Source organism: Vigna angularis, chromosome 10 (genome assembly GCF_016808095.1).
Source record: "Vigna angularis cultivar LongXiaoDou No.4 chromosome 10, ASM1680809v1, whole genome shotgun sequence".
In the NCBI taxonomy this organism is placed as follows: Eukaryota; Viridiplantae; Streptophyta; class Magnoliopsida; order Fabales; family Fabaceae; genus Vigna; species Vigna angularis.
In genome coordinates, this window is record NC_068979.1 from 8,061,637 (window position 1) to 8,205,815 (window position 144,179).

At 31.1% G+C, this 144,179-nt stretch overlaps 14 protein-coding genes, 1 long non-coding RNA gene and 1 other non-coding gene across 29 annotated transcripts in view; 7 read left to right on the plus strand and 9 right to left on the minus strand.

Moving 5' to 3' along the window:
• The first annotated feature begins 5,309 nt into the window (after positions 1 to 5,309).
• LOC128194314 (uncharacterized) lies at positions 5,310 to 7,379 on the plus strand. The gene is made up of 4 exons (XR_008245688.1): positions 5,310 to 6,510; positions 6,625 to 6,683; positions 6,853 to 6,994; positions 7,082 to 7,379. It is a non-coding gene; the product is annotated as an uncharacterized LOC128194314 (long non-coding RNA).
• Positions 7,380 to 23,596: 16,217 nt separating this feature from the next.
• On the plus strand, positions 23,597 to 29,100 carry LOC108321302 (protein MID1-COMPLEMENTING ACTIVITY 1). Of its 3 annotated transcripts, none has more exons than XM_017553016.2 (9): positions 23,597 to 23,854; positions 24,176 to 24,353; positions 24,561 to 24,985; positions 25,610 to 26,025; positions 26,291 to 26,391; positions 27,444 to 27,515; positions 27,969 to 28,075; positions 28,481 to 28,574; positions 28,790 to 29,100. In XM_017553016.2, the coding sequence occupies exons 3-9, from the start codon at positions 24,578 to 24,580 to the stop codon at positions 28,840 to 28,842; spliced, it is 1,251 nt and encodes a 416-aa protein (XP_017408505.1). In that variant the 5' UTR covers positions 23,597 to 23,854; positions 24,176 to 24,353; positions 24,561 to 24,577; the 3' UTR covers positions 28,843 to 29,100. The 3 variants fall into 3 exon arrangements, with proteins under 3 accessions (XP_017408505.1, XP_017408506.1, XP_017408507.1); XM_017553017.2 differs by having other exon boundaries at positions 24,573 to 24,985; XM_017553018.2 differs by lacking the exon at positions 23,597 to 23,854 and adding an exon at positions 23,871 to 23,946.
• Positions 29,101 to 35,307: 6,207 nt separating this feature from the next.
• LOC108321303 (SKP1-like protein 1B) lies at positions 35,308 to 37,965 on the plus strand. Its single transcript, XM_017553019.2, has 2 exons — positions 35,308 to 35,756; positions 37,557 to 37,965. The coding sequence occupies exons 1-2, from the start codon at positions 35,463 to 35,465 to the stop codon at positions 37,728 to 37,730; spliced, it is 468 nt and encodes a 155-aa protein (XP_017408508.1). The 5' UTR covers positions 35,308 to 35,462; the 3' UTR covers positions 37,731 to 37,965.
• A 716-nt stretch (positions 37,966 to 38,681) lies between these two features.
• On the minus strand, positions 38,682 to 41,044 carry LOC108321286 (pentatricopeptide repeat-containing protein At3g51320). The gene has a single exon (XM_017552991.2). It carries the CDS (start codon positions 40,754 to 40,756, stop codon positions 39,035 to 39,037), a length of 1,722 nt encoding a protein of 573 aa, XP_017408480.1. The 5' UTR covers positions 40,757 to 41,044; the 3' UTR covers positions 38,682 to 39,034.
• Positions 41,045 to 43,568: 2,524 nt separating this feature from the next.
• On the plus strand, positions 43,569 to 45,268 carry LOC108321270 (uncharacterized). Of its 2 annotated transcripts, none has more exons than XM_017552970.2 (4): positions 43,569 to 43,726; positions 43,804 to 43,858; positions 44,204 to 44,341; positions 45,007 to 45,268. In XM_017552970.2, the coding sequence occupies exons 1-3, from the start codon at positions 43,638 to 43,640 to the stop codon at positions 44,330 to 44,332; spliced, it is 273 nt and encodes a 90-aa protein (XP_017408459.1). In that variant the 5' UTR covers positions 43,569 to 43,637; the 3' UTR covers positions 44,333 to 44,341; positions 45,007 to 45,268. The 2 variants fall into 2 exon arrangements, with proteins under 2 accessions (XP_017408459.1, XP_052725541.1); XM_052869581.1 differs by lacking the exon at positions 45,007 to 45,268 and adding an exon at positions 44,434 to 44,749.
• Positions 45,269 to 46,753: 1,485 nt separating this feature from the next.
• LOC108321279 (E3 ubiquitin-protein ligase At1g12760) lies at positions 46,754 to 47,348 on the plus strand. Its single transcript, XM_017552978.2, has one exon. The coding sequence runs from the start codon at positions 46,866 to 46,868 to the stop codon at positions 47,229 to 47,231; it is 366 nt and encodes a 121-aa protein (XP_017408467.1). The 5' UTR covers positions 46,754 to 46,865; the 3' UTR covers positions 47,232 to 47,348.
• An 829-nt stretch (positions 47,349 to 48,177) lies between these two features.
• Positions 48,178 to 48,249, minus strand: TRNAE-UUC (transfer RNA glutamic acid (anticodon UUC)). Its single transcript has one exon. It is a non-coding gene; the product is annotated as a tRNA-Glu (tRNA).
• A 4,230-nt stretch (positions 48,250 to 52,479) lies between these two features.
• LOC108321253 (bZIP transcription factor 27) lies at positions 52,480 to 52,998 on the minus strand. The gene has a single exon (XM_017552949.2). The coding sequence runs from the start codon at positions 52,996 to 52,998 to the stop codon at positions 52,480 to 52,482; it is 519 nt and encodes a 172-aa protein (XP_017408438.2).
• A 13,905-nt stretch (positions 52,999 to 66,903) lies between these two features.
• Positions 66,904 to 76,217, minus strand: LOC108321296 (la-related protein 1C). Of its 3 annotated transcripts, XR_001831474.2 has the most exons (7): positions 75,488 to 76,210; positions 74,636 to 75,128; positions 74,402 to 74,564; positions 74,205 to 74,295; positions 68,138 to 68,209; positions 67,503 to 67,988; positions 66,904 to 67,193 (listed from the first exon to the last, which is right to left on the minus strand). XR_001831474.2 is itself a non-coding variant. In XM_017553004.2 (6 exons), exons 1-6 carry the CDS (start codon positions 75,899 to 75,901, stop codon positions 67,692 to 67,694), a joined length of 1,530 nt encoding a protein of 509 aa, XP_017408493.1. In that variant the 5' UTR covers positions 75,902 to 76,214; the 3' UTR covers positions 66,904 to 67,691. The 3 variants fall into 3 exon arrangements, 2 of the variants coding, with proteins under 2 accessions (XP_017408493.1, XP_017408494.1); XM_017553004.2 differs by having other exon boundaries at positions 66,904 to 67,988; positions 75,488 to 76,214; XM_017553005.2 differs by lacking the exon at positions 68,138 to 68,209 and having other exon boundaries at positions 66,904 to 67,988; positions 75,488 to 76,217.
• Positions 76,218 to 79,389: 3,172 nt separating this feature from the next.
• LOC108321298 (uncharacterized) lies at positions 79,390 to 84,761 on the plus strand. 7 transcript variants are annotated; one of them, XR_008245690.1, is made up of 9 exons: positions 79,391 to 79,595; positions 79,688 to 79,792; positions 79,866 to 79,952; positions 80,541 to 80,591; positions 80,837 to 80,930; positions 81,022 to 81,106; positions 81,212 to 81,369; positions 84,057 to 84,331; positions 84,521 to 84,761. XR_008245690.1 is itself a non-coding variant. In XM_052869582.1 (9 exons), exons 1-7 carry the CDS (start codon positions 79,476 to 79,478, stop codon positions 81,366 to 81,368), a joined length of 699 nt encoding a protein of 232 aa, XP_052725542.1. In that variant the 5' UTR covers positions 79,391 to 79,475; the 3' UTR covers position 81,369; positions 84,057 to 84,102; positions 84,521 to 84,761. The 7 variants fall into 7 exon arrangements, 5 of the variants coding, with proteins under 5 accessions (XP_017408502.1, XP_052725542.1, XP_017408500.1 ...); XM_052869582.1 differs by having other exon boundaries at positions 84,057 to 84,102; XM_017553011.2 differs by lacking the exons at positions 84,057 to 84,331; positions 84,521 to 84,761 and adding an exon at positions 81,853 to 83,082.
• LOC108321297 (peroxidase 64) lies at positions 82,250 to 83,769 on the minus strand. The gene is made up of 4 exons (XM_017553006.2): positions 83,515 to 83,769; positions 83,219 to 83,407; positions 82,919 to 83,081; positions 82,250 to 82,814 (listed from the first exon to the last, which is right to left on the minus strand). The coding sequence occupies exons 1-4, from the start codon at positions 83,716 to 83,718 to the stop codon at positions 82,420 to 82,422; spliced, it is 951 nt and encodes a 316-aa protein (XP_017408495.1). The 5' UTR covers positions 83,719 to 83,769; the 3' UTR covers positions 82,250 to 82,419.
• Positions 84,762 to 89,499: 4,738 nt separating the features above from the next.
• Positions 89,500 to 93,230, minus strand: LOC108321259 (aspartyl protease family protein 1). 2 transcript variants are annotated; one of them, XM_017552956.2, is made up of 10 exons: positions 92,668 to 93,230; positions 92,148 to 92,280; positions 91,675 to 91,910; positions 91,157 to 91,381; positions 90,797 to 90,932; positions 90,626 to 90,708; positions 90,454 to 90,547; positions 90,301 to 90,358; positions 89,952 to 90,023; positions 89,500 to 89,869 (listed from the first exon to the last, which is right to left on the minus strand). In XM_017552956.2, the coding sequence occupies exons 1-10, from the start codon at positions 92,988 to 92,990 to the stop codon at positions 89,682 to 89,684; spliced, it is 1,548 nt and encodes a 515-aa protein (XP_017408445.1). In that variant the 5' UTR covers positions 92,991 to 93,230; the 3' UTR covers positions 89,500 to 89,681. The 2 variants fall into 2 exon arrangements, 1 of the variants encoding a protein (XP_017408445.1); XR_008245691.1 differs by lacking the exon at positions 90,301 to 90,358 and having other exon boundaries at positions 89,728 to 89,869.
• A 12,527-nt stretch (positions 93,231 to 105,757) lies between these two features.
• LOC108321258 (NEP1-interacting protein 1) lies at positions 105,758 to 108,252 on the minus strand. The gene is made up of 5 exons (XM_017552955.2): positions 107,580 to 108,252; positions 106,985 to 107,163; positions 106,636 to 106,719; positions 106,194 to 106,361; positions 105,758 to 106,081 (listed from the first exon to the last, which is right to left on the minus strand). The coding sequence occupies exons 1-5, from the start codon at positions 107,722 to 107,724 to the stop codon at positions 105,959 to 105,961; spliced, it is 699 nt and encodes a 232-aa protein (XP_017408444.1). The 5' UTR covers positions 107,725 to 108,252; the 3' UTR covers positions 105,758 to 105,958.
• Positions 108,253 to 118,591: 10,339 nt separating this feature from the next.
• LOC108321291 (aconitate hydratase, cytoplasmic) lies at positions 118,592 to 126,850 on the plus strand. Its single transcript, XM_017552997.2, has 20 exons — positions 118,592 to 118,750; positions 118,879 to 118,986; positions 119,242 to 119,402; positions 119,516 to 119,608; positions 119,708 to 119,893; positions 120,083 to 120,244; positions 120,445 to 120,589; positions 120,693 to 120,835; positions 120,907 to 120,963; positions 121,052 to 121,131; positions 121,606 to 121,681; positions 122,413 to 122,598; positions 123,125 to 123,192; positions 123,282 to 123,400; positions 123,491 to 123,612; positions 123,700 to 123,798; positions 124,967 to 125,446; positions 125,869 to 125,967; positions 126,061 to 126,303; positions 126,423 to 126,850. The coding sequence occupies exons 1-20, from the start codon at positions 118,747 to 118,749 to the stop codon at positions 126,495 to 126,497; spliced, it is 2,706 nt and encodes a 901-aa protein (XP_017408486.1). The 5' UTR covers positions 118,592 to 118,746; the 3' UTR covers positions 126,498 to 126,850.
• Positions 126,851 to 134,221: 7,371 nt separating this feature from the next.
• LOC108321245 (probable prolyl 4-hydroxylase 10) lies at positions 134,222 to 137,561 on the minus strand. The gene is made up of 8 exons (XM_017552941.2): positions 137,137 to 137,561; positions 136,961 to 137,045; positions 136,174 to 136,271; positions 135,961 to 136,058; positions 135,486 to 135,615; positions 135,204 to 135,391; positions 135,010 to 135,099; positions 134,222 to 134,513 (listed from the first exon to the last, which is right to left on the minus strand). The coding sequence occupies exons 1-7, from the start codon at positions 137,334 to 137,336 to the stop codon at positions 135,026 to 135,028; spliced, it is 873 nt and encodes a 290-aa protein (XP_017408430.1). The 5' UTR covers positions 137,337 to 137,561; the 3' UTR covers positions 134,222 to 134,513; positions 135,010 to 135,025.
• A 4,929-nt stretch (positions 137,562 to 142,490) lies between these two features.
• The window catches only part of LOC108321265 (uncharacterized), a 2,304-nt gene continuing 615 nt past the window's right edge, over positions 142,491 to 144,179 (minus strand). For both annotated transcript variants that reach the window (XM_017552964.2, XM_017552963.2), the window contains exons 3-4: positions 143,819 to 143,970; positions 142,491 to 142,844 (exon numbers count right to left, since the gene is read on the minus strand). In XM_017552964.2, the coding sequence (XP_017408453.1) occupies positions 142,700 to 142,844; positions 143,819 to 143,970 (297 nt within the window). In that variant the 3' untranslated portion in view covers positions 142,491 to 142,699. The remainder of the gene's footprint in view (positions 142,845 to 143,818; positions 143,971 to 144,179) is intronic.

Sequence of the window (144,179 nt, forward strand, 5' to 3'; positions counted from 1 at the left end):
TTATTTATACTTTATTTAGTATATTTTACAGTAAGTTGTATTTTTAAATTTAGATTAAATTTTTTATTAAAAGTATTTATATTTTATTTGGTAATACTTTGTTATTGGTTCTATTTTTAAATTGGATTAATATTTTTACTAAAAAGTCGTTTATATTTTATTTGATACTTTTAAAAATTAGTTACTTTTATTAATTTAATTTTTTTAACCTACATTTTCTATTTTACTTGTTTATAATTTTTTAATTGAAAATTTATATTTATTTTTTTAATAAATTTAAATACTAATTTGGTTATGGTTTTCGTTGAATTTTTTAATATGATTTTAGTTTCTTTTATTTAATTAAGTCTCAATTTTTATTAATTTTGTTTTTTTTCTAATACTATTTAAATAGTTAACATTGTGTATGGGTTAGAATATGATTTTTTGGATTTTTTTCATTGTTTTTTATTTTTAAATATGGTCCATTTATTTTTTCTTAATTTTTGAAATGATTTTTAAACCAAATTCAGTTATGTTATTAAAATATAATTATTAGATTTGTTTTATTTTTTTTACATGAAAAAATAAGATTAAAATTGATTTAAAATCTAATAATTATATTATAGTAATATATTTAAAATTTTTATAAAAATAACTTTATAAATATTTAATAAAAATGTGAATTTTAATAAAAAAATTAATATAACACTTTTATAAAAAATATAAATGATTTTAATTTAAAAATATATTTAAACAAAATTACGAAAATTATAATTAAATTAAATAAAATTAACGAAAATTAAGTCATAACCTCTCGACTTTACTTATGGAAAACGTTTCTTTAACAACTATATTTTGCCAACTTTTTTACAACACCACGTGACGTTGTTTCATTGGTTGGTTTTAAAAGGTTTTTTTAAAAAGGTGGAATTTGTTCAGAAGGGCAATTTTGGAATGAATTTGGATAGAAACTCCTTTTGGCAGTTTATTTTTTCAGATTCACTCTTTTTGCAGTTTGGTTTTCTCAACTCTCTCTCCACCATTGAAGCTTCCATCTCTCTCCACCATTGAAGCATCCATCTCTCTCCACCGTTTCGGTTCTCTTCGTTCCTCGCTTTTCTTCACTCTCTGTCCACCATTGAAATGTTGTTTCTCTCTCCCCTTTGAGTTTGAGTTTGACTTTTCTTACTTCGTTTCTTGGGTCATTTGGTCACTGTCGAGGATTTTGTCTCTCTCTTTATCCATTTTTTGATGGTGTGACTGTGGGCTCGTTGGCGGTATATATCCCTCGTTTTGGAATTTTGTTGATTTTGGCATACATTGTCGTTGGCGACATTTTCGTGGTTGTGTAAGTGTTTGGCTTTTGTCTCCCATTATGGTTGGCGGTATTTCTCCCAAGGTTTGGGTTTTTTCGCACACACCATCGAGGTTGGTATCACCAAATTTTGGGCTTTTTCGTACACAACATTGATTCATTACCAAACTTCACATTAGAAGTTGTAGAAACCATCAATCATGACCAACAAGGGTCCTTCATTCATAAAATCTTAAAAACACTTATAACAAACAAAAAAAGAATCATGGGGAGCGCGGTTGTCACACCTGGGTAGCACAGATCAACTTTCAGTACAAAACTGCAAATTTAACCTGGTAATCGATTACAGCTTTTCTGTAAGCGATTACAAGTGCATGTCTCTAGTGTGTATGGTGCAGTACCTAACCTGCGTTGCTAAGACCACCCAGGATGGGTCTTCCCTACACAGAAGACTTACCAAACTTCACACTACAAGTTGTGAAAACCATCAACCATGACCAACAAGGGTCCTCCATTGACAATATCTTAAACAAACACTCACAACAAACAAAAAACAATCATGGGGAGCGCAATTGTCACATTTGGGTAGCGTAGATCAACTTTCAGTACAAAACTGCAATTTTAACCTGGTAATCGATTACAGCTTCTCTGTAAACGATTACAGGTGCATGTGTCTAGTGTGTATGGTGTAGGAACATGTTAGGTCATTGAATTGTTGAGAAAAAATGTCATTTAGGTGCTTTCATGTAAGTTAGATGAGCTCCATAAGCATTTTTGGCCAAATGACTTGATACTTGTTTTGTTGGAATCTAGACTCAAAGAGCTTTCCAACAAAACAAGAATCAACTCATTTGGAGTTCGGTGGAGAAAGTTATGAGCAAACACAACCAGCAAAGGTCAGAGGTGGTAGAAATATATAAAACGTTAACTTTAAGGAATTAACTGCACCTACTCAGATGTCCAAAAATTATAAATTAGTATTCATTGTAAAGAGTTTTTAGTCCACTTTCTAATAAAAAAAGAATCAAATCATTTGGAGGTCTGTGAAAAAAGTTATGATTAAAATAGTCAGCAAAGGTCAAAGTTGACAGCATGGGTTATGCACCTCACCTCAATTGGAGAAAACCACCTAAATGGACATTTTTATTTTGAATAAATAAATGACCTAACCTCATTATTGGTGCAGGGAGCACACCCAATAACATTGAACTCACTCACCCGTCTCAAAAAAGGAAAAATTCAACAAAAATAGAGAATGAAGAGCAGTGTTCATCTAACTGGGGAGTACAGTTGAAGTTTCTGTACAAATTATCCTTTTTCCTCTGGTAATCGATTACAGGGGTCTTGTAATCGATTACCCGAGGAAAAAGGGTAATTTGTACAGAAACTTCAACTGTACTCCCCAACTAGATGAACACTGCTCCCTAACTCTATTTTTCTGAACTTTGCTATTTGTTTTGTTCTTAACTTTCTCCACTAAACTCCAAATGACTTGATTCTTGTTTTGTTGGAATATAGACTCAAAGAGCTTTCCAACAAAACAAGAATCAACTCATTTGGAGTTCCGTGGAGAAAGTTATGAGCAAAACAACCAGCAAAAGTCAGAGGTGGTAGAAATATATAAAATGTTAACTTTAAGGAATTAAATGCACCTACTCAGGTGTCCAAAAATTATAAATTAGTAGTCATTGGAAAGATATTTGAGTCTACTTTCTAATAAAAAAAGAATCACATCATTTGGAGGTCTGTGGAAAAAGTTATGATTAAAATAGTCAACAAAGGTCAAAGTTGACAGCATGGGTTATGCACCTCACCTCAATTGGAGAAAACCACCTATAGGTGTTTGAACCAAGGTAGTTCAAGTTCATGACAATTTTTGTACAACTCGTAGAGGAAGAAGTTATTAACTTCCGTAATCAATTTGATCGACAACCATCTTCTTAGATTACATTTCATTGTATACTGTTATGTATCTTTTCATTTCAAAACTTGTTGTTTCGTGAAATGTCATTACATTTTTTTATTAATGTATGTGCTTTTTAATATTGTTATAATTTTTCATTACTCAATACTCTTCATTATTTCGTTTATATTTGTTTAATATTGAAGTATTCCAACTTGAAGTGTTCCATTAATGATCCATCCATAAAACCTTCAAAAGACAGTCATAACGAATCCAAAAAATTTCTGGGGAGTGCTTAAGCCACGTCTGGGTAGCACTCTTCAACTTTCGGTACAAAAGGAGATTTTTCTACTGGTAAACGATTACCAACTCCCTGTAATCGATTACAACAACATCAGTCCTGTGACAACCCAAAAGCAACGTAAGTGACAACCCAAAAGCAAGACACACCAAAAAAATGACGAACATATGCAAGACCAAAATCCACTCCCCAAAATACGAATACCGAGACACGAAAAAGCTCATACCTTGTTCGAAGAACCATTGTCACCGGACGAATCCATTGCACAAAAAAGGTAACAACTTCCACCAATCGACACTGAACGAGACAAGGGTAATCTCTAACTCAAAGAAAGAAACTCAATGTCCACAGAGACACCGAACGAGACAAATCCACACCGAACGAGACAAGCCTAATCTACAACTCAAAGAAACAAACCCAATGTCCACAGAGATTCAAAGGAAAATAATGGTGACAGGGAAGCAGGAGAGAGATGTTCAAAACAAAACGAAACCCTAAAAATGGAGGAGGGAGAACACTGCTATGAAGAGAGAAGTTGAAATGAAATTCAAATCCCTAAAATGGAGATAGAAGACATTGATAAGGAGAGAAGATAGAGTTTGAAAACAAAGAGGGCAGTTTCGAAATCCAAACTTCAACCCATTCCAAATCAGATTTTAAATTAAGAAAAAAAAAACATTCAAATTTGACCAATTAAAACTTCACACGTGGCGTTGTCAAATTTTTGTCAAATTGACGTTGTTAGAATATCGTGATCCTTTACTTATATATAGAGTTGTTAAAATAGGTAATCCATCTACAATATAATAAAATAAAAATATTAACTAACAATATTGAAACACAAAATAATAAATAATTTAATTAAATTAGGTGGATTGGTGAACCGAGTTCTAAGAAAGTCAGATTGAAAACTAATCCGTATAAACCCAATTCAGCTCAAACAGCTGGATTGGTTCGCAGATTATAATTCATTTTGATAGCACGTATACTTTTTTTTAGGTGTTTAATTCATATAGCTAAAGGCAACCAAAATAGATCTTCTCAAGATTCCTTCTTAAACATCAAACACACTAATTCATCTGTACGTTTTTTCTTAAATTCTATTTAATTTCATTTACAAATTTCAATCATATGATAGACAAAGAGTGCATCAGTTCATCAAGATCTCTTTCATCTTGATAAATTCTTCACTGCAGAAAGCCACAGGTGAATATGTAAACTTGTTTACTCTCATCATCAGTAACACAAACATGCTCTCACTCTAAACATTCTTGATACATTTTCTTTAACCAATTGAAGAACGAAGAACCTCATTTCTGAATTTTCCTTGCGTGTCTCTTAAGACTTCTTTCTTATGGTAGCGGGGCTTTGAGAGCCTTGCAAATGTTATTATCGTTGATATCTTCTAATCGTGTTCGTTTTTGTTTTCTTGTAATGATTACCCTGTTAATTAATTGTTATTATATTCATTTATTATAATGTTTCTTTCAGAAAAGTTAATGAATGATTTATTTATTTTTGCTTTTTGTAATTGAAATGCGCACACATATATATATATATATATATATATATATATATATATATATATATATATATATATATATATATATATATATATATATATATATATATATATATATATATATATATATATATATAATTCAAACTTGAATATATTTTTATGTCAGTGTGTTTTATTAGCTTCTATAAAAAATTGTTTTTGCCTTCCTACATGTAAAATTATTGTTTTTAATTTTCCTAAAATGAAAAAATTATTTTTGTATTTCGTAAAATATTTTTTAATCTTATTTTTGAGTTCGGATTCTCAGGTTGAAATGGTTGTTGTTATTTTAGTTATTGTGTGTTTTTCTTACTTATGTTTGGATTTTTATATTTTGCAGTGAAAGAGCTTGAAGGGGGAAAGGAGAATTGGTACTAGAAAGTGAACAATTTTCTTGTTGAGAGGATGACATTCACATAAGATATCCAATCTGAAGGCTCTTGGAAGAATCAATCTGATAGGATACCCAATATGAAACTAGGAAGAACTGATATGACTCGGTTCAAAGAGAACCGAGTCGAATCCTAGATTGCTTCTATTAAAAAAAACCGAGGCGAATCGAAGTGACTTTTTACCTCGTCTATATATGTCTCGGTTCCCAAACCGAGGTTTATGGCAAAAAATAACAGGTGCCAATTTGTTTAACTGCACTAGTATTATGATCTAATACTTTAAATTTAATTTATGCTTTTTATGGTTGCTTTTTAATATTGCAAGTTCATTAATCATCTGATATTGGGCTGCTCTGTTTGCATTAATGCTTAATGGTCCTGTTAAGTTTTTATTATAACCACTGTTATGAACCTATTTGGAACAATGCTTTGAACCAGCCATGTACACGTCTCTGTCCTCTTTTTCTTTCTTTTTTTTTCCTATATTTCCTTATTCTAGAATTTGTACTTAAATCTATCTATATCACATAAAATATATTATCTAAGTTTGTATATTTAGCAAGGTTTCAAACGTTCGATCAGTTCAAGGATTCAAGGTCCAACTGAGTTTGTTTGCTTACATACCTATGAATATATGAAATTATGTAAAAATATAATTTATGTTTGTAAACAAGTATAATAATGGAGGAAAAGCCAAAGTATATCATTAGCACTGGTTCACTGGTAAGCTTCTCTATTTAATGGGTTGATCAGACTGGTCAAAACATCAACTCTTGATCTCCCATGTTAATCTGCTAGGTTTTAAAAACAAGCAAGGTTGTATAGATTCTAGACACTACACTACAGATGTCAATGTTATTTGAGGGACCAAGTTTGCATCTTATTTGAAATAGATATCAACATTTAATTTTTAGTTTATTTTTGAACTTTATATTCCTAACTAACAAGTATATCTTGGTCTCCTGTGTCAGAGTTGTTGCTTATCTTTCCCGTGTGCTAGAATCTGCATTTACTGCTCTAGAAGGCCTTAACAAACAAGCATTCCTGACTGAATTGGTACGATATTTTGTGATAGCTCAGTCCCTAATGATGTTTACTGATGAAGAAGGATCCATATTATTGATTCATTTGTCCTACTTTCATTGAAAACATGATAAATTGTCATTTTAGGGGAATCGCCTGCACAAGGTGCTACTAAACCATTGCCAGAAGTATACTTTTAATCCAAGGTATCTATGCTGGACCTCTTGGTTATCATTCACAGCAGCTCATAGAATATTTTGAAGTATTCAAATTTTTGTTCTGTCATTTTAATGGAGCTATGATATCAATACCTTTGCTTTAATTTCAGTGGCAATATTTTCTTATTTGAATATATAAATGAATATTTTTCTATAGGCTATTCCAGGTGTTCCAAGAATCAATTATGGCTATAATCCTACAACATGGATGCTTGAGATTAGCAATCCTTCATATGAAGCTCAACTTGGCATAGATTTTTCGGTTTTTTGGAGATTTACGCTAACTCTACTCTTTACCTGTAAGTCTTTTCCTATGATTTATTACTATATTTATGAAAACTCTAGCTTTACGAATAGTAACTTTATTTTCTTTATACTTTCTGCAGAAATAATCAAGAGCTTATCAAAGAACTCAGTACTCCACCACCAGGTTCCAATGACTTGCACTTCCCAACCAAATATTCCTAGTCATTACTTGATTATTATATGCAACGCAGAGGTCTCAATTGCATTCGTGGAAGAAAACAAGATAGTCGAGGCTCTGCTATTGAAATCCTATCTTTTAAATTAGTTTAGTTGTTAGGAAAGATTAGAGAGTTTTGTACAATCTTATCATGCAGGCAGCCAGTCTGACCCATATATTTGTTTTTGAAACATTTTAGTTATTGAAGACATTTCCAAAGGCAACAACGTATCTCTAGAGTATGTTTTGTAGATTCTCTCCTTTATTTACTGAAATGCTCAAGCTTTAGGAAGAATCATTTCTCTTTTACATCTTTGTCAAAAGAAATTGTAAATTTAATGGATCATACAAATTTTATTTTGTTAGTTCAATTGAATCTAAATTATTTTAGGCTATATTGATTATAAATTGATTGGATGAGATGATAATACAAAAAATTGATTGGATTTTAAATGTAATAATAATTTTTTTTTTAAAAAAAACAAGTTTTTATAACGTACATAACAATGGACGTTATAATAGGTTGATTCTGAAAAGCATATATTATGATTGATAAAATTATCTACATCATAATAGGTATATGCCCATTTTATAACGTAGTAGAGAAAGTATGTTATAATATGTTGAACCTATTATAACGTAAATTTCTGCTACGTTATAAAATGCGCAAACCTATTATAACGTCCAGAACTATGTCTCTGATTTATCCGTTATAATAGGTCATTTTTGTACGTTATAAAATGTGATTTTTTCACTAATGGTCTCTCAGGCTCGGACCTCCTGCTACTCTCACCACATGCGTCAAACCTCTTTATTTGAGAATGTATGACCATTAGAGTGTCAAGATAACCCAAATACTCAGCTCCCTGTATTCATACTAACACACTTGAAACCATCACTAAGAAGTTTCTCCTTGGAACTCTCTTCCACAACTTTGAAACCATTGCACTTCACCTTTACATTGAATCCATTTGAAACCATATACATATAATCTTTCATCATTCACATTGCATACAAACATATATAACACTGATTATACTTCAAAGGACCATAAACAACCCAACAAGCCATAAAAAATAACATGAAACCATTCCATATACCTTAATACACAAGAGCAGTCCAAGAAGAACCACTAAACAACACAAAAGCCCTTTAAATTCATACTTAAGCAAGGAAAAAGCTTTAAAACTCTCACCAACAGTTCCGAAAGGGTCCAAAACCCCCCAAAACGACCTAAAGAACATCCAAAACAGACATCCAGAACCCTGAAAACCTCCTAAAATTGGTGCAGTGGCGCTTAGGGGCACTCGGAGGCGCCCAGGCACGAGCCGCACTAGAACAAGGGCCGCTTGGGCGCCATGACAGTGCACAGGAAACTTCAAAATTGACTTTTGATGCACTTAAGACTTATTCTATTGATCAATGGGATTCTCTAAACATTATATTTATAAGGAGAAGTAATCATCCACTTGATCATTAGACTCAAGATTAATGCATCAAACTATTTTTGACACTCCAAAAGCACCTAAACTCAGATTTTCACCTTCTGCACCAAATTTCTTCAACCTAACCATCTGAACAAGTCTTAATTGACTTAATAACAAATTACAAATCATCACCTAAAATCCAGAACTTCAAATTTGAAATCTCACTAGTTAAAACCCCTAAAATTGAAACTAAAACCATACAAAACTAAGCATTTCAACTACTAATTCATTTTACCTCATATTTCTCTTAACCAAAAGTCTAGACAAGTCATAATAGTTCTCCTAATAAATTCTCAAATGTTCAAAACAGTATACATCTCTTATTCCTAATTACTCCAAACCCCCTTTTCACACTAAAAGCACTTCAAAACCTCAACAAGGAACCACTTAAATGTTACATATCAGTTCTTAATCAAAACACACATGTCATAAGTCACAGATAACCTCATAACAATGTTAAACAAGTTTCCTTCTCACTATAATACTTATTTCTCAAACTCACTCATCAAACCTTAGTTTTTAAGCTTAAAACTCAAGTAATTGACTCTTACTTACTCCAAATACTTTAAAATCAGATCCAGACCGCAATAACACTCCCAAACACACAATCATAGCAGTGGAAACATCACAATCACACCATTCCAATTATATTTCATATTATACTATCAAAATCATCAATTAAACATACATAGTATACACCCAATCATACCAATTTCTCCAAAATCATCCATAATTCATACCAATACAAAATTTATGATATAAACACAAACTTAAAGCAAGAATTCTAGCTTCACTTACCTCACAAGAAACAACCCCAACTCCATGAACATTCCGTCGATTACTTGAAATGCAAGGAATATTTATACTAACCTAAGAAACACCAAACTGAAAACGGACAAAGTTCTTAGAACTCTAGATGAACCAAGAACGACTAAGAGAAGCATGATCACACGTGCAACAGTACAAGATTATTCTAAAAACAAATTAGGAACGAGAGAGCAGTTGAAACTTACTTGCTTTATGACAGAAATTGATCAGGTAGAAGTGTAGATTACTCTGCCGTGATCGTTTAGGTACCTCCTGATCGTCAAAGAGATGACTCGGGAGTTAGAACTCTTAAAGAAAAGGTAAAGAACTCTAAAAAAGTGGTTTCTAGAGAGATTATTTGTTTTAAAATAATGAAACTTGTTTATAACGAAACTATTTATAAATAAATCATTTAATATTAAAATAACATAATCTCACTAATTTTAAACTACCACCACTTCTAAAATACCATTTTTTAGGGTTTTATAGATGTTATGCATCAACTACACAATTTTGAATTTAAAAACTAATCATCTAACAACATGCAAAATTTAACTTAAAGTATAATTAGGTTATATTCAACTTACCAATTTTTTTAATTTAATCCAATTCAATTATATTTTGAGTTAAGTTGCCTTTCTTTTTTATCTACAATAAATAAATATTTAAATTATAGATATTAGTTGGGTTTTCCAACTTTTTACAAACATAGATAATATAAAAGTTATGATGTACAAGAAATTATCTACTATTTCAACTTCAGAAACTTTATGTATTACAAACAAGTGCACCTGATCATTTCTTATCGCAATATTGTCCATGTGCATTGCACCGTTCTCATCACACAAAAGTTTTAGCCTTTTGTCTAACATATGATCATTATTAATTTTATACCATAAAGCCTTGATTGCAACATAATTTACCTTCTTAAGAATTTTAGTTATCTTAAAATAACTCCACCTATTTGGGTCACAAGACCATGTGCTTGTTTCTCCACTTTATTTCAAGGCGTTGTTTTCAAAGTGATCGTCATTGTGGACCACCACCTTAGATGACAAAAAACCTATGTATAAACATATGAGAAGTTACTTCATCAAATAGCAATGACCACAAAAATAACACGTATTGCAACTTATACCCAAAAAGGTAAAACATAGTATCTTTTAAATGAATGCCTTCGACACTTCGACGATGAACAATCTAGCTAATGAAATTGAATGCTTCTTCTTCTTCATCAAAATCTTCCTTTCTTGTTTCAAACTTAAGTGACAGGTTCTTCCTTATCCATTTCAACCTAACTCCAAATATAACCAAACCAATAATCCACTCGAGCTAACGTATTACAAAATCATTTAACACACTCATGTCACATAAAAACTATAGCTAACTCTGACATTAAATATTTCAACGTCGTTAACATTATAACTAAATCAAACCTTTTTAACAAATTGAAACACTAAGTTGAACCAAAAAATAACAAGAAAACTAAAATAAACAAAACCAATTATATAATTAAATCACTAAATAAGCCTATTTCTAATAATAAAAAAAGTTCAATTCAACTTTATTTATTATTAAAAAAACGAAGGAAGGAGACATTTTATATTATTAAATAGGTTTAATCATTTTCGACATCCCTATTTGTGCAGGATTGTCTCAGATAGGTCCTCGTTTTCTAAAGTGTGTCAAAATGGTCCTTAATTTTGAAAATTGAAATCAATTGAGACCTTCCCGTTAAGTTGGCTGGACGGCGTTAAAGAAATTGATGTGTGGGTTGCTGAGATGATCAAATGGTACTGACGTGACACAATACTGTTGTTGACCTGGCTTAATGGTGAGTTTTTATATTTAAAAAAGTTAAATTTTTAAATCAAAACGCAACGTTTTGATTTTTATCAGAATAAATGAACGTTTAAATCAAAACGCAACGTTTTGATTTTTAACCTTCTTCTTTGGCTGTTACTGGCCAAGGGTCTTACCTCGGAGGGTTCTATGGGGGTCACATTTTCTTCTAGGCTTGTTCACCGCTTCTCTGAAGAGGCTAAGGTTCATCTGGCTTCAAGGGGCAACGGTTATGCACTTCAATCTTGGGCTGAGAGAAACAGCTCTGAGTATTTGAGGTTGATTCTTAGAAGTGACGTGACACGGCAAAGGATGAGGCTTGGCTCGCAGTATGAAACTCTTTATCCTTTTGAAGGTGGCCAGACCTTCTCCTTTGGCAATGTGCTTTATTGGTGAGTAAGTCTGGGAAAGTTATCAAGAAAATAAAGTTCGAGTTTTTTGTTCTGTACTTTCTGATTCTTGCGTGACCCTATGAAGGTCTGGAGTACTGTGAGTTAACAAGCTTTGTTTCATTGTTATGGATGAACTATTCATTTGTTACATGAATTTGTCCTCATTCTAAGTTTTAGTCTTTACCTGAGAAAACGATAAATCTTTTAGTTTTAGTCATTTCTAACCCTAGAGAACAATTTCTGGAGGTGTAAAATCGTTACAGAAGAGTGTTTATGGACTAAACCTTAAAATAGAAGTTACTTTTGATTTAAACGTTCATTTATTCATTTAAAAATTAATACATTGCGTTTTGATTTAAAAATTTAACTTTTTTAAATATAAAAACTCACCATTAAGCCAGGTCAACAACAGTACTGTGCCACGTCAGTACCATTTGGTCATCTCAGCAACCCACGCATCAATTTCTTTAACGCCGTCCAGCCAACTTAACGGGAATGTCTCAATTGATTTCAATTTTCAAAATTAAGGACCATTTTGACACACTTTAGAAAACGAGGACCTATCTGAGACAATCCTGCACAAATAGGGATGTCGAAAAGGATTAAACCTATTAAATATAGGTGAAAACAAGATTGATGGTAATGGAAGAGGATAAGAGTGACTTTTCACGTTTTTTAAATATCATGGGTGAGAAGAGAATAAAAGGAGGTGTGAGTTGCAGTCTCAAAGAAGCAATAACTTGCAATAAATAGAAAGCCCAGTTTTCTTATATGCCTCTACCAATCCAAAACGTTAAACGGTTCAGTGGTGGCATGGTTGCTTATATTTACAGCTCAAATCATATAATTGCTTAGTTTTTTTTTTAATTTTTTTTTTTAGAAAAACAAGGCAACTATGGATTAACATGGCCTACATAAATTTTGTACTTTAAAGATTTCTTGTTTTTGCTGAATAGTTTGTTGCGAAATTTATGCATCTGTGTTTGTTGGACTTTATGATTGATTCCATTCAAGAAATAAAGAAGAACAAAAGTTCAAAAGTTGGTAATTGATTGACATTGATTTTGAATGATGGTTTTCAAGTTTACCTTTCTTGTTCACTATTGTACCAACATAATGGTTGCCATTACACAATCTCATGGCTTAATTATAACACTTCAAACACTCAATGAATTCATTAGCCATTTTAATCATGTTCCATTCAAACTTTTTTACATTTTTTTTAAAATTTATGTTGTATTCTTTGAATAAGAAAATTTTAACTTTTTAAAATAGTTTAATTACTTAAAATATAAAATGTCAAAAATGTCATTTCTAGATACATTCAATAACATTTTTTGGGGCATGGATAGAATTTTAAAACATGCAATTAAATAAATCTATATATAGTAGCCCTTTTTAGTTGTGCCCTGCCGTAAAAGTAATGGCAATATTCCATAAAAATCCAATGTTTTAAACAGAAATCATATAGTTCATTTACTTTCATCACACTCTTTCTTTGCTTTTAAGTATTTACAAAAGATATTTTTGTCTATTATAGAAAATAGAAACTTCAGAGAATATGATGAAAGCTAAGGAATATTATGTTATTGTCATGACTAAATTACTCAAACCCAGATTTAATATTTCTATTATACGTATTTGAAGTTGAGACTAATTCCCAATAAATATCTTAATATAATGCAAGTAACCTTTTGTGTCTTTTATCTTGTTTGGTGTTATATAGATAGAAATTAATCTTTTTCTTTCATTGTTCACCAATAATTTCTACATATTTCACTCCTCTTGTAGTTTCATTTTTCTAATTTAAAATCAAAATGTTTGCTTGTAGTTTATATTATATGTCCCAAGTAATATAAGCAACAAAAAGAAAGTGGTAGGAGTTCTGACTAATAATACAATATTTAATCAATTAAAGTTGACATTTTGATAAATTCGCATACTCATCTATAAAGATTCATTGTGGAAAAAAAAAGTTTATAACATCGTCTGCTCGCAAAATTCCACGATAAAAAAATATAATCATATTTTTGTAAATATTTTGTTTAAATTAATGTTAAATGATTTCACATTATACATTAAATTTTAATTTAATATCGATCTTAAGATCAATTAACGTTAAATAATGTTAGATAATCTTAAAAGCAATGTTAAATTGATAATTAACCTATGTTGTGAGAGAATATCACATCAATTTGTTCTTTTAAATTTTTAAAATGGCATCAATATCTTTTTCCTTTTCTTTCTTTTTTGTGCAAAACTTTCAATCAAAATGCAATGATAACGTTAAATCCGTAAGACTAAGTTCTTTAACCTATTTTATTTTATTTTATCTGTGTTGTTTGTTTGGACTAAAGCTTTCACTTTCGTCAATTACATTTCGTATTAAGATTAATATTTTAATTCATTAGTTAGTGTTCCATGTCTTCGTAAATGTCACAAAGTTTTGTTTTTGCATTTCTAGCATAACCCTAGATTTTAAAAATTTATTAAAAATATTAGAAAATTATTTTTGACTCAATTTTTTATAATGACTTCTATTCCGTTGTTTTCAAACACAAAGGTTTAGATTTGATGGTAAAAAACTTTAAATAATAATAATTTTTGTTACAAATTTGGATAAAGATGCTCCAAAAATTTAAGTTGTTAAAAATGGGATAGTGAATGCATTGGACAATACCAGAAGAGAATTATGGATTTGAAATTTAAAAAATCTATTATTTACGATATGTTTTCTTCTTTTTTTTATTATTTTTCATCCATTTTTTTACACTTCACAACTTTATTTGAGATATTCATATTACTTTAAAGATTTAAAAATAAAAATTATGATATATTATTATATTGTATATTAATTTTTTTCATAGCTTTAATGAAAAATAGAAAAAACAAGCAACTTCACAAATTAACGTACGTTGTCAATGCAAGGTATGTTAATTAACCTATTATTAGTGACAATAAAAGTTAATTTTACATCTCCGACTATAATGTCAAACATTTAATAAACGTGGAAAAGTCAAATATTAAAAGTTTTTTTTTCTAGTGATTGTCTCTAACAATTTATTGTTTTCTAAAAAAATCACATTTGTAATTATGGTAGCAAGTTCCCATTTATATTACTAATATCTCGGTTAAATTAATCTACATATCATACCAGTTTTTTTCAAAATAAATATACACATGACATCTTCTTTTTTAAACTTACAAAACAATAAATTGCTGTTATACATAATTTTTTTTATAAAAAATACATGTAATAAAAACTACATGAAAGATTTTTTATTTATTAATTAACTTAACTTATAGTTTTATTATGTTTATACTTTTTTTCAAACATCTTAAACTTTTAATCCTTGCCTACTAACTTTCAAAACTTACAAAACTATCGCATAATCCAATTATAATTAAATAAATATGCGCAACACCATATTCTGTTTTTCTTTTTCTTTTCAATTCACAAAACATTGAATAACACATATAGCAATTATTGGACATCATAATAAAATAGCAACCTCTCAATTCTATAACGAAGCTTGAAAAATTCATTTAAAACGATTTCAGATAAAAAAAAAAGTTAACAAATAATACCACTAATTTAATATTATTTTTTCACAAACTCTCTACAATTTTATGGTAAATTAACACGACAGTGTGACTTATTATTATTATTTTTTAAAAAAGAAAAAACTAAACTCTTAATGATGCATTATTCATTTTAGAAAAAAGAATACAACAGTAGAGATAATTACAATTATTTCTACAATTGTTTTAGCCACATGACCCAGAATTATCTTGTGAATTGAGTATCTTATTTTCCGATAAAAAAATAAAAAATACATGCAGAGGTCCCATGACACTTCCCATAATGGGACAAGTTAAAATCCATCTTCATCTTGCATTTCCAATGTATGTCATCCACACACAAAACATTGTCTTAGGTGTAAAAGAATATCTGATGAAGACATAAAGTTATAACCACTTTGTAATTTTCTATTAAATGTCATAAAAACTAAGTGCTTAACTAAAGGACCATTTCTGGCTTTCTTCTGTTACACTCTTTTCTCTTTTTATCTCATATTTTAGTTTATTTATTTTGAAGTATTAAGAATTTCTTTTATAGGTATATCTTTATAGTTATTGTTTTATTTTTTCATCAGAATATATTAAAATTATTTTACTATAATGATTATTGTTTTTAATATCATACGTTACACGGTATACTTTTTATAACTCCAATATGTGGTGTAAAGACTATACGTTAATCCAAACGACAGTCAACGATACAAAGCTTTGATAAATTGAATATCAACAAACCTAAATAATTTAAAAAAATCTGTGTACGCTATAATTCATATAGAATTATCTTCAATAAATAATTATGTGTTCTATCAAAACAAAAAGAAGAGAGAATCTCTTTCCCATGAACTGAAGACGCTTTTCTCCCGTGACTAAAAATTAGGCTATATAGCATGTAGTTTTGCCTGCCAACAACATCTTAATTTGTCTTTTGTAAAAGACTACGGTCGTAGAGATGGCGAAAGTAACTGTATTCGCAGGTATTCCTAAATAGAATATGTAAGATACTTGAAAATATTAGTTAGATACTAAAAAAAAAAAAAAAAAAAAAAATTAGTGAATAGTAAATTGTGAATAGTAAAAAGTGAATAGTAAAAAAAAAAAAAAAAAAAAAAACAAAATTATTTTTGGAAAGGATAAGTGTTACACGTAGCTTTGAGATCAGAATTCACCAATTTGCAAATAAAAAATTATTTTTGTAATAGTAAAATGAATAAAAAAGTGAATAGTAAAAATGAATAGTAAAAATGAATAGTAAATTTTTTTACTATAAATAGCCAAGGGGGGAGGCTGGAAATTTACACCAAAATTCTAGAGAAATTGTGAGAGAAGAGAGTTGGAGTAAATTCTAGTTGAAGAGGGGAAATTCTGGAAGTTTCCGGAGAACGGTTTGAGAAGAGGAAACTAAGTCTGGAATAGAGGTAAGGGGAGCTAACTTTGAGTATTTCCTTTTGTATTATCTTGAGTCTTGAATATGCTATATTTTGCTTTTGTCTGATCTTAAATCTTGAATATGGAGTATTTTGTTTCTGTATGATCTTGAATTTTAAATGAGAGTATGCTTTGGTGTTGATATCCAGGTGTGATAGTTGTAAAATGTGATGTTGATTATGTTATGTCATTTGTATGTTATTAGTTGTTTATTTTTGTATCTTGGAAGGATTAGAAATTGTCTAACCGGCTCTGCCAGATTCAATTTCTTGTTTCCCCAAACATTGTATTGCTTTCCTTATTTATTTTTATTGTATTTTGGAAGGATTAGAAGTTGTCTAACCGGCTCTGCCAAATTCAACTTCTTGTTTCCCCAAACTATTTATTGCTTTACTTATTTATTTTATTGCATTTTTGGAAGGATTAGAAGTTGTCTAACCGGCTCTGCCAGATTCAACTTCTTGTTTCCCCAGACATGTTAATGTTCGTGTTATTTAATTATATTGTATTTTTGGATGGATTAAAAGTTGTCTAACCGGCTCTGCCAGATTCAACTTCTTGTTTCCCCATAAATTTTATTGTCTTATCTTTTTTTTTATTTCATCTTTGTGGAAGGAGGAGAAGTTGTCTAACCGGCTCTGCCAGATTCAACTTCTTGTTTCCCCTGAATTTTTATATTAATATTATTTTGATGGTAAGGGCAACTAATTATTTTTGTATGAATTTATAAATATACGAATGTTGAACTGGTGTTCTCTCGCGAAACTGTTAAATTGTACATGTTGAGATGCGATGAATTTATTGAATGAGTTTGTTGGCTGAAATTGATCTTGTTGGAAGGTCTGGAGTAAGGGTTCGGTAATTGCTTATATATGAGTATTAAATAGATATACAGATACTGTTTTGAGGTTGTTGTGAGAGGAAGTAAAAATATTAAAATTATGCATTTTAGATTTAGAGCATAAGACAACAAGGTAGATAAATTAAATAAATAAATTGATTAATTATTGACGGCCTCCCTTTGTTGGTAGGATAGAGGAACCTTAAAAACCTGAGTTGGCACATCCCTGATCATATAGCAGCCCTGGCCTGGTCCAGTCAGTTGTGACTAGTCATATGTGCTGGCGTCGAAGGTGAGTTTGATGCGTTCAGACATCTGGGTCCTCTCCGGTGACCAATTGGAGTAAAAGAAAAAATCTCTACTAGGATGAAAATAAAATAAAATAAGTTGATTATAAATGCATAATATTATCATGGTAAAAATTTCATATATATTTTATTTATTATTACATTGAGCCCAGACTTTAATATGTAGTTCCTACGATATGTGGATATATTTTGGTTGATCCATGATCTTTGTTTGGTGAAAATATATTGAGTTATACTCGTTATGGGCAAAATGAGTTTATAATATGAAGCATAATATATTGTAATATGTTTAATTTATTGATACCAAAACGGGTTATTATGAATTCTTGATTAAAGAATGAACATGACTGAGTTAGGTGGATATGAGGGTACGAATTGTTGGTTTTATGAAATGTTAGAGTGGATATGAGAAATCATTACTTATGAAATGATGTTTACTACCGGGAGTAGTATGTTCGAGTTATACCATAAGAGTTTGGTATGAGCAAAGTAACACCTGAGGTTTATGAAAGCAGGCAGAAAGTGGTCTGACCATAAGGCTTTGACATAAACATATGATTCGTAAGTTATATAGAAGCAGGCAGAGAGGGGTCTGACCATAAGGCTTCAGAAAGTAAGACATAGTATATAAGTGAGGCTTAAGGAAGCAGGCAGAGAGCGGTCTGACCATAAGGCTTCATGAGTAAGCATGGTACACTTGTAAGATTTATGGAAATGGGAAAGATGAATTTGATAATAATGAATTAATGACATCGAAATAATGATATTTTATCAATTGCAGAAATACATGATTATAATATTTTTATTACACGTTTAATGATTTTATGATAAGGTTGGCTTACCCTTATTTGTTTGTACTATGATCATATAACTCATGTTATATGTGATTAGATAATATTGCAGATGCGGTTGAACAAGCTTAGAGATGAGATAGATGCGGGGAAAAACTTTTAGGGATTTTTGTAAAAAGAATAAATTTGTATTGGGAAGATTATGTTGTGTAAAACTTATAAGTTGAAATTTCAATGGTGAAGACTATATTGTTTAAAGTTTGTAAGTTTGGTATTGTACTTTGGATTAAATGAAATAAAGTTTGAATGTTTATAACAGATATCAAATTAATTTAGTCTCTACTATCAGTAATACCCTTTAAAATAGTAGGGTGTTACAGAATATGTGGCTTAAAGTTGGTACGGTTGTATATGTAGGTTTTTATTTTAATATTGATTTATAAATGGTCAGTCTAAATATCATATTATTTATATTAATTTATTGATATTTATTATTTATAAAAATTTAAAATTAAAATTTAATTTATATTATACACTCTACGGTACAGTTCGTTATATTAAGGCGTTTAAACTAAATGTCAGGTTATCTACTCAAACCATCCACCTAGGTTGTCTTATCAGGTCGTCCATCTAGGCAGTATGACCAAACAGTATAGTCAGATTATTAGTGGTAATGACTCGTTAAACCCTTATTGCAGATTAAAATGTGATTAAGTCGTCATTGGATAAGTGAAATGTAAAAACTTATTACAAATAGTATAAATAAATATCTCAAGTATGACTTTAGGATTATTATGCACAATATATGTACTTGTGCTAATCTTTTGGTTATATTACTCACTTCCATTAAAGTGCCTTTGACAAGTATTTACACACGACTTGAACAAAAAAAAGAGAACAAATAAAATAACTTGATGATGGAGAGCCACTAAGGAACTCATCCAATCTTCATGAAAACTTGAAGTGTTTTGAGTAAAAGATCTTATATCAGAAACATATATTATATTTTATTTTAAAATATTATAAAATAATTTTTTAAAATATTTATAGATATACGTACAAATTTTAAAATATTTATATGTCAAGTAACATCATCCCTGATAATTAGTTACCAATAATTATTAAACGTCACAAGTTAGAACATGAGAGGAAGTTTCTCTATAATCATTTTAAAAAATAATATAAAATAAAAAAACTTAAAGTATAGTTTTATTTTTAATAAAATTATAGAACAACATGTGTAAAGATTAAAATACAAAACATTCGTACCTTCCATATTTTAAGATAAAACCCACGTAAAGCACTTCTATGTGCTAATATGACGTGGATGTAATGTAACAGTTCATGTGTAGGCCATCATACAAATAGCAGCATATAAAATTACAATTATTTTCCCTTAAAAGAAAATCTTATTACCAACTTTTCTTAAACAAATATTTTATATCTAGTTTAATTTTGAAACCTCTAATTGATGTGAATTGTTTTAAGTTTAATATAAAATATGCAATTAAAATAAATATTAAGTTTCGTAAATAAACTTATCTAGTTCCTACATCATTACCAATGACTTTAAAAGAATATTAAAATAATTGGCGTCTCAACAGATAACTGTGTCTGTCTAACATTTTCGATAAGCTTATTTGACTCTTTCTGTACCAAACAACCATAAAAGTTTTACAGTATCATAGACAATAAATTATTCATAAAATATTATATGAACAAAGTAATATTGTTAAAGGTTTAGGCCATTGTGCCATATAAAAAATTTGCAAATATAACATTGTGGGGAAATATATGTAGGAAAAAACACTTTAATTGCATTTTAATTAGTGCCAAGTTAGACAATAATTGTTGTTGTTGGGTGAGAGTAGGGATGACAACAGGTCGGGTCAGGCACGGATAGTGTCTACCCGCAATCCGACCCGACAAAAAAAAAACCTAATCGCTACCCAACCCGTTATCTGCACGAATACCCGTTTAAAAAATATCCGCAAGTATTTTAAAACTTGCGGATACCCGTGGATACCTGCAAATATTAAAAAAATATATATTTTAATAAATTATTAAAATAAAATTTAAATAGAATTACAAAAAATATATAAAATATAATATAATATAAATTAAATATAAATTTAAATTCAATTTTAATTAAATTTAATCTTGTAAAATATAAATTAATGTTAATTTTAATTAAATTTAACTTAATAAAATATAAATTAAATTTTTATTTTTAGATTTTGCGAGTAGCGGGTATCTGCGGGTACGGATAGTATAATACCCACATCCGACCCGTTTATAAACTGGTATTAAAATATCCACTACCCGCGAGTTGCGATAGTAAATATCCGTCGCGGATTTTATCGGCAGATATCCACGGACGCGAATTTTTTTCCCATGAGAGGATATACAAAATTAACTTTAATAAAACCGCTTTTTTTTTTCTTGCGCCATCATTCTCCTTCAAACACAATCTCAAATTAAAATAAACTAATAGATATCTTTTAGTGTTTTTTTTTCCTAATAGTAAAATAGTATTTCTTTTAATTGAATATATTTACAAATTAAAATGTGTATAATATTTTAATAAATCTTCTTACTTGATTAAGAAATGAATTTGAAGTTTATTTAAACATTATAAAAATAATTTATAATATACAAATTGTAATTACTTTTATTTATATATATTAAAAAATGAGTTTATTTTCAGACTTTCAACATGTTAGACAATTTATTATTAAAAATTTACAAAAAAAACGCAAGTGTTAATTATATTAATTAGACAGTGTTTTAAAATTCAAAGGAAATATAAGTTACAATAAAGTAATTCAACTTTGAAGAAATCTACGTTGATTATTTAAACTCATCAATTTATATATCATTAATGTAGTAGTTTATCTAATAAATGTATTTTCAACCGTATTTAGTAGAAAACAGTTATCAATTACATATCATGTGAGACTTGGTTTTGGTTAAGAGAGAATAAAAAAAATGTTTTTATTGTGAATATGAAGTCTTGAAACATGCTTTTACTATAGTTTTTTAATAGACTTTTAAATTATAGTATGTTAATGGTAATTTAGGTATGAAGTTACGAGTTTCAGATTAAATAAATTAAATAAATATTAATGAAATGTGTGTTGTATTAAGAAAAAGACTATATACCTAATTCCTTAAGAATTTGAGTTGAAAAAAAGTGTCATATAGATTCATGTTTCTCAACTTAAGTATCAACTCTTTTATTAAGGGTTTAAAAATATTATGAAAAATAAAATAAATTGAAGTATAAAATCAAAAGTTTATATTAAAATTTATTGAATTCATGTCTTCTAAGTTGGGTATAACTTTCAAATATCATATGAAAAAAAAAAATACAAGTTTACATATAGTTTTATTGAATATTATTATTATCTTGTTATTAGGAATTTAAATGTGAATCTAAATCTCAACTAGATATAAATTAAAAAATTGAACAATATATAAAGTTAAAAGACTCATTAACTTATCGTCTTAAAGATTTTGAACAGAGAGTAATATAATATCTTATGTAGTTGGATTTATATCTCATTTGATATTATGTCCGTCCACTAAACCTCTCATTGGTTTATCTTCAAAATCAATCTCCTTCTCAATAGACTCAACTCTTATTATATTTCAAATTACCATTAGTTAGTTATACTTTTTTTCTTATTAAAGGATAATTGATTAGTAACAATTTTTTTTTCATTTAGTAACATTGGTAGTAGAAGCAATTTTCATTCTGATAACCCACTTAACAACGTCAACCATGACATCCAAAGGATAAAACTATATGTTATGAGCACGAAAGATCTATGTATATCCATGGAACATACCAGAGCATGGTTAGCATGGTGGGGTAAGGTCGAAACATAATAGATAATAATAGTGATTTATGAAAAGTAAAATTATAATAAATAAATAATTAATGAGGATGTCTTAACAGTTAAAAAATTAAATTTGAGTTATTAATATTTATAGGTTATATAAAAGCAGTATGGCAGCATCTGTAATTGGTTACAGTTTAGAAGCATGAAGTTGGGAACAGCGAGACATAAAGGAGTGGAGACCACGTGCACCTCACTACATGGTTTCTGTGTCATCCTCTTTTATCTTGCACTTCTATCATTTAATATCAATGAAATTTTGGGTTCAGTTTTCATGGAATGTTGAAGAAACCAGAATATCCTTCTTCCCATTCTTAATTGCCTTTTCTTTAAACAATTAATCTCCTTATTTATCCTTAAATCACGTTATTAACCTTTTTCTCTTTTTCTTTTTCTCTTTTCCTTTTCAACCTCCCAACTTCCAATCTAACCAACCAACCATAAATCTTTCAACATCCATCAAGACATTTTTTTCTTCTTCAAAAAAGTGAAATTAAAACTTTTTATTCTCTTTAAAAGAAGATTAAACACAGTTAAGAAAAATAACTTTTATTTCTTACCTAAAACATATAAAATACTAAAAATCCTAATTGTCCCCTATATTATAGTGGGGACCATGACCATAAGTGATAGTTACAAGCAATAGTATGAAAAGTGTGTTAATGAGTGAAAGAAATAAATAATATTTACATGTTAATAAATAAATTTAATAATATATACTTAATAAAAAATATAAAATCTTAATTTTTTTATTAAACACTCAAATTATAAAATCAAAAGATAAAACAAAATTACCTTGTAATCAAGTCTAAAAGATATATTACCATACTTATAGTAGGATTCTAGAATCTTTTAACATAATTTATATTACTTAAATTTTGTATCCCTACCTAAGCTAGGTCCTATTAAACTTTGGTAAGTGGGTTTCATTTGTTGGCAAACTCTTACTGCAACTGTTCATGCACATTGCTTCAACTACTTAACGGTGCCAGCTGGCACGCCATTAAATAACTCTTACTTTCTCTACTCTTACTGGAAAGGTCAGCCTGTTCTGTGACGCCGTTACAGTTTCGTGGTCCGTGAAACCGAGAATGGCATTGTCGTAATAACAGGTTCAGACGGAGGGCACTTTGGTCGTGTGCGGGTGGCATCACATGCGGCCAAGCTTCACACTGCACAAAACAGCACCGAACCGAAACTGTGAGCGATAAGAGCAAGAGAGAGACAAAGAGTGATTCAGAAGGGTGAACGTTCCTTTGCCAAAGCAATGCCTGTCATCACCTGAATTCTATGTTCCTTTTTCCTCTCTTCTCTTTCGTGTAAGTAACGCTCTTCACCTGTCAATGTTAACGAAAACAGTAACCAGTCGCTGCATTGCCTCTGGTTGATGCATTCCGTGAAATGAAAATGTGTAATAATGCATTCTAATACGGTTCTCAGCTCTGTTACTTTATTTCTCCCTTCTTTTAAGTGTTAATCAATACATAAATTGATTGAACTGGATTTGGATGTGTTTACTATTTTAATTACATGCTTTACGCTCTAATGTAGTGATCATATCTCGTGTTTCTTCAGCGTCAAGATTTTTTTGTATATTTGTTTTTCTGAATGTGTTAATTGTATTTGCCATTTTTTTCCAGTTGGTTGTCTCCGAATAGTCGAGATCTCACAGGCAATGCTATTTCTGAGGAACATTTCTGCGGAATGCTTGATCCGGTCTGAAACATTTTGTTATTGATCATTTTCTGTTTCGCTTCGCCTTCGCCTTTTGCTGTAGGACTGGTTGAGTGGAACAACTAATTTTATTATTAGTTAAAGGTATATTCTCTTACAAGGAATAAATAATTTTTGTGCATGTTTTTTTTTTAATAATGAATATTTATACTAATTTTTTAATAATCACTGATATAACTTGTTCCATTTTTTTATATTATTTTTAAGAATTTATTCCGATTTTCATGATGAAATTAAGGATTGATTTGCATTTTGGAATGGGTGTTCGGAGCTGATGTGACTGGATTTTAGGTTGACTTGCAGAGAGCATGGCGTCATGGGATCAAATGGGGGAACTTGCGAATGTGGCACAGTTGACTGGCGTAGATGCTGTGAAGCTGATTGGGATGATTGTGAGAGCTGCAAGCACTGCTCGTATGCATAAGAAGAACTGCAGGCAGTTTGCACAACATCTGAAGTTGATTGGGAATTTGCTGGAGCAGCTCAAGATCTCGGAGCTGAAGAGGTACCCAGAAACTAGGGAGCCTCTGGAGCAGTTGGAAGATGCCCTCAGAAGATCTTATATATTGGTCAATAGTTGTCAGGACCGTAGCTACCTCTATTTGCTGGCTATGGGCTGGAACATTGTTTATCAGTTCAGGAAGGCTCAGAATGAAATTGATAGATACCTGCGTCTTGTTCCTCTCATTACTCTTGTGGACAATGCTAGAGTCAGGGTATCTGCTATTTTTGCTGTGTTCGATTATATGCTATCTCTAGCTGTGAATGGTCTTTTTATTGTTGATCACTCCTAAATTAACATTTACTTAAATTCTCTTGTTGAAAGTCATATCAAGATTCACACTTTAAGACATTCTTATACAGAAAAGGGCCCTGTTTCTTCATTACATGTATCCACACAATTATGTCCCCTGATGTTGTGTCTTACTATTTTGTACGAGGATAACAAAGCATTTATTGTAAATTATGGTTCAACTCATAGTCTGGTTCCTGCTTTATTGTGATCCTGTGAATCGAGTCAAGCATTACTTTTGCTTTTACCTTAGTTTTCAATCAGCACCAGCACCACTATAAAATAAGGCACTAGCCCAAGTTGTAAAGCATCAACCAATTAATCAAATCCCTGTTTCTCTTCCCAGTTTGTGAGTGTGTATGTATATATGTATGTGTATGCATGAGTGGCTGTTGTGAAAACATTTTATTTATGGATTTTGCGAATCTCAATATTTATGAGGATTGTGAACTGCTCTGTCAATGTAATGATAGCATATGCTATTGTAAATTTGGTCTGAAAATATGGTTAACAATCTGTTACTTCTCTCATTCTCTGGAATATTCAGGAGAGACTTGAAGTTATTGAGATGGATCAACGTGAATACACATTGGATGATGATGACCAAAAGGCACAAACAGTTATTTTTAAACCAGAGCCTGACATCGATGACACTGCTGTGTTGAAAAAAACACTATCCTGTTCTTATCCCAACTGTTCTTTCACTGAAGCGCTTAAAAAAGAAAATGAAAAGCTTAAATTAGAGCTACAGCGGTCGCAAGCAAATTTGGATATGAATCAGTGTCAAGTTATTCAACGTTTACTAGATGTCACAGAAGTCGCAGCTTATTCTGTTCCAGAGAAGTGTTCACCAGAGAAAAATCACAAGAAAGAGGAATACAATTATTCTAAAGACCACAGTGACAACGAGCATTCATCTGATGAAAAACACCATGCAAAAGTTGATAAGCATTCACAATCAAGGTTATTCATTTCTCTCTTCCTCGACTTCAATGTTTTTGTAGGTTCACTCAGGATAGCTAGTTAACCGAAAGTCACAATATTTATGTAAATTTTGAACCTTACCCCTTTGTTATCTAGGAAGTCAATTTAGTTTTGACTACTCTAAAAGTTTCTGCTTTGTCCATTCCATCCCTTTATTCCAGTCACATGCTGTCAACGATAGCTATTTTTAATAATTTGGATGTCTTTACCTTTTTTATTACTAACTCATATTGATGCCAAACAGATATTCAGTTGCGCAAAAGGATCTAGTATCAGCTGGGCGTTCATATCAGGATGAAGATTGGCACACTGATTTACTTGCTTGTTGTTCTGAGCCTTCACTCTGTATGTTCCCTCTTGCTTGATTTTTTTAGGTTCTGTTTACCATTTACTCATCTGAGGTTTATTACCTGCATATTACTGTTCACTGTTTTTGTAGCCTTATCAACGAATGGTAATGCCTTTTCGTGTTCATTTCCAATATGTTAGCGCCACTAGTTTATTAGTCTGTAACCCTTTATCATGCATGATGCTACAAAATCCCAGCCACAAATTCTTGTTCCTTTTGCCATCAAATTGAGGTTTATTTTTCAAACTTTTTAAACTATTGTACGTTCAGCATGTCTCTATTGAGGTAAAATGATTCGGTGGTCCCCCTTCCTTTGTTTGGGATCTACTCAGTTGAAATACTTGTTTAATTTAACTTTGACATTCTTTCTCTTTCACAAAATTTTAATTCCCTCAAGTTACACTAATAGGAATGTGGTTTTGCATGATATGCTGCTCAACACTAATTGGATGAAATAGACAGCTGCATGAGAATTAGAAAATAGGATATATAAGACTGAAGCTTAAGGCAAAAATTACGGTATAGTTATAAGCATGTTAGTGTTTTATACAATTGAGTATTGGGTGGTAAAAGTCTAACAACAGAATAGGCTCGATGTAGCATAGAAGAAAATTTGGGTTTAATCAGTGCCCATACTAGACAAGATAGGACTTAGAATGAATGAAATAGATGGACACTTTGGGGTCATACCTACTCAAGAAAAAATGGTAGAAGCTTCTCTTTGGTTGTTTGGACTTATGTTGGTGTGTCTTGAAGGAGCATCAATTAGGAGAATAGATTAGATAGAGGTTACACTATCTCTAGTTAGAGTAACCATTAAGAAAGTTTTAGAGGTCAATGGTTTGTCAAGGGATAGCCTCATAGAGGTTTGAAAATCTCTTATGTTTTGATTGAATAGAAATGATAGTAAGAACTGGACATCGGTCCTTTGAATGAAAAAAACAAACAAACATGGAAATACTATACATAAAAATAAGTTAGCGCAAGAGAGCATCCAATACCTGTATACTTTCAATTCCTAATAACAAGTATAACATTTGCACTGCAGGTATGAAGACATTCTTCTATCCTTGTGGAACATTTTCAAAGATTGCTTCTGTTGCAAGAAACAGGCCCATATGTAAGTTAGCTATGATATAATGTTACTATTAAAGAGATGATGAATCTTTCTTATGGGCCTTTCATAGCTGAAGTCTTGTGTGCAATTTCTTTTGTTGTGGAGACTGACGGTGATAAAGATTCAGACCACCCAGGCCCATGCAGACCCACTATCTGGAAAGGCCTTAATTTTAATAAATTTAAAGTTAAAACAATGTTTTAAGAGACAGCCTTTTTAGTATTATCAGTGGCATCGTGTGCCACATAATCCTATATTCATCTAATTTGACATATAATAAAGACATGCTTTTATGTAATTGAGAACTTTTCCATCGGTTAAAAGTTAATGCTAAGGGTTCTCAGTTGCAAAACTTTCTCTTTGCTTGTTATTCTTACCTTCAATATGGTTGGTTTGAAATACTTTGAGCATTATTGAGGCTTTGCTACTATGATTTCAGCTTCTTCTTTTTTTCAGCCTCTGCAGAAGCGTGTAATGACTTGATGGCATATTCATTAATTTTGTCTTGTTGTTGCTATACTTGCTGCGTAAGGAGGAAGCTTCGGAAGATGTTGAACATCACAGTAATGCTTCCTTCCTTCTCTGAATAAATATGACATCTCATTCCCTCTTTTTTGGTGCAACCAGTGTTTGGGATTTTTGGATATCATAAGCTTTTAAGATACACATTGCATGTGATGCTTTCTTTGGCATTAATATTAATTGTAAATGTATTCTTATTGCACTGGATATGTTCCATAGTGCCCATCTGTTTTTTTAAGCATGGTCATAGCACTCGGTATTATTAATCCATGTTTATTCAATTTGTACCAACTCTTATTATTCAAAGTAGGTTCTGTTCATCCAATTTTCAAGCCGAGTTAAAAATATAGATGTATTTGTTAAGATTTGAGCACTGGAATTAGTATGATGCATAAATTTGTTGGTTTCTTCGAATATTTTTTACCCACAGCTACTTTCTATGCCAGGGGGGCTTTATCGATGATTTCCTCTCTCATTTGATGTGTTGCTGCTGTGCCCTTGTTCAAGAATGGAGAGAAGTGGAGATCCGTGGGATCATTGGTATGTCCTCATAATTCCTCAAATTGCTTTAATATATAATATTGGGAACTTCATCTTGTTCGAAGTGCTAATTCACCTAGTAGTTGTCATGATCGTCTTTCATTCTCAGCAAAACCTGTTGAATTTGGATCTGGCTTATTATCAATTTCTCTCTACTGCCTCATTTTCTGATCACTGCACACATACGAAATGTTTGATGTTAAACCATTTTGCAGGTCCTGAGAAGACCAAAACAAGCCCTCCACCATCTCAGTACATGGAATCTTAACTAAGAAACTAAATCATCATTGGTTTGTTAGCGAATTCAAGTTGACTTGAAGATCATGGTAAAGTAGAGGCTATCTGTATTAGCATTTTCACAGGAAGGCAGGAGTTATGTATTTTTATTCTCACCGCACCTGGCCTCGTTTAAACTATGTATAGTGACTTGTTTCATTGTTCTTGATAAAAGTTGTTTCTAGATATAGTTGATGCTGTATCATAAACCTAATTTTCCCCCTGGTTTAATATAGTCCGAGTTAATTTATTGGCATGTTTTGTCATGCATACAACTGAAACCTTTCATCTATTTATGTCATTACTCATTTGATTAGCTAAGCCTGGTTTTTGTTGAAATCGATTATTATTTGCTTGATACATTAACAAAAAATAAAGTTGAATGCAGAAGTGTTGATTTTTTAAGGTGGTGAGTAAAAATGGATCAGCCTTGACATATTTATTCATTTGTTCTGTTTTAACAAGTCATTTAAGATGAGTTCGGTTCCATATTTATTCATTTGTACTTCGATCGTTTTATTCTGCACCAATCCAAAAAGTTACTAATTTTAATCTGGTCAATTTGAAAAGTTTACATTCTGGTCAATCCTAAAGGTGTAATGGGTGTAGGACGAGATTAGTACGTGCACGAACTTATTGCCCTCGTACTCCTCGAGTTCTCGAATATCGAACTCGTCGAAACCAAACTGACCAAAACGCCCCACAGCAAGATACTATAACTATACGACAGTGGTAGGTAATTGCAATCCCTTATCTCTGTTGTGTTTGAATTGACCCAAGAAAATGAAACAGTACAAGCAGCATGGTTCCAATCTCGTAACCCCATGGCAATTGCACTTCAACTCAAGTCTTCAACTAGTATTAAAATTCAAACCTAGCACCCCTCCAACAGCTTTTGTGACCCCTTTTCAGTCACTGGGAATTTCTTTTTTATTTCTTCAGGTTTTAAGTTTTCTTATTTCTCCATATTTCGTTATTTTGTTGTGTTACCTGATTGATATCCGGTTGCCGTAGCCATGTCCATCCAAAAAAATATGAGTCAACCTAATTCACCCAGTGAATGTTTTAGTGTGTTTGAATACCTATTTGAGGGCACCAGACTTGGATTTGCTCATTCCAATGCACTAATTGGAAAAACATCAAGACTCGTGAATTTTAAAGAACGTGACTTGGATTGGACTTTTGCAACATTTTAAACCCCAAACATTTTTAACCTTTCTAAACTTATATTTTTCAAATATAATTTAACGTTGAAATAGTGTAGAAAAGAATATTACTTCGAATAAATAAGTTATCCATGACATTATTAAAGGAGATTTCTTTTTCTTTTGCTGTACACAAATTTTTAACACTTTTATCCTTTAAGTGATCATTTATTTAAATTTAACTATTTTAAATTAAAATAATTATTTTATCCTTTTATTCTTCAAATAAATATCTTTTAAACTAGAATAATTATGTAAAAGAAAGGACATGTGTTTTCACTACTCAACCATGATTTTCGTATTTGACATTTTTCTAAGGTTAAAGTAACCCAATGTCAGTTGCTCAAGTTTAACATTGGTTTATAAAAGAAACCCGTTCAAGAAGGTTTACATGGCATTTGAGTTCTTACCCTTTAAAAAATTAATTTATTGCAATAGAAATAATTTGTTATTATAAAAAAAAAATACTTATTAATCCTTAATCTTCTTATCGAGATACTCGAAAAATAAAACTATACTACTAAGTATTTCATTGACCCACCACTAAATTAATAACATTAATGTTCTATTCGCTTCAACCGATTTTTTGTGCGTGAGCTATGAAAAACATGTGTTAAGAGCATTGTTTCCATCAATTTGAAGCGAAATGTGAAAATCGATTTACAGAATGATCCATCGTAGATAATTTCTACACATAATTTCTCAACTTTTTCTACTGTATATTGTTCTTATCAATTTTCACTCTTTTTTTTTGTCATGTCTGGAATGGAACATAGTTTAATCCTCAATACTACTTACAAATTTCAAAATCAACCACATATGTCAGTGATAATTATCAATTCTAAGATTATACATGTCCACCCCTTTAACATATTCACCAAAACACTTCTCTTTACACCATCCCATATTTCTCCTTTCATTTCCACATTCCAAAAATAACTTTTTTCCAAGAATTTCAAATCCGTTGAAATTTTTGAAAAATTCTTCAATAAATTTCAAAATTTATTAAAGAAAAATATCCTTCAACAAATTTTAAAATTTGTTAAAAAAATTTTTTAACGAATTTTAAAATCTGTTGAAGAATCTTTCAAAAATTTTAACAAATTTTTGAAATTCGTTAAAGATTTGAAAAATTATTCAATGTATTTTGAAATTCATTAAAGAAAAGAACTGAAGTGTAAGATTTTTTGAAATACAAATGATAGTTTTAGAATTTTCAGAAAATAGGGGAGGTGCAAGAAAAAAAAGTGAGGCAGTGTAGGAAGAAACACTCACCCTCTAACTATGAATCTCTATTTGTTGTGATGTAAAAAGAATAGACTTCATTGCTTATTTTGTCCCTAGTTTTGCTCAAGTGTGTCAATAAAGTTCAACATTTGAAAAGAGTGTCAAATGCGTCCTCATTTCGTAAATTTTGTATCAACGAAGTCCCTAAAATAGAAACAAACGGAGTTAAAGGACTGATGATATGGCAGAAGACAATGTTAACATGTTATTTTGTAAGTGTATTTATGCTGATGTATTAGTGAATTAGATGTTGATATGGAAAGTAACTCACCCTTCATGCACCGTTGTCTTGATTCCTCCATCTTTTCATCTTCTTTCATTTTCTTTGCCAAAAAAAAACTACTCATTCTTGCTCTCAGCAACATCATTACAAACAGATTCATCAACCTCATTTATCACTCCCAAACTCCCAATAACACTCATATTCATCACCCAATATCACCACCTTCACTCATACCTTAAAAAATCTCCATCATCTTCATATAATCACCTGCACATTCAAACCCAACCAAAATATAGAAAAACACCGAAAAAAGAAGAAAAGCAATCTTTGATAGTGATTTTCGGCTTTGAATAGAAGTAGGTGAACTCCTCTGTCTCGCAAAAAAGGGGAAAACAAAAAGTTTGAACTGCCGCAAAGGACGGTGACAGTATCTCTGGCCGAGCTTGATGATCGTCACAATGCCTGGTTCTGCGTGAGAGAGGACTAAGATGGTGGTCTGCGGCGACGCTCTTGGTCGGTGAGGAGGAGTGACGACCCTAGCTTAGTCGTGATGGTGACTTGCGCGGGAGAGCATCGTTGACGGCGCCAGCAACCTCGTCAGTCCAAGTCGTTGCGACGACGAGCGACGGAGGTGCGAGCAACGGAGGTGCGAGCAACGGTGTCGCTGGCGATGCTTCACAGTGTCAGAGCTTACCTCACACACACGGAAGGAAAAACACCATAGTGGCTGACAATATCTTTGGCGACAATAGGTGCCGTTGACGACAGTTTTGACTGACCAAAAGAAGGAACGACGACATTGGTCATGCAGATGACAGAGTTACCAAAAGAAGGAATTTTTCATACGTATTAATTCTAAAATATATTATAATTTTCAATTGTGTAATTTAATATTGATTCATTATAAAACATATATTATCTTATAAACAAAGTAAATATTTTTCATAATTCAATTTCAATTAATGTATCACAATTCCAGAAATTTATACATGCAAAAGGGTTTGTTTGGAATCATTAACGCATATATAAACAGTTGTAATTAAACTAATATATCTCTTTTTGTAAATCTAAGAATAGTTCGTGATAGAACAAGAACTGTACAAAAGTCACTTACAGCAGATATGAAAAAGTTACAACGTTACCACAAGTGCTGTTTTGAAAACTAAAATTCAATATACTAATTTTTTTTATTACATAAATCATCATTATTGTCATTATCATATCTTGATTAATTTATTTGATATTTCATTTATAAAATTATATATATATTTTAAAGTAAGTTAGATACATTATAGATCAAACATATCAAGTTAAATTTATATTTTCATGTTTATCATCTCAATATATTTGAAATTTTATCAATTGAAAGATCCTCCCGTTCTAAATAATTAATAGAAGAAGTTATTTCAACTAAATTTTTTTATGTTTTTAATAAAATGTTATATGGAAGAAGAAAATATTGAAAAATAATTCATAAATCGATGTTAGATAGATTTGTAACAAATATTAAACGAATTTATTTATACATATAATTACACTAGTCTAATAATATATATTAAATAAGTTTTTTTTTTATATATATATATATATATATATATATATATATATATATATATATATATTTATATATATATATTTTGGACGAATATGATAATACTTATTAGACGATTTTATCCATTATATGATTAAGTAAGTAATATCTATTACACAAGTTTGTTCATGTATTAATTAAACAAATCTAACAATACATATTGGACAATTATGTCCATATACTAATTAGTTGAGTCTAACAATATATATTGAATGAATTTGTCAATCCCTTAATTAGAGGAGTCTAACAATACACATTAGACAAATATGTTCATATACTAATTAGTTGAGTCTAAAAATATATATTGAATGGTTTGTAAATCCGTTAAATAGACGAGTCTAACAATTCACATTACATCAGTCTATTCATATACTAATCTATATTTTTAGCGAGTCAACTCTAGATATTTTTATATATCGTTTATACTTTTAAATAGTCTATTATATTTTTGTACATGTTTTATTCTTTATAATTTTACAAAGTTTACTATTTATATTTTTATACTGATATTGATATTGACTTTTTAAATCTAAAAATTATTTTTAAAGTTAATTATATTCAAAACCCAATTATAAATTTAACAATAATTATTATTTTTTCTTCAATCTCTAATTCTCTTAATAAACACACAAACAAACATCAAACACCCTTAATTAAGACACAAGTTTAAAAGTTCATGTAAAAAAACTTGAATAGTATATTAAAAGCCCAAGTAAGTTATTTGTCTTTTCATTTCAATAAGAGAAAGGTTAGGGTTCCTAAAAATTTCGATTTTTTAAAATTTATTTATTTATTTATTTTAAAAAATAAATTATCACATGTTAAGTAATGATTGATTTCGTAACAATGATACATGTCAGTATTATGTTTTTTAAAAATAAAAATAAAAATTAAAAAATTTCACAATTTGACATATATGGATGGACATGGTATTAACCGACCAAATTAAACTATTTTTTTCAAAATTAAATGGCCGAATTAAATTAAAAAACAATAAATAAACTAAAATAAACTAAACCAACCAATTAAAAAATTAAATCACTAATTAAATATATATTTTATAATAATTAAATAAATACGAGAATATCTTTTTTTTTCTCAAAATTTTGTAAATGAAAGAATGGTGAAATAAACCAACTATTCGATCAGCTTTATTTAAATAATGGAATATTTAGATTTTGTTTAAGCAAATCCAATTCAATTATATTAGAATCATTCCTGCCTCATTAAAAGTAATATAACCCTTGTGGCTTCTAGGGTAAGCTAAAACAAAATAAAAACCAAGAAAGAAAAACTAAGGCCAAAATAAACAAGCAACTCCATATAAAGTGCAAAAATCAACAACTCAACAATTTACTGGCAATATAAAGTAGAAATAAAAAAAATCTGAAAATAATTTATCAAATAAAGTTTACTTCATATTTATAAAGAATATTGTTTGAGTTAAGAAATAATTTTTTTATATGATTCTTGTACAAAACCTTTTTTGCAATAATTTCACATATATAGATAAAATATCGTAATAAATGCTTACTAAAAATATTTTTTTAAACAGTTTAAACAAACTAACCCTATTTTATAATGTGAATCAATAAAATTATTATTTATATATTTGTTAATAATTATTTGTGATGAATAACTGTTGGATAGATATGAGGACGATTTTATTAAGAAATTTAAGTTTTAGAGATTTATTAATAATTTTATTTAAATATTATTTTATTAGTTTGAGTCTAATAATATTTAATTTAATTTTACAAAAATAAAATAGAAATAGGTAGTTTTTATTTTTTATTTATTTAGATATAGTATTGTTTTATTTTATTGTATAAAATAAAGATAAGTTAAATAATTATTTTTATTTTAATTTATATTTTGGTTAAGATTTTATTTAATTTATATTTTGGTTAACATTTTATTTAGATTTATATTTTGGTAAGATTTTATTTAGATTTATATTTTGGTTAAGATTTTATTTAGATTTATATTTTCGTTAAGATTTTAATTATATTTTGGTTTAGATTTTATTTACATTTATTTAGAAACTGTCAAAATTCAATGAAGATAATGATAGAAAAAAAATTAAGAGTCGTGTGTGTAACGTTTATTTTTTCTATAGATCTTACGGATAAATCAGACTATTCGTAACCAGAGAGAGAGAGAGTTGGTATCCTTGCATTATAAATAAAGCCCGAGTGAGTTATTTGCCTTTTCATCTCAATCAGAGAAAAGTTAGGGTTCGTGACTTTCCCTTTTCCTTCGTTTCTTTCGTTCGGAATCATAATCATCATCGTCGACATATCATCATGTCATCGGCGAGGAAGATCACCCTGAAGAGTTCCGACGGGGAGGCGTTCGAGGTGGACGAGGCGGTGGCGCTGGAGTCGCAGACGATAAAGCACATGATTGAGGACGACTGCGCCGACAGCGGCATCCCTCTCCCCAACGTTACCAGCAAGATCCTCGCTAAAGTCATCGAGTACTGCAAAAAACATGTCGATGCCGCCAATCCCGACGACAAACCTTCTGAGGAAGATCTCAAGGCCTGGGACGCGGATTTCGTCAAGGTCGACCAGGCCACGCTCTTCGATCTCATCCTGGTCAGTTAATCTTTTTCAAAATCTTTTAAATTCCATCCCTCGATTTTAATTACAAATCATACTAGATAGTCTCTTCAATGTTGAAAAATCTCACAACTTAGGCTCTACATGTATGTTTGTATATTAGTAAATATATCACATCTCACAAATTAGTACCTTTGTATGTTGGCAAAATATATCAATGCAAAGACTAAATTGATTGGTATTTAATATTCGGGATACTGTTAAAGCAATTTTATTACTAAATAATTATTATTTGATTATTTAGGAGCTAGGATAATACTTAGTTAACTGATTGATGATTTATTCTTCTCGTTTATGCGCTATGGTGTTCTTCCATTTATGGAGCTGCTGTTTAATGATTCGGAATCTTTTCATTTTTCGTTTTTTCGTGTGTTTGTTATTACATGCTGTGATCCGTGGTGATGGTAGTTGGTTCTTCGAGTTGTGTGTAGCTGCAAACTTGCTAAGTGCCAATTATGTGACCTGATGTTTTCTATTGACCTTATCTGAGATTTTAGATTATTTTGATGCAGTGTTAGGGGTTGCTGTTTGGTTGTGTTTGTATTGGCTCGCATGAAAAGGCATTGTTTATATATAAGGGTGTGTAAGGTTGTCTAATTCCGTAATTATTATCTCTTGAACTCTTGCGAGTTTACTATATTGGGTAGAGAAAACTGAGTTAACTCCTTATCAAACCCTTTTCTGACTGAACTTGGCTAAACTTTCGTGAACTTGCTTAAACCCTCGCTTCAAGATGTGAGTCAACGAGTTTGAAATTAATGTTATTAGTACCCAAAATATTTAAAGAATTTAGTTGTTATGTATGTTTAATCTTAGTTACCACTAATGTACTATCATACTTATTGTGTCATTAATAGACTAATATTACTATTTATAATAGGCAAACTCTTAATGAGTTTAGGAGCCACATTTAAGAGTCAAGTTTATGGAATTTCTACGAGTTTATTTAGCTTTTCTTGCCGCACTGATATGTCTTGCTACCTGGAAGTAATTTATCTCTCTAAAACATTATCAGGGAACCAAATTTGTGCGTTTGTAATTTATAGAGTTGCACTGTTGGCATTCGTTATTCCTTAAGATTGTTGTGTACCCATTAAATTTTGGGAATTTTCATTGAGATTCATTCAATGCTGTAGTTTCTTGTGCATGACTTCATATTCATCTGTAAATTCTTCATCAATTGGTGAGGTCTCCTGCATTTATTTCTAAAATGAAACTTTCGAGAAATAAAATATATACCTTTTAATAGTTTGCAAATTGCAATGCCAATCACAGAAACCCATGCTTCTGAATAAACTTTCCTTGAGTACGCATGTGATTTTTCAAGTTGTTCAACGACCTCTACCCCCTAATTCTTCTGAGTTTCGAATGGTTCTCTAGATTTTCCGTTTTTGATTTTTAATAATTCACTTCATGAAAGTAGACTTTCTTTCCATTCATTTCAAGATGTGTATGATGCTTTCCCCAACCAAACATGAATCTTTTGATTCATTTGGCACTCACTCAATTCCTTATAGGAAATTTCCCATTTTCTATGTAGTGTACATATCCTCTTATCTCTATTAAAAGTGAAACAATAACTTGTTAAAATTTTCTTGAGCGCAAGATAGCATGATCAAGTTAATTTTAGCTTTTTGAAAAAGTTAGTTTAAAATTTTCGTTTTATTTTAATCTCATAGAAGTAGTTTATGAAGAATCTCGTCGCAATATATACTCTGTTTATTTATTAGGCGAAGTCTACACTGTTACGTATTAATGAGACAATTTTCCTTTTAGGCTGCGAACTACCTGAACATCAAGAGCCTGCTGGATCTTACATGCCAGACTGTAGCAGACATGATCAAGGGGAAGACTCCAGAGGAAATTCGCAAGACCTTTAACATTAAGAATGACTTCACCCCTGAGGAAGAAGAGGAAGTTCGTCGGGAAAATCAATGGGCATTTGAATGATTTTGTTAAGCCATAAAATCTGAATCAAAGATCTGCCATGTGGTTTTATGCTATGCTTGTCTGTTTTTCAAAGATCTTCCTTGTAGATTTACCTATGCTATATACTTGTTTGTTTTCTATTTCAGACTATTTATGTTGACTGTGTTCACGAGTCAGAATTATCATCCTACATGAACGTTAATAGCGCTTGAATTGTAATTAATAGTTGTGATGAGGGGAAGCGATTATTCTGACACGAGGGTTATTGAGTTCAATAATAGCCATTCTTTGGCTCCTAAATTATCATCACGTATATTACATGGTAATAAGTGTAAGCACCTAAATGGTGCCACAGTGCTAAGACCACTGTATGCTTACTAATATGTAAAGGTTTGGGGATACCATTTCATGATTGTCCTTACCAAACAGTTTCTTATACTGCTATTCTTGAATCCAAAAAGCAGCAAAGGACATTCAGAATATCAAACACTCACTCATGACCGAATTGTAGTTCTTGATCACTACTTTTAAATACTAGAGCATCTCGAGATTAATTTACCTAGACACCACCACTTACCCATTAAGTACAGTCGTTTCTCTTGTTTCAAACATGATTTCAGTTTTTAACTATAGAGAACGAAGTTAGACAACCAATGTAATTACAGACCTAAGTTCATTTTTATGTATTTTAATATAGAAAAATAACAATTTTCTTAAGTAGTGTTGGGCTCACTGGTTAGTATTTGCCGATATATAATAGTTTAGCGTCATGGTATCCTCGACGTATTTATATACACTCACTAGAAAATTTTGCCTTTTCTAATTTGATATTTTTATATATAATTTTTTTCTTCGGGATGAGATTATACAAACCATTTTCTTTACTATTTTAAAATGCACATCTTTTTAATAAACGAGGCCCGGGTATTAAAAGCGTAATACGAATGTAATTATTAAACATAACCCAACTGCTTTTGTCGTAAATTTTAAAAGCTCAAATAAATTCATGTTTGTAACATTCCTTGGGGAAACATTTTGAATGCCAATCCTGCTATTGCAGGGGGAGAAAAAAAAATCTATAATGTATGTTCAGCACAAGCGATGTAAGATTATAAGCTTAATCATAAATCCAAAACCTCAACACAAAACTGGGACTTCTGTAAGTGACAGACTGGCATTTTATAAAACTGGGATCCTAAGTGATTGTTGAGTGAGTAGATCTCTCGATCAACAAAATTCCTGATAAAAGAATGTGAATTGAATTCTTACACTACTTGTTCAAGGGTTTCTGTGATAATCTAGCTTGTGCTTTCCTTGCGGCCTACTTATGACCGACTTAAATCCGGACTTGGCAACCTGAATCTATGAGCTACTTCATCCATCATCGTATTTACTTCTTCAATTCCCTCTTGGACTTTATTTGATACTTTGAAATTGTGAACTATATTTTTCAAGTCCAAAAGACTGCTTCCAGGTATTATCCCTAACCTTCTTTCCTTAATCAGCTTTTGCACTCCAGAAACATTCTCCCATTGACCAGACACGGCATAAATGATCAGTAGAAACTGGTAACAGACCAGGTTCTTAGGATCCAAGTTAACAAGAAGCTTAGCAATTCGTTCCCCCAAGTACACATCCCTCTTGAAACGACACAAACCAAGCAAACTTGCACATAAAAATGACTCACATGACATAAGCCCATCAAATTTTGCCATGCTATGCAGAAACTCTTCTGCCTCATCAGCAAGCCCCACATTCGCAAGAAGGTTTGCCATGCACCAAAAATGAGCATAATTTGGCTTCAGACCAAACACCTCAGTCATCTGTTTGAAGTAAGACCTGCCCTCAGCCAAAAGCTCCGCCCGAGCACAGGCACAAAGAATGCCAATGAAGGTTACTTCATCAGGGAGCAACCTCAAACTCTCTTCCCTGTCATTTCCATCCATCCCAACCATTACGCCAAACAGGCTTAGTCCATCTTCAGGATTCCCCCGAATGCAGCTCCCTAAGATCATTGCATTCCATGAAATCAAATTCCTTTCTGTCATCCTCTCAAACACTCTCCGCGCCGCCTCGACCCTCCTGCATTTAGAGTACATATCAATCAAAGCCGTATCTATAATCAAACTTGACCTCACGAACATCCTAACAATGCTCCCATGAACCGATCTCCCTTCCATGAGTCTACCCGACCGACCACACGCTGTAGCCAGACAAACCATAGTCCTGGCATTACCCCTCATTCCCAACCCACCCATTGTGCGAAACAACTTCATCGCATATCCAGGGTTCCTACCCTTCAAATACCCGCTAATCATCACGTTCCAAGTAACCAAATTCCTCTCAGGCATTTCATCAAACAGTCGGTGTGCAGCATTCAACTCCCCAACCATCATGTGTCCATCGATGATCGAGTTCCACGAGACCAAATCCCTTGTCAACATGCCATCAAACAACACCCTAGCAAGCTGAACACTCCCACAACAAGCATACATGTGAATCAAAGAGTTCTGGACAGGCAACACAGAGTCAACACCATTCTTGGTGGCCTGCGCATGGCACTTTTTCCCATAATCAATGCAACCCATCTTCGCACACGAGCCAACGAGTGGAACAAAGGTGTAGCTATTCGGAAAGAACCCACGCATCAAAGAGCGAAAGTAAAAGATAACAGTTTGATGAGGTGCATCGCTATCAGAATAGGCGTGGATCACGGTGTTGACGCAGAAGGTGTCGGAGGAGTTAATGTGGCGAAAGATCAAAAGGGTGTAAGCGACGTCGCATAAGCGGGAGGCTCGACTCAAAACGGTGCGTGCCAAGAAGTGGTTGCGGAAGAGGCTTGAAGTGACGAGGAGAGCTTGGATTTGAAGGAGGTGGCGAGCACTTTGGCAGGAGTTTCGAAGAAGCGTTTCGAATTGTGAGAAGAGCGAAAATCCTGGCTTTTTCGCTTCAGTGAGCGAAGAAGATGAAGTGCGAGTGCTGGTGATGGGGCGCGTGAGAAAGGTTCTTCGGAATGGGAACCGTTGGCGCGTGGAGAATCTGGCCATTCATTTGGAGGTTGGTTTTCACAGTCTTTTACCGATGAGGAAAGCTTAATCGCCATTGACGGCCAACATGCCTCTCTTCTCAGCTCGCCTCTTCTGTGGAGAGACCACAGTGCGTGCCTTGTGTTGTGTTCACGATGCAAACACTGAACGGTGCGTTTCATCCAAGCATACCACAGAATTGAAAATTACATAAAAGAGTTTTTAAATATGAACTTAAATACTAGAAGTTATGAAAACAATAATTTCATTTATTTTCTTATAAATAATTTATGCACACAAATATTTAATGATGCCATAAAGTTATCTGTATTATTAACATATATTTTGTACTAATTGAAAATAAGTAATAAAAACTAATATTTAGTTAATTTTATATATAATTTAAAAAATGTTTAATACATGGTCCCTACTTTTAGGGGTTTGGTTCAAAGTAATCATACATTTTAAAAAAGTTCAGTAAGACTCTATTAAAAAATGTTCAATCGGGTCCTTTCTGCTCACGACTTTAAAAACATAACGCTGCAAATGACACCGTGACATCTTATAAACACAAAATGTTCAATCTGGTCCTTTCCGCTCACGCAGTAAAAACATAATGGTAGACACACGTTAATAGGTGGACTTAAATGATTTTTTAATAGCCGCCGCACCATTCAGCGCCGTCACCGCCATCCTCGCCGATAGCCATCTTCTCCAACGTATCACACTCCACCACCAAAGCTATGCAACGAGAACGCGAGAAACCCTAGGTCTCCACAGTTTGCTTGGAAGTCTGATTGTGGTTGCAAGTAAAGACAAGCAGCGGCACAGTTAGTGGTGGAGAAGAGTGGCAATTCGTAATCTGCATTAGCTAGCAATTTGGCTGGTGGTTAGTGGTGGACGATTCTGTGGTGGAGATTGGACGGCAGTGTTGCTGGCGCGACGGTGATTTGGCTGGTGCGAGGGTGAAAATGGTGAAGATTGGTGGTCGCGACATAGCAAGGGATCGCGTTGGGTGGTGAAAGTGCAACAGAAGGGAGAAGATGCTTTGACAGGGGTGCGTGATGTGTTGGAGAGGACGGCGCTGGATGGTGCGGCAGCTAAGGTTTCTTGGAGAGAAATTAGGGTTTGTCTGGAGGTGGTGATAATGTCGTGACAAAGACTTTTTAAAGTTTTTTTAAATTAAAAAATTATTTAAGTTCACCTATTAACGTGTCTTACGAGATATTATGGTGACATTTACATCGTTATGTTTTTAACGACGAGAGTGGAAAGGATCATATTTAACATTTTTTAAGGAAATATGGGTCTTACTCAACTTTTTACTTTTTTAAAAGGTAAGATTATTTTGAAGCAAACATAATGATTCAAAAGTGTATCACGTACTCTTCAAATTTAGTCCAAATCTAAATGTTGATGAAAGTACTCTTGGTTAAAAGAAGAATGTGAAGCTCGTTTTCTCAATCGGCTGGTTTAAAAAAAATAAAAACTTTTCTCATATAAAAAAACATTACTTTTATATACATAAAATCAGCAATCTACTTCTTATCATAAATTTGATTATTTATTTTGAAAAATGGGACCTATCAGTCAAGCTTTCTCAAAAATTAAAATTTTTCATTCTTTCTTCCTCCACTATACGGGTTTCCAAACATAATTTCTTAAAATTTAATGTTTTTAAAATTAATATTATTATTTTTAGAAAAAATAATATTACTGTTACAATTAAGAAGAAATTTCTTTGTCCAAAACCAAGTTGAAAATATTTTGTTTGATTTTAGTTAATTTTGTTTTGTCAAGATAAAGTTGAAACTAATTTTATTTAATTGTAAAATTGTTATATCCATGTTGAGATGGAATATATAAAAAAAGAAGTTGAAGAAGACATTTGATTAAGATTTAGTTCAAAATAATATATTTCAGGTGAATCACCTGAAATATATTATGTTTAAGGTTGAAATGAAGATTTCTAAGAGGAGCAGAATTTAAAATATTTTGAAATATTGAGTTAAATGTTAAGTAAGATAATGTTTAAATTATTTTAACCACAACCAAAGTTAAAAATATCACAATCAAGACATACATTATCTAAGTTGAATTAAAAATATCACGATCAATATTGTATTTAACATGCTATGGACAAGGTTAAAACACTCTATTAAGACTCTTCGAGATCAAATAATATTATTTTATTAGGGATCAAAACAAAGATATTTAAATAATTAAGAAAAAAACATTTATCAAATTGTAAGTTTTTAAAACTTTTAAAAACAATTTTATAGGAGGCTGAAGTCCATCCCGAAATAAAAAGAAGATATGGATTAAATGAAATTTGTTAATTTTATAATTTTAGCCTCTTGATTTTTCATTACCCATAATCTTGGTTACTATATTTTGTTTTATGCAATTTTGACTTCTAAAGTTTTAACTATTTATCACTTTATTTAATTTTTATTTTAAAAACATAACAAAATCTTTCATTTTTATTTTACAAATTTAACACATTTATATTAATTTTTTCAATAAACATATATGATAATTACTAAAAGTTAAACATTACTTAATTATTTTAAATATTAATAAATATAAATAAAATTAAATTTTTTGAATTAAAATTATATTTTTTCCCTATACTAAGAATAAAATTTATTATTTTTTATGAATTATATTCACTATTTATCTATATAATTTATCCAAAAATATGAAAAAGAACTAATTTTGTTATTTTTCAGGAAAGTTATTTTTAAGCATTATGTCCGAAAAAAAAATTCTTTTAAACATGATGGAGCCTGAGACCAAAAATAAGGAAAATTCATTAGAGGGCCATTTTGCAATTTATGAAAATTATTTGTAAGGGGTACCTGGCAGTTTAGCGTGAAAGAGAGAGTGAAGTTGAACAGAAATGGTGAAAGGAAGTAAAGAGATTCTGCAAAAAGCAGCCAAAACCCTATCCGACATCCTCGTTTGCCCTCTCTCTAAGCAACCTTTGAGGTTCCCCTCTCAATTTCTTCATAACTGTTCATAATTTTCTTCATTTTTTTACTAATAATCTTTCTTTGGTTTTGCAGGTATTGTGAGGAATCAAATTCCCTGATCAGCGATGCTATTGGCGTTGCCTTTCCCGTCGGTTCTAATTCCCCTCTTCTCTTTCATTTCAATTTCACTTTCTGTTCCTTTTTTATCCTTTTGGGAATTTTATGGATCCTTATCAGCTGACAGTGTTGTTTTACTGCCGAAATCCTAATTTTCTCCGCGAGGGTTACTGCATAAGCCCCATTTCCCAGCATCTACGAATCTGTAGTTTGTTCTATCTGTAAATTCAGGAATCTTGAAGGATTATAAAATGTTTGTAATGAAAACGTTTATTACAGGGGAAAATCACCCCTCTCTCCAATAATAACGTGCATATTGTTTAATGGTGAGTGTTGACTCATGTAGTTATGTTTCTTTTTTCTTTTTACTTGTTAGATAAAAAATGGGGTACCGTGCTTGGTTCCAAGAGATGGGAAGATACTTGAGGAAGAAGATGCGTCAAAACATGATAGTGATACCAATTTATCAGCCGTGAATGAAGAGAGTCTTGGAAGAAGTGCCTGAGATTAAGTTGTAAGATTTTTTTATGTTTGGATTTCAATTCATTAGGGTTGGTTGCTGTTATTCTTTCTATGATGATCAACTTTCTGTGACCCTGCTGACAGTGTAACGTTGTGTGAGAGATTTCACTTGGAGGGAAGAATCGTGTTTTTCTTCTTTTCCTTGAATGAAAAGAATTTGAACAATTTAATCTCACTTTCCCCCTTCCCTTTTCGTTGTTTGTATTAATAGCTGATTTGTATCTCCCAGAGTTCTCTAACTGTATGATTCGAGGTTTATTATTATACTCTTGTGAAAATTAGTAGTGGTAAACAGAAGTTGTAATTTGTTTGGTTCAATTACAAGTGTTGAGGATGCTAACCTCTGTTAAAGTGATATAAGGCTATGGAGATCTATAATCAATAGCTTTACATAAAGATGAACCTGGTCCATGGTGTAGGAAATCGAGAGCACTTTCAATTTTTTTTCTTTGGTGTCTTCTCCCTGTATATTCTTTTAACTTTTTGACTTGTCTGCATTGTAAATATATAGTACATTGTAATATAATCTTTCTGCAATAACAAAATTAGAAACTTCTGTATCTAATGGGTCTTTGGTGATGCACCTCTAATGTGGCAGTCTATAAATCTTTGCTATGTTGGTTTGGTTTATAACTCTGTAATTCACATTTTATGTAGGTACAAGAAGATAAAGAAATAAAGATAAAAGTTTGCAGTGACACCTATAAGTGTAACTTTATCATGTTATTATTACGTTCGTTATCCATCATAAGATTTAGTTTTTACCGATATCAATAAATGTTATTATCCATTGTCATATCTAAAAGAGATCAGTGAAAAAAGTAAGTGTAAATCAGATCAAGAAAGACACACTTTGTGATGTGTCTGTTCAAATATCTGTTTCTTTGCAATATGACGTGAAGTAAATGTTGTAGTGGTTCCTTCTAAACTCTACTATATTTTGTTGGAGATAGATCCTTCATAGTGCATTTTGCAAGCGTGTTTTACACTAAAAGTTCATTAGTTTTATTGTTTTAAATAAAAAGCTACATACCTGCACTGTACATTATAAAAATAACCAGTGCATTTTTCTTTAAAAAGGATTAAACTTCAAAAACTATCAACATGAACATGATGTTGAAATATCTCCAGCCAATTCAACAGTAATTCCTTACAATCCCTAATTGACAATATTACGTATCTAGTTAAGTGTTAAAGTACCTAGTTAGTGTGTACTCACCCAATAATTTCAAACATACTAGTTAGATGAAAAAAGATTAATATCTATTTAGATTTTGAGTTAACAAAAGGAAGAGAAAAGAGGACCCAATAAAAATAAAAAGAAATAGAGTAGAAAAGGAGTACTATTTTGATTGATACAAATAAAAGAAAAAAAATAGAGAATTTTCTCTTTTCTTATTTTGATGAATAAAAAAAATAGCTCAAAGAAATAAGTACATCATGTAAAAATATTTTTATACAAACTAGAAAAAAGGCTTCTACTTTTTCTCTTAACAAAAAAAGTATTTTAAATTTTCGTTATAAAAAGTTTTTTAACATTTTAAGAAATAAAAAAAAAATCTTAATTTGTACTATATTCGTTTGTCAATCATACAATACAACTAATATTTATTAATCTAGTTACAGAGAAAGTAGTCTATTTAAAAAAAAAATCCTTTAAGAAGATACTTCAAGGTATTAATAAGCATCAAAAGTTTTTATTTCTACTTTCATTGATTCCTTTCACAGCATCTACAACATAGTGTAAAGGTGATTGTTTGTGTAGGATTCTTACATTTGCAATGACTGTGCATGCTGATGCAAAACGTGGGCTGGGAACAGTAGTAGAGTATGAGTTTTCATTGACTAAGACAAGTATAAGATTTGGTGAAAATATTCAACATGAGTGCTCTCTACGAGCTAGGGGTCTCAAAATACATCTCTATCTCAATTAACCATGCAAGCTAATGATGCCTTCCCTGAACGCCATTCCAAATGTATGAAAAGATCAACAACAGAAAACTAGAAAAAACAATAAATAAAGTAAGAAACAAGGAGGAGAAAGAAAAAATATGTTGAAAAAGCATAATCAAACAGATAGTGGAATACACTTGGTATTACACTGGAATTAGGAATCCGGTAGTTTATAGCACTATTCTACCTCAAAGGAATGAGGTACTAGGTCAAATGTAACACTCTGATGTTGGTGTAACCGCTTTTATGTTTGGACGATAGAAACTGTCACACAATCCTTATCTAACCACCCTTTCAAACCAAGCAAAACATCTAAGGAACTATTTTTATTTATGGACAAATATTAATTGTTAACATTTAATAGTAGAAGAATTTAAATCTGAAACTTTTTTTATTTTCTTTTCAGATCAATTTCATATCTTTTAAATATTAGTAGAGAGAGTTGAACTCAAAACTTCTCATATCCTTTATTTTAACTTTTATCACTAGATGAATCTTATATTTCTATGATACTGTGACAATTAGTTGCAACTCCTTTTCTTCAAAAGGGTGTTCTTATTGACATGGTTTTCCCAGGAGTAAATGAGATGACTCTTAAAGGGTTGGTATCACTTGTGAGCAATCTAATTGGCCTAGCCGAGGGGCAAAGGAACAAGGATGCTCCTTTACCTTCTTGCATCAGCAATTTGAATGAAGATTGTTGGTGTTGTGTGTGCCTGTCAAGGTTAAAGGCAAGAGATGAAATCCGTGTTCTTCCTTGCTCTCACAAATTCCATAAGATTTGTGTAAACAGATGGCTTAAGGGTCACCACAAAACATGCCCACTTTGCCGTTTCTCATTGGGAGCAGAGCAGAAGTCTCATCGTGCTGAAATCTTCTCTGAAGAGATGTTGATATGGTTTTCTTCTTTTCATATAGCTGGTATGTGATGCTTTCAAGTTTTCTTGATGCAAGCCTTTCCAATCTCATATAAACCAAGATCAAACAAATTGCCTTTGTTTTCTGATATATATATGAATTCAAATCATCGTGTCTTCCTTTTCTCACTTTCTTTTACTTTATTGGGGAATCGGTTCTCTTCTATATGCCAATATTTGATAATGAATTACATAATAAGAATAGGATTAAAATGTTCATTCTCCTCTTTAGGCAATTTCATTCAGCGTGATGCTTTCTGTTTTCTTTATCATTAATTAAAATTATCAAAAATAGATTAAAAATTAATATCAGCTAAACTCTCTCCTTAGAAGCTAATTAGACCAATACATAATTAATTCACCGAACCACGGGACCATCAGGGCCCAATAGGTGAATGCAATAGCTATCCAGCCCAATGTCTTTTTTATTTTTATATTTTTCTTTTTTGAATTTTTTGTTCAATTCTGAAAACTACATTTGGAAATTACTTCGTTAATAAGTACCTTTTTATCACCCTCTTTATACACATACACATTCTCCCGATTTTATATCCTTTCTCGTATTTATCTTACTTTTTGCAACCTTTTTCACGTTTCTCTCCTTTTCTATCTTAGCATTTCCTTTTCTTGTGCAAACCTTAACCCCATTTGAGTTTGTCCCATTATGCAACTAATTCATTCATAGTTTTTGGAATATATCTCATCATACTTACGACGATTAGTTTTCGAAAGTCCGAGACAAGGTTTCTTAAATTAGTACCCTTCTAGATGGATGTTTTTCCACGGAAAACAATGTCACATTGTGTTCGTGAATAATTGGGGATGAATTTTTGACGTCTCTTCCCACTGAAAACTCTCAACAACTTTTCCAAAATTGTGTTTCAAAATTTTAATTAGATAAAACTAATGAATAAAATAAATACAAATATAATCAGTCCAAAAAAAACATTAAAAAAATTTCCGTTGCCGGGAATCGAACCCGGGTCTCCTGGGTGAAAGCCAGATATCCTAACCGCTGGACGACAACGGAATTTTACTCACATTTTACACATTTAAATATTTTTAATACATAATTATTGATTACTTATTATTCCAACGTACAATTTATCATTTTGTTTAGCTCTTCCTACAAGTTTGTGCTACCATGAAATTATAGCGTAAATATTCCTTTTAATTATTGAGTATAGGCTTTTTCTGAAATCACTGTAACATGAAACTTACAATGTATATTTAACGTGATTTACACAGACTTTTTTCTTGACTCACTTTGCAAATGATATCAGTTACGATAAATAATTTTAAACAAATTAAACATGTTATAGATCATACCATATTGAAATGCATGAAAGCAATAACGACTACAAATGTAAAGTTTCTTATATAAATTTATATAATATGACTATTCGATGAAGAGAAGCACGTAATAAAAAATAAACCAGAAGAAAATAAGAAAATCATAAATTTCCTAAGGAAAAAACTTAAAATTAAGTGAAAAGTTGCAATTTGATAATTTTAGCTAGAAGATGATATGAGTAGAGTTGGCGTGGGGGAATTTAGGATAAAAAGGAAGAAAAAGCTTATCCTGTGGTTTTGGTGAAGTCAATGGTTGTGTTGTGAGAGAAGGAACCAAGGAACCTAGTGGGCCTCCATTGATATTCATTCAGCTGAAACATCGACAATAATATTCCCATTTGTTGTACCACATCATCTTTCGATAAAAGCCTTTATGTTATCTGAGACAGACATTCAAAATTCACACCAATAACACCCTTCTTCTACCCACGTCAACAAATTTCCTTATCATCCAACATTCCCACACCACCAAGTGGAGAAAACAATTCCTCCACTCTTCACTCAACAATTCACTCACATTACACCACAAGATAAAAATATTTATTTCATAAAACGAGAAAAAAAAACTATTTTTTTGTTTGGACTCTCGTAATAAAATTAATTTAGAATATATGTAATGCAAATTTTAACTTACAAACTAGTTTTATAAAATTAAACTAAATTTAAATTTAAAAAAAATTATTTCTTAACATAATATTAGAGTGACGTGTTAAAGTTTATTTTAATAAAAAAAATTGTTTGTTTGACTTATTGTGCTATTCACAGTCAAGACATCAGTTTTTTAATAAACATATTATTTCATCTTTTATTGGATCAATATGAGATCATTCACTAATATCTAGTTCACAGTTCAATGGGAAGTAGGTTAGAAACTATTTATTAATTAAAAACAAAGACAATTTATAGTATATATATATATATATATGTAAATATAAACAATCTCACTTTATAAATAAAGTTAAACTTAAAATTGTTTTTAACCAAAAATAAAGCTTTTGTTGGAAGAAAAAAAACACGAAGGACCTGAATCTGATCATTCACTGGGGACCGCAAAACAACATTCATAAATTATGTTGGAAGTAGCAACTTATCTGTTGTTTTTTATGTTGCACCTTGCGACAACCCAGGTTCACAATAGACACTGGCCCAATCACACATCACAAAGTGCTACAAAAAACATGTTTTTTGTTTCACAAATTATACCACATTTTTTACCATCTAGCTGTCGGCACCTCATAGCTTCATATTTTGTTGTTATTTCCATTACCTTCATCATCTTATTGCTTTTGAAATCCCATAATGCTCATACTTGTTTCTAGTTTTCATTTATGCCAAGTTTATTGAAAAAAAAAATTGATAGTAATAAATTGAGAACACGTTTCTATAAAAAAACTATAATATTATTTGACTATGTATTTTATCAATTTTTTATTTATACGTTAGTGATCTTGTTTATTTTCATGTAAATTCTCTTATTCATCTTAATTTTTCAACATATTATACCATTATTGAGATTAAAGAAAAATTAAAAAAGTAATAAATTATAATCAGAAACGCGACTTTTTATCATTTTTAGAAAATTTTGAATGTATGACTTCCTTAGAAATAAAAAAACAAAACTTATGGTTGAATTTACAACTTTATAAAAGAACTGAATTTTCCAGTATTACCATATTTTTTAATGATATTTTTAACTTTCAAAACAATCTTTTAGACAAAATTGACACTTTCCTTTATTATTATTTTTTTCTTTCACAAATACAAAAGTAATTAGGGAAACCACGGTTTTTATACGGCGAAAATGATTCAAAATTCTTATTCGATTTTTGTTTGCAATAATAACATCTGAGAAATATTTATGACCAAAACTACTGAGATAAACCACCCAATGTCAACATAAATAATGTCGAGAACTAATCAAAAGGTAATTGGCACAGTTTTTTAATGGAACACTTCACATGGATTGTTATCTATATAACTTAAACTTAAAAAATAAAAAAACCAGTTTAACTTACTTTAAACAGATAAAAATAATAAGACATTATTTAAATGGCTATTTACTAAATTAACTTTATTAAACATGACAACATAAAAAAATATTTTTTACTAGCCTTTTTTGCCCAGTTCCTTATGTCAACCATGTCACGATATAGGCATAAAGTAATTTCTTAAAAATAATTTGTTTTTAAATAACTGTTTTTTTCTTTAGAAAAAAGTCCAAATTAATGGGACATAATAATAGTTGGCGCCACGTAGCGAAAAGAACAAAACGTCTTGTCCTGCAAAATATCCTCCAGCATATAAAACTTTTCTGGTCCCCTCTTCCACTAGCCGGAATCGTTCATGAAACAAATTATTTTTTTTAAAGATTTTAATTAAAATTAAAAATCTTGTTATATTCATTTTTTTATATTTTCGATCTTTTGTAAAAAACATAATTATACTCTATTAATTTTATACACTTATACTTTTTAAACTTAATATTTTGCTAAAAAAATAAAAGAATAAATGTTATACTAAATGGGTTTAAAAAAGTATCAAAATGCTAAAGGCAATAATAAATTCTAAGTTTGATTACTATTTCAACTATCGTTTTAAAAGTTTAAATTAACTAAATTGTTAATTCGTAGAACACATTTATGGTAATTAAGCAGTTGTAAGATAACAAATTAAAGATTATTCGAAATGGCTCATTTTGAAACCTAGAAAAAGATCTATAAGGAAGACTAGACGGTTGATTAAATGTGTGAAAACTTATAAAGTGTTTAAAAGTGATTCTCCAAAAGAAGATAATGGGTACCTAGATGCATGCTACATGAGTGATGAGTTTTAGTGATGACATCTCAAAAGAGATAAAGAAAATTGCAAATAAAACAAGTTGATGGGATAGAAAGATTAAAATAGAAAAACATTAATAGAGGTTTTAAAGTGAAATGGTACGGTTACATATGTACTAATAATTAAAACATACATATAAAGCAATGTTGGATAAGCTAGGGCAAGAATGGATAGTACAGGAAAGAAACAAGAAACAGGAACATTACTTTCCGCATGAAGAAATTTTAGCGATAAAGAGGAAAAACTAAAGAGAAAGACGTTAAAACTCAAAACTAGTTAGGAAGGCAATACCATAAAAAGGGCAATGAAAATAAGTAGGGAATGGAAGAAGCAAAAACCACATTCTTGTTTCTTCTCTTACATTCCCCAAATTACTACTACACTATATACTATTACTATGTAAGGTCAGAAAAGGAAGGAATAGGAATTTAAAGGTGGAAATGTGGCGACCACAAATCCAGAAATGCATTACATCATTATCACTGAAAAGGGTAAACCGAAGATTGAGGGGCATGTGGGCGAAGTGGGTTAAACCATCGAGGACCCTCTTCAAAATGGAGCCGTAGATGCTCGATATAGGCTACTCTTCTTCTTTTGCTCACTGGCTGCAACTTCACTCAGCTGAAATGCAGTCAAATAGGGACACAATCACCTTCTACTACTACCAGTGCAACATCAAACCATCAACCACTTTTTTAGCTATACAATGACGTAGGACATTAATCACACCACTTCTGTTTTTTTATAGTATGTTCCCAAATTCTGTCATTTTATCTCTCTTCTTAATGTTATTTGTGAAACGCATTCAACCCCCTATACACAATTGGAAATTCTCCAACCAGAAACATACCTGTTTTTGCTGTCTTTTCAGCCTTGCATTCTCTTCCTTCAATTGCTCAACTTCTACCTCCAATTCATTCGTGTAAGCCTGAAGAGACCAAAAAAAAAAAACGGTGTAAGGCGCGTAATACATCCAGTTTGCCAACAGTGATATTTGTTTCATTTAACCTCATGACACTTTTTTTTGTTTTGTTTTTATCCTCGACCTAAATTTGCGGAACTACTAGATTCAGTTAAACCTAGAATTGTGGGACTTAAATCCCACGGTCGGAAAAATTAAGGAGAGCGAAAAGGTGAAGCTAAATTTTTCCTGTTTCCTGGCTCGCGATCGTGCAGCGGACTCGCGGTTCTTGATCATGCGCTTGTTTCTTCTGTCTCCGAGGTTGCAATCGGGTTCTGCGAATCTTTTGGCGCCTAAGGAGGCGGTGGTTGGGGTGGTGAAGCAAGAGTGGTTGGAAGGTGGAGGAGGGTGGTGGGGATGTGAGGGTTTTTGAGTGTGAGGGTCGAAATGGAGGTGGGGGTGTGAGCTCAGGCTGAGAGCCGTGAGGAGTGGTGGTGCCGGTGAGGAGGGGGCGCCGTAGAGGGAGGGAGTTTGAGAGGAAAGAATGGTGTTTGGTGGATCCATGGTGAAGGGTCGAGCGAGAAAGTCTTGGAGGATTACTCCTCCCAAGTTGGAGTGCGTTGTTGCGGAGCGTGTGACTTGGTCATTTAAGGTAGCAAGATTTATGTCTTTCCACACCTCTTCCATTGTTGAAAGGAGAAAGTGATGAGTGTGATTGTGATTTTTAGGGAATTTTATGATGACCTTGTTTGGTAGGATTCGGCAATGTTGCAAACTTTTCTAGCTTATTAAAGACCGAGAAATGGTTGAGAAGGTGAAACAGAAACAGAAAGAGAAAGAAGAGGGTGAGTCAAGTTTGTGTTTGGTGGTTGTTCTATATTTTGCAGATCTCTGTGCACTCTGTGTGAGTAGTCATGTCGGATTCTCGACACGTGACATGCGCCAGCCAAAACCCTAGCCAATGATAAATCATAACCCTCCCCTCCCAGTTTCCATTTTCTCACCTGTTAAATTAATTAAACTACATTTTTTTTTTCAGTTCATAATTTCATAAAATACCTATTTTTATCAACATGTTAACTAAAATTTTAACTCCCAATTATTGATTTTAAGAGACCATCTTATCTTAAGTGGTTTTTTATATGTATCCATGATGATCCTAATTAACAATTTGTCAACTTTTTTCTCTCTCTCTCTCTCTCTATTTATATATATATTTGTCATTTTATATACTCCAAGTAACACTTATTTTAGAAGCTCTTGAGGTTTATTTTACACTTTTTTTTTCTTCTAAATTTAAACACTACTTAAACAACAAAGTGTGGATTGTCAAATTAGGATTATTATATCATGGTCTACAAGAAGAAGGAAGTGATGTTGTGAGAAATGGGACCACTTTAATGCTTGATCCTATGCACAATAGCAACTATGCATATTTTCGATGCATGATGATGTTAGCTGTTTGCCAATTGAAGAAACTCAATGTGGACCATCGAAGCTTTTCATGTGCGAACCAACAAAAAAGCTTTTCATGTGCACAATAAAGGACAATAATTAATATTTTTGTATTCATCTTTTCTCCAGAGGTTGTTCGTGTCCAGGTTTCTAAATAAAATTGACATTGAGGGCACAAAAAAATGAAACATTAAATCTTGAATTTCATATAAGCCCGAGGAATATTTAGATTCAAACTAATAATCGGGGCCTTGGGTTACGAGAAGAGAAAATAACACCTGTTTAATCATGAAAAGTATCTGTACATTTAAGAACCATTTTCCACTATTTGAAGACAAAATTCTTAATCCAAACATCGAGATATTTCGATACCTATCACATAAGAGTTAACATGAGACAGGAACCGTACCTTTGTCTAATGTTGTTGTGGTAAGTAAGTTCTTAATGTTACATGTCAAAAACCCTGTGTTCATAGTTAACACAAAGCATGACAATTAATTATCTTGATTCGATGTGTGCAGTTACAATACCAAGAAAATTGCTTTCATTACTGAAAGCTAAATAATATATATATATATATATATATATATATATATATATATATATATATATATATATATATATATATATATATATATATATATAATATAAATTTATATAATTTTGTATATATCTTTCAAGAATTCACCATAAATAATAATGAGATATCAGTGCAATTCATATAAGATATTCATATTACTTTTAATTTAAAATATTATGATAATAAGTTATCTAGTATTATTATTTTAATTTTTTTTTCCACATAATATATAACTTCACTTACCATTGAATTCACAACTTAATAGTTTTATTGAAGAAACCTAATCTCATAAATAAGTGGAAGGACACCTCTATGAAAATATTTAATATACTGAACTCCTAAATAATTTTTTTATATTCATATTAATATTTTCATATGTTTTAGTACGAAACGAGTGAGTTAATATTATAGAATTTTACATTTACAAAACACAATTGAAATCCATCCACGAACAAATTTTTAAAACAATAATAATTTGATATTATTTATAATAAAATATGCTTTTAGAAGATTAATATTAAGTACCTTTTTATAAAATATTAGTATTTGTTTCTTCAATAATTCGTTACAATATATTATCAAACTTTTTATTTTTTCAACAATTTATAATTATTTCAATATTTTTTTGTGTGAATTTACACTAATATACAAAGTTAAGTCAGTCAGAACTAACACACAAAGTTAAGTTAGTCAGAGTTTAGATCGAACAAAAGTCAATTTCGCTCCACATTCAATCAAGTTGTGTTGAGCCATTGTCATACTAAAATTAATCAAGACCTTGTTACCTTGAGTCCGGATAGAATGAAATTATCTTGTGTATAGGTTGAGTCAAACTTAAATAGGATCGAGAAATACCAAACTGGGTTAGGACAAGTCTTGTCACTATGTTCGATTGAGACATCAAATCTGTATCAAGTTAAGATTATATCAATCTGAGATTGGATTGATCACACGTCAAATTGATTTGGTTAATCTAACATTGAATTTAATCTAATTGATGAAGTGGAATTAATCTAAACTTAAACTAATTTATGTTCAATTGAAAAAATCCAAATTAATTTGTTTTAATTAAAATAGATATAGATTTTTATAGTTGAGCTTAACATCAACTAACAATATTATCAATTAACATCATCCTAAGTTGACTACATAGAACAATAAATTTGATTCAAAATCATGAAAAAAGTTTGCAAATATCACTTAAAAATCATAACAAACTTTGTTTGAAATAACATCAACCTAAGTTGACTACATAGATCAATAAATTTTATATTTTATTTTTAATTTTTAACATTTATTCATTATTTAATAAACCTTTTATATTTAGTAGCAATTGAAATACTTTATTTAAATACAATAAAATAAAATATATCAATTTTGAATTCTTTTGATGTAAAAATAATTAAAAAAAAACTAAATTTAAATTTGATATATTTATGTATCATAAAAATGATAAGATTTTCCATCAAAACACAAAATAATGGTTTTTGTGAATGTCATTTCATTGAAAATTTATTTATTAAAATTTGATCTAGAAAATGACATTTTAGAAATAATAGTAGTTTAAAAATAGTGAGACTCGATTATTCTAATATTAAATTTTTTTAAGATAAATAGTTTTGTTACGAACGAGTTTCATTATTTTAAAACACATAATCTCTGTACAAACCACTCTTCTAGAATTTTTTGACTTCTATTTAAGAATTATTTTTTCCTACTTGTCTTATTGAAGAATCAATATTGTAAGACTACTCTTTGTAGCGAGCTCTTCAATTTGAATATATTAGTTCTTCGTTCACATAACTGAATTTCAACCCTTTTTCTGTTATTTGTTGAGAGTGAATCTTCTTTCATTTGCATTTATCTTTTTAGTCATTTATACAAGTATCTACGGATCGATATGACTTTATCGTTCTATTAATATTTCTATGTGTGGATAGAACATTTTGCAAGTTAGCGTCTTGTGAGTTGTTGGGTCAGGTATGAGAAACTAGTTGTTTTGGTGTGTATGAGATTGATAAATTTGGTATGTTTGCATGTTGATGAATGATTTTATTTTAAGAATGAAATTGGGCTATTAGGATGAATTTGATTGGTGTGTATGTCTTATTTGATTTGTATAGTTTGGATAATTGTTTTTGGCGTGATTCTTTTTGTTTGGTTTTGTGTGATTAAGATAGTTTATCATATGAGCAATTGGATGAATTGGTACGAGTTTTAATGTTTAAAATTGTTTTAAACTTATGCACTCATAAAGGATAATTTAATCTCTAGGTTGTTTAACGCCAGTATATACCATTGAGTGTTGTATTAAATAAAAGCTTTGCGTTAAACAACAAAAAGACATCGCTGAATGTTGTATTATGTGAAGGCTTTAAGTGATGACAGAGCACCATTGAGTAACATTTTTTTTTTTTACTTTTAGTAGTTATCTAATATAGGAGTTTATCAAAATCTCAAAGTTATCTTTAATTGTAAGATGCTAAAATGGAATGTTATATTTTGGTATCAAAACAGATAATTATAATTACTTGAGCGTTATGGGTTTATCATGTTGTGTAAAGTTTAAAAATTTAAGTTTAGATTGTAAAATTGCATATCTAATTGGAAGTATTAAAAATAGATAATATCTTGATAAAATGATGAGAGTGCATACTTATAATTATATAAAAATAATTTCATTTTTTAATGTTGGAAGTTTTTGAGAAAAAATAATAATAAATAAGAGGTATTTGGTTAAAAATAGATTTGGAATTGTTAAGAATATATATAAGAAAGAGTATGGTTTGTTAGAGGAAAAGTCAGAGTTGTACTTTGAGTTGTAGTTAAAAACACAAATAATAACTTAACTTATTTAAAAATATAAGAGTCAGTATATTAATACAGAACAAAATTTATATGACTCTTAAAATGAAAAGATATTATCATTTAGAGTCCAAAATGTCGAAACTAAATCATATCACAGATAATTCAATATTTTCAATACATGAGAAAATTAGAATTTCAAAAAGATCTCATCTTTCTCAAATTAAATACTTTTCGCATATTATGACATAAGAGACGGAGAAACAAATTTCTTTTTCAACTTATATCGGACTTACTTTATATATATACATGCAAATATATATATATATACATACAAATATATATATATATATATATATATATATATATATATTTGATGATAAAAATTAAATAATAAAGCCACAAGAATAAAGAATAGTAAATTTTCATATATATCTTTCTTTACACACCAAATTCAGGGGAAGATTGATGTGAACTGTAAACAAATATGACCCTATAAACATGAATAAAATCTTTGACACGTCCCAGAAGAATAATAATAAAAAGATACATTCTTTAATTAGGAAATACACTTTATTTAGTGAATAGCGGGAAATAGGTATCATATAAAAAGAAATACTTTATCATTTGAATTTTTAAAATCTAATTAAATTCTTTATTTTACAATGAAAAACAATAATACAAAATACATTCACTAACCATTTGTTCACTTGAATGAATTTGAGGGAGAATGATTGAGTGAATTTGAAAGAATTTGTTAATCGATGTTGAAGAACTCAAGTGTAAATGTTGAAATAAGAAATACTTTTTCAAACTTTAAAATAACTAAAAATTACATGTCAAATTCAAGTTTGGTTTTCAATATTCATTTATATGCATCAAAATAACAAAGTAAACGGGAATTTTCTCTCATAATCCTATTAAAAACAACTATTATTAATGTATTCAATATTAATTGAATATATATATTTTTAGTTTATCATATTTTGTTCTTTTAATATCTATATTTGTTATTATTATTTTCCTATAAATAATTTTTGTTTTTTCTTGTCCAACTAAAAAAAATTAGGTTAGAAATTTAATATTGATTAGAAACATTGAATTTAATAGAATAAGTGGGATAAATAATAAATACTTAAAAAAAATTAAAAATCTTATAAATTTATTATGTTAATTGTATATATGTGACCGAAATGATTTTGTTAACTTAAAGTAATTTCATAATATATTATATGTCATTGATATGGTCTTGTCAATCTAGAACAATATTATGTAACATTTTCATCATAGTAGTAATGCATCATAATCATAGTTAAAAGCACAAGACATAATTGGAGATCAAACATGATTGATAAAGAGATTAAGACGTAAAATTGATTAACAAAACCTATACAATTTAATTATCTAAGTGATTTAGTCTCAACAAATTAAAAGCCTATAAAGTTACTATAAATAATAGTAGATAATTATTACGTATATATTATACTATTTATTAATACCTTACACACCTATTTAACTTAATTATTAGAATATCTTTGTAGTCTTAGCCTATTTAAGGGTTTAAGTTTTGTTTGCTTAATGCATCTCTGACAACCTTAGAATTTGAAGAATTACATATCAAATTATATGAAGAAATTAAAGAAACATTTAGGTATATTACTTATGGACTCAAATTAAGATATATCTTGATCCTTTAAAAATATTAATATTTTTAACTAAAAAAATTTCAATATTTTATATAAATTTTATTCACGCAGATTAATATCTGTTTTTTTACTCTCTTTTTTTTTAAATTAATAAGAGACATCTCTACTAATCATATTTTTTAAAAATCTTTACAGATTATAACAAAGAGTGTTAAAGAATGTGTTGCTAAAACATTATCCCCTTGTTTGCTTGCTCTGTCTACTTTTTCACATACAACTAAATTAACTATAGAAATAACTAAAATAGTTCTTTTGAAAGTAGATTATGAAAAAATTAATTTTAATTTTAAAGAAAAGTATTTTAAGCGACAAAACCAACAATCTTCCTAATTTATACAGAGAAAAAATATTTAAAATTTATTTAAATTAAAAATTTGTAATTCAAAATTATAATAATATAATAATAAATTTGATAACTCAATAAAAAAATAGATATAGAAAGGCTTTGTTGTAAGTCTGATGATAAAAGAAAAACCGTACACATAGGCATAGCATGATGTTGTACGAATCTATCTGTTGAAAATAAAATTAAATAAAAAGAAAAGAAAGGCTGATGTTAACCCACTTGTTGAGCCACAGGAAGAGCCGTTCCATAATGTTTTAAGGACACGCCGATTTGACACGTGCAGCAGTCCCTCAAGTACACATGTCATACATCCCATGCTTATTATACAATGCACTCCTGCTTTCACTATTCGCACTCCCTTCATCACAACTATTTCTCAACAAACAGAATAAATAATAAATAATACAAAAGACAAAATCCAGTGGAAATAGACAATAATTTGTGGGTAGTTTAGTTTCGTTGATATAAGGCATATCAAATGATCAAGAAATAAATATTATAAAATATCATTGATTTTTGGATTTTTTAAAGTGTGATTTTTTGTTTTTTCTCCTATACAGTAAAAAAAATATGTTTTTAGTTGAATAAAAATCCATGAGAAACACACATGTTTATTTGTTAGATTCTTTCGAATCCAATAACTTCACCGTGCATTCAAAATATTTTAAGAAAATTATTATTTTTTCATATGCACAACCAAAAATATTGTAAGAAATTTTATTTTATTTTCATATGCACAACGAAAGCAATAAATATAATAAAAAATTGAAAGAAAAAACTACAAATTAATAGTGAGTGAAGTCGTAATAAGTTAATTAAATTTTCCGTTTTCTTTAAATTTTTACTGTGAAATATTTATTATTAAATATTATATAATGAGATGAAAATAATAAATAATTAGATACGACAAAAAAAATTAAATAATATAATTTTTTTTTTCAATAAATAAACATATTAGTTTTTATTAATAATAGTAGAATCGAATCCAAAACATATTTTTTCTCTTCTTTTCTTTTCTTCATCATCTCGTTACTATCAAATCAGACTTACAGTCTCTAGTTATGATATGACTACCTAGAAGTGTAAATATTATGGAGTAAAATATATTTAAATGAGTTTTCCAACAACAACTTAAATGGATAAAAAAAATGTATAAGCTAAAACTTAACTTGTACATAAATTTTAGTGTAGTTTTTTCACTTATTTTAAAAAAAATTAAAAGTAATATAATTTTAATTTTTGTTTTAAAATATAATTTAATCCATTTCTTATAAAAGTTTCCCTTGGAAAGTTTGTCTGAAGATTTATTTTATGATTCTTACTGTATACGACACATGTGGTCATAGAAGTCATCGGAACCACATTGGACTGAAGCACCACATAATAATATTCTTTAATGCTAGAATAGGTTACTAGATGTAGAAAACAAGAAGATAAAGGTCTTTAAACCTATTTACCTATTTAAATTTTAAAAAATCTAAATTTTATATTAAACTCATAATATACAATTTAAATCATAGTATAAAGTTTTTATCATTAATCAAGATTAACGAAGAGAAATTAAATTTAACGTATTTCTTAACTTTATCTTAATTACAACATAAACTTTGAGTTCTGAAAATTAAAATTAAAGAAAAAACTTACTGTTTATATAATTATTTGACATAAAATATTATTTAAATATTTGATTATTCACATGTATTATTATTTGGATTAAAAAATGTAATATTATTAAATAAGGGTTTGATCGCAGGGCCCACCTACTTTTGCTTTTACTGGAATGAATGAGTGTTCCCACACCTCATTTACCCATAAAAGTTTGTCTATGTTTACGTTGATGTCAGGTTGTTTGTAGGCTATTACTACCTACAACTACTTCTACTACCAAACCTCTTCTCTACTCTTTCTCTTTCTTCTTTTCTTCTTTCTTCTTCAAATTCACTTACCATATGAAGACGAGACACAACTTCCTTTAAACACCCTTCTCTGTTCTTCTTTCTCACCTTACTTGGAACCTGCAAAACCAAACCAAAACATCAAACATATTTCTTTCTCTTTCTACAAACGTTTGGGATCACCAAATTTGTTATCAAAAATTAGGGTTTCACTTCAAGGAAATCTTCCTAACTTATAATAATAACAATACATAGTAACGAAACCTTTCACGTCAAGAATGGTGTGATTGATTGAGACCCATCGACCCTTCGACCCATGCCATGCCACCACTATTAATGCACAGATGCTCAGAATCAATGTGAAGTAAAGACAGGCTCTTGTTTTAGAAAATTATTTTATGTTTACAATGAAAACAAAATATATATTAAATTTTGTTGGAACTATGGTGAGTGTAAGATAGACCTAAGGTAGACTTATAATATATTTTATTTTATAGTTAAATTTAAAGTTTTACTTTATAGAGTTAGAATTATGAGTTAAGTTAAATTTATTATTGTATTTTTATCAAATCATTTAGTTTTATGATAAGCATATATTTTAAAATATGAATAATATATTAAGAGTATTACTTCAAATAAAAATATAACCAATTTATAACATATATAAATAAATTTAAAATTTGAGTAAAATTTGAAAACATAGTTTTGAAAGAAAAAATAATAATAATAAAATATGGAGTTGATTTTGATTTTTGATTATGGTACCTTAGATTGGATTAGAATCAAATCTTTTGTGACAGCCATGTAATGGATATTTGTCAGGTAGCACAAGGCAATGTGGTATTGTCCAGTGGTATGAAAAGTGGAATTGGTTAGTAACTGAAGGAAGAGAATAGAAAGTATAATAAGGGCATGGTGTCCTACGTGGTTCCAAGTAAAGGTCCTGATGGCTACTCCGAAAAGACCATTCTGTGTCTTATAACATCATTAAATACCAACACTTGGCCAAACCACCTTTCCCTCGCTTCCACTTCTACCTACCCTTTTTACATCCTAACACATTTTCACTTTATTTCATTCAAATTCTACTACCTCTCAATTTACGATTTTAAGTTTTTTTAAAAGTATAAAATTATGACAGAAAATTTAAACTCTTCAAATTATAATATTCATATCTTTTATGAAAAGCCAAAACAAGTTTTTAAATATAAATACTCGTTATTTTTTAAATTTTATTTTATTACTATTATTAAGGAATCGTCTAGTAAGAGTCGTCTAGTAAGGAATCACCTGATAAAGAGTCATTTGGTAAGGAGTCGTTTGACAAAAAGTTATCTAATAGTAAGCGTTTGATAGATCGTCTAGTAAGGAGTTTTTTATGGTGAGAATCATGTGTGAGTCTAAGTCTCACGTTGGATAGAAATGAGAAAGTAGAACACTATATAAATATATAAGACTCATTGCCTTAAGGTTTTTGGTAAACAGTGGTTTCAATCTCTTATGTTGTTGGACTCATATCTTATTGGTGTTTGTGTCTCTTCGGTGAACACCAAGTAGAGATTGATTTAATAACTTATTTCTTTTGATATATTAACTTATCATTACTTTTGTGTTGTCTTTTTGTGTGTTTTGTGTTTTCTTTTGCAATAATCATCTTAATGGTGTGAGTTTAAAAGATGTCAAGAGTGAGCAAGTATTAGTAAACGGTGAAACTAAGACGTATAATAGAAAGTATGGATTTTCACCATTCTCTTCTTTATGTAATTTCAATTGTTGAGTGTAGTTTGTTTTAAATTTTTGGACGTTAAATTTAAAGTTTTATAAAATTCAAGGCTTAATAGCACTGATGGTCCCTATTTTTGTCGGGTTTGTTCGAAATGGTCCTAGTGTTTTTTTTTCTGTTCAATGTTGTCCTAAAGAATGTAATTTATGTTCAATTTAGTCCTTTTTGCAAACAGCGTTTAAATCGTTAACGGTGCACTGTCCAGCTGTGCAAAATCCAAATGAGATGGCATTTAACTGCCCACGTGGACACGTTAAGACACAGTGAGGTGGATTTATTGATTTTTTTGAAAATGTATTTTTGATTAGGGTCTCACCTCGCCATATTACCATCTTCGCGCATCATCTTCCTCGCGCTTCCAAAACCTTAGGCTTCCACCACCACTATCGCGCAGCAAAGGTCGTTGCCGCCGTAAGAATCGCGTCACTCAACGCGAGAACCTGCAACCACCACATCTCCATCAGCGACGCCATCAAACCTGCAACAAATCACGAGTCTTCCTCCTCTAGCACCAACCTAAATCGCGAGTTTCGCACAACATTCATAAACAACAACGCAATCTCCATGGCCGCCGCTACTGCTACCACTCTCCCTTCTTCAACGCGCCGCTGTGGCACACACTTCCATCATCCTCGCCAACCCCAAACCTGCAAACCACAAGAACCAGAAACCTGCATGACCACGAGCTTAAATCACAAATCCCTCTGGCGAACCGATCGGCTCCCGTGCTTCCACCGTTCGGTAGCCCCACCCCTTTAGCTGTTTGGTTCCATTCTTCTTCTCCCTCACCGTTCGGTTCCCTTTTTTTCAGAATCAACCTCATTGTGCTTGAAGGGAATCCTCGTAGGCAGTTAAATGTCATCTCATTTGGGTTGTGGACAGCTGGACAGTGCGCTGTTAAACGCTGTCTGCAAAAAGGACTAAATTAAACATAAATTACATTTTTTAGGACAACATTGAAAAAAAAAACTAAGACCATTTCAAACAAACCTGACGAAAATAGGGACCATCAATGCTATTAAGCCAAAATTGAATTAAATTTAAATATATTTATGGTACATTTAACTTAACTTTTTTTTATTTAAATTATAATACTTTTTTAAAATCAAATTTAATCATACTTTCTAAATTTTTAAATATAAATAATAAATCTGATATAGTTGAATTGGTATGTTTTCAGTAATAAAATAAGCTATTGTACTAAAAAATTTGTTAAATAAATTATAATTATAGTTAATCTCTTAATTAGTTGGTAATTTAAATTCTAATTCACAGATAATTATAGTTTTTTATTTATAACAAAAACTATTACTAGTTATATTTTTGTCTCTAATTTTTTTTCTTGTTTAATTATTTAATATAATTAAATATCTAAATTTCTCAAACTCAATACCATTAAGAAAGAAATTGCTATCGATGTACGATGAAAGTGTGACATGATTGATAAACGACATTATCCCTTAATCATATGGACGATTATTTTAGTTATACTCATAAGACAATATTTAATATATTAATAATGTAAAATAATGTGAATAAAGCGATGTATATTTCTACAACTATGAATACTGGTTCATTATTTATCCATACTTTAGTAACACTAGTGAATTTTCTCCCTGCAATATTTTCTTACATCAATTTATAGGAATTATCTTTTGAGTTCTGTTGGTTCTCGTTGAGTTGAGTGTAATGAGTGGAAATTTTTTGGCTTTTTTTTACTTTTTTTATAAATCTAACTAATAATAACATTATAAATATTAGAAAACTAATAATGGTAGAAATGTTATACTAGACTAACTTGAGAAATTGCATAATTATTGTTTAATGTTTTTGTTTTTTTTTAAATATTATTAGTTTTTGTTTGTGTTGCGAATTTGAAATTTTGTTTAACGTTATTATATGTTACATGTCTTCATTAATATAAGATTTTTTCATTCTTTAATATTTTTACTTTTTCTTGATGTTTTTTAATTGTCTAGAAAAACTTTTTTTTTTACTATTAATCGTCCGGCTAAGTGGAAGGGTGAGTCTGATTCATATATCTAAACAAATGAATAATTCTTATTTATATTGGAAGATGGATTTGAGACAATGTAAAAAAAAACGAGTGAAAATAATTAGTGTAAATTTAATTAATTTAACTTAATAGAATTATATTATAATTAAAATGCTTTTTTTTTTCCAATTCAATATTGCTGCTCCCGGCAAGAGCTTACGATAGTTCTTCCCTCAACCAATCGTGGGACTCAAAAGATCAACTATAGGAGAAAAAAAATACAAATATAGATATAATTAATACTAAATATATGAAGCAGATACAGAGGTATGCCATTCCTCCTTTCCAATAAATTTAATTAATTAATTTTTAATTCCTTTTTATCCACCTAGTCACGTCCCAATCCCAAGGACAGCACTTCACAACTCACTTTCCAACCCTTCTCTTGTTTCCGTTGTGCTGAGAATTACTCCCACCACCACATCCTTTCACCTCTCCATCCCTCTTTTACCTCCTTTTTAGCCTTCAGAAATATTTAATTTCCATTTTTATCTTTTTATCCAATAACCAACTATTTTATTAATGGTCCTCGCCATTATATCAATGCACCTCCGTAATAGTCCACTTCTTTACTTGAATGAAATTCCTCTCAACAAATTAAAATTAAAATTATTTTGATTATAGTTCTGTAACAAATTAAAAAAAACACTAAATTTAAATACTATCTATATATTAATTTAAAATACAATACATTAATAAACTAAAAACTAAAAAAAAAAACACCCAAACCTCAACGAATGTGCCATATTCATTTGGCCTTGAACGTGGATATCCGTTGACGAATATCGACATCCGTTCAAGGCCAAACAGATATGTCACATCCGTTGAGGCTTGGGCGGTTATCTTCTTCCTTTGAAGACACAGAAAACGCAGCTATCAGGGACCAAACACAGAGACTAAACAAAATCAAACATGCAGCACACAAAATATATTCAAATGCATTCAAATGAAATAATACTACCAAATTTAATTTAAATCAACTTCTCGTAGACCAAATTGCACAATAGACGCACCACAAATGAAGCATCACCAAAGCACCACTACCGCACCACCACCACCGCACCAATACCATAGTACGAACACACAACCAATGGACCAAAATGGAGAAGAAAAAAAATTAAAGAAGTGGAAACGGATGTGAAGAATGGATTGGAAAAAACGGATCTGGAGAGAAAAAGAGAAAGTGAGAGTTTGAGAGTTGGGAGGTGGGGTTAAACGGATTTGGAAAGATTGAGAAAAAGTGAGAGTTGGAGGGGTGGACGACTGTGAGAGTGAAAATAAGACGTAGAGATTTAGGATTTTCATAAAAAAAGAAAAGTAAAAAATTAAAGTAAAAAAAGGTAGTTTTGTGATTAAAAAATTTTAGATAGGTGTAGGAAACTATTAGAGTGGCGGAGGAAGCAACACTCCGTTGAGCTTCGTCTCATCCTAAAACCCATGTTCATTCGCCAACCTAACCCAATATATTTCCTTCAGCTCAGTTTCAAGCGTGTCAATTCAAAAAGTTGTTCTCGCAGCAATTTTGCAATACATATCATAACCTTTCTTTTCTCCACTTCCCTCAATTGTATCACGCATGACAAATTTATCATCCATTTTCTTTTTCTTTAATACAAAACATTCTATGAAATTGCTAAATATCTAACATTTCTCAACTATTAATATGCTAGCGAAATCTGCTCTATATAAACACGTTTGAAACAATGCAAAATTCAATTAATGCATATAGACATACACATTAATCAGTTCTTCATGACTTTACCCATAATTTATGAGTATACTTCTTAACACCTCATCCTCTTCATCGCTTTCTCCAGTTCCTCTACATGGCCAGCAACTGCTTTCTCTAAAGTATGAAAATTGGAGTCGAATATATTGGAATGTAGATTTTTTTAACCACATCGACGTGTCAATTGCTCAATGAAGAGGGGGAAAATGAAGAGGCGGCGTGACGGTAATGATCAAATAAAGTTCGGAATCCATGCAAGTTCATATCATAAATCTAAACAGGAATATATTATACAGCTGTGACCTGTATAATTAAAGTCTTAAATGACCCCACAGGGACCACTTGCGGGTTCGGAATTTTCGCGAGTTTTAACAGACAAAAAATATAAATACCAATGTCATAGCAGATATGATGTAACGGAAGATATTATGGCAAGTGACATGAAGCAATCACACTTTAAAGTGGTGGTAGTAGCAGCTCCAGCGGCAGAAAGCTATATTTGCTCTTCCATCAGCGGCGGCAGGTAGCTATCAAAAACATTCAACACCCGTGTCATGAGTGAACTTGATAAAACACATGCTCCCAAAACTGGTGGTGGTGGCAAAGCTGACCCCAGAGATTTTAAAAAGCAGCTGAGGGGGCAGTCGGGAACACAGACAAAAATTCCCCATATTGAAGCAAATATTTCCCCCGTAAGAGTGACAACATTATACCCATAAAGAAATTTAGTATTCACAAGAGTCGTGCAACTAGCTCTCCACAAACAAAAATAAACATTAAATAAAAAGAAAAAGTCTTTTCTGTACTTTTGCTGAGAGGGGAGAGGGAGCTGTTACCGTTTTGTGTTTTATACGATGTATTTTTCTTCCGTTTCTCAATCATATTTATCCTAAATATGTCTCGAGCAATCATTTCCCATTGTGCCATAAGTAAAGACTTAGACCATTCTTAGAATCCTGCTTCACGTGTCCCTCTTAACAAGAGCTCTTCAGAAACACACAAAGTGCGAATGCACATCTAAAACTCTAATTTCTTGCTGGAATGGAGTGATGTGAACCTTGAATTCCAACTTGACCAGTACCCTCACCAGTGGAGAGCTTCAATGGACTACTCAAATCCCCAAATGTAGATCTATGTTGTGAAGTATCAGGTAGAACCTCTACTCCTCCTGGACCATCATAGTTACTAGTCTCCAAAGCAATATTGTGTACTTGTTCTGCCAGCATGTCCGGATTCGACTCTTCAGGGGTTGGAACATTAGAAAACTGAACAGGAGGCATGAGCCATCTCCTCCAATCATTTCGTCTCCTTATTTTGTCACCCTATAATAAAATGACAGTGAGAAATTTTAAAACAGCTTTAATAAAAGATAGAATAAAGCAAAAAAGAAAAATAACTTTTTACTAAATACTACCAATGAAATCATGTCTACACTCAAACTCAAATCTCGAGACAATATTCAAAGAAATACCTGCACCTCAACAGCAGATGAATTTCGAACAGCCTCTAATATAATCTGGATATTGTCAGTCAAATACATAACCTGACAGATAAAAATATTCATCACTGGGTAAACAATATGCCACAACTTAATGCTACAAATAACTCAGCGTTATGGGAAAATATTCATCATTGAATGGTGACTATCAAATTAATTCCGTAATTGGATAAAGAAATTGTGAGAAATGGAGAGGATTGGGAGAAAATATCCCCTTGTGTTTTGAATACACTAAGGGTAGTTTTATTTATAGTGAAATATAAGGGCCAATGCCCTTAATACAGAATGGGCTAAGCCCAACTAACAGAAAATAAATCCTTAACATCTAACACTCCCCCTCAAGCTGGAGTATATAAATCATATGTTCCAAGCTTGTTACAAAGATAATCAATTCTAGGTCCTCGTAAGGACTTAGTGAATATGTCTGCCAACTGGTTGCTTGAGTTAACAAACTCAGTCTTGATGTCTCCGGATATGATCTTTTCTCGAATAAAGTGACAATCAACTTCAATGTGCTTGGTTCTCTCATGAAAGACAGGGTTAGAGCTGATATGGAGAGCAGCTTGATTATCACATATAAGTGTCATTTGAGTGACATCTCCAAATTTCAATTCACTGAGTAATTGTTTAAGCCACACAAGCTCGCAAGTAGCTGATGCCATAGCTCTATATTCTGCTTCTGCGCTGGACCTTGCCACAACACTTTGCTTCTTACTTTTCCATGATATTAGGTTGCCACCAACAGAGACACAATATCCAGAAGTAGATCTCCTATCAGAAGGGGAACCAGCCCAGTCAGCATCTGAATAACAAACGATTTTTGTATCGTTGTTAGGACCATATAGCAAACCTTTTCCAGGTGATCCTTTAATATACTTCAGTATGCGAACAACCGCATCCCAATGGTCTTCACATGGGGAGTTTAGGAATTGACTCACAACGCTAACTGCGAAGGAAATGTCAGGACGTGTAACAGTAAGATAGTTTAATTTGCCAACTAGTCTTCTGTACCGTCCAGGATCTGAGAAAGGCTCCCCCTGATTTGGTAGGAGTTTGATGTTAGGATCCATAGGTGTCTCAACAGATTTAGAGTTCATTAACCCTGTTTCCTCCAAGATGTCTAACGCATACTTCCTCTGAGATATGACAATACCGGTGTTGGATTGTGCTACTTCAATACCCAAAAAATACCGGAGTTTGCCAAGATCTTTGGTTTGAAAATGATGGCAAAGGTGTTGTTTCATCTTAGAGATGCCAAGATAGTCACTTCCTGTGAGAACAATATCATCGACATACACTATTAAGTAGATACATCCAGCATGTGAGTGGCGATAGAACACTGAATGATCCGCTTCACTGCGAGACATACCAAATTGTTGAACAACACAGCTAAATTTACCAAACCAGGCCCGAGGAGATTGTTTTAGGCCATATAAGGATTTGCGAAGACGACATACCAATCCAGATGACTCCCCCTGAGCAACAAAGCCAGGCGGTTGCTCCATATAAATTTCTTCATGCAAATCACCATTAAGGAAAGCATTTTTGACATCAAGTTGGTGAAGAGGCCATTGGCGAAGAGCGGCCATGGCAATGAATAGGCGAACAGAGGTCATTTTTGCCACTGGAGAAAAGGTATCACCATAATCCAAACCAAAAATCTGTGTGTAGCCTTTGGCAACCAATCGAGCTTTGAGACGATCAATAGTGCCATCAGGACCAACCTTGATAGCATACACCCACCTGCAACCAACAACAGACTTTCCAGATGGTAATTGGACAAGCTCCCAAGTTCCACTTTTCTGTAAAGCACTTAATTCATCCAGCATAGCTTGACGCCAGCCAGGATGAGTTAAGGCGTCACCCACAGAGTGGGGAATGGACACAGAAGAAATGGATGAGAGACATGTGTAAAAAGATGGTGATAATCTGTGGTAACTAAGAACAGTATAATGGGGAGAAGTGTTACGGGTAGAGCGTATACCTTTACGAAGGGCAATGGGCAGGTCAGACTCATTTGCTGGAGCCGGAGGAGACACAGGAACCGGCACTGGAAGTGAGTCATGAGGAAGACGATTGCGACGACTATACACCTGAAGGGGTGGTGGTGAAGGACGATCCTGTGGTGAATGAGAGTCCAAAGAAGGAGGAGACAAAATGGGTGGAGCATCACTAGGAGAATCACAGAAAATAGGAATATCAACAGTAACAGGTGGAGGTTCAAGACTCGAAGATAGATGTGAAAAGTAGAAGGAAGATTCATCAAAAGTAACATCAGCAGAGATAAAATGACGATTGAGGGAAGGGGAAAAACACTTATAGCCCTTTTGTGACCGTGGAAATCCTAGGAAGACACATTTGTGAGACCTAGGAGATAACTTATCAAGACCAGGACTAAAATCATGAACAAAACAAGTAGACCCAAAAACTCTAAGAGGTAAAGGATGTAAAGGATCTTGAGGAAACAAGATAGAATGGGGGATTTTGTTATCTAAGACGGAAGATGGCATGCGGTTTATAAGATAACATGCCGTGAGAACGGCGTCACCCCAAAAACGTGAGGGTACTTGACCATGAATTAGAAGAGTACGAGTTGTCTCAATAAGGTGTCTATTCTTGCGCTCAGCCACCCCATTTTGTTGAGGGGTATAAGCACATGAGGTTTGGTGAAGAATGCCATGAGAAGCCATAAAATGTGTAAACGATTGAGAAAGGTATTCACGACCATTATCACTACGTAGAGTTCGAATAGAAACCCCAAACTGTGTTTTTATTTCATTGAAAAATGATTGGAAAATAGGAAACAACTCAGAACGATTCTTCATTAAAAACAACCAAGTACATCTTGAGTAGTCATCAATAAAAGTAACAAAATACTGAAAACCTAAATTGGACTTAACACGACTAGGTCCCCAAATGTCAGAATGAACCAATGAAAAAGGGGACGATGCCCGTTGTGAGACACTACGAGGAAAGGAACTACGAGTATGCTTTCCTAACTGACAAGACTCACACGACAAACTTGATAATTGTGACAATCTCGGGACAAGTTGTTGTAGTTTGGCAAGACTAGGATGACCTAACTGAGCATGAAGAAGGGATGGTGACTCCATGATTACGCCAACATGTGGAGAAGGGCGGAGATGGTATAGGCCATGAGACTCACATCCTGTGCCAATCATGTGTTTCGAACTCCGGTCCTGCAACCAAACAGAATCTTTAGTAAATGAGATAACACAATTAAGGGTACGAGTTAGACGACTTATGGACAATAAGTTGAAAGGAGACCCGGGAACATAAAGTACATGATCAATGGATATGGACGAAAAAATATCAACAGTACCAACACCATGAGATGAGACTCTAGACCCATCAGCCATTGTTACCGAGGGTAAGTTATCCGGACATGACAAAGAAGAAAATAAGGACTTGTTACCAGTGATATGATCGGTGGCGCCTGAGTCAAGGACCCAAGATCCGAGGGAGTGAAAGTGAGTCAGACCAACAAAAGGTGTACCTGTACGTGCAACAGATGCAGATGTAGTGGAACTAGAGTGCTGACGATCCTCATACCATCTGAGAAATTCGTTAAAGATTGCAGGTTTTTCTACGGTATTAGATGAAGTAGGAGGGTCTCCAGATGGATCAGAATTGGCCATTGCTACAGGTCGAGGAGGTCGTCCATGAAGTGCATAACATTGATCAATTTTGTGGCCTAACTTGCCACAGTGGTCACATTTTGTAACACGTCCTTTATTTTGCCTGCGAGGCCGACTTCGATCATTACGTTGGATAGCCATAACTGAGGAGTCATCAATATGAGGAGATGTCTCAGTGACTGGTTTGCTCGGTATACGCAGAAGAGCTGAACAAGTAGAAGTAAAGTTGGGTATGACAGGAGAACCCAAAATCTAAAGTGCTCCGATTGCCGCAACGATCACAGATCCAGAAAGAGGACGAGGAGGCGATCACGGAGGTCCAGATCGGCGACGGAACTCTCCGGTGACGCGCCGTCACGCGCGGTGGGAAGCGGCGGCTCCGGCGATTCTGGCGGCGGCGCGTGGAGGCGCGTGACTGGTCCGTTGGCTGCGATATTTGTACCACGGTGGTCGCCCGGGCGAGACGATGCCGATGATGTGGTCGTCGGTCAATTCTGGAACTCCGGCGGCGGCGGCGGCGGCGGCGACAGCGACGGCCACAGTGGCGGCGGCGGCGGCGATGAGTTGTGCCGGAAACTAGAGTTGGCTGGACCTAATCCTATGCTCTAGATACCATGTGAGAAATGGAGAGGATTGGGAGAAAATATCCCCTTGTGTTTTGAATACACTAAGGGTAGTTTTATTTATAGTGAAATATAAGGGCCAATGCCCTTAATACAGAATGGGCTAAGCCCAACTAACAGAAAATAAATCCTTAACATCTAACAGAAATAATGCTACAACTCAAGTAGGAGAAATTATTAAACCAATGCATCACTAGAACTACAATATTACAAATTTTGTATGATAATTGAAGAACTGCAACACTAAAACAGTGACCATTACAAAGTACTAAAATTGGAGTTCAAACAGCATCTAACATAATCTGCATATTGTAAGTCAAATGCATAAACCAGAGAGGAAAAACAAATTCATCATTGGTAACAAATAAGGCCACAACGCACATCCAAATAGAAGAGATTTAAATGAATGCATAACTTGAACTGAAGCATTACGAAATTAATTTGATATTCAACACTAAACTAGTCACCGATACAAACTTCGAAAACTATACAATAAAAGTCATTATACTCTAAACAATCACGCATTCACTACACATTGCCATTTCACCTTTCAGTCATAATTAAGATTCTAGATGTTTAGTGAGATCAACTTCTGCATACACCAAAGAGTAAAATGTTTCAAGTTTTGGCCAAACGGGAAAAAATTCTAGACCAAATATACATTGAAAGTAATTATATCGATTAAAATACAACCATTGTAAGGTAACAGTGTCTCCAAGTCAACATACATTTCCCACCACTAGACATATATCATTAAGGATGAAAAATAATGATGAACAAAAGTTTGAATATTTTAATTTTCACCTCTTTTCTGTTCTATTGGATTTAAAAATCAATACTCTTTCGATGTATTATGCATAACTTCAATTTGACTATCATACTCGCGCTTTCTTTTCCACTACCCTTTTTATTTGAGAATCAACACAGGCAAACAATTTATGTGTCCACACATGATATAAATGGTGCTGTTAAAAAAATGATATAAAGGGTTAAGAAAAAAGACTTGGATTACGGAGAGAATAAGGCTTTAGTAAACTAATTGAGCAACAATAAGCTTTTATTTATTTAACCAGAACCTAGCTTAACCTTTAAAACAGATCCTATCCATATGTTTAAAAATTTCCGTAAAGTGACTTCTTTTTTTCCAAGTTAATTCTTTAATACACAACATAATTGATCAAAACATGAGTACATATCCCTTAAACAGAACATCATTACTACATAAGGGAAAAAATTAGTGTAGGACTGGCCTTGAAAATAAAATAAAAGACCAAAACTTGAATCCCCAAAACTATAAGAACTACCAGAAAAATCAAACTAGTACAGTGTAGGGTGCTAAAATCGTAGCACTTACAATGTACACATTGTTACTTTAATAATTTTAATGCAAAAACTTGATTTAGAGTCATGTTTTTCCTTAGTCGTTGAACATACTTTCTACAGAAATGGTGCAAACTGTGCAACCATATACATGCTACCAATATTTGTCATCCCATGAATGTATGGAATGGGCAACTAAGCTAAGACGTAACTTGATCAAATTGAGAGCACTCCAGCTGTCTTTTACAGGATTGAAAGATCGTATAATAGCCAAGAAACATGCCAATCATTCAATCCAGTAGAAGACATGTGGTCATTAGATAGAATTTAATCCACCTACACTAAAGTAGGTTAATCATTATACGTTTTCCTAAAGCATATATTTTATGAGTCAGTGAAACAACAAAGCAATCTATCTATTTCTCCTTCATAACTCACTTTGTTGAAGCCTGCAATTAATTTAATGGGAACCCAGCCCTGGTCATCCATGTTCTGCCGCAAGAACGTATCTTTAATTAAATTCTCATTACTGCGATAGACAAGTTGTGGTACAACTACAGTCAGCTTTCGGAATCCGATTAAAGACAACAAACTAACAAAAGCAAAACACCGAAAGACCAAAGTAAAAACAGTACCTAAAATAGTAGTCAATCTGGGTGACTATCTTATTCTGCAACTGAGGGTCAGGACCTGTAAAGAACAGGGGATGATGTGGCATGGGAGGCACAAAAGGAACACTTCTCAGTGAATCTGGGGGTGGAGGTGGAGCTGCAACAAACACCACCGGAGGTGACAGTTCTGGAAATGAATAAAGTCATCAGAGCATGTTCTGTGTTGAAAGAAATCACCATTAGATTAATACACCATACCATGGAATCCAATATGGCCACCAAAAGGCCGCATTGGTGATGGATGAAAAAACTGAGTAGAGTTAGGAGGCGGAGGTGGCCGTATAAATCTTGGAACAACTCTTGGAGGCACATTGGTATCTCTACTGCCGAAACTTCTATTATTATTCCATTCTTGGCGCCTGTTCCCATAGTTATGATGGTGAGAACCATCTCCGCGCTGATGTGGGCCACCATTACGATTTCTAAAGGAATTACGCTGCTGATGATGATCATTGGACACAAATCCACTTCTCTGTGTGTGGTCCTTTGGAGAGGAGTTATGGGACCCAGTTGCAGCTACCGAAGCCTGGGGCACAGACAGTTGTGGGTGGCCACCATTAGAAGAAGCATTTGAACTGTGATTTTTCACTGATTTCTGCCGAGTTGACGCCACGCTGTTGGTACTCTCGGTGCTTGTATTATCACTGACTTCCCTCTGTAGAGAGGAGGAAGAAGACGCACTTCCCAAAACCTGCAATCAGCACTTAACAATAGCAATGTCGATGCACATACACACTAACGATATAAGCCAACAAAATTCACAGTACATCTAGTTGTTAATACACATAAACTAATCCAGTACCGGTTTCCACACACTTCAAGCAGGCAACACATACATGCATTTTCCAAATTGTACCACAAAACTACCTCTGTATATTAGTGTAATCAAACCACTTAACACCATCAGAACACACGAAAAATCAATTCAATAACGCTACAGAAAAACTAGCTCCAACTGTATGGAACACTAAAAATAGCAGCAAGTTTTTAATCATTAAAATGATTATTAAAATAACAGAAACAATAGATTGAATGGCGTAAGAGCAAAACCTGCAACTGTGGCACAGAAGATCCATCCAACAAACCCTTCGCCGATTCCGATTTCATTGCAGCTCTTGTTGACACCGACAACGCCGGCCACGAAAGCGCGTCAATCACCGGCTGAGCCTCGGAAGCCGCCGCGCCATTAGTAGAAGGCTTGTTCCAAACAGGCCTCTTCGCTGCGCCGCCATTGTCTGAACTCTCCGCGGCGGAGCTAAAATCGTCCGCCTCCGAGACAGTGGAATGGAAAGCCTCCGTCACCTGATACGGCGCGGCGGGAGATGACGACGGAGGCACCGCAACAGGCTCCGATTCGCCGCGCACAACTTGGCTCCACGGCGAAGAAGCACTCAGGCGCCCGGTGCGGCGCGATTGGTGGTTATCGGAGGAATGGCGAGGGGAATGGTTACCGGTCATAGCCATAAAAAACGTTTAGGGTTAATATCTCAGTGGAGAAGTTGATCGACGTGACGAAGAGGATTCGATTGACGGAGAGTGTTGGCTGCGATTTACACGAACGTCCAGAGCGAAATGCAGTAGATTAGGGTTCCAAAAATTCTGCGATCTGATCGCAAGGTAGAAAAACTTTGGTTCGTTTGTGTGCGTGGAAGAAAAGAATGCGTTTCAGACGAAAGATTGTTGCGCAACGCTTAGGATGCCAGGTTTTCTTCTTCCGCAGCGCGCGAGATTACGGAAATGCCCCCGCGTTATTTCCATTCTCTTTCCGTTACGACTTTCGCTTTTGGCGTCCTAGCTCAGTTACTGTGACTGCCGTTAAATTTCCCACTCTCTCTGCGTCTTTTTCTGTCCCAAACCCAATTAGAGCTGCGCGCCTTAATTAAAAAAAATTAGTATCACAGCTACCACTTGCTTGCATAACCATTAAATCAATTAATTAATCACACAGCTAATATTGTTACTTTTTTCAACTATGGGTTTTCCTTGGGCCAGAAAAAGGTGTTCGCATTTTCCACGTAGCTTTAGTCCGAAGAAAAAGCTAAGCCTAATAACATGGTACTGCACTCATAATTTCCCAGTAACGTGCAACTAAATTAAATAATTCATTTCTTTATTTATTTTAATTAATTCTACGAACATAATTAACTGGTAACTTGTCATCATTCTTTGTCATGCTAGTATAATTAACTTTTTTATTTTGTTTTTCGTGGTCATTGTATAAAAGTGAATGATTTTTTTCTAAGGAGATCATAGTAAATTTACACGTGTTTTCAACGTGACTTTTGTGTTTTATTTTACTTTGCTATGACTTTTGAAGTATTTATGACACAACGTGGTCCTATGAAAACACCAAAAAAACTGTTAACTTTATAGACTGAAATATGGGCACACCAACCTAACAAAACCACCTTGCGAATGTGTCACTAAAAGAAAAAAATAATAATTTGACATTATTTGATAAGTTTTTCATACTGTAAAGGTGAAATGATGATAAAAAATAATTGGTTGTATTTGTAAAAAAAAAAAGAGAAAGTGAAAAATAATGAAGAATAATATTAAATGTAAAAAAATTTGAATGTCAAAATAACAACATTATCCGTCGCTAAAATCTTCATGTGTCAATGATTTTTAGGAAATTGCTTCAAACGAAATTGCCGATCTTTTAAATACTCAACATCCGCTTTCCATAAGGCTACTTCAATAGCAAGGAGAATGAGTAAAGTACGTGTGAGACACGAATATTTATTTTTATGAAGTGTTAAAATGGTTCAAAATTATTTTAAAGTCTACGTCATTTAATTGTATTTAAAAAGACATAAAATTTAACAAATAGATTCCGTATTTTATTTTACTATTAATAAATCGTGTGTATATTTTCTTAATAAATCAGAAATCATAGGTAATCTTTATTTAAGAATTATTTCTATCTACAATTTGGATTTCTAATTTTATTTTTCATGTATAAATCTTGAATCCAAAACTTCATGACAAAAACGAGTTCAGTCAAATTTGAATCTAAAATCAACGTTAGAAATACTCTCACAGAATGATGGACCAGAATTTAATAAAACATATAAAACAAACCAGTTAATTAACAAGCGACAGTATTAGATAGATGAAAATTTCTTCTAGCACCCCATATTTTCTTCCTACACTCTCCTATTTTTGAAAAATCCAATTATACTCCTGTTGTAATTATCCTTTCAAAAATAATATTTTTACACCTTTTGGATTGTACTGTTCCTATTGAAGCATATAAGGTGCAGGAAGAAGTTCCCTAGATTGATGCATATTTTTTCTTCTCAACTTTGTTTTTGTTCTTTTAAAAGGAATTCGATCTGGCCAGTGCAAAATAGAGGTGAGTTTTTTTGTTTTTTTCTATTGTCCAATTGCTTCAAGCAGCCAATGGACTGGCGCAAAAATAAACTATACCATTTTAGAAGCAAAAATAAACTGTACCATTTTAGAAAAAATATTTAAGCCTAATAGCCTCCTGTATTGTGATTTATTTTTTATTACGTTAAATATGTTTTTCTCGGTGAGAATTAAAATTAATTCATTTTCAAAACTTTAATTTAATTTAGTTTTTTATTGATTAAATTTAATCATTTAATTAAAATTTAATTTAATTTATTTAATGCTTATTTAATCACGCAGATATGAAGATTAAATTAGTCTAAAATTTAGAAAAAAACTAATTTCAATTTTTACTAAAAATTAAAAAATTCAAAAACATATTTAACTTATCTTTTATATAATGTTATCACAATATTAATAAATTCATTTTTTGCTCTAATTTTATCTGATCCATAATTTTTAAAGTACATTATTTTTTTTCTTTTAGTTTAAATTAACTGTTTGGAGAAACTTCTCCAAAAACATATGAAAAAATAAAATTATTTTCTTATCAGTTAATTTATACATAAATTTAAAAAATTTAAAATAATGTATATAGGAATTTCTAGGATTATTATATTAAAAGATAATAAAATTTAAGTTTAATCTAATTCCATAAATTTGATTCAATAGTTAATATTTACTTATCAACTACTTTTTTGTTTATGATATATTTTTACTAAAAATCTATCAACTTCTAAAAACATTGATTCACATCCAACAAACCTTACTGACAAGTTCCATTATATGTAATTACATACTCTCTATTTTTACCATAATTAAAGAAAATAATCATTTTACTCATGTGTTTGTATGTTTAGTTCTTATGATAAAAAGATCACATTTTAGTAATGTTAAAAAATAAAGAAAATACAAGAGAAAAATGTCACATTTTACTTCAATTAGGTTATTAAGTTCATCTCTCATCTACTTACATTGTATTTTTGTAGTTGTAATAAACCATTAGCACTGTTTTTTTAGGCTTAATAATTCTTTATAAATTTAAGTATTTTAAATTGAGTTTCTATTGTTTTTTCTTATTTATTTATTTACTGAGTACTTCTTAAAACTTTTATGATTTTCAATTGAATACTTGTTACTTTATTTATTTTTTTAATTGAGTGATGTAATTATTATCATCTCTCGGTTATTTTGTTTCTTTGTCTCTTTTATATAAGATGTGAAATTTTATAATTAAAACGATAAAAATCACTATAATGTTTGTCTTTACATTAATCATTGTTTTATCATAAATCTCATATGTAATAACTAAATAAAAGGAAGTAAGACAATGTAACAAAATATCATTCACATCACTAAATTAATTAAAAAATTTAAACTACACATACTCATTTAAAATATATAAAGCTTTGGAGTAAATAATTTAAATGATACATACCTCATTTAAAAAAATATTAAACTTTCGAGTAAATAAAAAAGAGAGTAAAGAGTCCATTAAATACTTCCGAAATATTTAAAATTTAATTAAAGATTTTTGTTTTTTTATATAATCTATGCTTTCAATTTTCTTTTACTTTTGTGAATATTTGACCTAAATAAACATGACATTTACGTAAGACAGGTTTGGAAGCCCCAAATTCCCCCTCCAAATTGGAGGTTTCAAGCTAACTCCTTTTCGGACATGGAAGAGAAAGATTGGGACGATGAAGAGTGCGATGACACTCCGACCATGACCACCGTTTCGCGCCACTGTTTCGGCGACGATTCTGAAACTCCAAGCTTCTCCATCTCCATCATCGAGGTTCTTCACTTCCCAACATCTCTACGCAGACCCGAATTTCCCAACCAACTAACGATTACTCTTCTTCTGTTATTTCCGTGGCTTCAACGCAGAACATGAAGGAAGATTATGGCCTATTCGTCTGGCCCTGCAGTGTAGTTCTTGCCGAGTACGTGTGGCAGCAGAAGCATCGGTTTTCAGGAGCCACCGTTGTTGAGGTACGTCTTATTATAACAAAAAATCGTGATAATTTGTCCTTTATCATCGTTTTTTCTTATTATATTCATGCAGCTGGGTGCTGGAACTTCCTTGCCTGGCTTGGTTGCTGCAAAACTCGGTGCTCGTGTCACTCTTACCGATAACTCCACCAGATTAGAGGTGTTACATTAATGCTGTCCAGTTATTGTTCTCGAAAAAGAAACGTATTTTTGTTCCCTTTACTTCTGGTAAATATTGATTTTGATTCCTAGAGTTTCAAATCAATGAATTTAATCTCTTTAACTTGGGAAAATATGGGAATTTGGTCATTTTTTTAACTTTTTAATGATAAAAATAATGCCACTGAATGTTTAAGTTTAGTTTAAGCATGCAAATGAATGAACTAAAGTCTCGTATTTCTAATGTAAGGATTAAATTTTTCAAGTTGAAAGTACGGGTCTAAAAGCCCAGTCGATTAAAAGTGTTTGACTTTGAGTCTGGTTGGATATGCAGATGCCATGTTGATAAAACTTGGAAGAAGAACTTTGTTGTTCGTTGGATTCTTATCCAGTTTGAATAAATTGTCCTTCATTTGAGGATATATGTGATCTTTAAAATAAATAAAGTAATTGCCAACATGACTCTGTTCTTCATCAACAGTATTGTTATATGATTATTATAAGCAAATGGTTAAACTGTTGGCCGGATCCCGAAATTTAGTAGATAAACTATTCGTTGACTGCATCATGTTATGTTTTGGACTTGCAGGTGCTTGACAACATGAGAAGACTTTGTGAGTTGAACAAGCTTGAGTGCAATGTAAGCTATCATTAGAGTGATTGTTTCAACATATTCCAAATAACGAAGCCTGTGGTGAAAATGTGCGTTGTTGAATGTGTTAATGTTTCAGTAAAATATTATGGAAGTCTGTGTGTGACATGGAATTTCCAAAAGTTGGTGAACGAGTGGAAGCTTAATGCTTATTTGTGGATGTTCATGAAGTAGAAATTTTATTATATTGTTAATTATTTATGTTTTCTGAATGTTTTGGCTTCTATTTGTAGGTGTTAGGATTGACATGGGGTGTTTGGGATGCACCCTTATTCAGTTTACAACCCACACTTATTCTAGGGGCCGATGTGTTGTACGATTCAAATGGTGAGATGAAAAAGGAGTGCATTACTTATTACCTTATGGGTCACCTTCCTCTGTGAATTGGACTAATGTCTGTTTTTTGCACATTGTTTAGCCTTTGATGACCTCTTTGCTACTGTGACATTCTTGCTCCGAAATTCCCCGGGGTCGATTTTTATAACGTCATACCATAATCGAAGGTACCTTTCAGTCTATATGATCCTCTGAGCTAGTGAGGAAATTTCGTTGTTACTTCACAAGCAGAATATTTAATTTAGCTAATTAATCTAATTAATTATTTGCAGTGGGCATCACCTTATTGAGTTTTTGATGGGAAAATGGGGCTTAAAGTGTTTGAAACTTCTTGACGGGTTTTCCTTTCTTCCATCTGATAAAGCATCACTACTAAGTGGTAACATTCAATTGGCAGAGATAGCTCCTATCTCAAAAGATAATGCTTGAGGTAGCTCAAAACTGTGAAAAAATTTAGCAGTTTTTTTGGTCGGGCGGCTGTTGTTATACAAATTCTTGTTGCTTTCTTGCATCTCATATCTATAGGATCAAGAAACTGTTTAGGACATGATCACGCTACAGAAATGCCTCCTAAAATGGATATCATACTTCTCTGCTATACATTAGGTGAAGAAAAAACTATTTCTTTTTATTTTGTGGTTCCTTAATCTTGAGAAATGGTATAAGGCAACAATCTTTGTGGATGGGGAACTGGGATGGCAATTGTTGATGAAAACTTTAGTGTTATTTAGTTCAGCATGTTTTTGAGGTATATTTAGTTTAATTTTCCTCTAAGATCACTTGGTGTTTTGTTACTCATTTGTAAAAGGATGTTTACAGGTTGGTATTTGCAGTGCTGTTAAGTGGCTAGAGCCTGAAAACCACATATAATTGTTGAGTTGATAATTTAAGAAAAATTTCTTTTGCAATGAAGGTAGTCACATTCTTCGCAACATTTCATCCTATACATCAGAAACAACATCTTCGAACCGATAACAGTTTTGGGAGGAAAATGGGAAAGTGAACGCTCAGACATGAACTATGCCTAAAATTACCATATGCGCCAATAATGTTCTTTGAGGCTGCATTGGATATATTAATGATAAGACTTCGTAGCATTATTATTATAGAAGAAAATCATATCTGCCAATTTCCAAATCATAGTCGTTTGTGAGTTAAGTTTGTTTGGCTCGATTCTCACAAAAGTTGAGTTCTTAATCGTTACCTTGACTCTCATCCTTTGATTAAGCTGGGATACTTTCATTTGTCCGAGCTGAACCTTGCTTGACTCATTACTCAAGACTACCAAACTGATATTTATAACTACTAAATTAATTTCCCAAGACATGCTTAATATTTTATTAACTTGAGATAAACATACCAATTTCTTTTTTGTGGAGGAAAAAGATGCAATATTCTTGCCCTTCTGGGAACTTTTTTTCCACCAACTTCGTACTGAATAACTTGTATGGAACATCAACTATCAAATTGATTTAATTTTTTAATTGATCACTCTGCAGTCCTTCCTAACCTCTTGGCCCCCGTTGATGTTACTCATTTTGATCATGGACTTTGCGAAAGCCTGATAAAATGCCTTTTGTGAGGTGGCAAACTTCGTAACCAGATTCTTGGTATCTGGGTTATCGAGCAAAGCTTGATCAGAAGAAAACAAGCCTTTATGTTGGAGGATCAACCTGTAATATGTATTGTCGAAAGTTACTGAAGAAGGATCCATAGTGGTGCCTGCATTTTTTGCCTGATTTTTTAGTGGACAAATTGATTTCAGTTTTGCTACAAATGACGGATTTAATGAAGGATCAACATCATGTGTAGCATTAAAGCTGTGAAGTCTGCTCTTGAAAGATGAGCAATGAGAGAAACCCAAAGTATGCCCCCCTACACGAGTTAAAAGATATTTTAATCTAAACTCTATTTAGATATAAATTGGAATAAATGAAAAATGTTAAGTTTTGGTAGTTTTGACTTTAGGGATGACTTGCCTGACAGAGCTACCAAGTCTTCCCCAGACAGTCCTCTTTGAGAGAAGCTCTGCCGCAATTGTGATAAGTTGAAGGTTGGAGCTGGTAACTGTATGGTTTCACTGGCCTTAGATGTTCTTCCATCCTTTCTTCCTTTAGGAACATCCCATGTAGGTCCTCCAGACTGTAGAATATATTTATACCATTAGTCAAGACTTGCAAATACAAGTTACCATAGCTGCATTTATCAATTCTCAAAGACATAACAGTTATTTAGAATTTAAATGATGAGAAATTTGGTACTTTAAGTAGATTACTTACCAGAAAAACTGCGTCCCTTGCTGCTAGAGATAGGATATCAGCACAAGAGACGACACCAGGGCATGCAGCTTCTAATGCTTTCTTTGCTGCATCAATGACATAGAATGCATGCAAAGAAACGTTTGGTGGCCCATCTTTTTCTGCTTTGCTGTTTCCTTTTGAATTTAGCAGCACGGAGGCATCACACCCCTTCAAGAAAACAGGGGAACAAATAAGAAAAAATGATTTGCTTAATGACACATCAAATGAAGCCGAAACAGACAGTCAAGAGGAAAGGAGAGTCAAAATTCTGTTACCCTAATGAAACAATCATGGAAGTGCATTCGAAGAAGTGCTGCTGGAACAGTTTTGTCCTTAGCAGTGGCATCCTTCACTGCCTTGGCAACAATGCACTCCACTTTAGGGCATGTATTTTCATAGTAGTTTAAGCTCAGTGACTTTCCGGTAGAGACTACTGAAAGTATGATGACCAAGTTCAAGAAAGCAACCATGGTAGCCATGCCAATTTGAGTACTTTGATGATTTTTAGCTTTTAGCTGTGGAAATTAACGATGGGGGAAATGGTTTTTTATAGAGATAACAAGAGGTTAATCATTGTATAAGATATCGTGGCCCAAGAAATCAATTCGTTAAGAAGTACTGTCAATGAAGAGTAGTAATGTTGAAGCATTCTCGTTACAAAAAGACAATCCACTTTATGCTCCGTGGACTAAATGAAGGTTATTAAACTTTTCTAGTTGCTTTCTGTGGCGTATGATATGTGATGGTCCTCTTTTATTACTTTTTTCACGTTACTCTGAATCAGAATATTGTAATTACATATTCATGCTAAATCCAGGCTTAAGCTATAGTTTCATGGTCTCCTCTCATCAAGGGTACGGTTGGTAAGATCACAATTTCACCCCCTACTCCATAATACACCATTATGATTCATCGATTATGACAATTACACTTGGTCTTCTCATATTGCCCTAGTGTCGAATGTGAACTATTTGATTTTACCCCAGCAACTTTTTGTGATAGAGCACTTGAGATTTCAAGTTCGGACTTTTTAACGGAAATTGAGGACAACAGCCACATGCCCCAATTGTCCCTGTGCTATTCTATTTCACTGTAATGTTTATTTTCATTTTTTTTTGTGAAACCCATTTATGATTATCTAAAACTATTATTCATAATTTGTGAGAAAAGCACTTAATGTTTCTTTCTTCTGGGTTTTAACTTTTTCTTTAGAAATTATTTATCTGAATTCTTTATAGAGAATTAATTGAAAATAAATCTATGTTTTTCTTTAAATGGCAGGACACAGGAATAATAAGCAAAGGAAACTGCGCCTCAGATATAGGAATGTATGCGGTAGTTAAGGTTGAGCCATCGCAATTTTTGTTTTTTTTTCTGTGCCAAAGCTTGCATTGCAAGTCTTTGTTAGTTATAATGGTAGCCAGCTCTTATCAAAACTACAATTATTATTGTGGGAGCTTTCCTGCTTATGTGAATCATAGTTCAGAGGAATCTAATTATTAACAGTACTAATTTGAGTCCAGAGAGTCCGGTAGCATTTGTAAAAAGCAAATAGTAAAATGAGATTTTTTATGTTTAAGATGAAAAAAAGTAGCTTATTCAATCAGTGGTGCTATATTTACGTAATGAAGTGTCTGTAGTGCACTCTTGGCCTAAAAATACTGCAAGTAAATCAGCTGATTTTTTTGTCCAAAGATGAATAGATGATACATAGAGTTGAGTTGCTGTGGTGTTGCTGGTAATGCGTGTTGTGCAGTTCCTATGTCTACTGAAACTGTGTATAAATCTAAGAAATTGTACTCTTAATCTTTTACTAGAATACCATTATACTCAAATCACTATTAACACTAAATATGAAAATTTATTTAAAGATTTAATTAGTAATTTGGTCTTAATATATATATATAAGTCTTCGATTTTTTTTCTGTTTCTATATTTTTACACTTGAGTCTTTATTTATTTTTTTTAAATTGAGTATAAGTTTTTGTAAAAAAATTCTATGTAATCATCTATTCATCTTTGGACAAACAATCAGCATATTTACTTGCAGTTTTTTTTTAGGCCAAGAGTGCACTACAGACACTTCATTACGTAAATATGTAATCACTTTCGTTAAATTGATATTAATATAGTTTGAAATAATGATACATGTGAATTATTTTTGTATTATGTGTCAAAATAAGAGATACTAAGATAAATGATAACTCACTTGCTGGTATGTGATATAGCTTTATATTTTGATATGTGACATTTTTAAAATGTGTTAACATCAATTTGACCAAAAAAAAATACATTACGTTGTTTTACCAAAATAAAAGTTCAATTAAAAAATAAAAATATAAAAACCGAAAATAATCAAACATTTAAATATTAATAGTTAAAATATATTTTTACTATTTTATTGAAACTAATTCTTTTGGTTAGATTAAACTTCTAAAAATGATGAATGTCAAATAATGTCTTTAATTTATATATTGTTTCTAAATTATATTGGCATTTGTTTATTCCGAACCAAGAACAATGATTACATAGGAACCCTGACTATTGTGTTATTACTTTATTTGAATTGTTTGTAAGAAAAAGATGACAACTAATAGGATAAAGAATGTAGTAAGACTTTTCATAAAGGTAAAGTTGTGAAGCTTTATTTTCCAAAGATATAAAGAGGATAGTAAAATTTAAGATGATTATGTTGTGATCTTGGCTTATATTGGTGATTAGTCCTAAACAACTGTCCCTAATTGACGTGCTGCTTATGTCAAATCATATTTTTGGTCAAGGGATTTTGCTTAATTTAAATCATACTAAGATTGTTATTATTTCAATATTACTACTTTGCACATCTTCACTTAGAATAAATTTTTTTACTAATCTAAATAGAACTTTTTCTTTTACTTATTTTTATCCATTTAAATAACACATTTTTTATATATTTTTTTATTTCTTCTTTTTCACAAAAAAAAACACAAATGTAATTGACAAGTAACCAATAGTTGAGACCAAACAAGTTTTCATTAAGTTTAAAATGACTAAAAACATATTAAACAAAAACCATTTAATCTTAATTACAAGAAGTCAAAACTAAAATTTTGTATGTTTAATTATTCTAATTCAAAGTAGTTAGAATGAAGAGTAATATTTAAGGAAAACTAGACTGGTAGAGTAGTTGATTATAACAATACCTATATTCCCTATTATGTTTCCTCCACCTTGAGTTTTTGTCAGTATGCAATTAAATAATTTTCTTATTCTGAACAGAACTGAAATACAGCTTCTATTGGCATGATATAAATTTTCGTTAACGATAAGCAAATGCTATGAAAATAAAATTTTAATTTTAATTTTCTATTTCTTTATGTAAAACCTTGCATTGACGAATTTTCATACATGAATAAGAGAAAATGCAGCATTTGTCTTACCTCGATTTTTTGCATTAAAATTAAGTAACTCATAGTTCTTAATATTTTCAATTCAATTTTCATTAAAAAACATTTGATATATTGAACATTTAAAATGTTTTGCATCTTTATCTAAATATTCTTATATGAGATTTATGCCGCTGTTAATAGAATATCGTGATTGTTAGTTTTATTTTATCGTCTTTAATTTATATATCAACCTACTTTTTATTTTTTTACTGAACACTTCTTTTACTGAGTTGATTGAAAAAATACAAAAGATTAAAGAGAAAAAATATAAGTCGATTGAGAATTTAAAGAAAAACAAAAAATAATGACAAAAATACTCAAATAAAAGTAAGAAAATATTTTAAATATTTAATATATAAATTTTTAATAAAAATTCAGTTGGAAAAAATATATTTATAAATTACTTGAAGTTTAATTAAACCGTATAATTAAATAAAGTTGTCATATGATTGTTAGGTATTTTGTATTCTTTTTTACATACAGACAATACAGTACGTATTTATAATTTTTTTTTATCATTTGGTGATGAACCCACACTGACACATTGTGATAATTTTTAATAATGTATGTACAGATAAGGATGAAAAATGTGATACTGATGAGGGTGCAACTCAAGAAGAAAATGACATCTTCCTTCAAAAGATGATGCAAAAGAAGATGTTTATACTTAATTTGTTTGAAATTATTATATTTTTTAATGTATTATTGACTAATTAATGTATGAAGAAAATAGTTTTAATTTTCAAAATTAAATTCTTCCATGGTGTTAAGGAGAAAATTATTTATAATGTTTATGTTTTTAATTCTTACAAGCATGACTCATCTGCATTTAGTTCCAGCAAAAAAGAAAATTGGCAGTTTAAATTCCTCACATTCTTATATCACCCCTTGTTCTTAATTATGGTTATTTTAACACTATCAGTAAAAACTATTAATATAATTAAGGTAAAATGGTATTTTAAATTAACATAATTATATTTCTAGGTATGTAATTTAATTAATTAGTATATTCATACTTTAACGTAAATAAAAGATATTTTTTTCTTTAGAGATATAATTCATGTTTATGATATATTGAAACATTATATGAGATTCAATATTATAACATCAAAATTAAGTAAAATGTAATATTAGAGGAAAATAAATTACAATATAATAAATAATAACTATATTACTCAAATAAATTATATGTCTAAAGACCTATCTTAAATTAAAATATTTTTTGATACAATATAAACATTAGTATGATTATCCTTCTAAACCCACCCATCTTCTTTGTTCATATCCACATTACACTCAGACAACTAATGTAGGAAATTAGCAACGTGTGGTTTTTCTCACTCAAACTAATCTCATTACTCCAATTTCCAATGTCTTTTACTTTAGCTTCTTATGTAATAGAGTTATCATACATCTTTGGATATCTTTCTAACAAAAGAGAAATTGTCTAACTAACTATCTTTCCAAAAAAGAAAACCTTATTTAATATTTTCATCTTTAAATATTAATTTAATGTTTTCTTCACGATATTTTCTAATGGTTTCTTTTTATTAATGCTTTTTTCTATCTTTCTTTCTTAATTATTTTAATCTACTATAATAAATATATATTTAAATATATTTTCATTTCCTGCAAATTTATATGTTTCAATTCTTAGTAAAAATGCTTTTTGTGTCATTTTTAGTCGTTGAATGAAAAATATTAATCAATATAATTAAAATATCAAAAAATATTTTAAAGCCTTGTCAACAACCTTACATTTTGCATGGAAAGTAATCTTAAACAAAGTCGTAATGTGTAATAATCTGATCACAAAAGGGGTGAGCATGTGTAATAATCTTTTTGTAGTACACAAAGTGTGTACTTATGGACCTGATGAACATGCACTTCAACATTTCGTCTCTTTTGTCTTTAGAAATTTTGTTCTGTTTTGCTTATAGAATAACTACGATAAAGGTTATATGGGTGATACCTTCTGGTTTAATTTTTCGTGATTTTGACCTTTGCTTGTTGATGTATAAAAGGATTGAAACACCCCAACTACTTCTTTATTTTATATATTTTTATTGATAAAAAAATGTAGAATTGGGATATACATTATCTAGAATGTCAAGAGGCAAGGGCAAAAAGGGAAGGTGCTCTTGGTGAGAGAAAAAATATTCAAATAATAGCTGCTAGTGGTCCACATCTGGCATCAAATTTTGAACCTGTGTAATTCATATCGACCACTAACAATTTATGAATGTCTGCTGCAACACTTATTTTTCTTACAAACATTTATTGTAAATGAGAATTAGGACCTAGTTTTCCTTTGTCAAAAATTCAACAGGCTTATAAAAAAATAGCTTCCAATATTTATGTAAGATGTTGAAAGAAAAACTTGGCACTTTTCAACTTTTGAATCTATGGCAGCTGGTAAGAGTCATAAATCTTAATAGTCAATATCTGTTCATAACGTGTTGACCTGGTTTAAGTACTTCCAGGTGGCATGATTTTCTTTCAGAATTACCACTGTTGAATGACTGCATTCCATAGAGAACTCTTGTTTATATCAGTTGTTCTTCATTTATGCACTTTTGAATGTGGAGGGTCAATAACTTGACGATGATTTGATTCAAAATTTACAATATGGTGTCCCTATGTGCTGATTATTCATTTCAAATTGATTTTTATAAGATTTCAAAAGAAAAGACCTAACTATTGTTAAAAATTAAATATATAGTCCATTTTCAACTATATGTGAGGATGTGTAACTAATCTGTCAGTTTTTCTTGCACAATCTGCACAATTTGATTGAGTCTTCTCCATGAGTCACAAAGTGAAGTCACAAAATGTAAGAATGGAAATATATATTTTCTTCATAACTATACTGACATGTTTATACATTATTTACAGACTCATTATCAAATCAATGATACTAAGAATCCAAAAAATGCATAGAAATAATATAACTCTAGCGTTGCTAAAAAAAATACTAATATTAGTGATATAACACTAAATAGCCTAAGGTATGCTCAAAATATGGCCAAAAGCAAAAAAAGGGCCACCATTAAGACAGAAGTGGGTTTTATCTTAAATGAGAGATTAGGTGAAAGCTCATTAGGCTGATTTGATGTTGCTTGAGGATTCACAGCTATGGCAGGAGGAATAGCAGAGGAATGTGATCGGTTAACAGGTAAAGTAGAGAGTTCATCATCATAACCTGTGAATAACATGTTTAATTAACAATACTAATGGAGAAAGCATGCAGTGCACTGAAGCAGTATAGAGTGAGCTTCACTTACAATTAGATTCTTTCCAACCAAGAATCATGTTGTCGCGATCAAACACTATATGGTAACCAGTCATGAAATTCTCTGTGTCAAGATAAATTCTATGAATATTCAAGTCATAGCAATAACAGTGGAAGAAGATATAGATGTTTTTGTCATACATAGTATTGATGCAAGATTTATCAAACAAAAACAGATAAAGAAGACAGGCATTTGTGAATGTTACACAATTCCAGAAGAAACACAAAAAGATTTGATAAGAATGTAGCAGTTGTGGTTTTTTTTAAAAAGAAGCATGAATAGACCAAAATAATTGAAAGCTTTCAGAACATATTTTAGTTTCTTCAATTAAAATACTCACGTCCAATGATATTGACGTTGTTGCTTTTCACCACACCCAAACATAGTAAGCTAATACCCTGGTTCATTACAATAAGCATTTATCATGTTACAGGCTAAATAATCATAGGATATTAATATGAATGAAAACAAATGTTGGATTTCATGTTCTCACCTCCCCTGTGACAGTTACTATAGGATCTGTGACAGTAAAAGTATCTCCTCCTTTCATGGTAAAATTGATGGGAACTTCAACAACCTGGTTTGAACTGGAGGTAAAGTCAAAATCAATGCCTGTGGTTTTAAAATGAAAAGGGACTAGAGGCTTTTGCGAAGCTACAAATCACCTTAAGTCATAGCAGTACTCGAAGGGGAGCTCATCAGAACTACTAGAAGATGAATGCCGTTGTAGTTTAACTACTGAATTAAACTGCAAAAATAATGGGAAAAAAATTAAAAAGTCATGTAACATGAAGGCCTAGTTACCTTCTTAACCAGCTATACTTAACATTACTTACACTGTTAGTAATCTGCGTATAAGCTGGGTCATTTAGGTATGTGAACGAGGTACCAGAGTCAAATATTGCATGAAACTCAATATCAGCAACATTTCCACCCAAATTAATTTGGGATACAGTAATGTTGTAAGTAGGACTGCAAAGATGAACGAATGTTAAAAAAAGCACTAGTTAAGTTAGGCTCAAATACTCAACATTTTTTTCTTCTATAGTTTCTGTTGTATGTTTCTTTTGCTTTTACCAAAAACTCAACCAGAATAAAACCAAAGACTACCTCAGCCAACATTTATTCAATTTTTTTTTGGGTAGGTTTCGGTGTGCATTCAAGGGAAAGAAGAAAAAAGGATTGTAACTACTTACCGCGATGCCCTTAGGTTGAATGGTGTTTTTCCCTGAACAAAGCTACTATTATCCCCAAATGTGATTCTTCCAAGACCATCAGGTCCAAAACACATTGAAAAAGAATTTGAAGTGAGCCCTTCTTTGGCTAAGATACTTGGCACAGATACATCACCCATTCCTAGTCCAAGGAGACCATTTGGGGCTGCCCCATCCAAAAAAGCACCAGTCTGAACTTGGCCACAACTGCAACATATTCAATGACAAACAACAATGAGCAGATTGTCAAAAACAAGTAAGCCCATAAGAAGATGATTATAACTAAGACCGATAGTCAAACAGTTTAACTTCAAGGATTAGATTGGAAACTAATATCCTCTACTGCTAAAAAAGGATATGAGTTTATTGGATATGATTATTACTGAGCATATCATCATCAGCCTTCCTAGAACTGAACTTTTTGGTACTTCGACTACTCTAATGCTTCATATGTACATGTATTACAATAAAATATCACAGTAAGATGTTGACAAGTTTACCCAAAAGTAACTCGTGTATCAGCATCTTTTGCTTGATCATCGTCTGTAATTAAGTGCAGCACATCGTCCACTAGGAACCCAGAAGTTGAAGTGCCATTTGATAGATAGTTTACTTCATAAGGACAAACGCTACCAGATGAAGAGCATTGTTTCTGTAGCTCACATAAGCTGCTGTTGCACAAAACCTTTTCACTTGTGGATGATCTTTTAAGATCATAGATACTAAAATCAATTCTCTGGCAAATGAAAGTATTAAGAGAGTGTCATTGATTCAAACTTCTACATCAGTTTTGTACCCTTGTTCACAACTGATCAATAACCCACAAAAAACCCTAGAATAACTATCAAGAAATCCTTCAGAAAGTAATAATGATGCAGACGAAGTTTCCCACCAGCACTAAAAAATTGCAAGCATTCAGATAAAGTATAAATTAAAAGAAAAAACGGTTAAAATGATAAATGAGATTGCATACCTGGTTTGATATACCTATAGCACGCACACATTTGGTACAATTGCAAGGTAACCAGAACAAGTCACTACCAGTATCCAATGCCACCAGAAACGATAAAGGTGGAGTCCCAACAGAAACATTGGCAAAATGCAAGCTGAAATTCAAATAATAGAAATTACTAAATGAATATACTACTACACACAAACCACTCAAAGCATGCCACACAAAATTCATTCCAAAATTTCCTTTTTTTTCTTAAAAAGAAAGGACAAAAGCTGCAAACAAAAGATTTTCACACAACCCAAAAAAAGGAATTCTTTTGGAAACCTCATAATGTATGGTCTCTGAAAAAAAGAAAAAAAAGCATATCCCCTTTAGATTCTCTTCCTGCATCTTTTAAAGCAGCAAAATCATAACCCATATTCTATTCCTCCTTCTTATTCTTTGCACAGATCTGTATTCTCAAAATTCTAGTAAAATACTATAACCCAGAAAACATAAAAAGTAACTAAAACTTTGCAAGTGGCTAAAGAACCCGTACAATCCGAATGTTCCAATCTGATAAGTCTCGTTGCTGGGGACAAAAGTAAGAGGAGTGTGATGACCGCCGGCGAGACGCCGGCCCCGGAACATTCGGTCTCTGTGGGCCATGACAACATAGTACTCGCGAGTTCCCTTGACGGGTAAGTCACCAACGCCGAAAACCTCCTTAACCGGATCCGAAAAGCGGTGGTGTATGTCGAAGCCGAAGGAATGAAGCGCGTGGGAAGTCTGTGAAGCTAAAGTCGTCAACGCCAGCATCAGCAGTGACACAGAAAGAAAATTGTGTCCGTGATTATGGCTGAAACTGAAAGAAGGAGCCATGAGAGTTGTCGAAGGTGATTTGTGAAAGAATGTGATATGAGAGGTTTTGCTTAGTTGAGAGACCGAACAGAAGCAAATAATAAGGTTCCGTGTTTTTGTTTGTCGACTTTGGTCGTGGACACGAAATAGAAAGAATTAAAATAAAGAAAATATAGAAAGGGAAGAAGGGAGAAGAAAGAAACGTCAAAAGTCGGTTGAGTTTGGTTAAGCATCCTCGTTGCTATCGGGGGAATTCACATTGCCACACTTTTGCTCCCAAACTCACCTCTTCCTTTTCTTAATCAATGTTTCATTTTCTACCTTCTCTCTTCATTTTTCACATCTCATATTCTTGCATCAACTTTATCTTTACTTCATAAATTATAACTAATTATTACAACATGAATAATTGATAGAGTCCATTTAACATGATTATTTACATTCATGTGGTTAAAATCCAAAAAGTAAGTTAAGGAATGTGTTACCATATATCTAATAATCTTACGAGTTAAGATCAATAAAGGTCTAAATATATATATTTTAATATTCTTAATTATTTTAAAGATAAAAATCATCACAAATTTTTACTTTCAGAACAAGTAAATTTTAGCCATATTATCTAAACAAAATTAAAATAATTGTTATATGGGTTAGATATGTTATAGTTTCTGAATTTTGAACTTTAATTTAAAATTAAAATTTATTCATATCTAAAACTTTGATATATTTTAATTTTCAAATATTAAATATAAATTGATATAATATTTTTAACTTTAATTTAATATTAATTATTTATATCTGTTTGATACGCTTCTCCTATTTCTATATTAACTAAAAAACGTATTTTACATAAAAAGTTTTGTTAGAAAATTATATTTATTTTTTTTAAGTTAAAAAATCAAAATTTATCAAAGTTTTACATAAATACAAATTTTAATTTTATGCTATAATTTTAAAACTAAAAACATATTTAATATTTTTATATTATAATATTCACTTATAAATATAAGATATGTATGGTTAAATAAGTGGACGTATAGATACAATATTAAGAAAAATGTCAAAAATTCATAATTTACCATCTCTACTTAATTTAGTACATAATTTTGAACCTTAAAACCACTAGAATTCGCATTTTCAGATTGATTAAAAATATTTTCATGGGTTTGAAAATTTTTCTTGTAAACATTAAATGTTATCACACACACCTTGTTTCAAAAGAAATCTTATGAAAAGGCAACTGCACCTGTTGAACAGTTCCCAAAGTTGTTTATCATTTGTGTCAGCACCATCGGTTTTCATGAATCAGAAGGAATGTTATTATATGGTCCAATATTATCTTATTTTACTGTTTATGTTTATATGTAAACGCTTTGAGGTCACCAAATGGACCAGCCGAGCATGGTAGAATATAATAGAACAAATCCTGACACCTGCAAGCATAAGTTTGAAAACGAAAAATAATATATAAAAAAATAATGGTAGGATATCATATATTTACGTTAATTTAATATATATTATAAGGATAAAATATTATAAAAAAATGTATTTGAAAAAAATAATATCAAATAAATGTAAAAAGTTGTTTTATTCGGAAAATTGAGGTGAGTTGGTAGCTTTCAATGGCCACATTTTGATGAAAAATTCAGATACTTATAGGATGCTTGGTTTTGCATCTTCTGGATCTAATTAAGGTTCTTTCTACAATTTTTTTTCCGATGAAACAGGACATAAAATAATGTGATGGATGACAGATTTTAATTTTTTTAAGTATTAAAATTATTTCCAAAATACTCATAAATTAAGTAAGAGTAATTAAAGTTTATTTATGTTTAAGAAAATTAAAAGATGAATTTTTTTCCTAATAAAAAATGGAACTAATTAAATGTTTATGTTTTGGACAAAAGAGTAAGTAATCACTTGAAGTAAGATAAATAACTTACCATTTGTACTATGGCAGATCGGTCCAGGACTATGCTACCAGTTACATGGTTTTACATTTTGAAGACTAAAATAATATTTATCTATTTCAAAATAAATTAATATTTAAGACTGAAAAATCAATTTTTTTTTTGAAACTGTAAGAAAAACATTTTCGCACTCTGAAATCATATTTAAATTTATATAAAAACTATATATAACTCCTAACAAACAAGGAGATAAAAAAATGGCAAAAAAGGCTGCTATAGAAGTTGACATAAAAGTTCTATGATTGAATATAAGGTATGAACACGAAGGAAGAAAAATAGTGTTGTAGCGTCCTTTCTAAGCACTGATACTTAAACTCTAAGAAGATTTATTTGTCACTCTTTATTGTCAAATTTAATATTGAAATTCGTTAAAAAGTTTCATATATATTATAAATAAATTAATGTATAGTATATAAATAGAACAATTTTTATTTTAAAAATTAATTTTATGAGAATGAAATATTTAAATTATTATCAAATTATTTATAAATATTAAATCTCATATATAAAATACTCATGTATTAAATAACTAAAACAAAATCATTTCATAATATAAATTGTTTTGGTGGATATTTTTACCAGCAGAGGGGATGTACCTGCAAAAACACTTCGACCCTCAAGTTAGAGGTCTGTTGAAGGAGCTGTTGCTCACAAATGAATATTATGGTAATTGAATATTATGAACTCACTAGAGCATGAGTAGAATGTGAATGGAATGTTTTAGAGTGTGAATTGAGCATCCTTGACTGATGACCCTGACCTTGTATTTATAAATTGTTTTATAGATTTAATATGATACAGGCTTAATAAAATATAAACAAATTTACCTTAAAATTCGGTCGGTTTCTCATAAACAACATATTCAATATCTTTAATTAGATATTTTAAATTTAATTATATATTTTAAATTTATATTAACCGAACGATTAATAATTAGTAATTCAATAAACACTATATCCAATACATAAATTAAAACAATCATATTTATTATATATATATATATATATATGAGTTTCCTTATAAACATACCTTGTATATGATGTTCAGTAGCAATTTAATATACAAATATTTCACAAGTCTGTATATATAAATACATGTTTATCATTTTAATTTAGTTCAGATAACTTTACTCCTGCATGACATATAATATAGAATTAAATATGTTTTGTACTTAGTTTCAAATAAAAATTATTTTTTTAATATTAATTGAGAAATAATTTTAAAATATTAAATAAATTTAATAAAATTTAATTAAAAAGACTATATTTAGATATATTTAAAATTGATAAACTAAATTGAATAAAAATTTAAAAATAAAATAATTTTAATTTTTACTTAAAATTAAATAACCAAAAATATATCTAATTATTTAATATATGATATGAAATATATGTTTAGCTGTGATTAATTTGATTATGACTTAATTATGAGTATATTGATGAGTATAAGTTAATGTTTTTCATTATCCAGAAGGTGATTTTGATGAAGAAATAAAGAGATGTGTATTTATGGTTGAGGCAAGTGAGAGTTGAAGTCAAATTAAAAGAAAAGTGAAGTATATATAGAAAGGAAAAAGACATCTCAACCAAAGTTTTGAACCCAAACCATTGGATTCTGAATTCAAATTATTTTAAACAAAAATTTGGACCTTTTATTGTGGCTCACTTTCAATCTTTTTCCATTCACCAGATTCAACCCTCAAGCTTCCTTCCTTTCCAACTAAAAGTAAAAATGGCTTATATGGACCAGAAAATTTTATAATTAAACAAATATTATTCATACGTACTCAAGGTTTTTCTTTTCTTTATTATGTATCTCATAACCTAAAGTTAAATACTAATGTCTCAACGTACTATGATTTTTTTTAACTAATATTCTTTTATATACAATATATAAATATGTTATATTGAAAACATTTATCATTTACAGCAACATACTTCATAAATGTTTGTTTTTAAATTTAATTTTACACATGCTAAAACACTGATAACAATATGATATAAAATAAAATAAAAATTGAAACATATGTAGATAAACACGTTAGAAAGTAGGAAATATTATAACAATTGTATCTAATAATTCGTTTGAAAAAAATTGTGGTAAACTTTATTTGATTATTATTTAATCCAAATATAATATTAACTATAAGATCATGTTTTTATAGACTTAGAGAAAATATTTTAAAATAAATGAAGAATTAATATATATATATATAAGTAAAAAAAAATAGATAAAGGTCTATTCTTATTTTTTTTATATTATCACTCTTAAATTATACTATTTATGACTTTTTCTAAAAAAATAACTTTTTTTTAATATCTTTCTTTCTTTTCAGAATTTAACTACAGAGGTATGTCTAGGTTGATTAAGTTTATTAAGCTCAAGTATGATTCTAATAAATTTATAAGTGTTTTGATATGGGTTGGTTGTTAATTTTTAGATAGCTTTGTCATGTATTGTTTATGTTTAATACTGTGTGAATGATACTTATAGAAAATATACTGATACTATAATCACTAAGTGACCAGTCGAAAGGATATTAAGTGTACTGATGTATGTGTGTCAATAACCATACCTTAGATTTTTATTTATATTAGTCCTTGTGGACTTTTACATTTGTGTTGACATAATCACAACTCAATCACACCATAATTAACATTAGATGGTTGATTCGTGGTTATTATTAGTTGAGTGTTAATCTGACATTTATTTTGCAATCGATCCATCAAAGTTATCGACCCATAAATAATCAATTCAAGGTTGATCGATTCAAGGGTGATAGATCCAAGAAGTGATTGACCCAAGAGATGATTAAACCAAGGATGATAGCCTCAAAAGGTATGTTTCGATATGAGTTGGTTGACCCAAGAGTGATCGACCCAAAATGTTATTAGTTTAGTTGTGACCAAAAAGATATATACATCATACAATAACTTTTCTTGATTTTATATTTTCTCTTAATTTATATCTAGATCTAAGAAAATTAAAAATTCACAACTTTATAATTGCATAATAGAATATTTATAATTGCATAATAGAATAATGATTGAGGTTGTTTTGGATGTATGAATGCATGTTTTTTTTGTTTTTTTTATTAATATTAAAGAAATTGAGTTCATAAAATGAATCGAAAACTATTACTAATAAATATTCATGTTTTGCCTTTTTTTTGACACTAAAATTTAAAATAAGTGCATAACAATAATTTTAAAATTAACTATTTATCTATTTTTTCAAATATAAATAACATACCAATAGTGAATTCTATCTACCCTCAAATAATTGATTTATTAGATTAGTATGTTGATTCCTTGTTTGGGTGAACCGATTATTTTTCTAAGAATTGTGAGAATATATAATATTTTAAAAGTTTGAAAACGTGTAATTTTTGTTTATGTAATTGTTAAATAAAAAAAATAATAATAAAGAGATTTTTGTAGAATCATCTAAATTTGTATCAATTAACCTTCTCAATTTTTTTTCTTTTTTCAAAATGGTTAATATTTTTAAGGTTTAACGTTAAATTATAATTCATCTTTTTTTTCAAAATTTGATATATTTTTATCCTTAAATTTTTAAAAATGAATGATATAATTATCTTAATTCAATTGTGTTATTATTTTTCTTACATATTAAACACGGTTCAAGATAACGTTTGATTTATTTACATCATTTTGACATGTTTAGGCTCAAATGACAATCTAGAACATTGTTTAACAAATCCAAAAAAAAACTAATATTATTATATTAAAATGACTATATTCATTCATTCTTAAATTTTAGAGACTATAATATATCAAAGTTTTAGACATAAACGAATTCTAATTTCATATCTAAATATAAAAACTAGAAACATATTTAACTCATATTTTGAATCTAACATCCCATTTTAATAGCATAATACTACTAAAATAAAATATTTCATTACAAATATTCAAAAAATAAGTTATCCAAGAAATGTCTTATATCAGTACAGTCATCTAACATATAAGACTATAGTAATATAAGACATGTACATCTTCAAGCTTCTGTACTATGATTATATTACCAAATTATACTTAACATGATATAATATCACACGACTTAGAGAATTGGCTCCTCATCCACTAGAGGTATCTTTATAACTGCATATTAATCTACTCATATTGATAAAGTGATTATTGCAAAAGAAAAAAGACAACACAACAACCAAAAAACACACAACAGGGTAAGCTAGCTGGAAAAAGACATAGCATACATCTATAATACAATGAATCATTCAATTATCACATAAAAACATACATAAAATTGAACTCTTCTTGAAATTAATTTATCTAGATACATGCCCTTGAGTCATACTAGTAAAGTAATGTACTTGTGGTGATAAGAATACTGCTCTATCGAGTTGACACACACAAGGTTAGTGTTTGTCATAGTCATAAGAATCATGGGTCCATCCCTAAGACAAAACCTACTGCCACTCTCACCATCTAATCATTCTTTTTTACATTAGTATGAATGATTGATAGAGTTTAGGATAACTACACAAAATGAAGCAGACTTTATCTCAAGCCACATCCTAGTGATACACATTCAATGGGATTTCCTCCCTAGAATTGTCCTATAACTCCTTCATTCATACCTTTGTTTCACTTTAAACCCAAATAAAGTATTGATATCACAACTGGTATAATAAAATCAAAGAACACAATTACTTAAAGATGCAGAACAAAGGGCGTCCAACAATATCATAGGCATGCTTAGTCTTGACGCTCCAAGAACACCTCTAGATAAGTTTTAAATATTGGCGCTCAATAGCACAAGGTAGCGCCCAACGGTACAAAGCCAGTAAGCTTACTATTTTTGGTTTTACTCAGCGAAGCATAAGCTCATCTAGTGAAAACCAAGTTAATGAGCCATTATCAAAGCACTTATGTCGCTCAAGCTCTGGAACAAAATGGCTTCAGACCTTGAAATTTTGAAGTTGGTGCCCAATGCCCCTCTATTGTCGCTTAATACCATAACAGAAACTAGAAAATGAATGGGAAGGATCTAACTTGATAAATTGACTCTAATTGGTATATCTACTTCTTTCTTTGATCAAACAACTATAAATAAATCTTTAGTTGATACCAATAAGGACAATTGCTTAATTTAGAATCATCTCATTCATATTCCATGTCAAATGTCAAAACCCATTAAAAACCCCAAGTAGTGGAAGCCAGGTGTCAATAAAAGGGTTCAGATTTTCAAAAAGTGGAAGACAGGTGTCTACAGGAGAGTGGACCGATTGGTTTTAGCAGGAGGTATATAAGTTGAAATTTTGAAATTTGGTCCCACTTTCTGCATGCACCTTCTTCTCCAAACTGCTGAACCCCATTTTCTCCTCCTTCTCTCTAGATTTCCTCCACCTTCTCTCTAAGAATTATCATCTTTTTCTTATTCCGATCACCAATCAGGCACCGTTTGAACTCTCCCGGCGTCAAGGGCTTTCATTTAAACTGATCAAGTTGTGGTTTAAACGGGTGAGTACTTCTCTTCTTAGACCGTTCGTTTTTCTGTCACATGCAAACCCATATTCTGGTTGCATGAGTTTATCATCTCATTTTGAGTATTTCTGGTCTTTTGTTGGTTAGTTTCATAAAGCGTGACTGTAGAATTCTAAGATTTCTGGTAATGGTGAGCCACATACTGCATCGTTGAGCGTTCGGCTACGTTTAGAGGTAAGGGAAGCTTATATAATTTGATTATGGTTCTTTATTATGAATGGTTGTATGTTTGTTTGATCATTTGATGAATATGAAGTACGGGTGTTATTGCATGTTTGTTTATGAGTTGATGATTTATGAATAATATGAATTGGGTTGGTGTAGGGTTTGATTTTGAGTTTACAATATTCTATGTAATTATGTGTTGTTACCGAGAGTCATTATTGACCGTTCGGTTTATCCTTGGTTATTCGGTCTAGACTGGATTTCTTCTTATGTGGAGAATTTCAGTTAAAGACCGATCGGTTTTCTCTTAGTGTGCTAATAAGTAAGCGTTCGGTCTAAGTATAGTTTCTTTACGTTTCATAAACAGTTTAGATAATGTATTCTATAATACTTAAAGTCGTAGATGTTATCTTTATCCTTCATTAAAAATAAGTGTTGTGTAATTGTGTGTGTGTGTGTGTGTGTGTGTATATATATATATATATATATATATATATATATATATATATATATATATATATATATATATATATTCCTTCATTTTTAGTTAATCTCAGTAGTGTTCGGTCTTGAACCAAGCGCTCGGTCTCAGCAGTGCTCGGTCTGGAACCAAGCGCTCGGTCTTTATAGTGATTAGTCTTTAACCAAGTGCTTGGTATTTCTATTATACTCCATTGTTTATTATCTTTGAGCTAAGAGTGTTCGGTCCAATTCAATAGTATTCGGTTTAAGCCTGTAGGGTTCAGTTTAAGTTCTTAGGTTTCACAAATATTTATCAAAATTTTTAGTTAAGTCTAAAATACACTTATTTTTTAGTATTCAATACATTCTTACAAGTTCTGTCTAGTAAAATCACCTTATGTAGTAACTGATGAGTAACCAGTAAACGTCCAAATATTACCACAAGCATTCGACTTATAATGAGTCTTATCTAGGATGAACCGTTCGGTTCTATTCTGTGTATAAGTGGAAGACCGCTCGGTCTTACACTAAGTGTTCAGCTGTGCTGGTCTAGAAAGTATTCAAAATGTTCGGTCTTGTCTCTGGGGTGGATGTTATTGTTCGGTTTGATTGTATTATGGTATATGAATGGAATAGTATGGAAATGAAATAGTATTCAAGGGAGGAATATCTCATGAGTGGTTACTAAATGGTAGAGTATGAATGTGGACAAAGCTTAGCTGGCGTTTATCCTGATATTCCGTGATTGCTCATTCTTACGTAGAAAAGAGTAACTAATGTGTGGGAATGGCAGGAGGTCCTAGACCATAAGGTGAACTTGGGCGGAACGGACTAACCTTGGGTGGTAGCTTTTGAGAGTATCCCAGCTATTACATCACCCGGGTGCGAAAACATCGTAGCTACACAGAATTCATACAGTCCGAACAATCAGAGTCAAGTGATCGGTCATTGCATGTTTTGGCGTATAATTTTAGATGGAAATGTATGATTTGATGGTTGTATGATTGCCTTATTGATGTATATCAGATTTATGTGAAATATATGTTTTATTGAATTAATTAAATTACATAAGCTTACCCTATTTCCTGTCTTATCTGTAATGTCCGTTCGGTTGGATTTGTCCTGTTGCAATGATCATCCTGTGGATGTGAGTAGAAGGGGAAGAGTTGCTGGAAGAGGCTCTGGAAGCTGTAGAAGTAAAAGCTGAGCCATAGGACCGTTCGATCATTAGGATGGGTTCTATTTTGTATATCCGTTCGGTTTAAGATTGTTTTGTTAGAACCGTTCGGTCAAGTATTTAGCTTTATAAAGTTTAATTTATGTGGTATTCTACAAAGTCGTTCGGCCATAAGCGTACCATTCCTTTCTGAACTGAACTGTAATATTGTTAATATGTGAGTATTCTATGATATGGTTTTATACTGTATTTTTGGGATGTTATATTTAATGGTATCAGAGCAGTTTTGTTCCTTAGAAATACTATAGGTTATGAGTATACTATGCTTTTGTTGTGTACTCAATGTTCGGTTAGTGAGTGTTTCTGACTCTTTGAATTAAACTAATGGTTATTTTTCTCTGATAATCAGAGAAGATGGCTCCTAGACCTCCTCCTCAACCTACCGATCGGGATATACCTGACAACTCTAGGTTGTTGGAATCAATGATAGAAGCTCTACAACAACAGAACGCTACCTTAGTACAACAAAATACAACAGCATTACAAAGTTTGGAGGCTACTAGAGCAAACTCAGAGGCAACCCAAAGGCAATTGATGGAAATAATATCAACCACTAGGAATACAACTGGACTGTCCTCTTCCATCTCTAATCATCAAACTGAGTGGAGTTTAGAGAGTTTTCTCCAACATCACCCAACAAAATTTAATGGTCTTACACTGAAGTTTGAGATTAATTGATCTAAGTTGAAAGTGAAAACAAATTTGTCTGAGCCATAAGTCAAAACAGGTTTATTGGTCTAAAGGCCGAGATGTGTCAGTTTGGGTTGAAAGTTGAACAAATTGAACTTGGAGCGAAAGTCAAGTTGATTTAGCATAGGATGATGGATAAACTGAGTTAGTCAATACCAAAGGTCAACATAGGTTAGTTGGGCCAAAAGTTCAGATAACTAAATCTAAGTTAAAGGTCAAGTTAAATAAGTTGGGTTGAAATTCAAATTAAACTTACCCGAATTAAAGTCAAATGACCAAAAATATTGAACAAGACAAATTAACTCAAATTGAAGATTGAGATGAGTAAAACCATAAATTGAATCGAGCATATTAAGTATTTAAGTTTTTTTAAAATAAAATATATGAATAATTTTCTAATTTGTATTTATTTTTTATCGATAAAAAATACGATTAGACTAAAAAGCACTTTTATGACTTTTATGACTATAAGAAACTTTATGTTTAACATACTTTTAAGTAATTTACAAAAATATTGGAATTATATGGTTGTTAAATAAATAAATAAAATATGTATACTTTAGCAAAAAAAAGTGTTTAGGTGTTGTTGACATATTCTAAAACAAGTTTAAAACAAGATTTCCATCATTTTCGAAAAATGATTTATTTTTTATTTTTCTAGAAGGAAGAGGAAAATAAAAACACTAAAATTAAAAATTAAAATTAAAATTGTGAAAAATAATTTAAAAGAATTAATCAAAAATATGAAATTTACATTTTAATTACATTAAAAGAAGAAATAAAATGAAAAATAATTTATGATGTTTTTAATATAATTTTGGAAAATGAATATTACAATAAAAATATCTCTAATTATTAATAATAACAATAATGTTCTAAAATTTTAAATTTATCTTTTATTTTTCATTCACCTTTTTATAAACCGTTATAATAATAAAAAAATGTATTCTAAATACATTATAATATTAATATCTTCAAATATTTTCTTAAATGATATTTAAGAAAAAATAAGGTTTAATACCTATTTTATCCCCAGTTTGGTTCAAAAATGTCAAATTAGTTCATCCTTTAAAAAATGCGTTAATTACATCTCACTTAATAAAATTTGCATCAATGAAATCCTTCCGTTAAATCTGTACAAACGGCGTTAATTATTCAAGTAGAAGAGAGAGAAAAATAATTAACGCCGTTTGTACGGATTTAACGAAAAGGAGTTCATTCATGCAAATTTTATTAAGTGAGGACGTAATTGATGCATTTTTTAAAGGATGAACTAATTTAACATTTTCGAGGGAAATTGGGGACAAAATAGGGTATTAAGTCAAAAAATAATCATCAAATGGATCCTGTGCAACATTATTTTTCCAAACGAAAGAAGCGGAATTTTCCAACTGATTTTTGATATCCAATATCAAAATGTTTTTTGAAATTTAATTTTTCGAAGACCCAATTTTGGAAGGATTTTTTTAAAGAGGTAAAAAATTAAAAAAAAACATTAAAAATTAAAATAAGATAAAATAATTAAACTCACTGAGATTAATTTTCTTTTGAGACAGAAAAACTAAAAAATAAAAAGGTGAATAAATTTTATTTTTGTAATATAAATTTTATTATATAATTTAAAATTTTAAAATTATTATAATGATTTGTAAAAATAGATTAATTACAAATGAAAAATAAATTTAAAATTTTAAAACATTATTATTGACCATAAATATTTTGTATTATAATAATTTTATTTTTCAAAACATCAATATTAACAAATTTAATTTCAAATTACATTAAAAAGGTATAGATTATTTTTTATATATTTTTCCTTTTAAAATAATTAAAATTTAGACTAAATATTTTTAGTTAATTATTTCAAAATTTACTTTTCATAATTTTAATTTTAATATTTTATTTTTCATTCCCATTTTAGAAAAACAAAAAAAAAACAATTCTAAGCAGGTGTATTTGGAAGAATAATATTCCAATGGATCAATTTTAAAGAACTTTTCTTTAAAAATATATTATTTTAGAGAAAAAATCAGGCATGAAAGCTTTTATAATTTAAAAAAAAAGACTAAAATCAAACATTTTAAAAAACATATAAATTAATGTGAAAACATAAAAGAACAAACTCTCGTTAGATTTATAAAATTGGACCCGAACACACCAAAATAACATTGTTAGGTTTTGGACCAATTGTAAGTCCTTTTCTTGTGTGTAACACTTATGTTAAACCTAACTTTCCCTTCCAATGGCTACCCCAAAAATTATGAACCTCAAATGAAAAACAGAGTTGTACCGACGAGATTTCTGATGCAAAGTGAAACATTTCCATTCATTTACATGTTTTTCACATTTGTAAATGTAATCTATCAAATGAATGCCAGCAAATCTTATTTTAAAAAATAAATAATTCAAAATATACTTAAATAACTTTTAAAATCTTTACATTTCAAGTGCTTTATTACAACAATACAATAATCATAGAAAAAAAATACTTTATCAAGACATTAAATAAGTAAATCTTTTTCAGTGCACACGTATCTTCACTTTACACAATTAAATTCAAATCATAGTTTAATTGAGATTGAAAATATATTGGGATTTTATTTTCAGCATGGGAAATTTCAGGGAAGCAATTGTTTGATCCATGTACGAATGCAGAACTTCAACACAAAAACTGTGTCTGGTTCTGTTTTCCAAAAACTGAAGATAAAATAAAACAGGAAAACAGTGGACAACGGCTTGGAAAAGGGTCAATAACTCATCCATATACAAGAAGTGGAAAGTGTTTTATCTCAAAATTTTCTTTACACTAATTTAGTACAATGAAACCACTCAAACTGCAATGGCTCCTACTAGATGTAAGTCCTAGAATGAAATGAGCGTATAAACAAAAACAAAAAAAAAGGACTTTTTTAGCGGTCTGTGCTATGATATACAAAATTACAGATCCCTTCTGCATAATGGGCAAGAACCATGTCTAAAGAGCCACTTATCTATGCAAGGAAGGTGAAACATGTGATGGCAATGAGGTAAGCTTCTTACTGTTTCTCCAAGCTGAAAGTCCTGCATAGGCACAAATGTATAAATGTTTATAACATAATACACAATCATTCAAACATTTAATTCAAGGTATAGACATCAACTGATACTGACAAGGGAAAGTGTAAAAACCAACCTGCAGGCAAACTGAACAAGAAACTCTATCACCAGATGCATCAATATTGTTGTCAGTTGTAATTTTTATTTTTGGAATTTTTTCAACCAAATCTCCAGACAAACCTTTGGCACCACCGGTGTCAAAGATGTTCTGAACCTCATCAAAGCTGGTTTCAACAGCACCCATCTGATAAGAAAGAACAGAGGTGTCAGAAGGAAAATAAGTTCATAAGCAAATCTCAATCTCATTACTGCAATAAGTGCATGTTTGGATTAAAGTTTACAAACTCGTGTTTGAATGAATTTCATTTTGCTTGCTTAGTTTGCAAAAGCAACCTTGATATTGTTACTTTCAATTGAAAAACTTTGTTTCAGGCTAATTATAACCAAACCGAGTGTATGATTCAAAGGCAAAATGGTAAATCAATCATGGCCTAGTTCCTTTAGGCACAGCAAATTACCTGATTTTGAACAGCACTCAACATGGCTGGACCTATCCTCTCACGCACAAGTCTCCCACTCAGTAAGCTGGCGATAACATCAATCTGCATAGCTCAAAAAGATCAGGCTACGCCACATGCAATTCTAAATGATAAACAATTAAGCATAAAGGTTTTTGTGTTGTTCAACAATCAGTCCTGGAATTCCGTTTGGCTAATCCACATAACGAAGGCTTGCATTTAATGATTATGTAAACTTATGAAGGAAAACACTAATTCCATTTGAACAAAAGACATCAAAGGTACCTAGGAAGTTAGTTGTATTTAAAATCTGTACATCAACAAAGCCCTGGAAGCTAAGGAAACTCACCAAATATAACACGCAGCCAATTCCAGATTCGTCAGATTGCCAAAGAACAAGAGACGATTCAAACACTTCAATGGAAAATACAGCTCCTGATATGGCTCCAACAGCAGCCCCTCGAATGAAGCCACTCTCAGTTTCTTGTCCTATCAAAGCTCCAGTCAAGGCCCCCAACAAAGTGCCCACTGCAGATAAAACAATCCATCAAAACTCGTTGTACCTTAAGCATAGCACATGGTGCCAATAGGATTGGAAAAACATTAACCACACAACACAAATTTGTCTGTCTTTGAAGATGAAAATAACAAAACAAAACAACACAAGCAAAACAATCCAACCAAGAAATGGCGCACCTCCACCCCATGTTTCAAGTTTCAATTTTTATAAAAGAAATACGCATTTCTGTCTCAATCGAAAGCCCCCAACATCACACAACAGAAGACAATGACAACAATCCACCGAAAAAGATTAAAAACACGACAAGAAAAGGCAAAACCCATGACGATAGGAGGAAAACAGAAGCAGATCAAGAGTTCGGATTAGATTATAAAATGTAACGAAAGGAGAATGGAAATAAACAGAAGAGAAAGAAGAAGCGAACCTAATGCAAAGCAGAAGGTCAAGATCGCAGAGAAGATGTTCCCAATGACGGCGGAGACGGCGAGGGTACCAAGCTGCTTAACCCTCTCGACGAGATTCCCGAGCGAAGACGAACGCAAAGGACAGGGATTTGGCATAAACTCCATCTGGGTGTGTGAGAAAATTGAAGAGATTGGAGGCAAATTGAAAGGCAGAAAAGGAAAAAATAAGCAAAAGGGTAGGGTCTGATGTCACCAGATTCGGGTTTAAGGAGAAGTTAAATTAATATATATGTTAACATTTACAACATGAACAATAATGACGATAAGAATAAAAGACGCGCTCTTGTGCAATGCTTAGTCTACAAGCATGAAAGAAGATTGAAAGAAGCTGCAATCAACCAACTCGCATTTAAAACTTGGGTGCCTTTAACGCGACCCTTTCCCTCTCTTTATATCTTTATGGCTAATTTTTTTGGGCTAAATCTAAATTAATTTAAATGAAAGGAAACAAAATCGCTTTCAGATGACACGGGACGGTGATAAAAGAGAAGAGCGTGGCAAACCAACCACGAAGAGTCACGAGAATTTAGTTTGGTTTTTTGATTTTTCGATCACTCGTTTATGTTTCGGGTCAGAGCGCGGTTTGAAGCTTAGACTTGGAGTTGGAGGCTTTGATTGGCTACGGTTTTCTCTGCAACTTGTACGACCGCACTGCTTATTTTTCACATTTTTCAATATCTCATTTAATAGTTAATAATGGGTGGCTATATTATACAAGGCTGTTACTTATTCTTATTTTATTTGTCTGGTCCCTCTCTTTTGAAAATATCTTCCTCCGTTGGGTCCAGTAGGTGCGTAGCACCAGACTTTGTTCAATGCCTTTGGGATAATGTAAGATATAGTCATCCCTCTCACACACTATTATTGCACTCCTCCATATAGTTTAAACCCAAGAATGGTAAATGATAATAAATAAATAAATAAATAAAAACATAAAATCACAGTGAAGATATTTTCTGAGAAATTTTAAATGTGGTAGGTGATCTCGTCGAAATGACACATAAAAACCAATATTTTTAAATAAACTTTATTCAAAATTTCACTTTTTACAAAACACTGGAATTAAACTAGCTTTAAAATTTATTAGTAAAAGGTGAATTGTTGATAATACTAATATATAATATAAAAGTAGGTGAAAATTTTATTTTACAGATTAATTTTGTATTGTTGAGTTGTGTTTAAAATTTACTTATTAATCTGATATCGTATTAATCTCATATAAGAGTTTATCCTATTAAATTTGTTATTTATTTATGTTATTAACTTTGTGTATTACACGCAAAATATATAACGTTGTACTTATTAATAACTACTTTCAATAAATAAATATATATGTTAATGTAAGAAAATGAATTTCCATTAACTAAGACTAGTTTTCTAGAATTGAGTTAAACTTAATTTTTTTTTTAATATTTGTCTCTTAAAAAAGTTTATTATTATTTATTTGTCTCACATTTTAAGTTTAATTCATTTTTAATTAACTTACAAGATAAAAATTGTCTCTATGTATGAATTAAAAATTGGTACTGAATTTAGTTATCTCGATTTGTTTTTCTCTTTAAAATAATCGATCGCCTGTAATCACTATTTTTTTATGTGATTTGATTTTTTGTAATCGATAACAGAATGTTAATTGAGTTACAGGTCAGAAAAACTTACGTAGAGTTGTAGTGTATATTTAGATGTTGGTTTTGTTTGGGAATAAAAGTTCCAGGGCTAATTAGTCTGTCCCACATGAGTTTGGTGCTACCAGATTGACGATATATACAGTAGTAGTCTTAACAACCTAATAGACAGAATCTGTAAACCAATTTTCAAGTAATAATGGATTCCTTAGGGTACAACTTAACTCATTATATCTTTTTTAATGACTCAAACAACATAAAATATGACCTAATAAATGCACCACTATTCCAACACTCTCTTAACTGTACATTACTCTTTTACAAAAAAATAACAAGATATATATAAATCTTAAAATTAGTACTAATATATATAATTATGTATTTTCTATTTAATTTTAATTTCGTCTAGTTCGTACGTACAAACAGTCATCCATTATTTTTGTTTTTATCCAATTAGTTTGACCTTGGTTTCAAAGCAAATGATACATCAATGTATTTTCTCAAAATATAACAAGTGATTAAATTCCTCATCAGTTGCAATGTGGGTGTTGTGTTTCATATCAAAATTTTACAAATTGTCGATACTTCAAATTTGAAGCAAAATCAGATATACATATAGACGAGCAAAAAGTTAGTATAAATAGTATATTTAGAATAGATAGATGTAAATTATGTTTAAATATATTATATTATTAAAAACATAAGTACGAAATTAAGTCTACTAGAAAATTGAATAACATATAATAAAAAAAATCACAAACATTATATTAATTTTAAAGCGTTAAATTGAGGTGATCTTAATCTTTTGGATAATGGTAGAATAACGTACCTTTACATTTATTTAACACATGTTATAAAGTAAATTTATCATAAAATAGTAAATTTTTGGATTTTTTTAGAAAAAATATAAATAAAAAGTAAGAAATAATAGCATAAAATCAAATGAATATAAAATATATATGTGTTAAAGTATATTTTTTTAATATTTTATATAAATTTATGTTATATTTCTTTAAATATATCTTTATTAGATTCCTCGTTTATGTTTTACTCTAATGTATTATCTTTTACCACATGCATGATAATACAAAGTAAATAATATTATTTATTCCATTAAATCATACAAAAATTTAGTAGGAAAACAGAACTATCAATTTGAATGGTTAAAACAAGCTTTTCTTGTGCATGCAAGTGATTCCTATATATATGTATCTCCAATTTGCAAAATATAATGTTATTTATTACATGCTTGTTGCTTAAGGCATCATTAAAGTCTAAAACAAGTGCACCTAATGTTGGAGGCGAGGGTTTTCTATACACTAATATGTAATTTTCCCAAACGAACACGACTAGACAGTGGGAAGTTGTAACGTCAGTTTCTATATATTTCCAATTCCCGTAAACTTAGGTTGCATCCTCTGGAGTGACCCAATTTTTAGATTTTGCAAATGATTTATGGATGAGATTCAATGCAGAAATCAGCAAATAATACATTATTATTATGAATGTTCTTCCTGACTTTTCTTCGGGAGGCTCCCAGAAGATAAAATATATAAATTATAATTAATTTTGCATGCTGATATTGACCATGCATGCATGCATACTCCTACAACTTTCTAGATTTCTGGTGTCATCAAATCTAATGTTTTGTCTATGGTGCATCCTTTTTCCACTTTCCACTGCACAGTGACACAGTTATTAGAGTCCATAGTGTATTAGGTCAAGTAAGAGCTTCGATAACAAAAACCAAGCTGTAAAAAGATGCCTTCTTTTGATAATTTCATATATATTTTTCTTCAAGTTTCTTTGAGTAAAAGAAATACTTAATAGGTTTTTTTTTCAAATTTGAATAATTTATTCAATGTGATTCATAAAAAAAAATTTGTTCCACTTTATATAAAAAGTCAATGTAATTTTTTTATTAAATTGATGTTGACACACTTTAAAAAGATAATTACATATATCTGATTATTTGTTATTGATTTTGAGTTTCTCTAACTTTTAATTATTTGTGTTTCAACTCATTGCACCTGTTTTTATTTTTTCTGTAAGCGATCGTAGTAGAGGTGTGATAATAAAAAACAAAAAAGGGAAAAGTTGAAGAAGTCTAGTGAAATTTAATCCCCTTCCAGACGATATCAACATAAATATAACGAAAAGGCTACATAGTTTTTTTTTTAAATAAAATGAAGACTTAATTGAAGTCAAAAATATCATATTGAATAAACAAACCAAATATTAGAAAAAAATATATTAAACTTTAAAAAAATACACAAGCATATAACAACAGATGTTGGCTATGTATGCAATAACATATAAGATAAAAAATATAAAGAAATTATAAACTCCATTTTTGGTTTATAGGCTTTTAGTAAAGAATTCAAATTCAATTCCTTACATCTTATCTATTTATAAATTTTATCTATTTATAAATTTTAATTTAATTTTATTTCTAGTAAACGTAAATGCTTCAACATACATCTTATCTAAGAATTAAATATCCAAAGCATGAAATTAATTGATACGTGAAACCCAAGATAAGCTCTAAAAAACTAACATACCATCTTATTAACATAGTGAAAATATAACTAATAAAATTTACGCCAATTTATAATACTATAACTTAATCTTATTTGTAATCCACGCACAACTTATATTAATTTAATAATTTAACCTTATAATGGATTATAATACAAGTTGTCTTTTATATCATATTAAAGTGTATTATCCCAAGATAATTGAGGTGGTTATCTAGTACTATATATATATATATATATATATATATATATATATATATATATGTATATTATCTTTTTATTATGATATGAAATATATATTACATTACTTTTGATTTGATATAAAATATTTTTCACTATTTATTTAAAAGAAGTCAAGGAAAAATAATTTTGCATTTATTTTAGGTTCCCCTTCCTCCATCTCACTCCAACACAGAGGCTATTTATTAGTATATAACTCAGATTTCATGAATGAATGTTCTAGAGCAGATATGGAAAAAGCTAATGGTCTGAAAGAAAAAGCTTAATCTAGAAGTGGGTAGTCGTTAAATTTGTGGTGAAAGTTTGGCCTACGTGTGTTATGAGTTGCAATGGTTGCCATCTTCAACTGGTGCATGTGTTGAAAATTAGTAACTTGTTTTTGGGGGCAATGGAGTCCTAAAAAACGCACCGGTTGAAGCGAGAGGAGTTAACAAGATTAAAAGGAAGATGAGTACATTAATTATTTTTAAATTATAATAAATATTTTCAACAATAGAAATCTCATCTTATGAATATGATTTGGAGGAGTAAATTAACCTTAAAATTCACTCGTTATAAACATAAAGTTGTAAAAGGCCTATCGTTACAAGAATTTCATGTTCTTTTTATGATAAAATTATTGCTGATCAATTTTGTTATGAAAGATGAATTGCACATGTCAAGTCATCATTGATATTCATTGATATGTATTCACTGGACATGAATAAAGATACATTTTTATTTGACTTGATTAACTTTTCTTCCTTGCACGCATGTGCTGCTGCATGTGTGCTTGTGTGTTTTTTTCTTTTATACAAATTTATCATATTAGGTGATTTATCAGTATTGTGATGTTGTATTTTAGTTGTTGTCGTTTCATATTTTGTATAATATTCCTTGTATGTATATTTGTTGCATTGTGGAGTCACCTCCTCGGATGCTTTCCTAGTAGCCAATTTTTTAGCAATAGTTAACAACTCTACTTCTAATAAAAAAAACCATTTAGAGTTTGAAAGCAACAGTAGAATAATGAATTGTGTATTTTCATGAAAATCTCAACTTAAATCTAACTTCATAATTAATTTTTGCTACTGATTAGCTTTTTAAATTCAATTGAATAATAATTTCAATTCTTTACATGTAGAAGGTAAGTGTCACAACCAGAAAAAAATCAAAAGTCAGGAACTAGTAAAATCTAAGCACGTATCATTAGTGGAATTCACGTGTCAAGAAGGGAGCTTGACACTCAGATGACGAACGCCAGGTGTCAAACGAAGGAGACCCGAAAATCAGTTAGTGGAAAACAGGTGTCGACTGAAGAGGGGACGTTCGCTCTCGACTGTGGAGCAAAACTTGGATTTTCAGAAAAACACTCCACTCTCCTCTGCATGCACTCTCTTTCCAAAATTTGATCTTCCATCTTCCTCCTTCTTCTCTCTAGAAACCCTATCTTCTCTCTAAGAAATCTCACCCTTCCTCTTCTCCGATCATCATTCAGGCACCGTAGGAGCATTTCTGGCGTCCCGAGCTTCTACTTAAACCGAACAGTTCTGGATTTTGAAACTGGTAAGTTTCTCGTCTTTAGCTGTTCGTCCGTATGAACATGCAAGCCTAGCTCTGGTTGCATGAAGTCACCTTATCTGAACCAATCTTGGTTTTCTGTAATTTGTTTTAGTTTGAAGAGTTTGGTTGAGCGTTGAGGTAGAAGAAATCTTATTTCTGCGAACTGAGTTTTAGTCTGAAGGACGTACGTTCACACTAGAGGTAAGGGAAGCTTATCTAATTTAATTGTATGATATTGTACGCTTGTTGAAAATGAATACATGTTGCTGAATGGGTGAATATATATATCAAGTATGAATACTGACATGATGGTTGATATGAACGTTCGTTTATTTAATGAGTGGAAATGAGGTATGGTTGAGTTATGTATGATGTATGAGTTATATGAGATTTATGTGATATGAATTGTTGAAGTATGAAAGTTGAATCTGATAGGAATGTATAAAGTTATGAAAGTATATATATTAAGAAATGATTGTTGGAAAGAAATAATTCTGGTATGAAAGTCTCATATGAAAAAGTACGTTCGTCGCTGAACGGTCATTGACCGTTCGGTTTTCTTGGTAAACATAGTAAAAAATGGGATTCTTTCATTTGGAGAGAACCCTAGTTGAGGACGAGCGTCCTCATGTGGTAATACTATGTTTGAGCGTTCGGCCAAGCATAGTTGTATCCGAATATCCCTTGATAAAGTAATATATATATATATATATATATATATATATATATATATATATATATATATATATATATATATATATAATGGTATAATATCGTCGTTCGTAAGTGCTCGGTCTTATACCGAGCGCTCGTATTGAACAGTGCTCGGTCTCATACCAAGCGCTCGTATTTAGTAGTGCTTGGTCTTACACCCAGCGCTCGTATTAAGTAGTGCTCGGTCTTACACCTAACGCTCGTACTATTGTATAATCAATATTGATAAAATAGCGTTCGTCCAACTTCAGTAATATTTTCCTTTATCATGTTCGGTCATTTACTGGCATTGGATTTCCTTATTCTTCTTGCATTGGATCCGGCCTAGGGCCTCCATACTTGATTTCCTCTTTAAGTATTGGTTTAAATTCAAGAGAGTCTGTTCATCCAACTGATTCAAGTGGTAGATACCGTTCGTCACATATTGCAATATTTTACTCGGTTCATTTCTTGAATCTAAAAGTAACTCTCTTGGTCTGATTCTATTCTGAATCTGGAGACCTATCGGTCTCGTATCAAGTGTTCGTCCTCGTTCTGAGTGAGGATTGACGTTCGGTCTGATGTCTTTATAAGTTTTTGATCAAAGAGGAAATTGAAATGGTTGGAAGTGAAAGATAAAACTAAAATGATTGGTAAGGAAAGACAAACTTGAGATGATTGATAACGAATGATGAAGAAAATATGAGATGAATGGAATGTTGTGGATTTGTACGAGCGTTCCAGGGAGGAACAACTCAGATTTGAGAATTTAGATTTGTAAAGTATGACTGTGGTTATGCTAGTGCTAGCAGTTCATCCTGATGTTTCGTGAGTGCTCGTCCTCACGTAGAGGAGGGTAGGTCATGTGTGGAAACGGCAGGAGGTCCCGTTCTTAGGGGTACTTTGGATGAATAGGACTAACCTCGGGTGACAGCTGATGAGAGTATTCCAGTTACTACATCACCCGGGTGCACGAACGCCTGTAGCTACACAGATTCATACAGTCCGGACGGTCGGTCTAATATCAGGGTTTAATTGAATTGTTTATTTTAATGTACTTGAATGTGCTTACATATGAAAACAAATGTTATTTCTTGAATTAAATTAAATAAGCTTACCCTGTGTTTCCTTGTGTTGTCGTGTTGTACGTCCGTCTTGTCTTTGCAATGATCATCCGTGTGGATGTGAGCAGGCGGAAGTGCACTACTCGAAGAGGCGCTGGAAGAAGAAAATTTGAAAGATGCGAACCTCGTAGATGTGGAAGTGAAGGCCGAACAGTAAGACGTTCGGTTAGTAGTATTAGGTGTTTGATAGAGTGGTCATTCGACCACCTTATCCGTTTCTTTTGTTATGTTCGACTGTTCGGTATTTTGTTTCCTGTAAACCGTTCGGTCAGGTACTATTTATGTTCGGCCTTAATTTTGTAACTCTTATGTAAGGACGTTCGTCCTTGTGCGTTCGTTCATTAGTGGATAGACTGTACTGAATTATTATTATATGTGATTATTCTATTATATAGTTGATGACGGTATATTTGGGATGTTACAGTAAGCAGTTTTAGTTATTATCTCGAGTTTTTTTAATTTAATGGTATTATTTAAAATTTACATTCGTTATAATTTTTATTTTTGAAATTCTTTTTTGAGTTAACTAAGTATCCTTATTTTAAATTAAACAATTTTGGTTCATATACATTATTTATAGATTATAGTTACTACGATTAACTATATTTACGAATTAAATCTATTTTTCATGTTATAGTTCTTTCAGTTAGTAAAGATTTTTTCAACATTTTAATCAAAAGAGTAGTTTCCCATTCAGAAATTGATACATAAAACAATAAACAAAGGCATGGATGAGGAACCCCACCCTTAATTAGGGTATGTGAGGAAAAACGTAATTTGTGAACACTTATGATAACCAATATATGTTAATAACCATATTATTTTCATTGTGAAGAAGGAGTTCATTTAAGAGATTATTTCATTTATTTTATGAATGTAATAAAATAATATTTATTTTAACGTCTTTCATTTATACATTCATAACATGTCTTTTGATGATATCTTAATTGAAGAGATTATATTCCTTTTAGACGTAAATCTTAACCCACGAAACACAATTAATCGTCAATTATACATAGGATGATATATATATGGAAAAAATTGTTAAAATGTCATAATATACTCACAAGAATATCACAGGATATTGCATTAAATTTTGGCAAATATATGGTATTATTAGCTTGGAAAGTCCTTCATTAATTCAAACATACTGAGAGATAGTCCATACAAAATAATCCTTTGTAACTTAATAGATGTATTTTATCAATTTTAACTGAAATAAATATGTAACTAAATTCTTCAGCTATGATTGACAACTATAATTAATATATAACTGAAATAATTGTCAATATAGATTTTCCATAAAAAAATATAATATTAAATTGTGTACGAAAAGGATATTGACGTGAAAAAAAGATAACAAAAAATTGGATAAAGTGTTTTTTACAAGCGTATTAGATTGTTTGGATTTTAGTTATAGAAAAAGGAAGAATGAGACAAATAGTGGCATTAATGTAGAAGAAGTTGTGGGGTGAATTACATTTAATCTAATAACTAAGTCAATGATCATATAACATATAGGTTAATTCAATATAATAAACTTCTTTATTGTTCGTTGTTTCGAGATTGATAAATAATAGAGGGGTACGATAAAAACAGAAATGATCAAAAGAGGAAATTAAAATTAATTATGTAATGTTAGAATAATATTATATAATAATATCAGTATACTATTAAAATGTTATAAAAATGATAGATATGTTATAAATCTCGTTTCAGTATTTTATTTAAATAATAGAATAATACCATATAATATACAAATAACAACATTTATTTAAAATAGAACTCGTCTTGTAAGATGCAAAGGAAGAAATAACAATCATAATAAAATAAAGCAACAATGATTAAAAAAATGTATACAAGTCAAATAAATAATGAAATAATTTATATTCAGTGGAAACGTAGATTCTCTTAAAAACTATTTTACAGACGTCATGACAATAAACGATACCTACCGACAAATTTAAATAATATTTTTTAAACTGTGATAAATTCTAAAAATATAAAAAAAAGTTTCTTGCTATTTAACAACAATTATAACATAACTATGTTATTTACACTATACAAAAGACTTTTTAAAATTTTGAAAACATAGAAAAATAACTACTTTTAAATCGTTAGATATAGTAAACATGAGATTATAATTAGTAAAGAATAAATGTTTATGGCATTAAATCAATAAGTTAACGATTTTTAATTAAATTATAGCATTGTCTCTTATTAAAATTATATTTAATTTAATACGATCCTAATTAGTTTTATACTTAATAAATTCCAAATGATTAATATCACTGTAATAAATAAATAACACAAAAATTTCACAAAACGAATTTTAGCACTCTTTTTTCCCCAACACTCTTTCTATTAGTAGACAGAATTTGTTGAAATTATAAATTTAGTGAATTTTACTTATAGGTTCAGATAAAGAGTAAGTAGGATTAACAATTAATGTAAGTTATAATAAATTTAAACGAATAAACAAATACAGTGAGCACTTTTTCTTTCATTACATAAGTACAAAAGTTAGTCTTACAAGATGATTTAATAGAACAATTAATTTATTTGATGGATATATATTTTTATAATAAAATAAGTTATTTAGATATAAAAAATAAAAAAAAATATTGAAATTTTAGAATATAATTGAAATAATTAAAATAATTAAATATAAAAAGTCAGAATAAAAGAAGGATAAATAAAAAAAACACGATAAATAATTTTCTCTTTATATATATACAAATGAAATTATTAAATACTTTTTAATTTAAATTTGATTAATGTTTTTTTTAAAGTTAAAGTTTAACATTTTGTATTTTAAAATAAAATTTATCGGAAAAAAATCAATTGTTTTTATCTAAAAAGGTAAACATAAAATATTTTAATTACTCTATCGACTAACAAAAATAAAAAGAATTATAATAGACAATTAACTTAGTCTTTAAAAATAAATTTAATTAAATCATATTCCAGAAGAAACTAAGACAAAAATATTGAACAATGTAGTCGTTTATTTATTTTCCACTACTAGGGATGGCGTGAGATATTTTTCTTTCTCGGCGTAACGTAAAAACATTCGGCCAGAAAAAACAAAGAGGAATAAGTTAAAGATGCGTTTCCGAAATTGTTGTATGAAGAGAGGTGTGAGGATATACACTGAATCATGTGATAACGATCGTACATAAGGCAAAAGATATTTCATTATTCAGAAGACCATAACCAAAATGGAGCCAATTAAATAATACTACCAACTCGCACTATTGCACCACCAACATTTTTCCACACTCTCTTTTATCTCTCTCTCTTCACCTAACCACTCTCTTTCTCTCTCTTTTTCTGTTCATCGATCTCATCAATCTCTCAGCTACCATGGGTAACACCATACTCTTTCACTCTCACTTCTTACTTTATTCGTCAATCCAATTTGATTCGCTTTTGTCGGTTTCATTGTTTGGATTTCATTTTGATTTTGATTTTGAAGTGTTTGGTTCGTTCGTGCAGCGACTGAGAATCCGTTCAGTAGCATTCTGAGGACGCTCGAGAAGCCTGCTGGTGGTGGCGAGTTCGGGAAGTACTATAGCTTGCCTGCTCTCAACGATCCTAGAATTGGTGAGTCACTGGATTTTGTTTTGAAATGATTGATGAGAGAAAATGTTGAAGGAAGCGCCGTTCAGTTTTGTTTAGTTTTACTTCCTTGTGTTGATTTGATGGCTCTGTTTTGCGATTGTATTTTTATCTGTTGCTGCGGTGTGTGTCTGGTGAGATCTGCTACTGTTTTTTTTTTTGTGATGATGATTTATGAGTTAAGTTTGAATCTGAAGAAGCTGGGAATTGATGGCGGCATTCATTTGTTTGTCACGACAGATAAACTTCCTTATTCTGTGAGGATACTTTTGGAATCTGCAATCCGTAACTGTGATGAGTTTCAAGTTAAGAAACACGACGTTGAAAAAATTATTGATTGGGAGAATACCTCTCCCAAACAAGTGGAGATTCCGTTCAAGCCAGCTAGGGTGCTTCTGCAGGTGAGTAACATGAAGATGTCGGTGCTGAATGTAAATGCTTTTTGTTAAATTCTTGAGTGTCTGCTATATTTGTGGTGTTCAGTTGACCGAGGTTTATTGAATGGTGATGTCAGGATTTTACTGGGGTACCTGCCGTTGTTGATCTTGCTTGCATGCGAGATGCAATGAACAAACTTGGTGGTGATTCTAATAAAATTAACCCCTTGGTAAGCCACGTGTTTGTCAACATTAATGAATTTAGAATGACATTTTTTTTTCCAATGCAGCGGTTATGTTTTAATGATTTTAAAATTGGTTTCCTTCAGGTACCAGTGGATCTTGTCATTGATCACTCTGTTCAGGTTGATGTGGCAAGATCTGAAAATGCTGTTCAGGCAAACATGGAACTTGAATTCCAGAGAAACAAAGAAAGATTTAGTTTCCTTAAATGGGGTTCAAATGCATTCAATAATATGCTCGTTGTTCCTCCCGGATCAGGGATAGTTCATCAGGTATTTGCTTCATTCAATATCCATTGATGATCTATGTATGTGTGTGGATACAATACATAATATTTTATTTGATTCTGTAATATTTAATTTCTGAATGTTTTTATTTTTTTCATGGAAGAAACACTTTTTCTTTCATTAGTCATTCCTACTTGTCTTCGGAATCAAGTTTTATGATTTCAATTTTTGCAGGTTAATTTAGAATACCTTGGTAGAGTTGTGTTCAACACACATGGCGTGCTTTATCCTGACAGTGTTGTTGGAACTGATTCACACACAACTATGATAGATGGCCTCGGTGTCGCTGGATGGGGAGTTGGTGGAATAGAAGCAGAAGCTGCAATGCTTGGCCAGGTAAAACTAACATGCTAATTTGTCATAGCACTCTTGGTTAAATATTTTAAAATTAGAGTGGAATTAATTTATTGAGTATTTGAAAATTTCAATTCTCTTTGCATTGACATTATGTTCGTGATATTATATTTAGACCTGTGTGGTTTTGACCAATTGAAATTTTTTTCAGATAAATTTACTTATCTCTGATATTTTTGCAGCCCATGAGCATGGTCCTTCCAGGTGTTGTTGGGTTTAAATTATTGGGAAAACTACGAGATGGTGTCACAGCTACTGATTTGGTGTTGACTGTCACTCAAATGCTGAGAAAGCATGGGGTTGTTGGCAAGTTTGTGGAGTTTTATGGTAATACCAATATATGCAAATGATGCAGATGCATCCTTTTGTACCATTACGTCTAGCTGATTAATCTTTACTTGGATAATTGATATTTACCTTGCTACTACAGGGGAAGGCATGAGTGAACTGCCTTTGGCAGATCGTGCCACCATAGCAAACATGTCCCCTGAGTATGGTGCAACGATGGGCTTCTTTCCTGTGGATCATGTCACTTTGCAATATTTGAGACTGACTGGCAGAAGTGATGAGACTGTAAGTAAACATCCATGTCACTGTCATGATATTTTATGTTGTCTAGTTGTGCTTAGATGTCTTTCTTTCAGGTTTCTATGATAGAATCCTACTTACGAGCAAATAAGATGTTTGTGGATTATAGTGAGGTATGCTATGCATATATTTTTCCATTGGATATATATATCATAAATGTCTGGAAGAACCTCTTCTGAGTGGGATTTTGCTTTTGTACAGCCTCAAGTGGAGAGAGTGTACTCATCCTATTTGGAACTCAATCTTGAGGATGTAGAGTCCTGTGTTTCAGGTCCAAAAAGGTAACGAGTTCTTGTGCTTTCTTCTTAAAAGTAAGGGTAAACTACTCTCCTATATTCTTGTATTGTGCATTTACCACACATGCCCTCCCACTAGAACTTCCTTGCTTTAGATAAATTAAAACGTTACCATCCTAAATGTTATCAGGTCTTACAAATTCATTGAAAACATCATTCCTGCCCTTATTCAGACACATGTTCTAACAAAAAGGGAAGAACACATTCATTTCGCATAGCACAATTGATGCTAACTTTGACTACAAAACATCTTAAGCTACTTAGTAAACAAGTATGTGATGTTTAATTACATTGTTGAGTATTGCATTTTATATTTTAATGAATATAGGGGAGTTAAGGTTTTAAAATGGAGGGTCTATATAGTAAGTACAGATTAGAAGGGAAGAGGACATTTAATCGTAGAAGTAAAATTACATTTTCAGCTTTTTAATGGTGTAACCGTTGCTTAAACATTTTCAGGCCTCATGATCGTGTCCCTTTGAAAGAAATGAAGGCAGACTGGGTTGCCTGTCTCAACAACAAAGTTGGATTTAAGGTATTCATTTCATTTTTATTGTTGAAATATATAGTAGTAATGTTGTATATCTTATCTGTTCAATCTATGGTGTCTAAGTTTTCATATCGTAAGTTTTTAGTATGATTTTTCAAAAGGCATTGCACTCTTACTACTAGCATGTCTGTGTGTGTGCATGCGAGAGGGGGTTTGCTTTGAAATCATCCTTGAAATGTGCCAATCCAAGGCACCAGTAAGATAAACAGTTTAGTTTTAGTGTGCACCTTCGGCAATCTTAGTGGTTCAGATAAGGCACACCTTTAGCACCTTACTGATATGTAACAGATTAAAAGAGCTAAGCCATCTAACATTTGTGACAGTAAAGGCCGTAAAATAGTGATAAAATAAAAGAGTCCAGCCATTTGATTTTTTTTTTTAATGAATGAGATAGTTATTCAATCAATTCATATGGAAAATTAATACAAAGTACTCATATTTTACTTTTTTTTTTTTAAATTTAATAGCCATCTTGTTTGAAGTGTGCAATGTTTGACCCCTCTTCATGCGTGTTAGCCCCCTTAGCACCTCACAAATGTGCTTCACCTTTGACTGCTTTGGATGAAATTTGAACTTACAATCCTGCAGATATGTCCTGAATGCCTCTTCCAGGAAGTTAAATAGTGCAGTTGACTATATATTTATCTAGTGAAATAATTTCAGAATTTTGGGGTTCGTTGTTTTTGTTTGAATTGTATAAAACTGCACTGTTACAGGGTTTTGCTGTACCCGTAGAATCTCAGAATAAGGTTGCAGACTTCACATTCCATGCTACACCAGCACATCTTAGGCATGGTGATGTTGTTATAGCTGCTATCACCAGTTGTACAAATACTTCCAATCCTAGTGTTATGCTTGGAGCTGCATTGGTTGCAAAGAAAGCTTGTGAATTGGGTTTGCAGGTTAGTAGATTGTTATGTATTTTGTGCCTTCACCATTATAATTCTATGATTTAACTTTATAATGATAGGCTTGCACGCACTATATACATAGATCCAACAAGAAGGTTTGCCCCTTGCTATATGCTTTGGTGCCGTAATTGGGCAATATGATAGAGTAGTGAAAAACATGATCTCAATTTTACTTTCGGTGTCTGATTGCATTTATATATTTATATCATTGTTAAAATGCAATGGAATTGCATATTTTTATATAATTGTTGAAATGCAAGGTAATTGGACTTATATTTATTAAACATTATTGCCTTGGTTAATGTAGCACTTTGTATAGCTTCATATTCTTGCTCCTTTCTCATTTATGAATAATGTTGAAGTTATAGTAGCATTTGTTTTAGGCTTCTTTTCGTTTTTGTCTACTAGTTAGAGAGGTATTTGAAACACAATGATATTCATTTTTTTTTTTCTTTTTCCCAATGTTGTTTGTTGCTAATTGTTTGCATTTGTTTCACAATTTGATATTGAATATTAGGTAAAGCCTTGGATTAAAACAAGTCTTGCTCCAGGTTCTGGTGTTGTAACCAAGTATTTGCAGAGGAGGTAGTCTTTAGTATACAGTCAAGTGTATTGAATCTGTAACATGGTGTACTGAATTGTCCTGATTCCTAAACTGCTCCTGGTGCCTGCAGTGGCTTGCAGAAGTATTTGAATCAGCTAGGTTTCCATATAGTTGGGTACGGATGCACAACTTGCATTGGAAATTCAGGTGATATTGATGAAGCTGTAGCATCTGCAATTACAGAAAACGGTACACACACTTTTGTAAATGATGTTTTCTTAATACTCACTTAACAATCTCTAAGGTTTTACCTAAGCATTGGTTTTCTAAATATTCCAGATATAGTAGCTGCAGCTGTATTGTCTGGAAATAGGAACTTCGAGGGCCGAGTTCACCCTTTAACAAGAGCTAATTATCTTGCTTCTCCTCCTCTTGTTGTTGCCTATGCCCTTGCTGGCACAGTATGTGACTTGTCAATTGATTTCATTTTGTGAGTATGCATTTCAAAACTTGCTGTCACGCTCTAATTTGGACACACTACTCTGTAGGTGAACATTGACTTTGACACTGAACCCATTGGGATAGGCAAGGATGGAACCAATATCTTCTTCAGGGATATTTGGCCATCCAGTGAAGAAATAGCAAATGTAAGTGGCTGTGGATTTAAATGACTTTGTCATAAAACCTTTTATATTAAATTTGAGCCATCACACTTCAAACCTGGGACTTCTCCGACATCAGCCATATCATTTGAACCCCTCAAATACTGTTGTTTAAATTTAGTCAATATCAAATTATCTAGTTAGGACGAAAAGTTTTTATATTTAAAATTTACTCTTCTATTCTAAAAGCCTCATCTCATAAAATTTATTCTTATATAACTAACAATATCAAAATTCTTTATTTTAATTCACTCCTATATGTTGAGATTTTTCATGATTGGTGTGGATATTTGGATTGTGGCAAGTTAGAATAAGGGATTTCGTTGGAGATAGGCTGAGCTTGATTCCTACCCGACCCAAAATTTTAGTAGGGTCGTTCTGTTGGACCCAAAATTTAACAGATCGTGTATTGTAGAGAACCTGATCATCTTGATTTGTTTAATAAAAAATTTTAATATTATGTATAAGCTAAATTATATAATTAAAGTAGTGTAAACCTGAAACTAAGGCATGCTTTAAAATTTTTAGTATATATTGTGAAACGATATTAATATAAATATAACATCATGTTATGCAAGATATCATCTGTTAAGTCTGGAAGTATTACATAATTATCAAAAAGATATATAATTTCAAAAGAATGAGACCTAGTTGGGTTGGAATGACTTGAACCTGAATCTGTCTCCAATATGCTATCAAGTACAGTATTTAAAACCAAAACCCGTCAAAATTAGTTTAGGTCAGGATGTGTATTGAACACCCCTAGTTAGAATATCTCCATTCTTTCTTTTTATCTTGATACTGTACATGATAGTTAGTAAGCCTATTCTTTCTGCTATCTCTTGTATATATTCTTTCTAAAACGATGGGATTCTCCATGTACAGATTTTTCTTGTATAAAGTTGAGAGGATCACTCGAGCAATATTCATACAATTCTGAGTTTCCACTCTATAACAAAATAGAACCTTATCTAAACAATGAGGACATTTCTTATCTTATTTTATTCCTTCTTATGACGTACTTTTACCATTTTATAAATTTATATTTTTAGTTTTCTCCTTAATTTGATATACCTGTTATATGCCCCCAAACTAGCAAGTTTAAATAAAAAATATATTGTCTTAGATTCTTCATAATCTTTCCAATCTTCAGGTCGTACAATCAAGTGTGCTGCCTGATATGTTTAAAGAAACATACAACGCGATCACCCAAGGCAATCCCATGTGGAATAATTTATCTGTTCCGTCGGGCACTCTTTATGCTTGGGACCCTACATCAACTTATATTCACGAGCCACCTTATTTCAAAAATATGACCATGTCTCCCTCAGGCTCTAATGGTGTGAAGAATGCTTACTGTTTACTCAACTTTGGAGACAGTATTACAACTGACCACATCTCTCCAGCTGGTAGCATACATAAGGACAGTCCTGCAGCCAGATATCTTATAGAACGTGGAGTTGATAGACGAGACTTCAACTCTTATGGAAGTCGTCGTGGTAATGATGAAGTGATGGCAAGAGGAACATTTGCCAATATTCGCATTGTCAACAAATTTTTGAATGGAGAAGTTGGACCTAAAACTATTCATATTCCTTCCGGGGAGAAGTTATCAGTCTTTGATGCTGCTGAGGTAATATTTCTGAACCATGTAATATGTTGGTGTTTTAGTCAATGCTTTTACTTTCCATCTGATATCCATCACTTTCGGTGGAACTGTATTCTATTTGATTGCTGCTGGTAAGATTCTTCATATTGCAGCTGTATCTATAAAATAACAGTGAGCTATATCTGACATTTCATTGTTCAATAAGTATCGAATAGCCAAAAGGGAAAAAACTAGGGAAAGATAGTGTCAGTAACCTTAGTCAAATGATTTATGATTCCATATCTTTTTCATCCAACTGTCCCAACGATTGGTAGTTGGCTTCTTGTTAATCTTGTATGCTGTCATATTGTCTGAGGTAGATTCCAAAATGCTCAATCTATAAATAAAATTTCTAACTCTTCAACCTTCACTGGTCCCTTATGGTATCGACACTACTTAATTTTCAGAGATACAAGAGTGAGGGGCATGATATGATTATCTTGGCCGGTGCTGAGTATGGGAGTGGGAGTTCCCGAGATTGGGCTGCAAAAGGGCCAATGCTACTGGTACATTCTGGAGGCCTTTTTTGATCTCACCGATTTATTTGTGCATATTTTGCTGGTTTGTTTAATGCTGAATTCGTTTACTTTTTGTTCTAGGGTGTGAAAGCTGTCATAGCAAAAAGTTTTGAAAGGATTCACCGAAGTAATTTGGTGGGAATGGGTATCATTCCTCTATGTTTTAAGCCTGGGGAGGATGCCGATTCTCTTGGATTAACTGGTCGTGAACGTTACACCATTGATCTACCAAGCAACGTGAATGAAATAAGACCTGGTCAAGATGTCACAGTGGTGACAGATACCGGGAAGACATTCGTATCTATCCTGAGATTTGATACAGAGGTAACATCTTATCTTCCAATCTCTCATGGTGTTGGTGGTAGTGATGAGTTTCTTGTACCTTGCTCTTATTCTTTGGCATTCTCCTTTTCCCTGCTGATGTTTTGGTTACTTCATTACAGGTTGAAATAGCATACTTCAACCATGGAGGCATCTTGCAATATGTCATCAGAAACTTGATTAATGCTAAACATTGAATCAGATATAAACCAAAGATGCAGGCTGAATTGCTAGCTCCCATTGCCACTGATTCTTAATAATTTATTGGTAGTATGGCTGCTACCAGGAAACCCATGCTATCCTCTTAATAAACCAAGGAACTACGTGGCTGCTGCAAGGAAGAGTTATGACTGTCGTTTGTTGGAGAAATGTGATTTTCTTTTTCAAATTTATGTCATTGAGGATGAGAACTGCTTAATTTTTTTACTGGTTTTACTACAGGAAAGTTTCTAGTAAACATTTACCTTCTGCCCCTTGACACTTGAGGATTAAGAAATCAGGAATATTTATTAAAATTAAAAAGGATTGGACCGTAATGTTCTCTATTTCAGGAACTCTTTTGATGATACATTTTGTCTTTTCTATGAATATATTTAGAAACAGTTTCATTTTTTTTACTGAAAACTTGTAAAACTAGAAAAGTGAAAAAAAAATCAAGTTGTTTCAACTTGAAAAAGAGAATAATTTTATTGTTTTTCTTTATGATAATTACATTCTTCTTATCTTTATTTGTAGCAATAGAAAGGGAAATAAGGAAACAAAATAATTTAGAAGATTATACATATATTTTCTTTAATTAAAAAGATTCTATGAATATTTTTTCTAATTACAACACTTTCTCAAGTTGATAAATAAATATTAGTCATTCTTAACTTGTCTACAACATCTTAAAATCTATTCGGAGAGAGCTTTTCTGTGAAAATGTCTGGTATATGAAGTCCTATAGGAATATAAGTTACAATTACAAAGCTTCTATTTAGATTATCTTTAATGAGATGTGTGATCTTGACCCTTACAAAATATGCTTGTGAAGTAAAGTTTGCATTCATCTATATATTTTAAATTGGTCTTATCTTTAGTTGATGGTAGACTTTCAACACACATATTTATGTTAAGATATATACATCTCGAGCATGAGACTAGACATTAATGAGTGGTTCGATAGGAACCCGATAACGGGTGAAATAATATGCTTAACAAACAACAAATATCGTTAGGATATGCTTTAATCTGGCTCTGATACCATGTTAAGAAATAGACTTTAAGCTTAACTCAATCCCACAAAAATAGCTTGATTCCATTGTTCAAGTTTCATGGCTCCTAGAGTGAGGAAGGAATTTTTGTGGCATCAATGGAAACAATAAATTTTTAGAGAGATTGTTAGTGCAAACATACTTAAAAATAGAATATTTAGCACATGATTTTCTTTCTTTCTTAATGCAATGGGTAATTCCTCATTAATATTTACCTTCCCTTCATTGATATCTTCAGAGATTCTCACCTTTGGATTAAACAATTTTTCTTGCTCGAGAATCAAAGTGGGTTGTTTTCTATTTTCATATTTTTTGTCAAGAAATTTGTCTTTTTCCTCTTTTTCTTTACTATGGACTATGGTAGCTTCATTGCTCATATCTTGGGCATCCTACAAAGACAAACATGGTAATGACAAAAAGGAGAGTTCATCCACTTTAAGTGCTTTATCCCTCTCTAAGTGGTGGACTAACATAAAAGGATTGTGTTTCATGAAAGGTGACATCCATGGTGATAAAGATGCGATGATTATGAGGATAATAATATTTGTACCATTTTTTATTAGAAAGATACCAAACAAAGACACATTTAAGAGCTCTAGGATTTAATTTACTACGGTCAGGATGATGAGAATGAACAAAAACAACACATTCAAAGACTCGATTAGGTAAAATCGTTATTAGAGGAGAAGAAGGAATAAAAGACAATAGATACTCTATAGGACTAATGTCATTTAAGATACAAGTGGGTAACCTGTTGATGAGATATGTGGTAGTTAACACAACTTTTCCCCATTAATTTTTTGGAAGAGACATTTGAAAAAGAAGAGCTTTAGTCACTTCAAGAAGATGACGATTCTTTCTTTCTTTAACCCTATTTTGTTGAGGGGTGTTTACACATGTTAGTTCATGAATAATACCATTACGAGACAAAAAATTGAGAAATTCATGATTCACATATTCAATTTGGTAACATTATCAGATATGATTCTTTTGATATTTTTTCCAAATTAATTTTGGACAAGACGAAAAAAATGAACAAAAATTTGAAAAACTTCTGATTTATTTTTCATAAGGTATGTCACGTGACATGAGTACAATCGTTAATAAAGGTAATGAATCATTTGGCTTCGAAAATAGATTCTATGACAAGACTCTAAACATTAGAGTTAATTAAATCAAATGAAGAAGTACTCTTTTTATTATTAATAGGATAAGATGCACAATGATGTTTTCACAACTGACAAATATCATAATTAAAAGAGTCTACAAACTATTTGGTAAACAAATGGGGAAATAAGGACTCGATAAAATCAAAGGAAGGATGTACAAGCCTTTAATGATGTAACCATAGTTGGGAATTTGCCCACGTCTCAAATGTAAATGGTTGACTCATGATTTTTGTGTTGCTTTGGTCATCAAACTCTAAAAGATACAACCTATTTTGCTCCTTAGCAATTAAAATCGTCTTCCCCATGACAAGGTCCTGAAAAATACAATTAGTTGGAAAAAATGTTACTAAACAATTTAAATATTTTGTAAGTTTTTGCACAGAGATAAGACTATTAGCTAATTGAGAAATATGTAAAACATCCTTTAATACAATAGACGAGTCCAAAACTATATTCTCAGAGTCGCATATAAGTATACCCTGACCATTAGCAACTATAATAAGTTGTTCTCTATTTCTTTTACCATGAGTCGAAGGACACATGAAAATGTGTCATATGATTAGTTGCTCCTGAATCAAGGATCCAAATACCTTGAAACACATGACCAAGAGTATTGAGACAAATCTTACTTTTCATGGACAAAGTATATGATCCAGAGGGCTTACTCATTGATTCACCAATTGCTTTCAAGCGCTCGAGTTCCTCCTTATAAGCTTTCATATCAAGATCCAGTGATGGTGAAGAACTAGAATGTGAAGATTGATTGGTGGCTTCCTGTTTTAAGGTAGTATGATTGACCCATTTTTGAGTAAATCCTTTGTTGTTTCCCATGCGCTCAAGAACATTCTTTCTTCCATGGACTTTGAAACATATTTCCTTGATGTGTCCAGACCTTTTACAATATGAACAATAGTTTCCATGAATACCTTTTTCAAACGACTTTTCTCCAGCATTTGTTCCTTTATGGACTTCTTTTCCAATTGTCATGGCAGAGCCTCAATTGGAGGTCCCCCATCAAGCATGACAGTTCTCCGAGTTTCTTTTCCTCTTACCATAAAAAAAAACTTCTGATAGGGATGATAATTTTTTTCTTCCTAAGATTTGTACCCAGATTGGGTCGTATTCATGATTCAGGCCATGGAGAAATTTAAAGATTCTTCTGTTTTCCATGACTTCAGCAAGTGCGGTAACATTTGTTTTACACATCTTTATTGTTTGGTTATGATATAATTCAATCCAAATCCATTCAGGATTCCATGATATTCTGATACAGAAAGAGAACCTTGTTTTGTATTAAATATCCTACTTTCAATGTCATAGAAGGCAGCAAAATCCTTTTTTACTGAAAAATCACTTTGTAAATCATCCCATATTTCTTTGGCAGAAGAATGAAACATGTAATTTCTACTTATCTTAGGAATCATTGACTGCTACATCCAAGTCATAATTAGTGAATCTTCATTGTCCCAAATTGGAAAATGTGTATCGTCTGATCCTGGTCCTCCTCCATCTATGTGATCTAGTCTTGAACGTCCCCTGAGAATCCTTCAAATATACTGACTCCATTGTAGGAAATTTCGACCATCCAATCGATAGACACCCATCATATTAGGTAGATCATTAGGATCTAAAGGAATAATTTTTACTTCAAACATTACGTAGAACGCAATCAGATGTCTTCGGTGACCTTATCCGAGGCGACAACGACGTGTGGGTTACACCAAGAAAAGGAGCAAAACTTAAAACTCAGATCTACGCAAATTTGGATCAAAAGGGACGTCTCCGACCCGTGGAACGGACTCAGGAGGCTCCGACGACCCTATCTATGATGACGGCGGCGAGCGAGTCGTGCCGAAACTAGGCGCGTGGGCTACACGTGCCGTGACGATGGTGGCGCGTGGCGGCTGCTTTCCTGAAGGGATTTCTGGTGTTGTGATTAGTGGAGTTGGGTGCTCCTTTCTGCCCTATCAACGACACCCAATCGGCTACGACAGCGACTGCGGTGGTCGAACAACAGTGGCGGTGACTACTATTGGAGCGGAAACGGATCTCCCAAGATCAAGAGTTTTGATACCAATTTGAAAAAGAGAATGATTTTATTATTTTCATTCATGATAATTACATTCTTCTTACTTTTATTTGTAACAATTTAATCTTCTAGAAATGGAAATAAAAAAACAAAATAATCTAAAAGATCATATACATTCTTTTTTAATTAGAAAAATTCTACAAATATTTTCTGTATTTGAAGAAGATTATGCAGATATTTTCTTTAATTACAACATGTTTAAATTGAATTGAATCAAATTTTCCCTTTTAACTAAAAAGGCAATTTGACATTCTTTCCTCAAATGTTAAAAAACAAAAAATTCTTTTCTTTTTGTCATTGAATCTATTTTAAAGCAAGGGTGGAAACTTCTGAGATATATACCTTTAGTTAGGAATGGAAATGAGTCTCTTCAAGGGTGGGTTTATGTTACCTCAACCATCTGTATCAAAAGTAGCGCGGAGCGGATAGATTTAAAATTTAAAATTTGATTTTCATCTTTGTCGGTTTTATCCTTCAATTATGAATAACTTACCCGTCACTATATTTTTTTACAGAATTTTAATTTGTAGATTTTTAAAGCAAACACATGTGCCTTTATTTACTTTTTCTTATTATGATAACTATAAAAATAGTTTTTATCATAATTATTAAAAGAAGTGATATATAAAATAAATAACTATAATTTTATTATAAGCAATTAAATTTCAAAAAATTATTATAAATTTTAAAGAGTAAATTAATAAAATGATTTATAGATATATAGAATTTGACTCAAATATAATAATCTAATTTTATATAAAATAAGATTTATGAATAATATATTTAATTAATTACAAAATCTAATATAAAATGATAATGAATTAATGTCAAAATGCGCAATAAATGTTTAATTATATTTTAAGTTTCTCGTAAATTTATAATGAAATTTTTATTTTTTATTTATTGGGTAAAATTTTTATATTTTTTAATTGAGTTCACGTTAACTTTTTACTTTTATTTAAGTGATATTATTATCTTACATTAAACATTAATGTATTTTATAGTTGATATAATTATGAATAACAATATATAATTATAAACATTTAAACGTAATTATGTAAATAAATTATTTATTTAAATATAATAATTATTATATAAATTGTCTTAATACAGATTAAATTATTTATTTAAATATAATAATTATTATATTAATTGTCTTAATACATATTAAAAAGAGAGACCCCACAGTATTATTATTTTCTTACTATTAATATTTTTAATAATATTATTATTTGTAATTAATATTTATTATAATTATTAACCGTACATTATTATTTTTAACATTAACGTTAATATTAACTTTATTAGCATCAGTATTATTATTACTTTTTTATTATTATTAGTATTATTAACATTATTATTAGTAAGAGTAAATTCTTATATCATAAATTTACAAATAAAAAAAGACAAATTAAAACATTTCATTTAATATAATATATAATTAAAAAGTTTAATTCAAAATTTTAATCATATAACTACACACTACTAATAAATTATTAAGTCAATTTTGTAATTTAGTACAAAATAAATTCATATCTAAATGTTATTTATTAATCTTAATATTTGTTATTAAAAAATAATATTTTTTTCTGATTTCATATATCAGTATCTTTCCATATATCTTTGTATGTTTATACGTGCATTTGTTTTTACTCTTAAATTTTAAGATCAACTTCGTATTATTTTTACTTTGTACATGAGCAAATTTTCATGTCTATATTTTATTTAAAAGTGACCCATTTATATGCATTTCATTTTAATATACACATCACTGATAAAATTATTATGTAAATTTTACAATATCCAAATATTATTAGTTAATCTTCCTTATTACCATTCCAAACAAAAAAAAAATCACGTTCGTAAGCATTAATAATTAGTTATTATAAATTTTATGTCTACATTGATAAGAATATATGTATTTATTTTTCTTTAAACAATTTAATCTCAATTTTATGTTACTTAAACTTTATTAATAGAAATTATAAAGTTGATTATTTCTACATATTACTTTTGTTTATAATATTTTAAGTTTAATTCATCTTTTACTCAATTCATATGTTAATATTTCTGTTTTTAAGCTGATTCTATTTATGTTTTTATTTACAAATTTTAATATTAACTTCGTGTTTTTTTTAAAGTATCATATTTTACAATATACTTATATTTTACTTTAACAACTATCTATATATATACAATTTATTTTAATATAATATATAACTTAAAATGTACAACATATATTTAATTATATTTTATATTTCCTGTAAATTTTCATATTTTAATTTATTTTTTATTTATTGATTAAAAAATTTATATTTTTTCAACTGAGTTTACGTTATTTTTTTATTTGAATGATATTATTATCTTACATTAAGCATTAATGTTATTTTGTAATTAATATAAAAAAATTAAATTTAATATTAAACGACAAATAATTTTTATTATTTTAATTATAATTTATTGTTCCTATAGTCAATGGTAATAATAACAGCAACAAAATTCTTTAGTTGTCACAGTCAACTCACTTATTGTATTACTAAAATCAATTAGTCACAATTATTTAACTCTAAGAAAGCGAGATAAACAATCTAGTTATTAGCTTCTATTAAACGAGCTTTTATAATCTATTTAAGATTAATATAACTCATTATTTAATAAATAAACAAATATAGAATATTACAGTCATGGCATTGACGGAGTTCAGTTTGGCAAACACGTTTATTATATATCATTATGCATACCTTTTACCCTAATACAAAATTAATTCAGAGATAGGTTATTGAAAAGAAATTAAATTTTAAGAATAGTTAAGAATGACTAAAAATAAGTTTTCATAAAAGAAATACTGACATTTAACTTTATAACAACAAAGTTTTCCTACTAGTTTCCTTTTCTTAATCAACTTTCCCACCCAAAAAAAAAACAATTTACATGCAAAAACACAGTATTCACATTAATAGTGAAAATTTATAGAAACTTCTTCTATAAGTGTCTATTAGTATTCTCCTATATCCTAAGAATTACATCTTTTAAAGTATATCATTGCACATAAATACAAATATTTCTTTTTATCTTGAAATGGTTTCCTCAACTAAATTTTGCTATTACTACTAGAACTTTCGCTGATCCAACTAGTTCTCAGTAAAAATGGAACATGAATTTCCTAGCTACATGGATTCTTTCCACGTGAGTGGAAGATATCTAATTACTACACCATCCAATTGGCTTACCTAATAATAGGCTTTACCGTCATCACATTAATTTATTAAGTATAGCAACCAAGAATTTCAATAACTCAACATCAATTTTCTGCAGAAAATTTATAGCTGTTATTAAAGGCGAGATATAGGGGTATAAGGGTAACAACACGAGCAGACATGTAACAACGATCACAACCAAAGGTACAGGAGTTCCGAGGGAAAAAAACTGGTATACTTGCTCCGTCTATTGGTTTCATACATTTTCTTGAACATCCCTATTGTAAATTAACCAGTACATAATCTTTTTTTATTGTATTTTCAAATATCATAAATGAAAAGGTAGGGGAAAAAATGAGTTAGCTTACAACTGAACATCCAAAACTACAGAATGCCACATCATGCTGTAATATTTCCTTCCAAATCTGAAGCATTATCACGCAAAGCTTTAGCTGAGATTCAAATCGTACACAACTGGCGTGACGAATTCAGAAAAACCTGATAACTAAACAGATAAACAGGAAAGATAATTAGCGACAACTTAGCATATTAAACATTATCAAACAAAAAGCAACAACTTGGAATAATCCTAAGCAAGACACCATCGAGCTGTGAATACAATTCGGTAATAAGTGAAAAATGTGAAGCATACGTATATCAGTTTTCCCATTTTAGCAGTCTCATTCCTAAAGAATTGAACGGTTTGCAGAAGATTCTGACTAACCTTCACATAAACAGATACTTTGGGACTACATCTATGATCCGACTATCTTAACATCAATTGAATCCAAAAACTAGAGAACAAGATAGTGTAACACAAATCAACACTAATGGTCACATTTATATAAAGTCGTATTCAGTGCAAGCAATCTATTGGCCAAGTCTCAAACAGTTAACATAATAATGTAAATAATCGCCAGATAAGCATGGATGTCTTTCCCCAACTGTAAAGTGTAAATAATACATTTCGAGAGTATTACAGGAAAAGGTGAGATAACTACCTATATCAATGTATACTCAAGCTTTGTATTCGTTGACACGCATCCATTTGGTACTTGACCACTTATTACCCTTAATCACTGGACAACCTCCTGGAAATAATCAAGAAAACAGTTTTGTTAATTTATCTCCTCTATTCACTACTAAAACTTGTTTACGTAGCAGCACTGATATAATTAGAATTAGAGAAACTAACCATGTAAGCTTGATGGATCTAATGTTGCATCTGGCTTCATGCTCCAAAAAAGTAAAGCATCGCCTCGCTTCGGCTTAATTGAAAGTCCTTTTTTTCCACAATCAGAAAGCTCATTCCACCATGGCACAGAACTAAAATTCCCTTTGGCAGCTGGGAACACAGTCTCACCCCCTTCTTCAACATCAGTACTGCATCATCGAAAAAGCGACAGAGTATGAACACCTTCCTCATATACAAGAACATTTGAAGTTAACAACTAAGAAAACACATTATGTCACTTACAGATACATCAGCACTGTTGCAATTCGCTGACCCCCATTCTTAGTGTTAAAATCATCCAGAAAGTAGTCATAGTGAGGCTCATACTTTTGTCCAACTTCATAGTGCAGAACTTGAAGTCCTTCACCATGCTCTGTATATTGTGAGACACAGCTTATGTAATGCTTTGTGAAGTATATAATGAAAAATAGTGTACTATCCTAGATCATACACCAGAAAACCAGAAGCCAAAGGCGACTGAAAGTATTCCATTAAAGGCACATGCACAACATGTACAACTACACAAAACATCTCGATCATAGACAAAATGTTCACCAGAGAAAAGCAATTTATGGCGAACAAATAGAACAGTTATGAATTATCATCAACTTAAAACATGTAGGTGAACCGGAAAAAATAAAAAGAAACAGCAACACATATTTGTCATAATAATATTTTTAAGGTACTATAAACAAGATAAAAAGTGTAAAATACTTACCAACAGGAATGAAACTAAAGTGAGCAAGTTTTTTCTCAATCTTCCTGATAATCTTATCGCGACCTCTGGCCAGAAAAGTTCCAGAGCTTGTACGTACTCTAAATGTTAAAGGAAAACATACAGGTAAATTTATCATTTTGGCAGTTTTAATTAACGAAAAAAAAATCATTATCAATACCAAAGGACTTGAGACAAAATAGGAAATAGTCCAACCTGCTGTCTTTACTCTTTCCTGTGTCACTGTCGACAACCGTTGACTTTTGCATGTTTGGCTTTGCTACGTCAATTAGATAATCACATTCCTCCTTCGTCTACCAGATCATTCAGAATAAGATTTAGTATTTCAAAGGTGAAGACATTGCAATGCATCATATCAAATCATTAATGCTACAAATGAGCAAGAACCTTAACCAAAACACAATGTCATCCCACCATGCCAAAATCACATCCAAACATTGAAATACACCATTCGAACATTATGCCAAGCATAATTCAGCCAACGAAAACTCAAAAAATTGCAACGATATCATAACCTTTCATTTACAAAGACATTAAAAAAAAGTCAAACTCCAAATCGAGAACTATAAGGTCCTAAAACACCATGAAAACTGCATCAAGATGAAATCTTAGCACTAAACCCTATATCCATTCCTCTTCAGCACAATCTTCGTAAATCTAACCCTAATTGCACTTTATCATTAACATAAGATCCACCGATATTAACTTTAAACCTCATTTCTCAGAAAATTTTCAACGAGCCAACAACATTCCACATTAGTATGCATTTCCTTTTAATTTTCCAACATTAACCACAACTTTTGAAAAGAGAGACCAGAAAAAAAAATTGGAAACGGAAGTCAATTAACCAAGAAAAATCAAGGCAAAATATCGTGAATAGGCGAATGGCAACACGAAATAACTTCGATTAAAATCAATTACAACATCAGCTCACAGCGATTTTTCAACCGCGAGGAAGAATTTGGCATAACGCGAAACCTACCAGAAAATTGTGATAAACAAAAGCTCTCGGCTCCCACGACACTACTTCAACCCACTGCTCTCCCCTATCGTCGTCAACGTCGGAACTGAAACACACAAAAATAGAAAATAAGAAATAATTAAATAATTAAACAATAGATTAATAACAGACAATGAGGAAGGTGAGAGGTAACGTACGCTTGGGTTGTGCTGTGAGCAATGGAAGTTAGATCGTTAGGTTTGGGCAAATCGGTGCGCGAGGATGAGGGAATGGAGAGGATACCAAGCGCGAGGAGAATGAGGACGAGGAAGGTGAAGACGAGGAAGAGAGTGAGGATGAGCGTTGACGAAGACGATGATTTGCGAGGTTGAAGACGAGAGTACCTCGGTTTCGCCATTGTTTGTTACGCTTGAGCTCGGATCCACGAGATCTGAAACTGCGATCAAACTCAACACGTGGAATGGATTTTAACAGAGTGCGTTATTTTGTTATTATGTCAATAATCGTGTGAGAGTGTGTGTATGTATTGTATTGTGTTGTCTTTGGACCAGAGAAGGTGGAACGAAGAAAAGGTGGAAGAGGGCTTGTCTCTTTCTCCTCTTCCTTTTATTATTTCTACACTGCACTCGTCATGCAACTTTCTAAACTTATTTATTCACGCCATTTAATTTATTTTTATTTAATTTAATTTTTCAATTCCTACACTTTTATTATATTATTTCATGTAATTTACCACTTTTTCAATAATTTTTAATTAAATTCCAAAATTAGCAACATGTATGTATAAAGGATACCTTAATTATATAAACTTAATAGCCTCCACTTTTTCTCACGTTGAGAATAATTTAAGAATTTCATACGTTGACGTTAAGCTGCGCAACTGTAGTCTCTGTTTTTTCTCTTCCAAGCGTAAAATTAGCTGGCAGAGATAATAAGGTAGAAAATATAATAAAAACTCTGACATCTGTGTAAAAATATTCTTAAAATAATGTCTATGGGGTATACGTTCCATCTTTTCTTATTAAAAAAATGGCATATTTGCATCCAGCTATATTTGAGAACTTCTGCGAAGCTGACCGGTGAACAGAAGATCTTGCAATCATAAAAGTTGGCCAAAAACCACATCACTGACAAATCAAAACTGATAAACTTGGCTCACTTTGTAAAAATCTTTCATACTATTCACGTTTCAGAGTGGCATTGGTTTTTTTTTGTTTTTCTTCTTACAAACGAGTAAATTTGGAATGAGTATTAATAATTGGAGTTCATCTGTTTTTTTTTTCAGAGTTGGTATGTTGTGGATTCGGTCAAATTTGGATGAATAGTTCGACTAATTTGTATTTTATTTATATTGATTAAATTTTAGAAATTGTCTAACATTGTTGTAAAAAAAAAAAGATAAATGTATATACAATTATAGCTGGGACTTACATGAAAATGGGACATGTGAGTTAGACTTTGTATCATCTAAGTCTTTTTGTCTAACGACAGTACTTTTCACATTTATTCTTATGCTTTTAAATAGTTTATTTGTTTTAAGAATTCACGTTGGAACATCTTTTTTAAAAATAGATTTAGAAACTTATTTGTAAATACATTTATAGTCATAAACTTGAAATCCTAAATAAGTTAATAGGTATATATATATTTTTAAAATGATATACTTGAAATTAGGTATATTATTTTTCGTTGAGAAAGAGAGTAAAAAAAAATGTTATACTGACAAACTTTTTGTAAGATGTAAGTTATTTAGTTTAAAGGAATATGATTTTAAATTGAATCGAGAATAGAAATATTTTAAGAAATGTTTATAAGTAGATTAAAAACAAATAACTTTTTATTTATTTTAATATTTTATCTCTCTATACTTGTTTACTTTCTTGAAAACAATATTGATTGTTTGATTAATTGTTTATCGCTTTTACAGTAAAATTATTTCTAAGTAGATAATCACATAGATTAATCAAAATCTTGATTTATATAATAGTTTTGTCTTTTATAGTTTATTTCTTTTTTTTTTTGCTTTTTCGAATATGTAGGAGTAAAAATCATTTAATGATCTAACAAGTGGGGATGTTGTATAGATTGACATAGTGGATATTTCTCCTTTTAAGTGGAAAGATTGTATGTGTTGAGATTTTTCTTTCTTTTTTTGAAGTTAGTTATCTATCTCCTTGTAAGAAAAAGTAAATAGATGTGAAAAATACATTAATGTTAACGCTATTCATATACAAATATAAAAAATAATTTGTTTTAGCAGAAAAGACAATTTTAACCTTCATGTTGATTAAGTTGGAGAATTGTTCAAGTTCTCAAATATCATTTTGGAGAATTTTTGTTTTGTTTTATTATACAAATTCTAGTTTTTCTGTACAATATGTTATCATTGAGTTATTTGGTATTTGGAATGGTATTAAGACCCTTTATAGTTGAGTCATTGAATATAATTATTACTCATTAAGAAAAATATATCTTCTAACTTTACTTTTCTAAATCACATATAGAAGTGATAACTCTTAGCTATAAAACAAACGACAAGTGTACCGATCGCAGCGTAGCAAGTGATAAATATCGTTCTTTTCCAAGGGATTTGTGCAACACATGATAATTCTTCCATTCATAAATCACTTAGACATCAAAGTGCACAAAATAAAACAAGAAACTCTTTTTGGTATTTTAACAAACAGTTGGTGTGCAAGAAATTTAACATAGAGTATTTACAATGGTTGGACTTTGGTGTTGAAGGCACTTAGAAATGAATAGACTAGAAATGATATGAAAAGACATTGTTAAGGTTAGGTTTCACCAATTCACTCTTGTGCAAACATAATTTCATCTTCTTTCCATCAATTAACTAAAGTCAATCCAAAAAATTACTCTAGCCCTAATCCCTTAGGTGAAAGAGCCTAACTTTTACCTATTAATTATCAATCCCTTGACTAATTAACAAGCAAAACCTGCATTAAGAACTAGGATCTAAGATAACATGTGAATCATCTTCCATCCCTAGAATCAATGAACCACAAGGACTCCTGTTTCAGTTCTGGGTTTCATCTTACATCCCCATAACCCATGAAACCCCAAAATCAAGTCATGAACATCCTCGTTACATGCAAGCTTTAAGATTGGAAACAATAATACTAGTAATTGGTAGAAAAGGCATATATATATTCAAATCATTCAACAATTACACAAGATTCAAAGGCTACAACTAACCCCAACAAGATGGGTTTGGCTCTCCATTTCCATGGATAGCCTTTAAGCTTACAAAATGGCCATGGAAGAAGAAGAAGAACCCAAAGAGGAAGACGGAAGTGTTCCCACAAGCCCTAGCAACCCTTCAAGCTCTCCTCTGAGTGAAATCGCACCTCCAAACTACCAAAGACCCAAACTCCTTCGCGTTTTTGGGTTAAATAAGCTAAAATATGCCACATCAGTGATAATGGCGCCCAGCCCCCCTCCTGGGCGCCCGGGCGCGACCAGTGCGCAGAAACTGGCGCCCGACCCCCCTCTTGGGGCGCCCGGGCGCGACTGGTGCGCAGAAACTGGCGCTCAGCCCCCTTTCTGGGGCGACCAGCTCGAGCACACCAGAAATCAGCTTTTGTGCAGGTGGCGCTCAGCCCCCTCCTGGGGCGCCCGAGCGCGACCTGATTTTTCTGCACTGCATCGTTTTCTCTTTTTCTGCAGATGTGTTTGCTTCTTGTGGTTGGTTCAGCTTTATACATTGTTGGAGATTCTTCCAAGAACATTATTAGCTACAAAATAAGGGATTATAGATGAAATTACATCAAAGTAGCTCAAAACACCATTATTCATAAAACTAAGATAAATTAGAGGAATAAGCAAGTTACGAGCTAGAAAAGAGTTCATTTTTCTATTAAAATGATGCTTAAATAATAGTAAGAATTAACCTTATCAATAACTTACATTAAATTTGTTTTTATAATAATAGAACAAAAACATTATCACATGTTTTAAAAAAAAATATCTACTAAAATTCCATAAAACACGTGCTAAAGAAAGGTTCATTAATTATTTGGTTAATATAAAAAGATGGTCATTTTTTAAGTAAAAAAGCATTTTACCTATAAGAAATAATATAAGAATTTATTAGACTAAAAAGGGATATATCATTTTAAAATATATTAAAAATGTACTACTTAGTTTAATTTAATAAACATATTATTTTACAGTAAAATGAAGCAATTATTTTTCTTAAATGAGTTTACCTTTTTAAAACATGTATATTAAGAACTTGTACACTTATGTTAGTTTTAATTTTACATTTTACCAACTTTATACATTTCGTGAATTATATTATTAAATTTATTATAATACAATTTATCATGTAAGTGTAAAAATTAAACGAATTTTACCAATTCACCCGTTGGAAGACAACAATGCTAATGTGACAAATAAAACATGGCTAAAATTATAAGATGGAAACATTACTTCATAAATGGAACATGATGTGGGCTATGTTTTTTTTGGGAGGTAACCCAACCATCACATTTACAAATTAAACACTTAAGGTACACCTATGGTTTGTTGAAGTAGTATTACTCTTCACCGTATATTTTGTTAAGAGAGCTTTGTATATTTGCTAAGGAAGAACAGATTGAATAAAAGGAGAACATCGTTACTCTCTATGTGAAGAATAACAATAGAAATGTTGAAGATTTTGATCCTTTTGCAATTTAACAAAAAAGGATGTATTGTTATCATAGACACAAGAGTTGGGGTGTGTTCACTTGAGGGAGATGATTTGAGAGAGAAAATTTGAGAAAAAACAAGTGGATGAATTTGAGTATAAATTATGTATTGTATTTTTAAAGGAATTTAGAATTGATTACATTTCTCAATGTGAAAGCATGAAATCGCATCCAAATAATTGGAAGTGAACACGAATTTCTCTAAAGAGTAAATTAATTTCAAACGAACATTTGATATAAAATAGAAAAACATTTGAGTTATGATGTATTAACCGATATTTAGTATCAATATTATAAAAAAATTATGAATTTGAGTTTAATGATAATTTATTGTTTTTTTAATCATAAAATTTTTTTAGTTATTAATTTATTTTTTTGTTATTAAATTTTTTTCTGTGACATCTACTTTTATATGTGAGTAAATCCTAAAAGATTAAATTATTTAAGCATATATATATATATATAGATATATAATTTTTTTAAATTATTAGAAAGTATGTTAAATATTTCATATATTAATTAAATATATTTCTAAATATAGATTATTCTAACAAATTTTACTAGTTCTATAATATTATCTGTCATCATGCTATCACACAACAATTTATAAATATTTGATCTCAATATACGTGGAAAGTAGCACAAAACATAACATAATAAAAAAACGAAATATTTAAATTTATAATAATTAAATATGTTTTACTGAGTATTATTTTTACTGGGTGGTTTCATTAACGAGTATTTTAGAAGGCATTTGTGAACTATAACTCATATGTAAGTAGAGTTTTAATATTCATATAGCAATCCTATATATCACTGACAGAGAACGGAGCAATATAGAATGATACATAGACATTACAAAATAGTGGCATGTTATTTAGAATGTCCAGCACTGTACATAAAAGGACATGGACACACATTTGAATGACAAACCAAACACTGAAGAAGGGTGCTCCCCCACAAAAAAAAAATGACGAATGAAACGACGACGTGAGAACTACCAGCAATTTCAGATAATTATTAATCGACAAACTGCATGCAATATGGCTTAAAAGACACCAATAGCAGAAGCATACAAAGGCTTGGGCTGGTAAGAGAGAAAATTGGGAACATAGGTAGAGCTTCGTTTCTTAGGAAGATCCATGGAATCTATTGCTGGTTGATTCAAATACGCATATTTGCTTTTTGTCCACCTGCACGCGTCACAACAAATTATATATCTTATTCTTTATTATTAAAAAAATCCTGTAATAAAATTATTTATAAAATTAAAAAATAGGAAAAAAAAAACTTGGTGATATCATAAATTTAAATTATGATTTTGTTTAGAGCTAGTAATATCATAAATTTCATGGTGGGATCCTACCAATGGAAATCAAAAGTCTGAAGCAATTTTTGTAGTCCAGATACATTGTTATGATTCGTCCCATCTCTCAATTTCCGATTATGTACATCATTTTGTCCAGTCAGTCATATATATCCTAAAATCAACATTATTACTTCATATTTAAGTTTTGCAACAAAAATATTAGTAGAAAAATAATTAAAAATAATAAAAACAAAAACAAAAATATTTCGTAGTTAAAATAATAAGATGCCTAAGATTCAACCAAAATGATTAATTATGTCTATGTTTTAATACTTTTTTGTGTCATCTTAACCCCACAGCCCCACGTCAACCATTGAATAGAAACTGCAACTTGCTGCATCTATCTGGAATAGAAGGGCCAATAACCTAGTAGAATAAAATATTCTTGTACAATGGAGTGAACTTAAATCTTTCTTCCGTTTTTCCCTGTCGAACCATTCATTTTCTATGAATTACTTTTGAAAAAACAAAACTCTGAAAGAATAATAATTACCTCTACGGAATAACTAATCCAAGTATTTTCGTAATAAAGTCTGATTAATTGTCAAAACTTTAAACAACCATAATATAAAAAATAAGTTAAATGTTTATAATTTTTCGTTATTAAAATTGTATTACATTATTAAATTTATTTTTAATATTAAAAAGTTAAATATACTTAAATAAAGTCTTGATGGTTTAATATATTTTTTGTTATAAATCAATTTTCATTATACTCTATTCTTTTCTGAAAAAAAAAATTATTTACACATTGTGTATTCTAAATTCTAAATATTAATACAAATCAAATATACTGACCAATCCTTGATTCCAACGCGCACTTCTTGGTCCTTAGCAAGAGTTTTGCTATGAACATTTGTCTCTGCTTTCCATTTCACACTCTCTTTCTCGGTTTCAGCATAGTCATTATCGGTCTTCAGGGACAACTCGAATCTCTGATAATCTTGCTCCTGTAAGACATTAATTACAGAACAAAATTACGCAAAAAAGAAGAATCACAGTAATATCACATGTATAACAAGTAATTAATCAACTCCACGAATAAACAGTTATCTTTCTGTGGAACAACAAGGCCAATTAAGATATACATCATTCATGAGAGAGGATTGAATTAATAATGGCTAAATTTTAATTACTGCATGCTTGATTCATATTGAAT

Coding starts and splice junctions, on each gene's coding strand:
- LOC108321302 (XM_017553016.2), top strand. CDS start 24,578: ATGGCGTCATGGGATCAAATGGGGGAACTTGCGAATGTGGCACAGTTG. Junction 26,392..27,443: donor TTGTTCTGAGCCTTCACTCT/GTATGTTCCCTC, acceptor TTTGCACTGCAG/GTATGAAGACATTCTTCTAT. Junction 27,516..27,968: donor TGCAAGAAACAGGCCCATAT/GTAAGTTAGCTA, acceptor TCTTTTTTTCAG/CCTCTGCAGAAGCGTGTAAT.
- LOC108321303 (XM_017553019.2), top strand. CDS start 35,463: ATGTCATCGGCGAGGAAGATCACCCTGAAGAGTTCCGACGGGGAGGCG. Junction 35,757..37,556: donor CGCTCTTCGATCTCATCCTG/GTCAGTTAATCT, acceptor TTTTCCTTTTAG/GCTGCGAACTACCTGAACAT.
- LOC108321286 (XM_017552991.2), bottom strand. CDS start 40,756: ATGGCCAGATTCTCCACGCGCCAACGGTTCCCATTCCGAAGAACCTTT.
- LOC108321270 (XM_017552970.2), top strand. CDS start 43,638: ATGGTGAAAGGAAGTAAAGAGATTCTGCAAAAAGCAGCCAAAACCCTA. Junction 43,727..43,803: donor CTCTCTAAGCAACCTTTGAG/GTTCCCCTCTCA, acceptor TTGGTTTTGCAG/GTATTGTGAGGAATCAAATT. Junction 43,859..44,203: donor CTATTGGCGTTGCCTTTCCC/GTCGGTTCTAAT, acceptor TTTACTTGTTAG/ATAAAAAATGGGGTACCGTG.
- LOC108321279 (XM_017552978.2), top strand. CDS start 46,866: ATGGTTTTCCCAGGAGTAAATGAGATGACTCTTAAAGGGTTGGTATCA.
- LOC108321253 (XM_017552949.2), bottom strand. CDS start 52,998: ATGGAAGAGGTGTGGAAAGACATAAATCTTGCTACCTTAAATGACCAA.
- LOC108321296 (XM_017553004.2), bottom strand. CDS start 75,901: ATGGCTATGACCGGTAACCATTCCCCTCGCCATTCCTCCGATAACCAC. Junction 75,129..75,487: donor CTTCTGTGCCACAGTTGCAG/GTTTTGCTCTTA, acceptor TGCTGATTGCAG/GTTTTGGGAAGTGCGTCTTC. Junction 67,989..68,137: donor CATCTGCTGTTGAGGTGCAG/GTATTTCTTTGA, acceptor ATTTTATTATAG/GGTGACAAAATAAGGAGACG.
- LOC108321298 (XM_052869582.1), top strand. CDS start 79,476: ATGGAAGAGAAAGATTGGGACGATGAAGAGTGCGATGACACTCCGACC. Junction 80,592..80,836: donor TGAACAAGCTTGAGTGCAAT/GTAAGCTATCAT, acceptor TTCTATTTGTAG/GTGTTAGGATTGACATGGGG. Junction 81,107..81,211: donor ACGTCATACCATAATCGAAG/GTACCTTTCAGT, acceptor AATTATTTGCAG/TGGGCATCACCTTATTGAGT.
- LOC108321297 (XM_017553006.2), bottom strand. CDS start 83,718: ATGGCTACCATGGTTGCTTTCTTGAACTTGGTCATCATACTTTCAGTA. Junction 83,082..83,218: donor CAAGGGACGCAGTTTTTCTG/GTAAGTAATCTA, acceptor TATATTCTACAG/TCTGGAGGACCTACATGGGA. Junction 82,815..82,918: donor AGACTTGGTAGCTCTGTCAG/GCAAGTCATCCC, acceptor TAACTCGTGTAG/GGGGGCATACTTTGGGTTTC.
- LOC108321259 (XM_017552956.2), bottom strand. CDS start 92,990: ATGGCTCCTTCTTTCAGTTTCAGCCATAATCACGGACACAATTTTCTT. Junction 91,382..91,674: donor GATACACGAGTTACTTTTGG/GTAAACTTGTCA, acceptor AATATGTTGCAG/TTGTGGCCAAGTTCAGACTG. Junction 90,024..90,300: donor CAACGTCAATATCATTGGAC/GTGAGTATTTTA, acceptor ATCTTGACACAG/AGAATTTCATGACTGGTTAC.
- LOC108321258 (XM_017552955.2), bottom strand. CDS start 107,724: ATGGAGTTTATGCCAAATCCCTGTCCTTTGCGTTCGTCTTCGCTCGGG. Junction 107,164..107,579: donor GACCTTCTGCTTTGCATTAG/GTTCGCTTCTTC, acceptor TTTTATCTGCAG/TGGGCACTTTGTTGGGGGCC. Junction 106,082..106,193: donor CTTGTTCAGTTTGCCTGCAG/GTTGGTTTTTAC, acceptor GTGCCTATGCAG/GACTTTCAGCTTGGAGAAAC.
- LOC108321291 (XM_017552997.2), top strand. Junction 118,987..119,241: donor TCTCAACGATCCTAGAATTG/GTGAGTCACTGG, acceptor TTGTCACGACAG/ATAAACTTCCTTATTCTGTG. Junction 120,964..121,051: donor TGTTTGTGGATTATAGTGAG/GTATGCTATGCA, acceptor GCTTTTGTACAG/CCTCAAGTGGAGAGAGTGTA.
- LOC108321245 (XM_017552941.2), bottom strand. CDS start 137,336: ATGGCGAAACCGAGGTACTCTCGTCTTCAACCTCGCAAATCATCGTCT. Junction 136,059..136,173: donor GGAAAGAGTAAAGACAGCAG/GTTGGACTATTT, acceptor TTTAACATTTAG/AGTACGTACAAGCTCTGGAA. Junction 135,100..135,203: donor AGATCCATCAAGCTTACATG/GTTAGTTTCTCT, acceptor GATTATTTCCAG/GAGGTTGTCCAGTGATTAAG.